We start from the raw sequence: 106,189 nt of genomic DNA, 5'->3' as shown, positions 1-106,189 counted from the left end.
TGTACAGCCAGCAAAAAAAAATGGATCTAAAAATTAAAATTTACAACAAAAATAAACTAATTAACACATTGACAATTATTAATTAGGTGATGAAAAAGTTTATTTTAAAACTTAATTAATTAAATAAGTCCCTACAAGTTAGGTCAACATTACACTAAATTAGTTTTTGTCTCAAATGAAATATCTACCAACCATCCAATAACTTCAAAAATTTTGCTTATTGATAGCGGGGTCTAATTTATTTTAAAATATTCATTTATTATACCTTACCCGAACAGTTCCACCCCATTCACACTAAACTCTATGCGGCCATCACTATCTCAACATATATGTGCTATACTGAGGCTCGCTGCGAACAACTAGCATATAAGTATATCCACATGTATATATATTATATCGATCACGCGTATCTTCACGATGCAACATATGACGTTGCTTTATCCTCCCGTCTGTGTTTTAGCTCTGCGAATAATTATGTATAAAAGTAAAAATAAGATTTTTAAAGTAAAAAAAAGTTCTTTATATTTTAGTAATTTTTTTTTATGTAAACTTAAAATCAATCAATTAAATTAATAAAACTAAGAAATGATTATACAGCAATCCAAGAAAAATAAAAGGTAAGTACCTAGTAGGTGAACAATTTGTTTCCACTGTTGCTATTTCATTTCCTCTCATTGAAGTGAAAAGCAGAGTGTAAACTCGAGCATTAAACCCATTTCTCCTCGACGTATCTATCCACCATCACCGTACCGGCTCGAGTGGCTTGACTATATGAACGTCTCGGTTAAAATGGCTCGTTTTATGCTTTTGTTGTACAATCCACTATTATGCAGGGTTTTTTTTATTTTTTCAGTCAGTATGTATTTCATCCAGTATATACTTAGATGTATTTTGTTTGAAAATATGTATATATAATATAATCCAAAGTATCATTTCTTAATTTAGGTTATTAAGGGTAAACTAGAATACGAGTAACAGTCCTAGAATTCTTAACTATAATCGACCTAAATGGGGGGGGTCAATTTCTGACCTTTTCAGCTATTCGATTTTATCTCCTAAATTTTACATTTTGTGTACAGGTAGTGCCACAAGAGTTGAAGTGAATGACACACAGAGCTACATGAAGAATTTATTGCATAAATAAGTAAATGTCACAATCCCGCTGTCATTACATGAGATTTCTTGTGTTCGTGACCTCAACTCTTGGTGACACTACCTATACCACATTTGCATGGCAAAGTTAATTAGAACATAATGTTGTCTAAAAGTTCGTTGGTAAACCAGATGTTCAAGCCAAATATGTGTATAATATTTTTTTATGTAAGTTTTGTAAGTCTAGATTTTGTTTATTTAAAGCTAAATATGTTCTACTCTAATGTCCAACTTGCATAGCCTAAATAAATACTACTTTACAATCGTACCTAAGTGATAATGATAAATTAAAAATCAAATGCGCTTAAGCCTAATATTACCGTTATTTCAAATGAAATCCTAATGCTTCACACACAATAGGTAATTATGATGTCACCGAAGTGAAGTAGTAGGGTGAAGTTTTCAGTTGTGGGGTAGATTTAAATTTTTTTAATATATTATTGTTCACGACTTTGTCTATAAATGCACAATTTTACTTGAAGTAATTAGAAGGAAGTATGTATGTAACTTTTTAGTATTATCCCCAAAAAATTAAACAAAAATACAATTGGTAAAACTTAAGATACTATTGTCTATTGTGTTATTCTAGCTTAAAATTTGTTTAAGTGCCTTTGATTTAAATCCGTTGAACCGTTTTTGCGTGTTTACCGTTGGCATAGATTTATGAAATTCGGTAAAAATAAGGCCTTCACAGCACAAATCAAAGAAAGGTCCGAAAAAAATAAAATATTGTTTAGCAGAATAAAGAACTTTGTTTATTTATATTATACCTATACACAGACAATCACATACCTAAGATTGGTTTTTTGGAATCTTTTTGTATTTTTTATTTCAATTCCAAATTTTACTTTACGGTCACCCGTAAAACCTAAATTGAAAATACAAACTGAAATATAGATGCACAGAAAAAACAGAAAATAAGACCATCACTGGGAATCGAACCCAGGTCCTCGGGTATCCGTACCGCGTGCTAATACGCTACACCACTGATGGTCTGACCACCACTGACCATCAGTGGTGTAGCGGTATAGCACGCGGTACGGATTACCGAGGACCTGGGTTCGATTCCCAGTGATGGTCTTATTTTTCTGTGCATCTATATTTCAGTTTGTATTTTCAATCACATAGGTACCTAATCTATTTAATCTTGACAAAACTCTTTCTCTACTTAACGCGACCTTTACTCTTATATACTCGTAAAAGTGCAATTAGAACTACAAACATTACTTTGCTCACCCGCGCCCTTATAATAGTCTATGTAACAATTTTATTGTGTGTTCCTTCAATGTGATATTTGATTTTGAAAATAATCAAAATAACATCCTTATTGAACACTTTAACATATTTTTACGAATAAAACAAACATGATAAATAAAGGAGAATACAGCAACAAATAAGTAGTATAAGCTTCCGGCTGACATGATAATGACCAGAGCCAGCCTAAGCCAAGGCGCTCCAAGCGAGTCATGCCTTTGGCACCCATTTGCACGACGAAAGTCACGATAAATGACGAAATTACAGGTCGTGTTTGTTAGACATACAATACTCATGCTCACTGCTATAAATTAAGTATAAAATTTAATACGCTGAGTCTAGTTTTCCTTTAGAGCGATAAAAATAGTTATCTAAATTGAGTGGCTTAGTTTAACTGGTGCTGGTGCCCTGGTCAGCCGCACCGATCGCCCCCTCTAAAGCCGACACTGATGATGGTGATGATCGGACGAGTCGTCAGATTACATCATTGCCAGTCCTGGAATGATGCGGGCGGTCGAGCTCTGGGTTCACTAACCGCTCTATGAGTATGGAACACCAATACTAGGAATAGCGTGCCCAATACTGGAACAAAAAAATAAAGACGTGTATATTATGTTGTAACTACATAATATGTATACCGATTGCCATCCATGAAGACACGTGATTTTGTCAAAATTCGACATTAATGACATTGTAATAAGAACCACGGCACCCGAAGTGTCAATCAATGAGGGCTATCGCGTATGAATTCGCCACTAGAGGCGCTAGTGTAGCGTGAGGTCTCCGAAATGTCAAATCTCATAGTTTTTGGGTGAGCTACGCGGGATTATTTATAATTAGATTTTTTTTGTGAATATTTTGCATTGCCTGAAATTAATTATGGCAAATATGCGTTCCGGAGCAATGAATGTCTGTTTTGAGACAGTTTTGTCTTTCGGAATCCTTTGTCCTCCCTATTTTCCGAACAAAACGGGGACTATGCACTGTGGCATGCTCGATATTTTTATGGTACGGTTTTAAGGTGCATTAAATATGATTTTAATCTAAACTTTGTTTTCACGCCCGTAATAACAGACTTTGAAAGCCATACTTAAAAACCTCACGCAACAGTGCGCCATCTAGTGAGACAAAAAACGATAGCCCTCATTATTGTATTAAATTAGTGGTCATGGTCAAATATCAAAATAAACGGCTGTACGGTACGATGACTACTGGGCCTGTACTATGAAGTGCAAAATTCGAACTTCGTATTTTGAAAGTGAGAGGGACAGAACACGAACTTCATTTATGAATTTCGTAGTAGCCCCTAACGTAGTAACGTTCCGTGTTTTTTATTTTTGGGGTACGGAACCCTTAATAACGTCAAATTCACTGGCACTCCTTCAAAGTTGGTTTTCATTAAAAATATATTTATTTCAACCGTTATCATTTTTTTAAATAAACTACAACCTTATAATAAAAAAAAAGTATATTTTTTTGTAAAAGAACAAATAATATTAACAAAAAGAAGAAGTGGTAGGTGTAGTTTCTTACGCCATTATGAATGACCTACGACAGTACTATTATATATTCTGTACGTTAGTCATCATCATGTCAGCCGAAAGACGTCCACTGCTGGACATAGGCCTCCCCCAAGGCTCAACGCTCAAGGCTCAAGGCTGTACGTTAGTACTATTATATATTCTGTGCCTACGACCACTTTTCTCGTAGACCGATTGTCACATTGTCGAATTTCTTAAAGTTAGTAGAACTATTTCTCACCAAACTCGAACAATGCGTAAATAACAGCAAATAGTATCATGTCTCCACTGCCGTATAAAGAGAGGATGATTGTGTATACAACCCTCAGTACTGCCACCATCAAACCAAAAATAAAATAAGTTTTCACCACGTTTGGGCTACCCTGAAACACAAAGAAAGGAATGAAAATAGTTCCGTTAAGGGGTATGCTCCTGGTTAGCTCATGAGCAATGTCCCGTTAGATGGCGCTGTTATCAATAGCTCAAAACAGTTGAGAAATCCTCGATATTGTCATTTCAAAGTTGAATAGGTATCTCAAAAACGGCTGAACGGATGTATTACACATACATATAATGTTCCCTATACTAGGTATACTATACTATACGTAGTTCCACGAGAGTTGAAGTGAAGTGATTATAATTACACACAGCTACACGAAGAACTGATTGGCATAAAAGGAGAATTAATTAAATGAATGAGTGAACATGTACATGACATGTTTTTGAGAGCGTAATCTCAACTCTGGTGGCACTGACTATAAGAACCAATGCAATAAAACTCGCTTTTGAAACGGCCTATCCGTTTGAGAACTACTATGCCACACAAACAGACAGACAGACTTTGGCGTCAGACATATTTAGAGCCAAATTTAGTTGGGATCTTGTTGTATAGCCGTAATTACGAAACAGGTATTTACAGTGACAGTGAGTTTATAAAATTGACAGTTCGAATATAATGAGACACGTGCTTAGAGGAAAATATAGGTATAGTATTACAACCAACTAAACGTTTACCTGATTTTTAAATAGTTAAGTACCTAAATTCATTTTTCTATATACAAAGTAGGTACAGATTTGTTATAAACATTAACTAATAAAATAAAAATATACGAGGAAAAAAACACGGATGACCAATTTAATGATGATATTATAATACAAAACAACCTATAATTTATTTGTTTAAAATGCTCGTATCTGAAACTCGTTTTTTTCTGGCTGAACTTTATCAATTCATTAAATTAGGCGTTGCTTTGCGGAGGTCCATATCTAAACCTACCTACCTACGTTGCTCACCCGCGACCTAGGAACTAGGTTGTAGGTCATTGAACACAATGAATTACATATTTCAAGGGTCAATTTCGCCCAGACAAAACAAAATAGAAAAATTATTCATATCTCATGTTCGTAAATAAAGTTTTTACAAAATGGTGGATTGCACAAGAGCTGGCGATGCCGGTCCTTTGACTTTCACACGAAAAACCGCTCTTTTGGGGAGCGCCGGGCAGCGCCAGTGGAAATGGCAGTGGCATGAGAAGTATTGTGTTTACATACTACCCAGCTCACTTCTCTACTCACTTCGGCTGAATGTGAACGTGCTATAGAATAATGAGATAGTAAACTTACCACTCGAATGCCGTAACAAAGAAGACCGTGAAGATAATACTTAAGAAGTGTACGAATGTAACAATAAGAGTAAGGACGATTCGGAAGAAATTCATGTGTTAATATAATAGACAGCAACGTTAGGATGCATCCGATAAAACTGAAGATATGGTAGATCTGCAAACATGTAAAGGGTGGCACATTTGGATCGGTCAACATGGGCAAGTCTGCAACTATAATGCTCTGGCGCTTAGATATAATAAAGCTTACGCATAGACTAAACGGTTAAATCCATGCAAAAGTTGAAGGTTGTGACAGCCCTAAGACATACAAAGATCTGTTCATAGGATAGGAACTATACTAAAACTGGACGGATTTGAATGAAATTTAGTACGTACATAGCTGAACGTATGGAATAACACATAGGGTAAGTACCGTAATAGAATAAGTATTTTCTAATGCAATTGGAATCCTAATCGTTTTAACCTCTTCTTTCTGTCACGTGGTATAGGATGTGGGTAGAAAGAGATGGTGTATGAGATCACGAGTGCCGGGATGTTAAGCCGAGTTTAGACTTGCAAGAAAAATGAGCAAGTTGCGTTACATGCGGCGCTCGATTGACCACTACCAACTCGTTGGCTTTACGGCCTCGGAATGTAACTTGCACGATTTTTCTGCAAGTCTAAACTCGGCTTTAGACAATACGGCCACCGAAATTCACACGAGTTCAGTATAAAATGTAGAAATTTCAAGCGTAGTTTTTTTAAGTATGTTTTTGGGGATCTCCATAGAAATTTAATAGAATCGCGGGATTTAAATTCAACTGCTGGTTGTAATGGTTCAGCGTGCGAAGCCGCGGGTAAATTTTAATTATTAATAAATATGAGACTTTATAAACTTACTATAAACAGAACAGCAACCATAAGGCACCCTGTTCTGACCGGGATGCACATCATACACAAGCCTTTGTGACACATCATGGACCTGCATCAAACAAAACATGTTTTATTTTATACTTGTGATTTTCACAAATAATTACTACCGTCACTCATAATTAATGTTGTTCCCTTCTTTCGCAGACGGAAATTTTTCATATAATATTTGGTTCTTGTATTTTTACTTCGAATATTATTGTTTCAACGAATATTTACTTGAATGAAACATATTTACTAGAAAAACTATTCAATAAATCTTATAATCTCACTTTATTATTTGTCAAATTTATCAAATTGTAGAATTATTTTTTAACAAATATTGTTTGTTAGATAAAATATAAAGCGCTACCAGAAAAGTTGGTTAGGTTAGGTTAAGTTAGAACAGTGACCTCGTCAGAAACGACTCGCTACTAGAAAAGTAGGTTAGGTTAAGTTAGAACTGCGCCCACATCAGAAAACGAATTGCATTTTTTTCTTGGTAATAAGTTTTATAATAACTATATAATATGAGAATAACGAATATTTGATTTGTTATTCTTTGATATGAATATCTAAACAAAAATTTGTATTTGTAACAAAAATCAATGATTTAAATTTCTTCAAAGTAAGTGTTCTGCGTATTGATTATTCTATGAAACGATAAAATGATAAATAAATGACTGTTAAACGAAATTCTATTAAAATGTTGTATGTAAAACAACGTACAACCATAATTAATATCGTGTGTTAATGTGATAAGCCCTGATTGTGGTATGAATTATGATTAAGACAACATGTTTTATCGAGACCGCTATATTAAAGATGCTCTATTATATTAGAGATTAGAGATGCTCACTAAACAGCATAACGGTAAATTTCAAATAAATTTCACTTAAATTCACAAAAGATGCCAGTCGGAGCTCGAACTCCGATCCTCTCCTTCAGAAGCCATAGTTCAAACCACTAGACTAAGGCTAAAGGACCCAATACGTCCCTGTAATTTTAATCTTTATATTTTTATTTTTAATTTGAATATATTTAATTTACCTATATAATATATAATTTCTTCAGAAACTGACTTTCTGCTAAGCTTCTTGCGGCACATTATTCTAGGTAATTGTGGTTTTTCCGAACTAGGTATATTAAGTGACACGTAAAGATCTACTTACAGAATAAACATTTTTTTTCTTCAAAGGCACCTACGGATTATAAAATAATTTAAGAGAAATAAAAACTTACCAAGTTTGTTCACAGAAAATGATTTCCCATATAAGCAAGCACCCGTGGCTGCTACTAATTTCCAAATGATTGCACCGCTCGCACGCTCTCAATTTCCCTGACAACTCACAAATCCCATACAAATGCGTTTCGGAAAAAAAATAACATAGGCATAGGTACATATTCATCGCGCATATTCGTAGGTGACGATATCATATTATATTAGGGGCGTCCATAAATAATTACGTGAGACATTTTTTAGGATTTTTTGACTCCCCCGCCCTCCTTGGTAAGATTTCGTAAGATTTTCCTTAACCCTCCCCCCTGCCCAAATCTCACGTGAGATTTTTTGGTTGTAAACCTGTTGGATTTAAAAAAGAAAAATGCAAAAACATAATTTGTTCTAATAATTTTATTTACGACTAGCAAAGACTAGTATTTGAGATTTGAGAATATTGCCGTGGTTTTAAAACCACTATGATTAAATTAAAAAAATAAATATTTCAACTTAAGTTAATAAACTTTACTTTCATGATTTCGTGATATTTGTTAAAACCCCCCGTCCCCCAAGTGAGATTTGGAAAGATTTTACTTGACCCCTTCCCCCTTAAAGACCTCACGTAATAATGGATGCCCCCTTACGGATCACAACACTAGCCTACTGTGAATTGTGTAAATTTTTAAGCAACCTCTTATTGTTTTAAGCTCAGCTACAAGTATTATATATGTAGTTATATTATATAGCTACACGTAGTATATAGGTATACCTATAGTTCAGGAAATATGAATTGGTAATTTGTTATGTACTTGTGAAGCTTACAGATGATCAATTCATATTTCCTGGACTATACAAAACATCCCGTAAAATATGTAAAATAAATAATTAAAGCGAAAATATTTTCAACCGTATAGTAAACCGTCATTTCATACAACAGGAGTTAGCAAAGATTACATAACAGAAGGGTAATATCTAAATCAACCCCCTATTTCACCGTCCAATCAATAAATTTATCCGTCAATCTTCCGTCAATCGTCATCATTGGGTGATGAAACAGCCCCTAAGCGTCTTTGCCATTTCACGAATGTTAGGTTAATAATAACTTAAATGGTACATAAACATTTAGGCGTAGTTTAATATCTTTAAATTGTACTACTAAAAATGCTGGCATAGCAGGTAGCATATCAATATGATGCGATATAACAGTTCTATTTAGTGGCGATGGAGTGAAAAAAGCTGAAATTTTTATCACAACTTTATTAAGATACAAAAAGATAACGTACAAAACTAATCCTATTTTTTAGACTTAGGTACTAATTTGGTCGTTATACGAGTACACGAATTGAAACATTCAAGTATACTTACTAGTGTTACGTTTTTGGTCACATACGTTTGATCTAATATTATTGTACTTTTAAGGAACGAAATATGACGTGTCCCATAGCCAATAAACAATGATTAACTCTATGGGTGTTGTATGTTACCGTAAACTGCATCAACTTTGCCCTCTGGCCCCAACATTGCCTGATTCGATTTAGAGTCGATAACTAAGCACTCTTATAGGTTTTAAGTTTTTATACCTACAAGGGAATTATTATTACGGGGGGATAAACGCTTAAAAACCTAAAGGGTGCTAAGTTATCGACTCTAAATCGAATCAGGCAATGTTGGGGCCAGAGGGCAATGTTGAAGCAGTTTACGGTACTTAGTAATAAATTTGTAAAAATAAAATTAATACTCGTAGGTACTAGTTTCCTGAAAAGTATGCTACGTCCACAGAGTACATATATAACTACGTCTGAGGTGTTGTGCCATGATACGTCAGAAAATTACAGCTTACATACGTGTAATAGGTTTCATATAAGTATTTAATAAGTAGTATTAATTTTCACCTATACTTCGATGTGGTTTCTAAAATCAGATTCTTAGGGACAACAACGCGTAGGGCACGAGACGTCAGAAATCTATTACCGGCTGCACTTACTTAACAATACAATACAATGACTCTTTATTGTACACCAGAAATAGTAAACGACACAGAAAATAGGTACAGAGAAAATTACATAGTCAAAGGTTGACTGGCAGAGATCCCTGCAGGGATAAGTCTGCCTTTGTAGTTAACACTACTTTCTGTGACATTTTTGTTTTTCCTTTTTGTACAATAAAGAGTATAAACAAACAAACAAGGTGTTAAGCAATAGGCGGCATTATCGCTTAACAGCGATCTCTTCCAGGCAACCTTTTTACAGAACCTATTAGTCTTGTATTTATTTGTTCATAAGCTAGGGACAGGACATGTTTTATTAATTAATATCACTCTTCTTAGCGTCCAACTCTCCTAGAGTTGCCAACCATACTACAACATAACATAAACTAGTACCTACCTGGTACTGTGCTATATTTTGACTCTGTACTATTAATATTGTTGTCAAAATATATATGAGTACCTATGAATAAGAAAACATATCTCGGTCAGACACATTCGATTTGGGTTGGCTGTTTTTACGTGTGTACTAGTTCCATTGACAGTACTATTATAGAACTCGATTTAAGTACCTACTGTGAATGGAACTAGTGGGAACACACCGTTTTTTGTTTTACTATGCTTTATTAAATACTAAGATCTCGGATGTACTCTTGTAAAAAAGTTTTTCTTCAAAGTAGTGTATTTTCTTACGTGTACTATATTTTGTTATGTCTTCGGCTGGAAAATACTATGCCTAGTGAGTCACGTACTTTATAAAGAACAAATTAACACTACGGATAAAGGCCGAATGTGCTTTATTAAGCACATGTTGTTCATTGAACAATTAATTTTAAAAATGTTGAAATAATATACAAAATAACTAAGCTACTAAGTGGCGACCCAAGTTCTTAAGTACTACATTTGTCAGAAAATTACGACTCAGGAGGATAATGTGCCGAACAAACATTCTTGGCAACTCTAAGGACCTACTAGCTGTGCATGCACAGAGCGGGCGCACGCCTGCGGGTGCAACAGGTTAAATCCCGCGTTAGGGTTGCTCATACTATTTTTCAATAGGCGATCACTCGCTCCGTGCAAACCGCGTCAGCTAGCGTACGCCCTAAGCCTATTATGAACTACACGCAAGTGGCCCTAGCTCGGGCCCTGGCTGCCAGTATGTTTTTATACGTCACTCCTATCATCACCAGAGAGCTGAGGTAGGACCCTGAAACAAAAAACAATCGTTTAAAAGTTAATTTTCATGTTGAATAGCTTCACTACCTAAATTCAGTTGTTTTTGTGAGAAGGAGTACCAAGCACACAGTCACAAACCTTCGCATTTATAATGTTAGTAGGTATATTGAATAGCTGTGGGACGCTTTGAATTTTTACTACTAAATGTAAGTCATAAGTCCCAGCAACGTCCACCAAGGCCGGCGCAGCAGCAGCAACAGCAGAGCAACTCAAACGGCGCAAATATGCAGTTCTTGGGGAAGGCTACATTTTTGCGCCGTTTGGTGTTGAGACTGGGGTCGTGGGGACCTGGCGCGCGCGATATCGCCAAGGAGATATATCCACGCGCCTAATAGATTTTAATTTTAATTTTTGTATATAGTTCTTTTTTAAATTTAAATCTTTTTATGTTACAGTTAAATACTTGAGACGTAATTTATAGATTAAAATTATAAGCATAAAAATAGTCATACGTGGTTGGGTTAAGCTGGAAATTACGTTTCAAATTTTCCACGAGCTTGACGGTGAAGAAAAACATCGTGAAAAAACCTTCATATACATACGGCGTGTGTAAACTGTAAAGTTTTGAATCCGCTCTGGGCCCGCGTGGTTCCAAGCCCTCTCTTTATGAGCCTTTAGGAGCCTGTGCCCCGCAGGGACGTATTATAGGCCGAATGGAGTGATGATTGTGAACTTACCACAGCCCATGAGGACGTAACGACTAATCTTCGCATCGTAGGCGCGCATGTGGAAAAAAGCAGCCGTCCCGACCAGAATTGTGAGACAGAGCCCGAAGACCAGGTACCCTCTTATCTGGCCTGGCTGGCGCTGGAATACACATTTACAAAATCGGTCCACAACTGGCAGAATTATCGCGTAACAGGGTGACACTTTACCGGCCCGGATAATACCGACATGGAAATACCTACCTCATATATATAAGCTCATGTTAGTTTCTATGGGCGTGTACATGAAAAACAGGGTCGGTAGGTATTTCCATGTCGGTATTATCCGGGCCGGTCCCGGGTAACAAACATACAAAAAATACATAATAGTCGAATTGAGAACCTTCTCCTTTTTAGAAGTTGGTTAAAAATGTTTCTAAAGATTCGCTCCCTAGCCAAAATACTATGACTACCTACTCCAGCGGTGAGTAGTGAAAACAGTACTTTAAAGTTTGTTCTACTCCTCAATAGATGTCAGTAAAATTTTACTACGGCTATTCGTCACTAGATAACGCTGTAAAACAAGTACAACTACTAAACACAAGATGGCGCTAATCGTGCTGCAACTAGTCCTCAAGAGATGGCGCTGTAACACTAGTTCTGCTATTGAGCACTAGATAGTGTTTTACTACTGTGTGGTCGGTTATGCCACTATGAATAAATTCATCTCTCCAAGGAAGGAAAAATGTTTACTTGCTTTCTTTGTTTGATATAGTGCGGCACAAGACACCTTCGTATATTTTGAAAAGATCACATGGTCGAAAAGTGTCACATAATTTAGGCTATTGTGCCGCCGCACAGGACGGTAGCGTTTCGACTTTCGATAGTTTCAGATTTGCGGCGTCTAAATTCTGCGGCGTCTAACTTCGAAATTCGAAAATATTTTATGTACTTACTCTGCTAATACCATTGTAAAGCATGGCAGAGAAGATGAAGCATATCAAGGAGATGATGCCAGCAACCAAGCAGATCAGGCTTAAAGCCAACTCCCCAACGAAGGCGTTCATGTTGCTGTTGTCGCGTAGGTAGTTCGGGTTGTGGATCAAGATGTTGGTTTGCCGAACAACCCCACCTATGGCTAGTTCTCCAAATATCACGCATACAACCAGGGCACCCGCTGAGATCAACTGCGGAGAAAAACAAGAGAAGTGAGGAGTGGAATGCTTTACCAGCTTCTGTGTTCCCTGATCTCTACAAACTGGCCGTCTTCAAATCTAGGGTGAACTGACATTTATTAGGCAAGGTTGCTTCATCTTAGTACAATTGAACACAAAGAAACAACATTGACTGCAACAATCTTATTATTCAAGGATTAGTAGTTAATTTATCAAATGAAGGTACGTGTATTTTTTTTATTGAAATAAATAGCTTTAATTTTTTATTATTTTATGTGCGATGTTTTTTTTTTATTCGACTGGGTGGAAAACGAGCAAGTGGGTCTCCTGATGGTAAGAGATCACCACCGCCCATAAACATCTGCAACACCAGGGGTATTGCAGATGCGTTGCCAACCTAGAGGCCTAAGATATATACCTCAAGTGCCAGTAATTTCACCGGCTGTCTTACTCTCCACGCCGAAACGCAACAGTGCCAATGCAAGCACTGCTGCTTCACGGCAGGATTAGCGAGCAAGATGGTGGTAGCAATCCGGGCGGACCTTGCACAAGGTCCTACCACCTGCAAGCGAGGATGTGTTTTTCATTAACCAACAGAAAAGCTTCATTTACACATCCTTCCACAGCACATCTCTGGTGGAAACAGCTGAGCGGAGCGAGGCGAGGTAAATAAAGCGTTTCTATTGGTTAATGAAAAACATAGTCACTTCCTCCAAACACATCCTCGCACATCTCTGGTGGAAACGCTGCTTTACCATCAGGCGTGATTGTGGTCAAACACAAGCCTATTTCTGTGTAAAAAAAAGAAGGTAGGTAGGTACGATACGGAAGTGTACCAACGTTAGGCGCCTATATGGTAAAACCGTACGAGTAGGTATACAATGTTTATTTTTCTACTCGTGTACTTAGTCCGCGATTTATAATTTCACAAATAAATGTTAAAAATAGCGTAAAAATATTATAAATAAATTTAAAATTTAATGACGATTCTATATTGGATTTGTCAATTATGATTATGAGGCCTCTTCTCAGAATGAGAGATCGGGAACTTCACAGACACCATTAAATTGCCTCGCAGGTTTGTGCAGGTTTCCTCACGATGTTTTCCTTCACCGTAAATCTCTTTAGATACATTTCAAATGCAATTTCGCACTTGAACTTCAAAAAACTTAAAGGTGTGAGCCCGGGTTTGAACCCACGATCCTCCGCTTGCGAGGTTGCGAAGCCATAGTCTAACCACTAGGCCACCACAGCTGCATCAACCAACTGCATGACTGTATGAACTTACCGAGGTTAAAAACGCGAAGCCAAGACTTGTTGAGAGGCACATGATGGTTCTGTAACAACAAGAGGCTAGCTGAACTCGCGTTATATACGAGCGTTAGGTACATATTATTATTACGAGCAATCGTATACGCCATGTTTTTCTTGATTTCCGTTAACTTCAACAGCCGTTTCATTGATAGAAACTACCTGGTAACTGAAGTTTAGCCAAATCGTTGAAAAAAAATTTTTTTTTTCGAATTAAGTTTACAGTTATAGTTAAAGGTAATCTATCTGATTACGACTGAAGTGGTTGATTGCAGATAGTTAAAAAAATAATAGGTAAAGGTCAATCAATCAATCAATTTTTAGAAAAAATATAGCTCCATCGATACTATCGATGATTTCACCAATGTGGAGGTTGAAAAAGACACTATCGGTTGGCCGTTGTACGGTAGCTTCGGTGTTTAGTACTCGGATGAGAACCTAAAATAAACAACACAAACATAAATTTTGTTAAACTACCTACAAATATAGTTTGTTAATTTTTATAAACTTAAATAATACATTTATAAGACGGGTATGTGCTAGAGCAAGAAGGAAATTTATGTTTACGGGGCGAGGGAATCGGGGAGGGAGGAGGTCATATAAGGGAGTGGTGATTTTGGAGCAATGAAAGAACAAGTGCTCGAGGGTGCCCTCGTCCATGGATGCCACATTCACACATGGAATGGTCTCGGACCCGTATTTTGGCAACGAAGACTGGGGAGCAAACATGTCCCAAACGTAAGCGGATAATAGTGGGCGTGATATTTTTGGGGATTGTTCTGGATATGAAGAACCACGGCTTAGTGGGCAGCTCTGGTTGAAGTTTCCCATAGTGTTTAGCTACACGAAGGCGAGCAAAAGTCATTAAGTCAAGTAGTTAAAGGCCAAACTGTAATATTTACAAACACGATAAGTGACATTGACGTAACATATGGTCTATCCCTGAAATGAAGATACTAAAATGACAGTCTGAAATGACAAAAGTAAAAATAATGTGGCCAGCATAAAAGGAACAGTGCTGCTCCATGATTTCGGTTTCGTAAATAACCGATAAAATGTATATTTTACGATAGCAAAAATAACATTATAGCATACAACTCTACTTTCCATTTTGTAAATATAAATGCACTTTTACGATAAAGTGATAAAATCTAAGCAAAGGTAAAAATACAGTGTTCATCACTTAGTGCCAACGTAAAAAATAATACATAGGGGGCTACTACAAAAGTAGAAAAACGAAGTTCGTATGGCACCGTCCCTTTCACTCGCGTGTTAAATGAGATAAGCGTCAGCGGGACGGCAACATACGGGGTTCGAGTTTTGCATTTCGTAGCTAACTACGAAACCTGCTGCCCTAAGGCCAGCTGGGCTACTACAAAATTCGAAAGTCGAAGTTCGTGTCGTTCCGTCCTTCTGACACTACTATTTAGTGCGGGGGTGGGAGGGGCGTTGCGGTACGAGCTTTGATTTTCGAATTCTGGAGTAGGCCCTCAGTAACACACAACGTCATTGTTCATGTTTTTCGTGTTCAAGTGGTATTCAACCGATTTTCGATACTTTACTCGTATTGTCATCGGATGTGATCAGTGCGTTTTCTCGTGTTATTGTTGCTGTTGACGTTATTTGTTAAATTTGTTGAGATAGACTTTTTATTTGTTAATTTTGTTTGGTCGTGTTTTTGTTGAGTTTTGTTGCATTAAACATGGACTCTGAGTAGCCAAGTACTTCGTCGCATAGACGACACAGCGAAGAAATAGTTTCGCCTCGGAAAAAACGGAAACGTCAACCTCTTAGCAAAGCCGACAAGTGTATGGTTGTAAATACGTACAAATATCTATACACAGCGGCCAAAGAATGAAATTGAAACTTAAACATCAACATCTATAAAAAGTCGAAATATCTCGAAAACGGTCGCATTTTATTAGACCTAATTTACCTTTTCTAGAATGTCCTAAGTGCCCTACATTTAGTACATCACGGATCCGTTCATATCTTAATATTTTACGACATACATACATAGGTACCTACAATATCTTTCGGTGATAACCGGTTGCGGTACATCACTATTTATGAGACGCAAAAAACAGGTAACACATGAAACGTCATTTTAGTATCTCGAATTTTGGGACAGACCATAAGATAAACTCACTTTTTTTACTTTCTTGTACTAAAGATGTGTGAATTAATAATATTTTAGTTGCGGACTTCGAAAAAAATGTCATAAATAAACCTTACTGTGTTTTTGCTCGCAATTAATTATCTTAATTCTTGATTATCCTTTAAACAGTAAATGTTAGGGTAAGTACTAGTGTTTTAGAGAAATTAACTTAATTTGAATGAAATCAAAAATAACAGGTTATAAGTTTTTTATTTAACATAATGAGCATGAGTATTTTTGAGAAATATTTAATAATGGAGGAACAAACTAACTGTGAATTATTAAAACGCAAGTATCGATATAACTCACTTTTGCTGAAAAGGTTAAAGCCTAATAGCGAACGATAAAGCACTTTATCTTAAAAAAACAGTTAAGTAAATTCTTACTCTGGTTTATCTACTCCATTTTTTGTTTATAGCCCGTTGGGGCCCCAATCGATGCCCCATAATTAAAAGTCCGGAGCCAGGGTCACTAATACTGGTCACACAGCTAACAGCTAACTCGTTGTCTACAGCCGTTTCGACGAACTCTACAATGTCTCTACGAAGAACAAAGGGAGGCATTCATAAATTCGTACCTACGAACATAAACAATATCCTCATAAACAACCGGACTATACTTATAAACAGGTCAAATTTCAAAACTTACGACTTTATGGCAATTAGTTTCAATTGAAGTTTTCTTTCTGTAAGCTTTTTGTCACAAGCCTTGGTTTCAGATTCTTTTTAGTAGGTTTCTCTGTGTTGCCGCAAAAACTTAGCCACCCTTTGACCACGTGTTTAAAACATGACGTCAGTTCATAGATAACAGATAACTGTTATGTTAAGTAGACATGCCTAAGACGAGCTTTAAGTTTTAGTGGGAAGCTTTAGTGGGAAGGTTGTCTTTATCTATTTCTTTCCGTGTTTTCTACTAATCTTGATTTTTAAATGTGACCAACTTCCAGTGATCGGAATGTTTTGAATTTTGATAATGGTACAGACCAATAATTAATAATTTGATAATGGTACCAGCATTAATATGTAACACAACAAAGCGTGTCTAAATGAAGAATGACGAATCGAACCTTTACTTATCGTGAATGGGTTTGCAATGGGCCGGGCTGTGTTCCCACCCAGTCTTTAATCAGGAATGTTTCTTTTATTTTTGCACTGTTTTAATCGAGAGTTATTGTAATAATGCATCACAATATCATTATTATTGAAATTATTGTAAATATTACACTACAATCCTGGTCTGACTTGTTGAGGTTTAACTGTTTCGAAAATGGTTAAACTGATCGAGTGTTGCCATTTTGCCATATATGCTTCCGGATTGAAAGTTTCTTTGCGAACTTCCTGCTTCCACGGCGTTCGTGTCGTCATAGTGTGTTGTATGTTTTTATATGTTATAGGTTTTAAATAGTTCCCACTGAACAACAGCGTTGCGGCTTGCCGGAACACTATGCTGAGTGGGGTCCACTTTTATACTATTCGATGTTATTTTTATTTTTCCATCTAATGTATTTTTATGTGTAAATCAATGTTTCTCTCTCTCTCTCTCTCTCTCTCTCTTTTAATATCTAACTGACTTTATTTCTAGGGCTGCTTCACAATATCCAAGGAATGTCCCAAACTTAACAAACAAATGTTTTAAATGGTAGAAAACATGTGCCTAACAGATTTTTGTGTTCTCGGATCAACGACGAACATATTGAGTATTGAAACGGCATTAGAGGCCTGCTCTATTTTATCCTAGTTATGAAATGAAATGAAATGAAATATTTTATTTGTTAATAGTGGGTTGAAATCAAGGTCTTAGAGTTATAAGTTAGAACGTTAGAAGTAATAAGGTGTATTTAATAATTGTGTCTCAATACGATATTTGAGTATTTTATTTATTTTGTAAGTAAATCTAAGCTTGCCAATGCGTGTTATCGCACGGAAAGACAATTTTTAAGCTAGGTACTTTTTTTACTCAAAACAGGCAAAAAAAATCAAATTATATTTTTCTAAGGGTTTCGTATTGTGTACGGAATCTTCCAAGTTTAGGTATATTTTATACCTTAGGCTGTTACCTACACACACATTTATACACGCTTATTGTGTCAGATATTGGTGCTGGTGACTGTACCACTTCGTATTCTGTGTAGTAAAAGTAATACAATACAGTGAGTTATCCTTCATTATCTGGCTCTCCTCATCGGTTCAGCTGCTCGCCTGCAGACACCCACTTGGACGATGAACGTGCTCTAACAAGATGACCGAAATAGGTAAACTTCTAGAGCCAGGATAATGTTGATTCAAACCTGGGTACTCTTTTACATTTAAGTAATCCTCAAAGACAAGGATAGAAGAGGACTCGTCCACAATTCATTTTTAACCCCGGACCCAAAAAGAGGGGTGTTAGAAGTTTGACGCCAATGTCTGTCTATCTGTGGCATTGTAGCTCTCAAACAGATGGACCGATTTTGATGCGTTATTTTTATGTGAAAGTAAGATTCCTTGCGGTGTTTCTTACCTATGTTTCAATAAAATCGCTTCAGCCGTTTTTCAGTTATTGAACTTTCAAATTACATCGCATCTATAATATTAGTAAAATTACATTAAATTCAAAAATATGTAAGATAAATTATCTTGTTCATCAGCTGAAAATATTATTTCAGATACGATACGGGTATTCATGCGTCACTTTAGAATGTATCGATCTTATAATTTATTACTTATAAATACGACACTTTCAAGTTGCCGTCAACGAGTTTGATTAAAGTTTCGCTTCTTGTTTAAATGTTTGTGGACAAATATTGAACTAAACGATAATACTTACCAAGTTCTCTTCAGCACTGCGATTCAAACAAACATCCGTCTCCACTAATCTCCAAATATGAATGAACTACTAAAGGCACGGTATTATTATTATAATATTCAGTGTTATGGTTACGATATAGCAAAAGTACGTAAGTTCACTAGTTTATGTTCAGTAAGGGATCTACGTACCAACGCGTTCACCAATCGCGAGAGGACCCGCGCTATCGTAAGGTCAAGGCGAAGAACGATCCCTGGGCTTAGGTATACGTCCCGCTGACGCTAATATTATTTAATACAAGAGTGAAAGGGACAGTACGATATGAACTTCGATTTTCGCATTTCGTAGTAACCCCCTGTCCCTGTGGCACTTAAAATAGAGTTTCTTTTATGTAAGCTTGTTATGACGTCGCTGTCACAACTTTTTTATAAGTCTCGATTATCTAGATTGAAGAAGGAATGATCGCTGCACCCAGGGCATCGCTTAATTAATGCCTCCTGGCGGATTTATAGAAAATTAGCCGATGCATGGCTACTAACCCAAATGTATTAGGGGCATTATAACCGATTGACCTGATACGAGTGTTAATTATGATACGTTTTTGTAGATGACTTACTGGGTATATACTGTGCTAACGCTAACTCTAGGACGGCACACTCAAAGCTCTTAAGTACTTACGTCGTAGCTCGACTTCGCGGAACCCAAATCACGTGACAGAAAAGGTCCAACTGGCCAAAACATGTCAAAACTATGAATTTATTTATTAAGCGGCGATAACACTGAGCCGTTCACCTAACGCGGTCGCCGAACTTGTTTCAAACTACTTAGGCCAGAGAACGTCGACTAAAGTCGTCTTAACTACTGTGTTCTTTACACTTTTGCAGTCGCCAATGCGGTCGATACGGCGAACGACTTAGTGTAATTGCCGCTTTAAGGTCCGTTTATATCTACAGACATTAAACGTGCCCGTGCCAGACACGTGTCGTTGCAGACAAAATAATATTCTTTTATACAGTGTCTATTAACGTACTCGTATCTATATCTATCGTTATACGACCGCGCAGACACCAACAGACACGGGCCGTGCGCGGCCAGTATTCGCGCCATTCGCGGAAATAATGTTTTGTCTGTCGGTTCATGTCTGTCGTGTCCGTGGCTACCTGCCGGGCAGTGTGAAGTTCACTTCACACTGTGAACAGAGCATCGGAACCGTGCAGGCGTCTTTTGTTTCCTTTACCTACCTGTCGGAATCGCGTAGCGGTCTTTTGTTTTTTTTTTGCAATAGACAACGAAAAGCTGATAGAAATTGAGATAGAAACGCTGACGACGGTGTCTGTCAATGTCTGACACGACACGGCACGCTCAGATGTAAATAAACGGTGTCTGTCGGTGCTGCCCCGGAACGTGTCTGACATGCTCAATGTCTGTAGATATAAACGGACCTTTAGTAGCCTTTATCAGCGACTTTGCTCGCTTAAACTAAAATACTAGTCAATAGAATTAAGGGCCACTTAAGTTTCATCGAAAAAACGAAATTAAACATACCTAAGTAGTTAAGTACCTTTGTGTTCAAATACTACATTATTGACTGAAAAGTATTTGTATTATGTTAAGTATGTCGTGTTACTCGTAATACTTTAACTCATTCTTAGACTAGGAATATTATAGGTCTGTAAAGAATTATACTTATTTTCGTTTTACCAATGAAATTCATATGACCATGGAATAATTACGCAAAGGTCTGCGCAGGGGGCGACACTAGTGCAAACCGCCATGACAACGTCAGCAGGGTGCTACTACGAAACTCGAAACTCGAATTTCGTATCGTGCGGTCCCTCTGACACTTATACTATTTAATACGAGTAGCTTTGTCGCCATGACGGATCATGGTCAAAGAGTATTAGGACTATAGGTATTTATAGTCCTTTAAAAATCTTGACATATTTATTTATTAGTAACATGATATACGTCGAGAGTAACGATAGAGCTATACTCATAGTCAAAATACCACAAACGGGACTTATCACGCTATTATTACACAAGTAATATTTACCTCGACGTTTCGGCAACGTTACGGTTGCCGTGGTCACGAGTAGACGAGTAGGTCACGGCAACTGTAACGTTGCCGAAACGTCGAGGTAAATATTACTTGTGTAATAATAGCGTGATAAGTCCCGTTTGTGGTATTTTGACTATGAGTGAGAATCACGAGAGCTATACTTCCAAAAAAATAATTGAAATAATATGATATTAAGGCATCTTACGGACATTTAAGACATCTACTCAAAAAACAGTTTACGGTTTGTGCCAGTGCTGCACTCTGACGGCAGAAAATTGCAGTAATATTCCCTATTCTCGAAAATTCCACTGTGGTTGTCATTTATATTGTATGAAGAGCGTTTATAATTTTTTTTGCCTCTAATCTAAGCTTAGCAATTGAGATGTTGGGATTTCACCCGCGTATTATTTGGAATAATAGAATTGGGCGTAGCTTAGATGTATTGATATTTTCATAGTAATAAGTGTAACAACGAAACGCAACCGTAACTCAACTTCATCAACTTGTGTTATCGGTGTCCATGGGCGGCGGTGTTTGCTTTCCATCAGGTGATCTTCCTGCTCGTTTTCCCCCTACCATAAAAAGAAAAAGACAATTTAAAGGGGGGGAGGGGGTCCACAAATACTCGAAATTAAAGAATTCTGGGTTTGGGACACGCCTGGGCACATGTTAGTGTTTAAAAATTTGTAATTAAACAGGCATTTTTATTTTTATACAATCTTAATCTTAGAAAAAATTAAACAAAAATTGTTTTTTATTCGACTGGATGGAAAACGAGCAAGTGGGTCTCCTGATGGTATGAGATCACCACCGCCCATAAAAATCTGCAACACCAGGGGTATTGCAGATGCGTTGCCAACCTAGAGGTCTAAGGTAGGATACCTCAAGTGCCAGTAATTTCACCGGCTGTTTTACTCTCCACGCCGAAACACAACAGTGCAAGTGCTGCTGCTTCACGGCAGGCACGGTCCTACCACCTGCCTGAAGTAGGTATGTCTATTATTCAATACCCAATAGTACTGACAAAAGAATTGCTCCTAAAGGTCACAACATCGGAAAATACGAATGGGCACAGAAATATTAGAGATAAATAAAACTCTTCGATCACTTGTTATGTTTTTGTTGATTTTTACAGTATTGACAAGCTATTTATTGACACTCTGAATTCAAACGCAAGAATTTATTTTTCTAAAATTACCTGGACGTTTCAGTCGCAACGCAGCGGCCATGCTCACGAGTACCTAGACTACCAACACCTACTGCATTATGGCTGAAAAGTCAGGATAATGTAAGAAACTAATCGTCGCTTTTCAGTCCCGGATGTAATTATAACTACCTATGAGAGAAAATCGTGAAAGTTTAAAAAATAAACTGTTTGAGATATTTTTTCGAATTTTATTAAAAGAACTGCTTAAGCTTTGGTTGTCTCCATATTTATGGCAGTCCCCGCCGTTGTATAGCCATTGCGCTTATCTTCGTGTATGTCTCGTGTACCATCCAGAGAATGAGTCCATATATCCCTGTAAGAAGAAATTATTGTATTACTACAAATTTGGAGTTGAAATAAAAAATACAAAAAGACTCCAAAAAAACCAAGCATAATTTGATTGCTTAGTAGCGACATCTCTTGTCTGGGTGAGCGGTTGGGTCCGAAAGAGTGTGACGTCTGTCGACGCCACTAAGATGTCGGTAGTGCTGCTGCTTAAGTAGCAAAGTAGAAATAAGCAACCTGAGTGAGATATGTATGCATAGGAAAAATTCGTGTCTAGATTCCTGTCCAGCAGTGGTGTAGGGGTTATAGCACGCAGCACGGAATGCTGAGGACCTGGGTTCGATTCCCAGTGCTGGTCCCTTTTTCTGGTTTTTCTGTGCATCCATGTCTCAGTTTGTATTTTCGATATGGTTTCACGGGATACCCGTAAAAGTAACAAATTTGGAGTTGAAATAAAAAATACAAAAAGACTCCAAAAAACGAATCATATCTTTTACTAGCCGTTACCCGCGCCTTCGTCCGCGCAGAATTCGTTTATCGCTATCCCGCGGGAACTGTGCAATTTTCCGGGATAAAAACTATCATATGTCCTTCTCTGGGACTCAAACCATGTGTACTTATACCGAATTTAATCTAAATCGGTTCAGTGCTTTAGACGTGATGAAGTAACAAACAGACTTACAAACTTTCTCATTTATAATATTAACAATGCTTAATGAAAAATGGGAAACAAGTTTTGTTCGTGACTACAGGTATATGCTGTTTCAAAAATACCCGAGCGGAAAGGGGGTTAAACGGTGCCTTATAAAGAGTCCATTTACAATAGGTACATATTTGAAAACCGTAGTATCTCCGTATGACACACCACAAAAAAAAAACTTTTTTTCTTTGAGATGCAAACCCTATTAGGTACCTAAAGTATAATTAAAGAGTAAACTACGCTAATGTTTATGTATTATGTATATTACAAGCTTTTATTTCGTTTCACCTGTCTCGTTCTCTGTCTGTCTGTCTGTTATCAAATCTTGCAAGTTAAATTTGACCAACTTCCAATAAATTTGGAACACTTATGAAAATCGCGTGACAATACAATAATTTAGTAGTGACATCCTGGTAGTCCAGCCAGGGTCGTCTCCGCAGGACAGAACTCTTCAACGTTTAATAGCATCGACTTGAAATTTGGTATTCAAATATAGTTTGGGTGATAATGCAAGTACAGTCAACAAATAGTACAGTCAGCAAAAAAGCTTGTATTAAAAATGAAATTTTAATGGTTAGGTTATTTTTACTTAATATCCGCGGAAGCGGAACTTAATGAGACTTAAAATAGGTATTACCCCCATGTTAAATATCTATGCTAACTCCGGTTGTACTTATTACATAACAGCTTACTACGGTTGACAATATTTTTTGTTTTAATAGTTACTACTCATTGGATTCCGTGAGATGGCCATCGAAACAGAGGCAGACCGAAGAGATGGCGCATGCCAAGTAGAGTGGCAGGAGCATGCTCACGATAGCGAATGGCGGAATAAAGGTCACAGCTCATTAGAGCCACCCGGCACCGAACCAGCACCGCCTCGACTTTTGGCGTCCACTCGTTGTCGACAGGTGGCCCACGGTTGGACGCCGCGTTGACAACGAGTGGATTTCGCGTGGTCCACGAATTTCCTAGTAGCCACTATGGCGGCGAGCAGCGGGCTGTCACCGAGTGGTCCACTCGCCGTCCTGGCGTGGCAACCCCGCGAGTGTGGCGATCCGGTGACGCTACGGAGTTGATGTAGTGAGCGCATACCCATACAAATCCATATGAAGAATACTAACCGCTCGAGGCCAGGCGGTGCTGGTCGGGTGCCGGCCGGGTGGCTCTAATGAGCTGTGACCTTAATGGGTAGGCCTTTGTTCAGCACTGATACACTTTAATAGGCTAAATAAAAAAAAACATGTTATTTTTCATTTCAGTTTTATTACACTTACCACATGCAATAAGCACATAGACACCGGGGTAGGGATTATCGTTGTTTAGTGCCACGTGACTGATGGCGGCGAACACCGCAAGCAACATGACGAAAACTCCATAGATGAAATAAGCCTTCACAATTCCTGGCTTACGCTGGAATACAAAAATATAATTATATATCTGTTGCCCGTGACTTTGTCTACAAATAATGAGAGACAACCCGCTAGAACTATGTAATTTTAAGCAGCAGAGCAGGCCCAAACTATTAAGTGTCGCAAATACGCATTTCTTTCGAACAACTACATATTTGCGGCACTTGCAATAGAAACTTTGGGCCCATGGTCGTCCGACACAAAAAGTTTGTAAAAGAAGTGTCGGACAAGCTCTTCGGCGTCTCAGGCGACCATAGGGCTGGTACCTTCTTTGCCCAGCGCCTAAGTTTGGCGGTGCAGAGGGGCAATGCGGCCTCCGTCCTGGGGACGATGCCCCAAGTGGGCAATCTCCAGGGAATTTTTTATTTGTAATTTTTAGTTTTGTAAAATTTTGGTTTGTTTAGTTATTTTGATTTTATAAAAATACATCCTTTCCTTTTTGATAATCTTTATTATACGTTCGTGTGCCTCTAAAATCCCTTTTCATTTAATCATCGAAGCCTCAGGAGCGCACCTACACGCCTATTTTGCGTGATTGGCTGTAGGCACAACAGGGCTACTACGAAACTCGAAGTTCGTGTCGTGCGGTCCCTCTGACACTCATACTATTTAATACTAGCGAGAGGGACGGTACGATACGAACTTCGAGTTTCGTAGTAGCCCTGCTGTTCATGCCAGCATTGCTGGAGGAAGCCTAGCAGACCCCTCACGTTGCCGACGACTTCTCAGGATGTCGCCATAATGGAAGTCGGAATAACTCCGGTGTTACACTGAATCGTTCACCTAACACGGTCGCCGAACTTGTTCGAACGAACGTCGTCTTTACATTAGTCTGTCCGTCTCGCCGAATACGGCTGACTACCGTGTTCTTCACACTTTTGGGGTTGACGTACTTTTTATGAGCTGTCAAAACACAATTCTCCCATAGAGTTTTAATGGAAATAGCAACTTTAGACGTCACTTGTTTGCACACTCAATCAACTAACTATTTATTTGTTTTAACGCATTAAAAAAAAATTGCAGTTAATCGAAAATAAATCTGGTTTTCAGTGCTAAAATAAAGCGTTTTTTTACTGGAGTCGTGTCTTCGAATTATTTTTTAATGGTGTCAACATCCCTATTGCCGCTTTATACTATTGAAGTTATATTATAGAGGTACTAACCTTACGAATGCCTTTGCATAACAAAACGGAGAAGACGTATGCTATCAAAAACGGTATGCCCAGGATGACGTAGGCGACACTCACAGCCATGTTTATTAATCCCTGGAAAACTCTGGCTGAATCGCTGTTAGTCAATGGATCATAGTAAGCATCACTGCCGACGAGGAATAGCACTTCTGCTATGAGTAATGCTAGTAGCACAAGGAGATTTGCAATCTGTAAATTATAAAATAATTAAACTTGCACCAACTATTTCAAGAACCTTTATAGTGAGTGATACCTCAAAAATATTAAACACCAAAATGGAGCTCTCCGCAATATGAAGTTCGAAAAAAGCTCTGGAACCGATGGAGTCAGCACAGAATGCTTAATTCTTGGTAAGCGCATCCTGTTATCACACATAACAAATCTCTTTAATAGCATATTACAGACAGGACAAATTCCAAAACTTATGTGTCATTCAAACCATACTACTCCATAAAAAGGGCGACAAGAACGACATTATCAACCACCGTCCCATCAGCCTGGTCTCGTACATATACAAAACGTTTTTAAAAGTAATGAGTCCCGTATTGTACCTCAGCTCGACAGTCACCAACCTGCCGAACAAGCTGGTTTCCGCCCTGGCTTTTCCACCACTGATCATCTCCATACGTTAAACCAAATTATAGAAAAATGACAAGAGTTCAATTACCAGTTATATACTTAGAATTTGTGGATTATTCTAAGGCGTTTAATAGTATTACGCACTCGTCTATTATCAACGCACTCCATCTTCAGAATATCGAACCCACCTAATAATAGCACAGCAGACATAAAACTTGTTAATGTTAGTAACATTCAGTGTGGTATACGGTATATGCTTTATAATAATATTTGGAACATTATAGACGGATTGCTCTGGCAACTATACTGATGTATATTTTGACCGTGGAACACCGGTACTTTTCTCTCTCTTCCGTTTACCTCTCCGTTGATCTGTCTGCGCTTTTACATTGTCTCTCTTATATTATATATTAGTATTAGTTTGTAGTAACAGTAAATGTTATTTGAACATTTGTTTATGTGCCACGGCTCTTAACGTGTATTTGCTGAAATATAGTACAGTTGAAGTGTCAAGATTGTTTCCTTTATATCCTGCTGAACACGCCACCAATATCCACTGTGATCCACGGCGGCCTTGCCTGGCCTCTGAACCACTCTGAACAAAACACCAATCATCCGGACAGCCGTTTAAAATTGAGAAGGGATGACTCCAACAACAACAACAACAGGGACAACAACAGGGAGACCCGCTCTCTCCTACACTATTTACGAGCACATTAGAACAAGTATTCCGAAGCCTAACAGCCTCGTGGGAGTCCAACCAAAGGCATTGTACCTAGTCGGTGCCAGAAGATTAACAAATCTTCGATTTGCCGACTTTTCTCCTCTTCTGCACTCGAACTTGAGACAATGTTAAAAGATCTAAGCTCTGCAAGGCTTCAGGTTGGTTTAAAAATGAATCGGTCAAAGACCAAGGTAATGACCAACAGCACGAGACGTAAGGTCGAGGTAGACGGGCGTCTATACAATATGTCGACGAGTATTTGTATTTGGGCCAATTAGTATCTTTCAACCATAGGCAGGACAAAGAAGTCGAAAGACGGATCAAAAATGCGTGGAAGACCAATAGGTCTATGAAGGAGCTGTTGAAAGGTGACATTCCTTTAGCCCTGAAGCGAAGACTTGTCGATGTACTCGTATATATACTGCCTGTCCTAACTTACGGTGCCCAAACATAGTCACTTACAGAGTCACAGAAAACCAAACTGAAGGTTTGTCAAAGACCTATGGAGCTGAGCATGCTTGGAGTGGAAAGGATTGACCGAATCCGGAACACGGTGCTGCGGACTGCTGCGTTCTAAAACACTCATTGTCGATGTCGATGGTGCAAAGGCTGCCAGGTTGAAGTGGAACTGGGCCGGCCACGTCAGCCGAATGCATCCACTGCGGTGGGCTAAAAATGCCACTGAATGGATGCCACAAGACGGATGTCGACGATGGAGTAGGCCCAAACGGCGGGTTCGGGACGACCTGGACATATTTCTCGACTACTGGCCTCAGACTGCTTTGGATGGGGAGAAATGGAGGACATAGGGGGAGGCCTTTGCCCAGCAGTGAGACATCAATCCAGGCTAGATAATAGAGAGAGAGAGAGAGAGAGAGAGAGATTTATTTACACATATTCGATACACAGAAAAAACACGTTAGGATGAAATAATAATTTTAAAAAAAACATCGAATAGTATAAATTGGGACCCACTCAGCATAATGTTGCGGCAAGCCACAACGCTGTTTTTCAGTGGGACCCAATAAAACCAACAATGGCTCTAAATATTAGTATTGTGTATGAAATAAAATCAGTCTTTGATCAACTTCCTATCCTACAAACAAACAAACAAACAAACAAAAAAATATTTTAAATTCAAGTGGTTACATACATTACATTACATAGAATAATTGTAATTGTACTTATTGTACATACTAATGTCTAATTTTGACAAATTGATGCGTCTTTGTGGATGGCACTAGGTGTAGGTACCTGTGCGCAGTCGTGTGACTAATCGTCGTGATCTTGAGCTCTCGGGCTGGTTAGGGCGCCACCACTGTGCGTACAACTTTGTCAGTTAAAAAATATAGTTAGAAATAATCATTTTGCGCGCATAATTGAACGAAATTATTGTTTCGTTTTTTAATCTTTGCTAATACCGAAATTACCGAAAATCCCGGTTTTGATTAATTTTCTCCCAGTATTTTAAAGTTAATTTTTCTGCCCGGTTTTTCTGGTATTTTCGAGAGTCGGGATCCCGGTTTGCGGCAACACAGACTGGTTGAATACTTTCGTCGTAAGGCATTGAGGAATTTTGGACGAAAAGACGATTCTTTTTGATCAATCTACTTACTGCACTCAAAATCGCGAACACTAGACATCCATTTTCAACGGGGATGCAAAACAAGCACTTTCCTTTGTAGCACATGGTGTATCTGTAATAATAAGCAACCATCTAATAATAGTACATTACTGTAGAGGCCGGGAAGTAGGATGTTGCCGTGCCGGCTATAAGCAGATATAGACGGATAGGGATGCGAGGCCGGCAACCCCACGTTCCGGCCGAGGCTTGTATAGTGCTTTTCTCAAACATGACATGAAATAAAATATAAATAAAAACCGGCCAAGAGCTTGTCGGACACGCCCAAAATAAGGTTACGTAGCCATTATGAAAAAATTAAGTAATAGTTTTCAAGGGATTTCGTATTTTATACGGAATCTTGCAAATTTAGGTATATTTTATACCTTAGGCTGCTATTTACTCTTAAACTACTAATAATTCTCAAGCAAACTTAGCCGTTATAGTTTTCCTTGAAAGTTTGATATACTTACTAACATCCTGATTTTTTTTAATTTTCCTCCCACCGGTTTTGTTTTTAAAGCGGGGGGACGCTCGATTTTCATGAAAATTTGCACTTTAAAGTTGAATATTTCGCAAACAAATCACTGAATCGAAAAATTGTCTTAGCAAACCCCTAATAGCTTTAAAAGACACATACCCATAGATACTCCACACAATAGGGTTGAATAAGAAAAAAAAATCACCCCCACTTTACGTCTACGGAAGGTACTCTAAAAAAATTTTTTTTAGAATTTTTTATTATACCATTTTGTCGGCATAGTTTACATATATATTCGTGCAAAATTACAGCTTTTTAGCATTGATAGTCCCTGAGCAAAGCCGCGGACGGACAGACAGACAGACATGGCCAAAACTATAAGGGTTCCGTTTTTGCCATTTTGGCTCCGGAACCCTAAGAACGAAAAATCAAGCTGGCGGGATGCTAGTCTGGTCGCCCTGTTGTGTGTGGTGTAGCGCTGGCTGCTGGCGCGGCGGTTGCGAGTACTGTTCGGCGTAGGCCGTGTCGCAGAGCGCGCGTTGAAACAAAAGACAGTCGCATTGCCGGCCAGCGGCCGAAAAAGTTGTATGAAATCTCTTTGCAGGCCGCTAAGTGACCGCGCGCCGGCAGCCGAGCCGCAGCGCCTGCAGCGAACTAACTACTCGGCCTATATTTGTAACACAACGTCAATTAATATTTCATGTCATGTTTGGGAAAAGGAACTTTTAATCAATATTGTGTCTTTTCCTATACTGTGATTTGAGTGGAGTGGGAAAACAAAATGGGAATGGGAAAACAAAAAACTCTCACTACCTATAGTCCATTCCTGAGGTCCATTCAGTAGTACCTACTTAATTTCCACAAACGTAAACCGCTCGGAATAAAACTGCTGTGTTATTTTTTTACAAGCTTTCCACGTTCGTATGTAACAAGTAAGTTCATTGTGTGGGATTTAAAACGTAAAATAAAAAATCGGCCAAGAGCGTGTCGAACACGCCCAAGATAGGGTTCCGTAACCGTTACGAAAAAATCAAGTAACATTTTTGTAAGAATTTCTCATTTTGTACTCTTTAGTTTAGGTAATAATACATTACTGCAGAGGCCGGGAAAGAAAAGCTTGCAGGCCGAGTATGTATAGGCTGGATAGGTATACGAGGCGGGCATGTTCTTTCACGCCGAGGCTTGTATAGTGCTTCTCTCAAACATGCACTAAAAGAAATAAAAACTCCTAGAAATCAATGTTTTATTCGTAAGACAACTAAAATTGTACCAGACTCAAATTATAACTGCCAGCTATATAAGTGTTTATTTCATTCTAACATGATTTTTTAAAACGTTAAAATAATCGCAATAAAATCAAATTGCTATAAAACATGTATATATAACTGACTGCAACAATAAAAAAATCACGTTTCTAAACGAAACTTTTGAAATAACAATGGAACTTACTAGCAAAATGGCTACAGCCCAAGTCCAGTCAATCAAAAAAAAAGACAATGGCACTTGTCAATTTTTTTATTGTGTTTGCTGTTCGGCTTTTAGGGCCATTAAGTATACACGAACTGCAACCCATTTAATCAGTAACATTAATACTTTATTATGTAAATTAAATTGTAATTTGACGTTTTACGCGTTTTACGCACGTGGGTAATATTTATATATTTACATATAGGATATTCATAGTCCTGTGATTTTTTTCAGTAACATAATAAATGAACCATAGAAATTCAGATTATTAATTTCAAGTCATGTATAATGGGCTAATGGCCTTTATCGTGGATATTTGACGTTTTGCGTTGAAATAAAAGACTGTTGTCTTGCAGCCCCAGGCCTGCAACAGAATATTTTGAAGCCTGTTTTATGGAACACAACATTTAAACATTACATACCTAGCATGTTTGAGAAAAATAATATTTTATATCTAAAGGCTGCTATTTACTCATAAAACTACTAATAATTCTCAAGCTAACTTAGCCATAATAGTTTTCCTTGTAAATTTAATATACGTACCTACTTACAACGACTATCATGTTTTTTTTAATTTTTCGCTCGATTTTAATGTAAATTTGCACTTTTAAGTTGAATACTTTTTGAAATTTTGTATTAGTGTAATTCTCTGAATTGAACTATATTGTATTGCATGGAATTCTTTAAAGCAATAAATGACTGAATACTGAATACTGAATATTTCGCAAAAAAATCACTAAATCGAAAAATCATCTTTGCAACCCCCCAATGATTTTAAAAGAACTATCCAACTATACACCACACTATATAGGGTAAAATGAAAAAAAAAACACCCCCACTTTACGTCTATGGGAGGTAGGTACCCTAAAAAAAATTTATATCATTTTGTCGGCATGGTTGCTATATTATATCCGTGCCAAATTACAGCTTTCTAGCACTGATAGTCTCTGAAACTATAAGAGTTCCGTTTTTGCAATTTTGGCTTCGGAACCCTAAAAAGGGAGACACCTCATCATCATCATCATCCCAGTCTATAAACGTCCCACTGCTGGGCACAGGCCTCCTCTCAGAACAAGAGGGCTTGGGCCATAGTTCCCACGCGGGCCCAGTGCGGATTGGGAACTTGACACGCACCATTGAATTGCTTCGCAGGTTTGTGAAGGTTTCCTGACGATGTTTTCCTTCACCGCAAAGCTCGTGATAAATTTCAAATGTAATTCATCATCATCATCATCATCATCAGCCCGAAGACGTCCACTGCTGGACAAAGGCCTCCCCCTTAGAACGCCACAATGAACGACAACTTGCCACTTGCATCCACCGGTTTCCCGCTACTCTCACGATGTCGTCAGTCCACCTGGTGGGAGGCCTGCCAACGCTTCGGTGGGGATGGTTCAAATGTAATTCCGCACATGAATATCGAAAAACTCAGAGGTGCGAGCCGGGGTTTGAACCCACGACCCTCTGCTTGAGAGGCGATAGGTCAAACCACTAGGCCACCTCATTCTAGAAAAAATATTAGGTAAACGCCCTATTTTAGTCACAAAGTCATATTATTTAGTGCAATGATACCTATATATTCTATACCATTGTTATTAATATTATACCTAAAGGAGACAAATATAATCCTGTACTTACCTATCTACCGAGAGTTTCCTGTAGTTATAAGGAAAAATAAATATACTTAGGTACTATTTAATCCTGTCATTATTCGTGTCCCCGCAGTTTTAGTTTATGTATCACAAAGGGTTGTAGTTTTAGTTTGTGTTTGTTTGTGTAGCACCAGCATTAATATCTGCCGTAGCGGAGCGTGCAAAAATATCTGACACGTCCTTCCGGCCCTAGAAGAGAGAGAGAGAGGGAGTATAGAGTCGTATCAGATATTTATGCACGCTTGTGTGTCAGATACTGGTGCCGGTGACTGTGCGATATATTTGAGAATGCAAGAATGCTGAAAAAAAAAACGGAAAAGCAATAAATAATAAACCTTTTTTTATTTAACCTTAACCTAGCTCACTATCGTTTGAAGTCGGTGCCTCAGCACGAGCCAGGAGGAGTGATTAGAATTCCATCAGGTAGACGACTATAGATTCACTCCTGATGGCTAGTGCCGAGGCACCAACTTCGAACTAGTACCTAGGTTAAGGTTAAATAAGAAAAAGGTTTGTTATTTTTTGCTTTTCCGTTCTTTCACCGGTTTTTTTTTTGTTAAAAAGTTTTTATTTTATATTTTTCCCCCCTTGGGGTATTTTTTATATAACACCAAATTCAAGGTATACCTACCCTATCCAATAAAAAAAGTATTATCAAAATCGGACTACTCTAAGTTATGCCTGGTAATACATTACAATCAGTGACTGAAAGAAAAATCAATCATCCCCTGTTTTCCTACCCTTATTTATTTGCCAAATTTATATGGGACCACCCTCGGGGTATACGCTTCCTAGCAAACATTTTAAGTGTTTTTTTTTTTCCTAGGCTGAAGAATATATCACTAATTTACTTAAGTAAAAATTACATCAAATGCACCAATTATTTTCATTTATTGTACATTTTTACTACCGAGTCAAAAATAGCGATATTAAAACGTAAATTTACTTCATCGATAAACCATAAAGTAGGAAACTTAATGTTTGGGAATACGGCGAAATATTAGATAAAATTACTTCGAAACTCGACCAATAGTTCACATACTCTTTAATATGCATATTAAATGTAAGTATTTGCGACGTAATTATTTCTACTGAGACCTATAAAGTCGTCGATTTACGTCACTTTTGCTACCAATTTTTGGGTACTTAAATATTACTTTCAATAGATACCTAATTTCACCCAGAAAGTTAAAAACACTTACTTATAATACATCAACGATATCATAAGGTTTAATACCTAGTCAAAATTTGTCGTTTGGCCAAGAGGTTAGAGAACCTGACTACGAAGCTTGAAGTTCCGGGTTCGATTCCCGGCCGGGGCAGATATTTGTATGAATAATACGAATGTTTGTCTCGATCTATCTAAGTATGTTTATCCGTTGCCTAGTATCCATAGTACAAGCTTTGCTTAGTTTGGGACTAGGTTAATTGGTGTCAAGTGTCCCATGATATTCGTTATTTGTTATAAAATAACTCAAAAAAAATACTAATAAGTCGAAGGTGGCGACGAGGGATGGGGGCGATGGGGGCAGTGGGGGCGACTTCAGGTCAAGTTTTTTTTTGTCACGAGTAATTTAGTGTCTGATGTACAATGGCCAAAGATAAAAAATACAAACTTTCAAGCAGTAGGAAGTGTTAAACTAAAGTGAACTTCGTTCTCCTACCACGTCGACAGACAAAGGGTTATGTCGAGTCCTCCTCTTCGAGACTGCAATGGGCGGCCACTATTTTGTGAAATTGTATACGTTTCCAAGTACGCATAGTTAAAAATATCACCACAAAACAGTAATCACTTAAATAAATTTTAAAATCTTAAACATGTCGGAGTATAGCCATAAACCACGCTACAAAACGCAAGTAACACTTAAGCACAGTGTAACTTAAGTGTTGCTTTGGCAGTCTCGGTGTAGAGCAGTGAGCACAAGAGCGGGCTGGAGACAAACGCTTCCCGCCCGACTACCTCACATTTAGTAATGTCCATTAAGATAATTTCAAATGGTTTCCAAAATTCTAAGATAAACTGAGGCCTGTCCGAGTTTAGATCTGCAAGAAAAATCATGCAAGTCGCATTACATTGCGGCCCTCGATTGGCCACTGCAAACTCGTTGGCTTTAAGGCCTTGCAATGTAACGCAACTAGCACTATTTTTCTTGCAGATCTAAGCCGGGCTTTAAAGGTTGCAGAACAAAAAAAAGATAACGTCATAACTTCTCTCCTTTTTGTTTTTTGTCACATTGATGAGTATGGCCTAAAAACCAAACGTTCCGATTTTAATACTTTTAACACTATTTACTTGTAGCATTTTTGGCGTATCTACCGCTAGCACTATTGCCGATCCACGATCTACATTTGAGAACTTTTCGGCCCCAACGGCCATCTGTTCCGTGCTATTTAAGGCTTCTTTATGCTAGATATATTTAATTAATAAATTACTTACCAAACTTGGTTGCGGTCAAAATATTACTTGTAATGTAATCGAAGCAGGCGCCCGTTGCCGCTGCTCTTTTCGAAATGATACTTAGTACTTAGTTCATCTATAAATTTTCCTTTACAAATCCCATACAATTACGTTTTGGGACTTAGTCACACATACCTACTAGCTTTTCGATATTTGACGGACGATCATAATATAATTAGATATAATGATATAATAGACATAATAGACTAGGTACGTTCAGTACTTGGCCACAAAGATTGCACATCGGTCTTTGGAAAAAGACTCGGCTAATTTCGGCTTCGTAGAGCGTTGTCACACACTACTTATGTGGCGTGTGTCAGTCATTGCCGTTGTACAGATGCAATAGAGTACGGACTGTACGGACGCATTTAGATGAAAATACAGTGTAGGTAGTCCGTTTAGTACGTCGCATTTAACAACCAACCGTTTTTAGCGACGTAAGTAGATATAGGCATATTATGTTTGGTTTTAGTATAAGCCACTATCTGTTCGTTTAGTACGGCGTCCGGTTATTATAGTACGACGTAATATCACCGGTCCCTTGGCCGTCGTTATAACCGGATTCTAATATAATAAAGAGTCGTTGAAACCCCCAAAACTTCAAATTATTGTACGAAGGCATCTTTAGGAAAAATAGGGAACTATCCTTTTTCTAGTAGTTGTAACAGCTCTCTATAGATATCCGAAGTTTACATATCATTAATTTGACGTCAACTAATTAAGTCCATAAAGGTGTAGTATTCGCAATACAGCATGCAATTGTCCAGACATTGTTATGACTAAAAGTATAAAGTACTTAGGTGTAATAATAGATGATAGGTACACCCTCATTTAGGCACATATCGAGGCCTTAAATAGCAAAATTCATAAACTAATTTATACTATTTTTATATTTAAAAAAATACGCATACCTACCTATGCGTGGATTATGCGATTCTACCACTGTCAAAAAAGTTTACTTTGCTCTGTGTGAATCTATAATTAAATACGTACTGTATTACGTCATGGGGTGGCACACATAAGTCGTCATTGCTAAACATTGAGAGAGCACAGCGAGCAATCTTTAACATTTCTACTATCATCGCACTTTCCGTTATCCAACAGACCTTCTTTACAAATCCTGTCAAGTACTTAACAGTCAGACACCTATTTATAATGAGCACAGTCCTCAAACAGCATGCTGCACTTCCTTATAACATTGGTAAGACGAAAAAACGAAGACAAGATACTGTTTGCCCTTCAAATATAGAATAAAAAATCCTTTCTCATCCAGATATTACCTACGCATTCTTGGCATCACTTCTTTAAAATAGATTAAACGCCCAATTAGACATTTACTCCCTTAATTATAGTAAAGTTAAGATAATTTTCCAAACTGCACTTCATCAAATGTGCTATGAACATACAGAAAAGTTATTGACGGTACCTCCCGCTACCACCAGGTCATCGCTCCATCTTGTTGGAGGCCTACCTTCCAACAGCTCGTCTCCCGGTCCGCGGACGCCATTCGAGAACCTTCAGCAGGGCTAGCTACTACGAAACTCGAAGTTCGTGTCATGCGGTCCCTCTGACACACTATTTAATACGAGAGCGAGAGAGACAGTAGGTACGAAACGAAGTTCGAGTTTAGAGTTTCGTAGTAGCCCTGCTGACCCCAACACAGGAATATCCAAAGGAAACAGGAAACACAGGAATTTCCTAGTTCAGGTATAAGAATTAGTTTCCCTTGATATATATCTAGCCTTTAAGTATGTTATATTTGTTAATTTTGTAAGAGAAATAAAGATTAAAAGGCACTTAGTAAATATTAACGACTAGCTTTTGCCCGCGACTTCGTCTTCGTGGAATAGTAACTTTGGGAAGTATCTAATTTCTTTAGGATACCTATTTTGCCAATAATAGCACATAAAAACTTCTAAAGTTTACTAAAAATAACCTATTTTAAAACATTGCTATAAATATATTTAAACATTTTTTTTTTGTTCTTCCATCCATCTATCCATCCACCCATGTTCTTTGGTAAAGCATAAATATATTGCGGAAGCCACATTTTAGCAATACGACGTGTATTCTACCCTGCCAACATAAAAGGACTATTTAATTCTTCATAGTGAACTCTTGACACCTTACCTTACGTTCTTTATTGTAATTTAGGAGGGTAGGGTTATAATTAAGACGGCATTTTTACTAAGCATAGCTACACATATTTCCGATAAATATACTTATAGTAATTTGTGAACTTTCATCCCCATATTTTCAAGTAAATTGGTCGAAATTTGAAAACCGCCAGAACAAATGCTTTTTAGGGTTCCGTAGCTCAAAAGGGAAAAATGGAACCCGTATAGGATCACTTTGCTGTACGTCCGTCCGTTTGTCTGTCAAGACCCTTTATCTCGTAAACACGCGGATTATCGGTATCGAGTTGAAATTAAAACCCTAAACTCAGGTCAGTAGTCCCGGAAGCTATGAAAAAATCAAACTTCTTAGTCAAGGCAATCAAAAGCTACAGTCATTAAAAAGGTGTTTCCATGATAATCGCCTTTACACAAAAAGTAATAGGGGTACTTCCGGCTGTCCTAGAAACCTGGAATTTTGCATAAAGGTAGCTCTTATAGCACAATAAATAAGAAAAATCTGAAAATTATAATTTTTCATGACTGACTGTCTATGTCAATACGCCATCTTAAATGACCCCACATTGCGTACATTTTGCTTGAGCTTAGAAGACTCTGCTAATACTGCATCATCCCCTCGCAGGTAAAATTTTCAAAAACGCTTGAACAAATATCTATTTATTTCTTATTAGTGCCCAAATGCCAAGTTTCATAAAGAATCATCGATTTATCTTCGACAATGACGATCTTCCATATAAAGTGTCATCCCCTATTTCACCCCCTCACAGGAAAAATTATAAAAAACGCGCGAATAAATATCTATTTATCTCTTATCCCGTGTCCAAATGCCAAGTTTCATAAAGATCCATCGATTTATCTTCGACAACGACGATCTTTCATATAATATAAAGTTTCATCCCCTATTTCACCCCCTCACAGAACAATTTAAAAAACGCGCGAGCAACTATTTATTCATCTCTTATCACGTGCCCAAATGCCAAGTTTCATAAAAAATCGTCGATTTATCTTCGACAATGACGATCTTCCATGTAAACTTTCATCCCCTATTTCACCACCTCACAGGAACAATTTTCAAAAATGCTTGAACAAATATCAATTTATTTCTTATAAGTGCCTAAATGCCAAGTTTCATAGAGAACCATCGATTTATCTTCGACAATGACGATCTTTCATATAAACTTTCATCCCCTATTTCACCCCCTCACAGGAAGAAATTTAAAAAACGCGCGAACAAATATCTATTTTCTTCTTATTACGTGCCGAAATGGCAAATTTAATAAAGATTCATCGATTTATCTTCGATAATGACGACCGTCCATATAAATTTGTATCCCCTATTTCACCCCGTCACAGGTCGAATTTTCAAAAAAGCTCAAACAAATATAGATTTATTTCTTATTAAGTGCCTAAATGCCAAGTTTCATGGTTTTAACTTCGACAGCGACGAACTTCCACCTTACAAGCTTTCATCCCCTATTTCAACCCCTTTAAGCCTCTTTTTCGCGATAAAAGATAGCCTATATTCTTTCGTAAGGTCTATTCTATCTCTGTACCAAATTTCATCAAAATCGGTTCAGCGGTTTAGGCGTGAAAGCGTAACAGACAGACAGACAGACAGAGTTACTTTCGCGTTTATAATATTATAGTACTCGTATGGATGGATGATTGATGGACGGTCGCCAGTGTTAGAAGTTCTTTTAGAAGGGGTTCATGGCCATCATAGTATGCTCTTACGGGGGCCGGCAAGGAAAAAATGTCTGTGGTAATGTCTTGATTAGGTGGTTAACTTAGCAGTAAAGGCAAATACAATTAGATAGGTACAAAACTTTATTAGATTTAGAAAAAGATACAAAATAGAACTATAAACTATCCCATATCTTGTAAAATCGTATCAAAAATGATTTTAATGCTAGCACAATTATTATTAACAGAAACTGGCACTTTTTTATTATAGGTAAGTACTAAAATTATTACGTTATTTCGTAGGTTTTTAAAGGTAAACTTAAAAAAATAAATGATTATTAATAAGGGTAACGGTATAGCGGGTAATCCATAAGTCCATGTTGTATTCGAAAAAAAGAAATTTTACAATGAGATATCAGTCTTGAAATTTTAAGAACAATTTAGAACTAATCTTAATGATTTTTGTTTATTAATGATGTCATGGCGATATTCGAAAGTACATTAATTTTGAACATGAAACTACCGTGAGACTCACTCATATTAAATATAATGACCCGGATAACTCACGTCTTAAATCGAGTTTAGCTCGACATGTTTCGGGCTAATTCGTATCAGTGCGCGTGTTGCAGCAGCCGCTGAGTCGCGTTGCTCCGAAGACGAAGGGCTACGGATTAGCCCGAAACATGTCGAGCTAAACTCGATTTAAGACGTGAGTTATCCGGGTCATTATATTTAATACATTATTTTTTATAAGTAAATTAGTACCTAACCTACCTTAACTTTTTTGAGTAGCGAAGTTTAATAAAAAAATGGACCAATATGTTTATGGCTTTCTCAATAGCACATACAAGTATATTGTGCATATATACGCACTCCAAAATCAACAACTTATCAGATGGCCTAGCGAGATGAAAATGGCGTATTATTTTTGAGTTGAAACGCTGTTGATCTAAGAGTGGGAATATATAGATACTTAATAGCTTGTATTTTTTGACTTATAATCTGTAGATACCAGAGCGACCAAAATGATTCTTTGCCAGTTGTATTACAAAGGGATACACAGTGCATACATAAAGAGATCTACTATCCCTAGACCAGGAGTGACGGATTGCACAAGCAGTAATGGTACGAACAAAACTGTGCCCGATTGTTTTTTTCGTACTGCTCACGCCAAATATCTATCAGTTTATGTAGCTGCTGACAACTTTGTTAGTTTTGATGGCACGTCAGATTATATTTTTCATAAAATGTCATAATATTAAGCTTCTGTCAACCTTACGCGTGGTGGGATAGAACTCTGGTCGCATGATATTGCGATTTCGTTCTTCGTCTTCACTACGTCTAACATATTTTGTAGTTGGTTAATCCATACTTTAAATCAGAAATAATAAACATAAAACTAATCACTAAGTTATATAGCCCCTGCAAGTTCACGGCAAGAATGTTTTCTCGAGAAAGAACTGAGGAGTGCGAGAATTCAGGGCAGCAAGGTTGCGCTGGCTTGACCACGTTAAGTGAATGAATGAGGATAGAGCTGTGAGGTGGTCGTATAATGGACGGCTAGGTGGAAGACGTCCAGTCGGAGAGTGTAGATACCGATGCATCCATGCATCCGGTCCATGGACCGGGTTGAGAAGGATATCGCCCAGCTTCCAGCAGCCGGTATGGCGAGACGTGGCCCAGAGCAGACGTTCTTTGGTGTCGGAGGCCAGGGTGCACTTTAGATCGTTAAGCCATCGTAGTAATATGAGTGCGAGGGCTAGAAAATAGAAACCAGTCGCATTCTCGCTTCTCGGGGGTTCTTGTGTCATCTAACCGTAAATCTGTGGGGGTTCACGTTATGTTGAACTCTCGTCGGTACTTTTAGTTTTCCACTAAACGAATGTGGTCCTTGTAGACGGCACCGGAGCGAAGCTTCGTGTATGTCTCGAATACCATCCAGAGGATGAGTGAGTAGATCACTGTAACAAAAAAACTTTATTAGTTCCAAATTTACTTTACTGACTGAACTTGCTTTGATTTTTTCAGATGAGGAATAAGAAGGGACTGGAGGAAGGTACCATCAGCCAAATATGTGGTCTACCAGCCTTAAGTAGATAATCGTTTGCATGCCATAAAACAATTATGCCAATAGACGTGTCTGTCAACATGAAAGTTCGACTTTAGCGACGTATTCATTTGATAGGAACTGGTTTAAAAATTGATAGACCACTTATTTGGCTGATGGTACGAATGTCAACAATATAGAGCTCCATGACAAAACCGTATTAGCCTAAGCTTTAAAACTTAAATACATGGTAGACATGTGATAATAAACTCCGAAGCTTTGAGTGCTCAAAAATAAAATATCTCAACACATTATCGATTGATGTTGATAGTTACCCGTCAAAACCTATCTCAATATACCAAATGCTTACAGGACTTTTTAGTGGGTGCGTTAGTTAATGGAGAATTGCAAAAAAAAAACACAAAAATTTCAGTTAGTCGGCAGGAAAATGTAACCGTTAATTTCTGCATTACATGACAGTCGAGCCAATCCAGCATGTGACGTTCGTGTTTAAAAAACAGTTTTGAGCATCATTTTATGAAGATACACGATGTATTGTACTTATCTCTTTCTTTTTGTTATGGCCCAAAAGGGTAATTTGCTTTGCTAATTTGAGATCATTTCGTGATATGCGCATTTCTTATTTTCACCATCATCAGAGCAGCCGTATCACAGCCACCCACTGCCACTGTTGGACATAGGCCTCTCCCATAGACCTCTAGTTACTTAGGTTGGAAAAGGCCTGCATCCACCGTGTTTTTTTTTTACAATGTTGCCACGAATAAATGTTTTCTACACAGAAGAGATGTGACGGGACGGACACTGGGCGAGGGCGTATCTACCTCGTCTCTTCGGTCTGCTTTGAATCGCGACGTTTTTATACACTAAATATGAAAATTGATTCAGGGCGCCACGCCTGCGTCGAACCCCCGTCCCACGACTCTATTGTGTGGCTTGCGCCTATTGTAGTTTTATCGGACTCACCACATCCAAACAGCCCCATGAGGCCAGGGTAAGTGTCGTAGTTGCTTAGCATCTGAACGATCGAGGCAATCACCGTGATTACAGTGATAACCACGCCGTAGACGAAGTACGCCTTCACCTGCCCTGACCGACGCTGGAATGGAAAATTATAATTATTACTAGCCTGGCCCTATACAGCGGCTATGCTACGAAGTGCAAAATTCGAACTTCGTATCTACCGTCCCGCTGGCACTTATATATTATTTAATACGAGAGTGAGCGGGACGGTACGATAAGAACTTCGGTTTTCAAATCTAGGTAGGTATTATGAATATACAGTGTCACCAATTAACCCCTCTCCTAAAATGTGCCTGTTGTAGGGTCATTAAATATATGTACCTAGATGGTAATTTATTAACATAGACGGACAGCCAAAAAGTTAAGGCCCTTTCTCCGGATTTTTAAATTAATCATTCGGCAACCCTATGTATATGTATATACCTACGTACGTATGGTACATACCTACCTAGTAAGTATTAAAATGACAACATAATTATGATCACAATTTATTCCAGGAAGTGGCAGAGTTGTGGGCGCGATATCGTTACGAGAGCAGTGGGCATTGGAGTTTGGAGTAGACAAAAACGTTAATGTGACTTGTACCTAGTTATTAAAATGTGTGATCAAATAACAACACTAATATGGAATATGCATAGTGCACAAAGGAGATTGAGACTAAAGTACGGGCAACGTAATGTTTTGTTTTTTATTCAATAGCTTTTTTATAGCTTTTAAAATTTGAATCCTAACTGACACACTGGCGACTTTTTAGATTGCGTACCTAAAGGGATTCTATTACTTTTTAAGACTGACCTGGCCGCATACACTCGTTTTTGTAATCGATTTCCGTGTTTCGGATTCCGTGACTACTTTTTAGGGTTTCGGAGCCACAAAGGTAAAAAACGGAACCCTTGTGGTTTCTATAAGAACTGTACTGTTGAAACTTGGTAAGTAGATGTATTCTGTGAACCGCATTAAGATTTTCACACAAAAATAGAAAAAAAATATTAATTTTGGGGGCTCCCCATACTTAGAAATGAAACTAAAAAAAAAATATCCATCAAACCCATACGTGTGGGGTATCTATGGATAGGTCTTCAAAAATAATATTGAGGTTTCTAATATATTTTTATTCTATTATTTAATATATTATTATTATTTTTTGCTATCTTGTTTCGAAGGGTTAACAAATGAAAAAAGTAAATGTATTGTATTGTAAATTATAAAATAAACATATTCATAAAAAGTATGTTTGAAATTATCATTATTAAATTTGTGTCACGATTTTGTTTTGGTAGGCATCTATCTGTACAGATAGTTCAACTCAGTTGTGCGCGCAGCCCTATGTGTGCGTGCGCTTGTAAATACACAACTTTCACGTGACGCGACTAGCAAGACGTGTTCTTATCGCTTTACCCACACATAGGGCCGCGCGCACAACTGAGTTGAACTACCTGTACTCGTAGGAATGCAAATTTTTTTGACATGAGTGTGCGGCAATGCGTAGAAGTGTGCTACGTGTTTCCTCGCACTCCGGATGATTTGGCAGAAAAAGTTGCGGTAAAGGTACGTCAAAGGCTCATCCCGTCTTAAATTATCAAAGGGTCCATCCCGTTTACCTACGTTTTTTATTACATTCTCAACCTCACTCGCTTCCCGCCAATTCTGGCGTTGCCATCCGAAAAATCATAACATAACAAAATTAAATACTAAATTCGAGTATACGTCGTACGGGGTTCGAATGGAAGTTTTCGAACGTGCGGTGGTATAAATAAAATTTTAGCAACCGCTGCGTTGCGCATGACACAATTAGGTTTTTCCCTACGAATAAAAGTATTAATTATTATTCATAGGTTTTTCCGAATGGTTTCTCCAAACACACGGGCTTATGCTCGAAATGTACGAACGGAATTTGTTTCGCTTAGTAAATAAGTTTTTGTTAAAAATATAATTTTTAATATTTACCTTTTTTTTGCCGACTGTACTTTTTGTCGAATGTAGGTACTTGCATTGTCATCTAAGCTAAATTTCGGTACCAAATTTCAAGTCGATGCCATTAAGAGGAGTTCCGTCCTGCGGAGACTATCCTGGCTAGACCACCAGGAGGTCACTGCCAGATTATTGTATTGTCACCAGATTACATAAGTATGCTAAATTTCAAGTCAATCCGACCACAAAAAGTGAGTCAAATTCAGCTTCCAAGATTTGGCCCAAATATAATAGGTAATATAAACAAACAGGGTGCTAAGTAAAAGCTTGTAATAACCTAACCTAACCAACAAAAAAAGAAAAAGAAAAGATAACAAACAAACAGACTTACAAACTTTCTAATTTATAATATGAGTGGGTTGCAAAAGTTTTGGCAAGGTCAGCACTGCAGCTGGCTCGTATTGGCGCACCTTTCACCGTTTTTTGGAGTTGACTAATTTTTTTATTATATTTTTTTAAGTTAACGAGTATTACAGTGCCTCCAGTGACAAAGGGGACTCAAAATCGCTACTTTTCAGTAGAGGCCAAAAACCTTTCTTTCGTCGTTTTTTAGGTCTTTAGATTTTTTTTAATGTTTTCAGGCTTAAGGTATAGGTTACAGCTTTCGTTAATGGGTATTGTTTTAACATTTAGTTATTCTATATATTTTTTTAAGTTTTTTTTTGGTAAGCTTTTAGTCACATAAGCATAATGGTATAACATGAATTGTGTTAGTTAATACTGTGATACCTTAAACATAAGACGACTTATTCCCTTAAGTACGACTGTGCCCTTAGTGTAAGTTATCGGTTACAAAATACGTCTCGATCGCGTTCGCGTTAAAATCTCAATTTGTATAGAAACACGAACATCGCAAACGTTCCGCTAGCAAGCAAGACAGCAAGTAATGGATCTAAGTAGCATTTAAAACTCAAGTATCGCCATACTTTAAAAATCTCGTAAGTATCTCAAAATCGATATTTTTTCTGATTGAACTTTATGAACATTATTTCCAGAGACGTAAACGTAAGTATTTAATTTTAGATATGTATAATGATATTTTAATACAGGCCGTTTTCCTGACCCTTTCATTTTCCTTCAGGGTTTAGGGATTCAAGTGGAATTACGGAGTTAGCAAAAAATACTAACATTACCTGTGCCATCCACGAAGACGCGTGATTTTATCAAAATAAGACATTAATGATGATTGTAATAAGAACCACGGCACGCGTCATCGTGAATGACTCTACCTATATATAGATACTCGTAGAAATAAAAAAAAAAGTTGACAGTGTAAGGTTTTCAGTAATTTTTCTTATAATTAACACCTTGTATGGTCCAAATAATAAAATAGCACCTACTAACCTTGCAGATACCGTTGCACAGAAGAACTGAGAAGGTGAAGGCAATCAGAGATGGAATGCTAGCGAGGAGGGTGACAACGCTCACTGCCATCCCTCCAACCACTTCGGCTCTTGTGATGGCGCGCCTGTCTTGGTATTTCCAAGGTGAATCAAAATCTGGCCTCTTTTCAATCTCATGAGAGACGAAAATAATGCCGCCGACGGCTAGCAATCCTACTACGACGCATGCTAGCAGCGCGAGTAGTGTTACAATCTGCAAATAAAAGGTATAATACGATGATTTTTTTGTCGAGGCAACACTACCAATCGAACTAATTCCAAAGTAAAAATCAACGCACGTAATAAGAGCTCCTGGCGATATACCTGCGCAGTGAGCGAAATACGGAGCAAATTGGCGGCAGAGCAGTGGGGGACGCGGGAGGGGGCGTAGGAGCGCGCGCGGCCGTCACGCCATTGGCTTGTTAGTTGACAGATGCGCAAACGTATCCCCTCCACTAGCCACCCAGAGTTCTTTTTACGTGCGTTGACTTGTAAGCAAAGATTGTGTTATAGTTATGGGTACTTAGGCAACGGGTACACATACTTAGGTAAATAAATATCTAGATACCTACATACTGAAACTCATATTAGGTTGCGTTACGTTTTTACCAGAGACGTGCGTGTACGCGTTGTGAGTAGGGTTAGGTTAGGTTAGGCCATATGAAAAAATTAGAAATCCTTACATCACCCTAAAAGTTCTGACATTTATTGTAACAGAGATTACGGAGTAGGTATTACGCTAGCTGCTCACTATTTATTATTGAAAGAAAACAATGAAAGAAAAATGATTTATTCACGGTCCCAACAGTACCACCACCAAACAAAAAAAAACACTAATATATTACTATACAAGCATAATTTATAATACATTGTATGGTGATGACCAATGAGGGCTATCGCGTATGAATTCGCTACTAGAGGCGCTAGTGTAGCGTGAGGTCTCCGAAATGTCAAATCTCATAGTTTTTGGGTGAGCTACGCGGGTTTATTTATAATTAGAATAATTTTGTGAATATTTTGCAATATCTGAAATTAATTATGGCAAATATGCGTTCCGGGGCAATGAATGTCTGTGTTTTGAGACAGTTTTGTCTTTCGGAAACCTTTGTCCTCCCTTTTTTCCGAACAAAACGGGGACTATGCAACACTGTGGCATGCTCGATATTTTTATGGTAAGGTTTTAAGGTGTATTAAATATGATTTTAATCTAAAATTTGTTTCACGCCCGTAATAACAGACTTTGAAAGCCATACTTAAAAACCTCACGCAACAGTGCGCCATCTAGTGGGACAAAAAACGATAGCCCTCATTGAGACCTCTTTAGCTGTATCCTATGTTAAATTTCTTTGAAAGAAGTATTATTTATTTTATTGATTAGTTACTACTTAATTTATAACTCATAAAAAACTGTGTTTGAAATGTATCATGAAAACATTTTTTTTTTCAATGAGGTCCTTTCTAAAAATCCGGACACTTGGCAAGTCCGGCCGCCATCCTGACAAAGGATCAAAAATCCGGACGTGTCCGGACAAATCCTGACGTATGGCAACTGCTTCCACCAATAATGTGCGAGGATGTGTTACGAGGAATATGTTTTTCATTGACCAATAGAAACGCTTCATTTACCTCGCCTCACTCCGCTGTTTCCACCAGAGATGTGCTGTGCGAGACAGGTAAATGCTACTCTTTTTCCTGATATTCCCACGGGTTTGGGATAAAATCTTGAAATTTCGTTAACTGGGTACAGTCGTTAAATTTGGCACTGTTGTTTAATGCAATAATAATAATAATAATAATAATGTTTATTGTACTCAAAAACAAATGTTACAAGCAGGCTTGCCAGGTCGTACGGTATTCTACCGAACCGCTGTATTTAATAAGCACTGTGTTCGGTATAACAAAAATAAAGTATGGGCGGTTCGATATTTTTTTTCTGATTAATTTTTCTCCCTAAGAAACGATTCAACTGTCAGATTTTACGCAATCGATAATCGGTGTTGCTGCTTAGTGCACGCCGCGCTCATTGTTTTCGAGACATTTAAATGAAGTCGGTTAAAAAAAAAGAAGTATTTGCGGTTGGTCGAAAGGTTGTAGTGAGAGATTATAAGCGAGGAGATATAATATAAGGAGGAGGAGGATAAGCGAACTATCGTGGGAGAGTCTATTCCTGGAGTTACGTATTTAATAGATGTTGGTGGTTTGAAATGGAAACGACACATACAAATCAGATGCAAAATTGTCGTCAAAATTTAGAGTAAAATTTGTTATTAATATAGTTAGTGTAAATTCATTAAAAGTATAAAGGAGGGAAGAGTGTTAGAGCCTGTTTTATTAAGTGGCAACACTTTCCCCTGCCCTCTTGCCTTCGACACTCAGACACGGCGTGTGTCGTTTTTTATTTAATAAATACGTTAAAACAGTAATGGATCGCGTGTGTTAATTAATCATACCGCCCTCCAAGCTATAACACCTGGCAACCCTGGTTACAAGTAACAGACTTAAGTTTGTACAAAGAGATCTTAAGTAAGTGGTAAGTGGTTGAGCTTTCGACCCCTAAACTAGGGTTAAAATCTCTGCCTTGCTCTTGAGTTCGTCCGAATTTAATGTCTTAAACAAAAAACATGTTCTTGGACAATGTAACAGCAAACTAATTAGTAGTAATAAAGAATAAAAGATAACAATAGGACATCATCCCTTGGAAAAAAGAATTTTAGTTCAGTAGTATCTAACTGTAATAGTTGAGTTAGATGAATGTCATTGTAATTTTAGGTTTAGATGTTGTTGCCCAAATACTCAAGTTAACTAAAAACAAATTTTCTGTATCATAGTAAGAACAAATTTTCTGTATCATATGTCAATAAACTTTGGGAATTCCCACGGGAATTTGGAAACGTGCGAAGCCGTAGTACAGCACTAAATATTCTTTCGATATGAGGCGTTTAAAAGCTGCATTGACTTCAGATTCGCACTGAACTGAATTAGGCTGGATTAGCTAATAAAGTTCAGTCATTTATTGCCAGAACACAGTGATACAAATTATAGTTATTCGCGAGTCAGCAGGGCTATTGCTATTATACTACGAAACTCGAAACTCAAAGTTCGTGTCGTGCGGTCTCTCTGACACTTAGAGAGTTTAGCTAATAAAAGATGTCTTCTTCGTCGTGTTCTTCATTCCTGAAGGTCGTGCCCGTCTTGAAAAGCTCAGGACTCTACACACAAAAGATCTTTTTATGAAAGTTAAAGGCATCACCCGAGAGTTCAAACCGAAAACTTGGGCTGTTGATGACAGCCAGGGCAACTTACTAACTGAAATGAAAGATAAACCCAGCTATTAATTGAGTGGCAACATTATTCAAATGTCATTTGCAAGCAGACCAAAGAGTATAAGAAAACAGACACTTGAGCTTGTACTATTATCTATTTTGTGACTTGTTGAGTTTAGTACCTTTGTGTGTTAAAATAGACTTTTTTGGAAATTTACTGCTGAAACATGGGTGAAACAATCAAAAGTGGTGTGCGACAGATTATTTTTACCATGATAAGCAAATTCATACAAAAACAAGCAAGAAGGAAGCCTTATTCAAACATAAAATAAAAAAAGTTTTGCGCGTTCCGCGGTTTTGCAGGTTCATCTTTCATTAGCCAGACTATACTTACTTACTATTTAATACGAGAGCGAGAGGGACGGTACGATACGAACTTCGAGTTTCGTAGTAGCGCTGCAGGACGTGCTTATGTTCTATCTACATTAGGCATTCAATATTATTATAAGACATTAAAAACCAATTAACTTTTCTGACTAATTAATATTTAATTGCAGGTACATTAATAATTATCATTACTATGACAAAGATTTTCGTACGATGAATTCTTGATGCTATTACCTATTCCTCAAAAGTAATATTTAAACGTTATAAATTACAATTAATACCTACCACTTAAAATCGTCGTCGAGAAACTCCCGAACGGAATAATAACATTTCTCAAGAAGCTACTTAGTAAGATTCTTAAATTTATTTTTAGGGCACCGTCGTATGTGTGTTGGTAAATGATTAAAAATTGTTATTGTCATGTAAAACGAATTTCTTCTAAAAATATTTGATCTTGCTAGAGGCAGGTATAATTTATCTTTATATCTAGTCGATCTAGGAAATTGTTGCCCATGTGTAGCAAACATATGTGAATTGTTTCTCACAAATAACGCTATTTAATTTTATTTGTTTAATGTACATGCACGGTAGTGTTAGTATTTTTAAAGTTTCGAATAAAGGTCTACATGGGGCCTGAAAATGCGTATTACAAACAGCTCTTACACATTTCTTCTGAGCTACAAATGCCTTTTTTAGGTCTACAGAGTTGCCCCATATTAACAACCCATAACTTAGCTTAGAAGCTACGTAACCGTGGTAAGTGCAACATCTTTTGAGCAAGTACTACTTAACCTTGTCAGAGCAAATACAAACTTATGAAATTTATTACAAATATCTGAAATATGCGCTTTCCATGAACAAAATTTGTCAAGGACTAGATCTAAAAATGTAGTAGTTTCCACTTCTTTCACTTGATCATTTCTATAATTTACGCTTAGATTATAATTGCGACCTTTATAAGTTCTAAATTGCATTAAATAAGTTTTGCTTATATTCATTCTTAGGTTATTTTTATCCAACCAGTCAATTACTTTTTCCAGATTATTATTTATTTCTTTATTATAACTATGAACACTATCAGGTGTCATTATTAAAGTAGTATCATAGGCATACATTATATAGCTAGGTTTAAGCCATTCGGTAGATCATTTATGTACAAGATGAATGTAAGGGTCCCAATATGCTGCCCTGTGGTACACCACATCGTATACATTTGAAATTAGACCTAGTGATTCTCAGTTCACCGTTCGTTATATTTTGAATTTCAGTACATTGCTGTCTATCAGATAGATAACTTCGTATCCAATGTTAAGCATTACCTCTAACGCCATATCTTTCTAGTTTATGCAGAAGTATTGTGTTTGACGAAATCAAAACCCTTACTTAAATCTAAGAAGATTGCTGCTACAGGTTTCTTTTGGTTCGTTACATCAGTGACTATTTTGACCAAATGAGGGCTATCGCGTGTGAATTCGCCACTAGAGGCGCTAGCTACACTAGTGTAGCGTGAGGTCTCCGAAATGTCAAATCTCATAGTTTTTGGGTGAACTACGCGGGTTTATTTATAATTAGAATAATTTTGTGAATATTTTGCAATATCTGAAATTAATTATGGCAAATATGCGTTTCAGGGCAATGAATGTCTGTGTTTTCAATGTCGAATTATTCTTATCTTTTTCATTACATGTACTGTTGCCATGATAATGTGGGCTATACAGCCAACTTATATTTTAGTCTCGTAGCTATTTTTGTATTTGATTTGTTTTGTGTGACTTTCCGTAATTTCACTCTCCTGTGGCCCGGCGGAAGACCAGTGCTGGTTTTCATCCAGCGATATACTGAGCCGGGACCTTTTTATAGCGGCAACACTTCTTATTGTTATTTTCTTTCTTTCTTTCTTTTCAGACAGTTTTGTTTTTCGGAAACCTTTGTCCTCCCTTTTTCCGAACAAAACGGGGACTATGCAACACTGTGGCATGCTCGATATTTTTATGGTAAGGTTTTAAGGTGTATTAAATATGATTTTAATCTAAACTTTGTTTTCACACCCGTAAAAACAGACTTTGAAAGCCATACTTAAAAACCTCACGCAACAGTGCGCCATCTAGTGAGACAAAAAACGATAGCCCTCATTGAAACACGCTGAAGTAGAAGAGCAACGGACCGGACATTTACGGACCTCATATACTAATTATTGTGTCTATGTCTACATAATATTACGTAGGTACTTACCGCACTCAAAATCGCGAACACTAGACATCCCTTTTCAACGGGGATGCAAAACAAGCACTTTCCTTTGTAGCACATGGTGATTCTGTAACAATAAGCAATACTCGAATTAAATAAACTTTTGATGTAACTGTTGTATAAGTAGGTAGGTAATAGGTATTGCATAGAGGTCATTTTTTTAAGTCACACAGCCGCAGTAGGTATTTGTTCGATGTATAATAACAATTAAGATATTACCACATGTTACAAGAATAACATTCATTAGTGAAGCAGTGTGTGTGTGTGTGTGTGTGTGTGTGTGTTTGTTAATCCTTCATGCTAAAACGCACAGATTTTAATTAAATTTGTGTAGGTAGACAGCTTGTTATTTGGAATAACACATAGGCTACTTTTTATCCTGATGTCACCGGATAGGGACAAAATCACAAATTAAGAACCAACCACTGGGCTTAGTTAGATCCCGGAATTTCAACTCAACTGATGTACATACTTATAGTATCTAATTATTTACGCGTGCGAAAACCGTAAACACTAGTCAAAAATAAAGGAAGCAACGATTTGAGTGGTATTATATGTATAAGATAATATATCTTATTGTAGTTTCTAAGGACGTATTTGTGCCGGAAAATAGTAAAATAAAAAAATTATATTAATTTATATTACCTATAAAGCTTACTTAAAAAGCCGTGGTGGCCTAGTGGTTTGACCTATCGCCTCTCAAGCAGAAGGTCGTGGGTTCAAACCCCGGCTCGCACCTCTGAGTTTTTCGAAATTCATGTGCGGAATTACATTTGAAATTTACCACGAGCTTTGCGGTGAAGGAAAACATCGTGAGGAAACCTGCACAAATCTGCGAAGCAATTCAATGGTGTGTGTGAAGTTCCCAATCCGCACTGGGCCCGCGTGGGAACTATAGCCCAAGCCCTCAAAGAGCTCCTCTGAGAGGAGGCCTGTGCCCAGCAGTGGGACGTATATAGGCTGGGATGATGATAACGCTTACTTACAACCCACTGCAATGAAAGAAATGTAAGACAAAACTAATCGCCGCCATATTGAGTTACAATATCTGCGCTTCTGCAATAAATTTACGGCCGTGTCAACTTTTTTACTGTACATGAGTGTACCTATCTACAATTGTCCGAAAAACAGCGGTATTTTTGAATCAATATTTATCGCAGTGCCATCTATTGTATCTATGTCAACGTAAAATTTTTTTTGGTACCTTCACTAACGCAAAATAATTAATGTAAATAGTATTTCGACCGGTAAAAAAATATTTAAAATTTTCCTTTTTCCGTCAACTGGGGGTGAGGACTGGTACTTATCTAAATCAACTTTAATGGGACCCATAGGCTTAGGGTTTTTAAGCTGATAATATGGCATCGTTATCATCATCATCCATCAGCCAGAAGACTTCCACTGTTGAACAAAGGGAGGGAGGGTCTCTTAGAACGCCACTATGAACGACAACACCCACTTTCACTGCCTGTAACTCTCGCGATGTCGTGACGTGAGCCCACTTAGTGGGAGGTCTGTCAACGTTTGCCTTCCCGTATAATTACATATTATAATATCAATTTCCTATGCCAAGAATTAAAAATCCGGACGAAAATAGCACAAAAATTTCTTACTTAAGTAATAAACTCGTTTTCAAAATGGCCGGGAGAGCAGCAAAGCTCTTAGAAAATTGTACTCAACAAGTTCATTCAACACCAAAAGTTCCCCATCCCATCCCCAACCAGTACCTATCTGTCTACAAAACTATCTAAACAGGAATCACAAAACTAGAATTAAGTTTAACCACTCGAATGGCTCAAGTTATGTTGGGTATTTTTACTTACCGAGTTTGTTTGGAACACAATAGAAACTTATTTTTTCCAAGAGCACGTGTACGTGTAACTAGCGTGACTGCACTGCGACCGGGGGCGAGCCGAAGCGAACTGCACTGCGTGCGAGGAGTGACGGCTCGGATGCGCGTGCGCCATCTGCGAGGGGTGGGGCAGGGCTTGTTAACGTTACCAAATTCACACTATGAGTAACGTTACATAACGGTAAAATCAAAAAAATACCCAGTACCGGTATTAAAATATACGTTAATTGATAACTGAACATTATAGTATCGTTAACCAATTAACGTTACATTTACCGGTAAATTCTTAGATTATAATTTACTTAGATACACAGTCCCGAAGAAAACTTTCTAACAAACACGGTCAACGTGACATTTGCAGCTATATTCGGGTAGATGCCAATATAACTAATAATAATAATAATAATTTATTTATTTATCAGACAACATAGATCCATTCATTTGTTAGTACATACACACTTAAAAACTAAGTTAGACATGTTTAAAATTAAATTGAAAAATAAAAATTAATATCAAATGTCAAATATATAAAACCTTAAAATTACAATTACAGATCAGACTTGACGTCCAAAAGAAATACATTTCTAAAAGTTTGTCACCAGGCATTTTTGACAACAATTGTGTTTTGGTCCAATGGTGCAATATCGGACAAGATACATCCTCCGATATTGCACATAGAAGGCTGTTACTGCTGCCCCTCATCCTATCCATGGCTGATGATATTCGTTTGCGTATCACGGCTCCAAAACTATCAGTACGCGCCTCCGCAAACATGCCGGATGCACTGCAGAACGGGGGCAGCCGCAACAGCATCCTGAAGGTGTTGTTATATTGGACCTTTAGAGCATTGAATGACTTTTGTGCGAAGCGAACCCACAAGCTGCAGGTGTAGAAAGTCTGGCAGTAGGCCTTAAAAAGAGTTACTTTGACCTCATTTGTACACCGAGCAAACCTGCGGGCCAGCATATTGCACCTGACAGTCAACGCTCTGCGCTCTCGATCCATGTCCATGTCATCAGTAAGTGCATCGGTGACCCAGTGACCCAGATACTTAAACTTTTTGACCTGTTTGAGTGGAGCGCCGTTAAGTACGATAGATGGAACAGTCTCATACGTTTTCACGCCTGCCTTGAAAAGCAACAACTCACTCTTCTTTGTATTGTATCTAAGTCCATGGCCCACCGCATACCGCTCACAGATTCTGATTAGCTTCCTTAGACCACTAATCGAGGGACTCAGCAACACCATATCATCCGCATAGCTGATATTATTGATGACATGGCCACCGACTGAACATCCAACCGCTGCACTGCTGAGCTCCTCAATAAGGCCATTTAATAATATATAATAATTCGAATTCATAAAATTGCTTTATATGTACCCAGTATTCTGAGTGCCAGCCTTCTGGGCACCTTACCACCTGGCAGTGATTTTGGGCAACTTTTTTATTTATAATTTTAGTTTGTATGTAGTTTTAGTTACCTTTATTTTGTTTTATATTATACAGGCCCAGTATTTACGAATGAATTAATAGAACTTACGAAAAATAAGATATCCCCTCCTTTTTTCTTATTTTTGAGCCGGTATTCACACTTTTTTACGCAGCATTTAGCCATTGTTGACAAATGACACGATCTATGATCAAAACAAGACTAATCTTAAAACTCGGAACGCAGTTGAAAACTTCTGAGTTTTGTAGTACCCATTTTTCCGTCTGATTGTGTATCTAAGTAATATATAAATAGGGTAAATTAAATTTACTTTACATTATGATTTAACGATACTTTTGGATTAACGTTAATTTTATGAATAGCTGACGTTACCATTTATACCGGTAAAAAGTTGTATAAGTAACGGTAAATCGTTTAACGTTAATTACGATTTAACGTTAAATCTTTTTGACAGCGATAACGTTACCAACTTTTTAACGGTAAGTATTTGAAGCCCTGGGGGTGGGGCAAGGGTGACAAGGAAAACAAAACCACAAAATATGACAAAACGAACAATTTAAATTATTTTAAATAAAAGCGACTGATTCAGAGTTAACGCGGTTAAGGAAGAACAGCACCAAAACTTCCTTTTTAGGTAACATCATAAGAAAGGTAAGCTACCGTGTGCTCTGCCTTCCCCAGCCCCATTTGGGAATACAGGCGTGTGTATGTGTGTCTTTAACTTTATGTTGTGTGAAATTCAGGTATTCAGGTACCATCAGCCATATTTGGCTTTAACAATTATCAACTTTAGGGTGGTAGACTACATATTTGTAGTCTACCACCCTAAAGTTGATAATTGTTTGCATGTCATAAAAAAATAATAAACGACAATAGACGTGTCTCTGTCAACTTGAAAGTTCGACTTTAGTGATATATTCTTTTGACAGGAACTTGTTCAAAAATTGGTTGTTCTATTGGCATTCATTTTTTACAACTTTAGGGTGGTAGACTACATATTTGGCTGATGGTATATATAACAGATATTTGTTAGCATACTTAATTGTTTCACCGAACCCTATCTTTACAGACGTACCTACACTATTTACACACATTGTGTTAACAAGACAAGCAGGAAGCTAATTATCATTATAACAATTAAAACTGTAGATTGGGACAAAATTCAATGATAATACGTCTACTTATTAAAAACCTACGAGTACTTATATCAGATGTCGATGTCATAAAAATATTACGAATGTCATAGAAAAGGGCATTATTACTAAATTAATTGATTGTGATTTGTGATCTAAGCTAAGCTGCTTACCACTGCTTAGCTGCTTGTGTAAATTCATTGTGTTCACTACTTTTAAAAATATCTGGTAACCTATTAAGTATGTGAATAGCCATTGTAAAGCAGTTTTTGGAAGCTATTTACTTCCAGAGTTTCCAGTAAAAGAAGTTTTGGGAATGATGATGAAATTTTGATGATATTGTTTTATGCCATTTCAATACCAAGCCATGATTATCATGACGTCATGGCTGTCATAGCAAGGAAAAAGTGAACACGGGTGGGACACATTGCGAAAATGGACGAGAGTAACTAGACAAGACGAGTCTTTAAATAGAATGGAGACCTAGAGCGGATAGTCGGGGGCGCGGCAGACCACCACAGGTTGAGACTGGATGGATGTAACGAGCACAAAATCGCCAAGAGTGGAGGAAGAGGGAAGAGCCTCTTCCGAAGAGGCCGACGTCCAAAATCGTTTTCTTTCTTTCTTTCTTTCTATCAAAGTTGGATTACCAGAGGCCAACACGGTTCTGAAATCAAATTCTTCTGCGATCTAGTCGTTTTACTGCCATGTCATATGAGAAATTCTTTGCATCTTTTTCTGCACCTGTCGATGTTTTCAACACTTCTTTCTGTCAGTTGGTATAGGTCATGTAGGTATAGGATAAAAGCAGAAATAGATGGTGTATGCGATCGCAAGCGCTTTGGCGATAAACAATGCGGTCACAGCTTTTGTGTAGATTCAGTCGTTTTCGCACTACCCTCAAATCTTTTCGTCTACTATGGAATATTGCAATGCGGGCATTTTGCTTACCATGTCATACAACTTTTGCCTACCATGGCTGGTTTTCATTACAACTAAGCATGACTTCCTAAACTGAACCTTTGTTTTAAGTTTCAAAAATTTGGCCAATCTTTTGGCTTTGGCTCTGGCAAAATTCATGAAACCTTTACAATATTTGTTAACATAGCAGAAAAGGCGCCGAGACCTCTAATTAAGTTTTACCTTCCGTCCACAACTTGCTTATCAAAGAGAATGCACTTTCGACTAGTGATTACGTACATACCTATCGCTGTTTATTTACAATTTTTTTTAAAACCATGTAGATTATAACATTATAAAACATCGACTTGTTAACGATTCACACAGACTGACATGATAGTTCATTATAAACAAAGGCCACGGGCGTTTAAAGCAACAAAAACGCCTCATCCCTACAAGGATGCCGTAAAAGTACAGGAAGTCTGCACACTGCAAAAGGACGAAGTTTACATCGCGCATAATGTCGCATCGTTTAACCTTTAGCGGTAAAAGGTCGTAAGTGGTAAAGATTGATGAATGATGAATTATTAAATTGAATTAAGTATTCTATGATGCACGTTACTTTGCGGAAAATTCATTTATTGAAACATTTTTCTATCTAATAAAATGAACTACACTACTTTACCTTGTTAAATCAGGAAAAACTCTTATTTTGATTTAATTTTCTTATTTACCTTGGTATGTCTGTGAAACCCTTTATGTGCGTCTGTCAGTGTTCTACAGGTTTAGATTTTTTTTATATCAGAGGGGGAAACGAGCATGTGTGTCACCTGATGGGAAGTAATCACCGCCGCCCATGGACACCAGCAACACGAGGGGATAGAAAATAGTTCACTTCAGCGCTTTATCACCTTTAGGTCACAAAGAACCAAATAGATAATAACATCGTCTAAGCGTTTATATGCTAAGTGTTTATATTGAACAGGCATGTGTATGTATGTATTCATGGATAACGAATATACAAACACGAAATTTAGCTTCAATAAAATCAATATTTAATTTCCCGATCAGCGCGACAGTAAATCATTTTGTATTTATGAACTTCTCATTAAATAAATATTTATTACCGACTTCTTATGCCAATAAATGGTTCTGAACACTATTTTTTCAAAGGAAAATAGCCATAATTTAATTAAACATTAAAGCTGGACAGTTTAATGCATATAAATCATTTAAATGCAGTTTCAAAAGCTTAAAGTCAAGTAAATTAGAGACTGTGTCCGAGCACGCTCGACATTAATGTTAGGCTGACGCTGCGCCCTCTGTGTACGTCACACTGTTTACGTAAACTTACGAAATTAAATGTATTCCTTTAATATTATTTTAGTGCAATAAAGGTACTCTACCAGGACGGTCACATCTTTTACTAAACAAATTTTTTCGTCCCCGAATTGTTTGTCAGGACACTGGGGCAGAATACTTAAGAGCGGAACGATGCCATTTAAAACAGAATGTATGGTCATGGTACCAAAACAAAGTTATTGAAAACGGTGACAAAATCGGAACTAAAATTAGCTTGTACATCTTTAGAAGCAAAGCGTTACGACAGCGCTGTTCTTTCTGGTAATCGTAAAATTGTGCGACTGTTATGTGGCTAACATAGCGCCGTCTTGCTCTTAATCCCGACAGAAATACGAATATATGATCGGGTCCCGTCGCCAGCAATCATGTGCGCTTGGTTAGGTTCGAATTTATCAACACAGGAATTAAAATAAACTTACTGTAGACGATTAAGTCACTAGCTGCAGCGGGTATATGTATATTTAATATGATGTCATGTTAAGTAAACAATAACAGTTTAAAATAATAATTCTCTGTTAAACCTATTAAGGACGTCAGATCTATTTTAACGATAAATACTTTACAGTTCATTACAGAATCGTGGACGAAAACATGTCTAATACATATAAGCAGTATATCTATTAAACATCGTGTTGACTAAGTTACATACACGTATTGGAAAGGAAGAGAGGGTGGGTAGGATGAGGCGGGAGCCAAACCCATTGATCACCATTCATTACCTCTCCATTAAACCCACCGATTTTCAAAATATCCTGACCCAAGACTCCACCTCGAAATCCTTCCACTCCCTACTAGAACACATCATCATCATCATCATCAGCCTATAGCAGTCCACTGCTGGACATAGGCCTCCCCCAAAGAGCGCCATTGCGCCCTGGCCTCGGCTAGACGCATGCCAGCTTCTACCAGCAGCCTTTCGCAATACATCATCAAATTCAATTCAAAATTCAAAATTCAAAAAGTTTATTTGGTTCTTTTACATATTATACAAATATCATACAAAATCCCAAACGCTTCAATAATACCTAAAACTAACTCTCCCTACCAACAAACCCCTCATTCAACCTCCACAGACAGGTACTCTATACAAACTAGTACTAGCCAATGAATGCCGAAAATGTTCACACGAATTTACAGTATTTTTCTGGAATCTCAAAGTGTTAAAATAATATTAATAATAATCATTTGGCTCAATGTCATGCTGGTTATGGTACTCGTATAATATTTGATTTAGAATTGTACACGTCTGCCTGCCATTTGACAAAAACATACACTATCAAGTATCAAACTCAACTTGATTAACTCAACTATTAACCCAATTTGGTACTTGACAGTGGCAGGCGCGCTTTACCCGTTTAAACGCTTAACGCTTATGATTTGTACGCTTTTAAAATAAATGCAAAACACACATAAAAACGTAGCATTTCGCAGAACCGAGCCTGTGTAAAAGTAAACAACGGCTCAAGTGGGTTCCTATGCCACAAGTATAGTCGACCGAGTGTTTTCCATTATTTATGTATGACAGTTCCTACTTCAGAAAGCAACGAAATTGACTTGTAATGTAAAATAAAAGTCAAAAAAACCTTTTTTAAGAATATGTTTCTCGAGCAATGTATTGTAGTTGTAGGTAATACATATGTATGTATGTAAAAACCTTTTACTAGTGTTACGATTTCTTACATCTAGCATGGCTACCAATCATAAACCAATTAGGGTTTTTCCACAGGCGAAATATTGCTAGATGACGTTAGTACTATCGCGAGGTCTGTTTGACGTTTCATTCTTGCTTGCGGTTGGCTCATTTACATATTTATCCAATCACAAGCGTGACAGAAATGCCAAACGGCCCTCACGATACTAACGCCATCTAGCGATATTTCACTTGTCGAAAAACAGTCATTAAGGTGCCATCATTTTTCAATAGGTACATTTATATAGGTAGGTATACCTAAACAATCTAACGGGAAATGAAACTGAAATAGTACATTGCGTCTTAAGGGCGGTAAACAAGGATTACGAACGAGAGTCTATTAGAAGCCCGAAGACGAAGACTGAGGGCTTTAATGAGTCGATGTTCGTAATTCTAGTACCGCCCGTGCGACAAACAATGTTTTTCATCACATTTGCGAGTAAAATTGTATATTTGTAAAAGAAAAACTAATATTTTTTCAAAAATTGACGATACCGCTGACTCTTTAGCGCAGCGCCAGCCTCCCCGCCGCCCTCCTCCTCCGCAGCATATGCCCGACGTGCGCGCGCCGCGCTCCTGCAGGTGCTGCTGCACACCATGCAGTAACAAACTTGTGGCCGCCATACAAATAGATACATTTTATAAATAAGATATATATTATAAAATATTAATATAAATATAAAGTTATTAAACTCAACATATATTATATACACGCTAGAGGCGCTGTTCGTGTTTCCATACAAATTGAGATTTTATCGCGAACGCGATCGAGACTTATTTTGTAACCGAAAACTTACACTAGGGGCACAGGTAGGTAGTGGTCTAGTACCACGAGAATTTAGGTGAATGATTCATTACATACACAGCCACACGAAGAACTGATAGCCTAAAAGGAGAATGAATTAAATGAATGAGTGAATGTCAAAATCCCGCTGTCATTACACATGACTGTTCTTGTGTGCACGACCTCAAATCTGGTGACACTACCTATACCTACACCTAGTTTACCATGCGCTCGACTTAGCGGATATTATTGTAGATACTAGCTTTGCCCGCAGCTTCGCCCGCGTGGAATTCGGTTATCGCGCGCTTTGCTCAGGGACTAACAACGCTAGAAAGCTGTAATTTTTCACGGATATATATGTAAACTATGCCGACAAAATGGTACAATAAAAAAAAAATTTTTAGGGTACCTCCCAGGCTCCCATAGACGTAAAATGGGGTGATTTTTTTTATGTCATCCAACCCTATAGTGTGGGGTATCGTTGGATAGGTCCAGGTTGGTTTAAAACCATTGGGGGTTTGCTAAGACAATTTTTCGAGTCAGTGATCTGTTTGCGAAATATTCAACTTTAAAGTGCAAATTTTCATTAAAATCGAGCGTCCCCCCCTCTAAAATCTAAACCGGTGAGTGGAAAAATTTGAAAAAATTCAGGATGGTAGACAGTATATCAAACTTTCAAGGAAACTATAACGGCTATGTTTGCTTGAGAACTATTAGTAGTTTATGAGTAAATAGCAGCCTAAGGTATAAAATATACCTAAACTTGGAAGATTCCGTATAAAATACGAAATCCTTAGAAAAATATTACTTAATTTTTTCGTAATGGCTACGGAACCCTATTTTGGGCGTGTCCGACACGCTCTTGGCCGGTTTTTGTACTTGTAGTGTCTACTCTTGTGTCTGATATCCTGTCAATCGTTCAAAGGTTAACTGGAAGAAATCCCTTTAAGGGATAAGGTCGCCTTTGTACATCATATTATCCTGTGTTATGTATTTTCATGTACAATAAAGAGATTACAATACAATACAATACTTACTAATGAAACCACAATGAAATTCGAAACACCGTTTATTAAATATTTATTACGATGATAACGATACATTTTACGCTCTAACATTTTAAAATCTACGTGTGTATGGACTTAAATTGAAGTTTCAAAAAATATCCATAAGTTTGGTTTTTGTAACATGGTAAATACTCATTTATAGATATTTGGAATATTACCTGTAAGGAAATCATTTTGTAATTCCTTTTTACCAGGACGGTGAAGATTATTTTATATACTTACTCACAGAGTACATATATTAATTCACATAGCCATATTCATATACCAGCACAAAAATAAAATTTAGGTTTTTCTTATGTTTAAGTAGTAAAAAGCATTTTAATAACATTTAAATACACTTATTATAAATATAAGCCTTTTAGTTTCTAAAGATCTTTTTATAATTATAATTGAACCTAAAACATTAAGTGCCTAATTACTTGCACCCTACTACTGAGTTATTAAAAAAAATCTTCTCAGATTTTTATATCAGTCTAAAGAAAAATTTCTGGGGTCCGCTCGTTCCAACGCCTACAGTGGATTTTAATTTAATAAAAAAAACTAAATATTTAGCTAAAAAGTTATATTTCGGGCTGTTTTAACAGCTCTGGGATTACGTTTTTTGATGACTAAGTGAGTTAAAATAAAGGCACTAAACCTAACTAATATAAGGTAAACGTACGAGTGTTCGTCGCTGCCCCAGTAGTTGGCATATTTAATCTTACGTCATTAGCAATAGAGATGTCAGCAGGGTGTCGTCTATTGGGCATTAGTGTGTCGAGCATTCGGACGCTTACCTTACATTATAAGGTGCTGGTGCAGGTCTTAAAATTGTGACCGTGACTCGACATAATCGGACCAAAAGTACCACAATTACCGAAGTTAAGAAAAATTCAAAATCTCCAAATATATAGGTAGACAATTTTTGCAAAAGCTCCTATTTAACCAAGGAGTCTACTTAACTTAAGATTATTTATCCACAACTGAATAACTACGATTTATCGGATACTCAATACTTATATTACTTCTTCCACCCATCAGGACCTTTGCACTTCGTCTAGTTAAAAGTCAATTTTAATCAGGGATAGTGAAACTTTCTTCAGAGTAGTGAAGTATTTTTTAAATCACTTAAGTACAATGTGTTGACTACTATCGCGGTCATTACTAATTCAAATATCGAGCTTCTCTAAAATCAAAGTACGCGAAACAAAACGCGAATTTAAATCATAAAATCGGTTGAGTGGCTTCAAATATAATATAGATAAGTTGAAGTATCAGTGTAAGCTTCTTTACTAGTGCCATGTGGCCTTGCCTACTCATTTCATATTTAACGTTGGATTTCTTCCCACTTGGGGTCTCAAACTCTCGACCTCGGAGAACCCGACGGACAGTCCTTTAGTGCGATAGTCTTCAATATTTATGCCTTCAAGACGGGCTTGGAGTCTATGAGTTGCTGTTGGTCGCGGGTTTTTTCATCTCGGAACATCTCATACGTGCGTTGCACCATCAGGAGTAACAGCGAGTAGATGCCTGTAATCAGACAAATAAATTATAAATTGGATGTTCAAAGAGTCACAGTTTACAGTGCACTCGCAACGCCTCTAACCGGCAGAAATGGAAGCACATTGCTAGAGTAAGAGGGCTGTCCTCGAAAAAGTCTACGAGCCACCGAACATCTTTCCGTGTACCTCGTCTGCGCAACCACGACCACTCTGACAAGAGTGTCCGACTAAGAAGTGAGTGGGAACAGCTCAGCGGAGCGAGATTTTTGTATAGACAAAACAAAGGAAGGATCTGTGCGAGGAATGTGTTGCGAGGGATGTGTTGCCGAGTACTCAGTCACTAGTAGCGGCCAGTGGTTCTCCTTTCCATTAAAATTATTTTTGAACGTTCTTGATCCACTACCTTCTGAACATTGGCGTATCTAGGATTATTTTTAAGGGGGGGCCTGGCCTGGACTTTTGTGTGAAGATATCAGTTTCAGTCATTTTGAATCGGTAGCCCAACATCTTGGGGTGGGCACTAGACTATATTCGGGTGGGCAACTGGGCACGGCCCTCTATATACGTCTATGCCTCTGAAAACCTTCATAGTCTGTCAGGTCGGTTGAGTAAACAATGCCATTTTCCTAGTTAGATTAAAACTCTAAGGGGCTGTTTCACCATCCATTGATTAGCGTTAACCGACGGTTAAATGTGATGCCGTCTCCGTCTTCGAACAAAACAAATAAGAGACGGCATCACACTTAACCGCCAGTTAACACTAATCAATGGATGGTGAAACGCCAATTAAACGCTGTGGCCAATTAAACGTGTAGTTTAATTGGCAACAGTTGTAGTTTGCGAAGACAGACTTACCGCAGCCCATGAGCATGAGAGAGCCATTGACGATGTCAGCCGTGAGCCAGGAGTAAGCGAAGGCGAGGAGCATCACCAGTACAGTCTTAACAATGCCATAAATAAGGTACGCCTTCACGAAGCCGGAACGCCTCTGAAACATTTCAATGAATGTTAGCATTCTAATGTACTTTTCTTTGTGTCGAATATGTATGTATAACTCAATACCTCCCCTCTCTCTCTCTCTAATAACAACACGCCTATAGTCTATTAGTTAGTGCTAAGCCCTTAGTGTACCTAAGCATTTAACTAATGTCTCTTACGCAATCGCGTTAGTGTGATTGAGGGTTTTCTGCCATATTTTTGCTGTCAGAGACAATTTGGACTTTAACAGCCTTTAAAAATATGGTTTCAAATCGTCTACGTTCTTTTTTGCTAGTAAACAAGAGTAACACATTTGTCAAGCAAATAATGTTTTGTTTCTATTACCTTAAAGGTACGCGCATTTACAAAAGTCTGTGTCGCCTCACACATCTAATTGATGGCTTTCGTATCACAAATATTAATTTCACAAAAATAATTTAAGCTCAAAGTTAAGTTTAGAACAGTTAAAGTAGAACACAATAAGATTCGCGCTGTCATTCATCTACCAATATCTCTCATATTTCGTTTTCTATTCTTGCTATTACCGAACCACGGCAAAACCAAGACACTGGCAGAATTGTTCTCTGATGCACGGAGCCATATAAAAAAAACCGTCCATGAGCGTTTCGGACACGCCCAAAATAGGGTTCCGTAGCCATTCCAAAAAAAAAGTAATATTTTTCTAAGGATTTCGTATTTTTTACGGAATCTTCCAAGTTTAGGTACATTTTATACCTTAGGCTGCTATTTACTCTTAAACTACTAATAATTCTCAAGCAAACTTAGCCGTTACAGTTTTGCTTAAAAGTTTGAACTTACTACCATTCTGAATTCTCCAATTGGGACGCTCGGTTTTTATGAATATTTGCACTTTAAAGTTGAATATTTTGCAAACAAATAAGATTTTTTTATTTTTTTATTTTATTGTACCTACCATTTTGTTGGCATAGTTTACATACATATTCGTGCAAAATTACATCTTCCTAGCATTGATAGTCCCTGAGCAAAGCCGCGGACGGACAGACAGACAGACAGACATGGTGAAACTATAAGGGTTCCGTTTTTGCCATTTTGGCTTCGGAACCCTAAAAAAACTACTAAACAAATCAAGTGCTTCAACTACCTTATGCACTCCATAGCAGAGGAAAACCGAGAAGATGAACATCGTGATAGTCACAATGTATATCGACATGATATAGATGTAGCTCGTGATGAGGTCCTGGGCTTGTACTTTGAGCATCATGTACTCTTCATCAGGATCTATACGATTACTGAACGAGCGCATGTCGCCGGTCACTTGGGTGAGGACGAAACAAACCGCCAGTATGCTGATGCCGGAGACTACCTGGAAGAATACGGAACAAGCATAAGAATCTAAACATATAATATATATGCATGATCACATATCTCATCTAGAACATAGCCGAGTAAATCTTCAATTTATCCTCAGTCATTTGCTGTTTTTATTTTAAGATTATTTAGAGAACTGGTTATCATTTGTGACATAAAATATATCATTCTTTAAAAAACAAGGATCCTTGTTCATCTGCCGTTACTTCTAATAATTTAGTTTTCTAGTTTTTTTACTAATAAAAATATAGATTGCATACTGGCAAAATTGTCCTCTGTTGAGACAGAGACATATTTCTTATTAAAAAGTGATTAAAAAAAAACAGAGGCGCCACTAAATAATTTTGAAATTGAAGTTGTTATTTGTGCCTAATTTAAAGTGTTTGTACTTATCCAGGAACCGGATGGTGAGACGTAAAAACCATTGTATCTAGTAACATTGAGTAGAATTTGGACGATGTTAATATAAAATAATCATTGTATCTCGGATATACAGTTTGGTACCGCGATAATTGTATAAACATAACGTATCGTGCGAACCGGTTTGAAATTAGGAATTAGGATTGCAAAGATTATTGACCTCTAGCACTACATAATACATGATAAGCAGTGTGTAACACAGTTGACACAGTTGCAAGGGAAAGATTTGAGCCCTCTTGTTCTGAGAGGAGGCCTGTGCCCAGCAGTGGGACGTATATAGGCTGCATCACGCCTGTATTCCCAAACGGGGTAGGCAGAGCACACGAAACGTTACCGCTTCGGAGCCACTTTTAGCAATTTTAGGTTTTAAGTTTGACAAATGGTACAATAGTGACAGGTTGCTAGCCTGTCGCCTACGGTATACCTTAACCTATATCCAAAGTCGCCTCTTACGACATCCACGGAAGAAATGGAGAGGTGTAATTCTAACGGTCCAGTTCTACGGTCCATAATAGTAATAGGTATACACTTTATGTAACTTACACAGTTAAAAACTCCAAAAATGAAACACCCCGTCTCCAAGGGCACACAGCAACACTTCGGCTTCGTAGAAAGCATGTTGCTGAAAAGGAATAACAAAAATTTAAAACCACTGGTGTTCAGGAGGCAAATTAATTTAAAAAGTTCGTAAGACTAGTTTTCGAACGTTTCATTTACCTACGTCGACTTGCAGGCTTTTTAATCCAGGTCTTGGTCTTAAGCCTTAAATCGAGATTTAAAAAAGCCAATAAGACGTCCTTAGTATTAGAATATCACGAAAATAATGAACGGTAAATTTTCATGGGTTCTCTAATTTCTCGGCGAAAATATCTTTACCGAATGATTCGTTTCTCACCTGTTTCATATGGTGGAAGTCTCAATTGACGTAAGGGACAAAATGCTACTTTTCAGGAGAGCGAAAAGAAGTTTTTGGTAATTTTCAAACCTTCACAGCATTGTTTATGTTTAACTTAGCAGGACGTTATAATTACGTAAAATCTTGAATTTTCTTGCTTTTCAACGTGAAACTATAGACATTTTCGTAAAAAGCTTAATAAGAAAAATAGCTGTCCCTTACGCCCGTGACATACGGGTGTCATAGCCCCTTACACCCATAAACCGTAAATAAATAAATAATGTAGTAACCGATTTTTGGTCTAAAGGACATTTTATATTTTATTTGCTACATATTTGGACGTAAGTTCCTGTAGAAAAATAAAAAAAATAGTGAATTAACTCAAAGAACCACTTTAATTATTTAAAATAACGCGCAAAAGCCATAATTTTGCACGTCCCCTTAAAAAATATGTAATTTGTAACATTTTCTTTAAATGGACATTATAAGTTTAAAGTTAAATAAAACTCAAATAAATTTTATAAAGTTTTAAACTTTCGTGATTCTCACTCATAGTCAAAATACCACCAACGGGACTTATCACGCTAACACACACGAGTAATATTTACCTCGACGTTTCGGCAACATTGCAGTGGCCGTGGTCACGAGTGGACTGAAGTGTGGGGTGTCAAGTCTGCCTAGCAGCGCGAGTCCTTCGAACTACCCGCACTTGATCACTAATAGTACCAGCACTCGTATCACGAACTACCCGCAATTGGTGATTTTTATTTGTCACCCCATCACACCGACTCACAACACTCATCCCGACGTCGACACTTATTAATAACAGGATTCCACGAAGATGAAAGCTTATATCCATCGTCGTGATTGACATTTTTATGCTTTTTAATTTCAACTGCTTCACGTACCATTCTTGAGTAGAAATGACGTTCCGTGGACAGAATTTTGGGATTGTGAAGCTCAATCCAGTGGTTTGGTCCTGACTCCAACAAATGCTCGGCTATGGCTGACTTGTTTGTTTATAGCTGAGAGGGTCAAGGAAGATATTGCAGCTGTTAAAAATCGCCAAGTAAATAAGTTTTTATCCCGGAAAACAGCATAGTTCCGGGGGTAGCGATAAACGAACTGATGATGTTGTTGATGACGATGATGATGAAATGATTTTCACTACCACCACTGGCGTACTAACTCTGTTTGCTTGCATTATTGCTTACATGCTTGCTTGCTTGCTTGCTTGCATGCTTGCTTGCATGTTTGATTGCATGCTTGCTTGCACTATTTCTTGCATATTTGGAAGTAGGTATTCTTGCTTGATTTGTTGTTTGCATGCATGCTTGCCTTCTGGCTTCACGCTTGCTTGCATGCATGTTTGCACTATTTATGCTTCCTCTAACACACTGATTGCAGCTGTGAGGGAGTGGGACGCCAGCCCGCTTCATGAGCGCTAGAGGAGATACCATAGACCAGTCATCGCGGGATCGGGGTAACCCGCGATGTTCATCTAACCCAGGCCAATAAAATTGCATGTTTGTTGATTTGATTGACAAAATTACATGCTCACTTGCAAGCTTGCTTAGGTGGTTGCTTACATGCTTGCTTGCTTGCTTGCTTGCTTACATGCTTGCTTGCATGCTTTCTTGCACGCTTGCTTGCACTATTTCTTGCACATTTGGGAGTATGCTTGCTTGAGTTGTTGTTTCAATCACTACAAGTTCTAAAAAACCATCTGTTTTGATGCCTCCTATGACCTAACATTAACAAGGTATTTTAATGAACTAAAAGAAGCAAGCAAGGTATTTTACTTTAAGTGCCCCTTACACCCATAAAGTAACCTCAATTTTTAAAATGTCTGTTTGTTACTGTCCCTTACGACTAACAATTTACTCTAGTTTTAGCTTTTGATGTCCCTTACGTCCATAAGAGTATTCCTTATTTTATAAGTTGCTGTTGTTTAATGCCCCTTACGACGTACCAATTACACCTTTTTTTTAAATGTCTGTTTGCTACTGCCCCTTACGACCGACAATTTACTCTAGCTCTTGCTTTTTATACCCCTTACGCCCATAAAAGTATTTCTTATTTTATAAATTGCTGTGTTTTAATGTCCCTTACGACGTTCCGATTATACCATTTTTAACCCTCAACATACATAATTAATTATACAGGCCAATTATTATTATGTATGCATCATCAACTCGGCCTATATACGTCCCACTGCTGGGCACAGGCTTCCTTTATTAGGATCTGTCAGGACAGCTTAAAATAAACAAAGTAGCTAAGAGAAATTTACCTCAACATCCTTGACTGAAATTCCATTACGGAAATGTTAGCTCGACGTCAAGCCATTAGGGGATCCATCAACTTAATCTTCTTTTTTTGTTTTGCTTTTGGCATCTTATAAAAAAATACAGGCGTTGACAAAGAACAAACGTAGGCAATCAAATACGTCCTCCGTGTTTGACGTGTCTGGCACGACTGACCGAATGTGCAATGCGCAAACGCTCGGCGCGTGGAAGGTAGGTAGACGCGTTAGTATTTTGATGTTAGGTACAAGAAATAGGTACAGGCGGTAAGGTTACGCCCAACAACTTCTTGCTTTTTATCTTATTCGTTATAAAATGTTGGGGTGTAAAGGGCAATGAAAAAATAATTGACCCATACGCCCTTTTATTATATTTGTTGTTTTTTTTTTAACGCCATGAGCCGAGTCGTAAAGGACATATGAGACTGCCACAGCCCCTTACGACCCAAATATTAAAAAAATAATACATTTACGCCATTTTTCAGCTCAAATATTTTATATCATGTCCCTTAAGCTATTTTATTTTAAAATAATAAATGTTGATATCAGCAAAATTAAGGGGCGTATCGTAACCTGAATACTACCAATCGACAGAGAAAAAAAAACTCTAATTTTCTATGTTTAAAAGTGATTTTCGGTATTTTGTCCCTTACGCCAATTGAGACTTCCACCATCGATATGGTCGAAAACTTTTTTTTGAAACTAAGTAGGTACTATAGGATTGTTATAAAACTAAGCTAATCTAATCTAAAATAATCTAATAGGGTTCTACAGGATAGTCCTGAAATATATCATGAATAGTTTACAATTTCAGAAAATAACCGTTTGACCGTATGAAAAAGTTGAGAAATGATTTATATTTGGGAAAAATATTCTTGGCGAAAAGCGAGAATTCCGTTTACCGGGGTTATTAAATATTGCTAGAAAGAAATTATTATTAGTAACGTAAAGTAAAATTGGAATTCGGGAATGTTTAAGATGAGAATGTTAAACTTAGTTGTACTTCTTAAACTATGATAGCAGCCATTTTGATACAGGTATCTCGCATAGTTACTTAGTAGGGGGTTCCTAATCTTCTTGCATGTAATTGAATTTTTTAATGTAATTTTTTACATATTTAAATTTCATTCATCATGTTAATCAACCTCTACCCCTACTAAATGGAATTAAATGAAAATATAATAGCTCATTGTCTCAGATATAGTTAGTCGATAGCTCCTACGGGTGTATAAGAGTATCAAATGACTAAATTTTTATGGATACTCGTACAAAATTAACGTTAACTTTTAATGATTTCTTATCAACGAAACTGAGAGAGTTTTTCTATAGTCCTGACCTGAGATAGAAAGTGATATTGATTGTTGTGAATTATTAAATTATTCAAATTGATCGGCGAACATATGCATGGAAAAATCCAATGCATTCATTCAATGAGGGCTATCGCGAATGAATTCGCCACTAGAGGCGCTAGTGTAGCGTGAGGTCTCCGAAATGTCAAAACTCATAGTTTTTGGGTGAGCTACGCGGGTTAATTTATAATTATAATAATTTTGTGAATATTTTGCAATATCTGAAATTAATTATGGCAAATATGCGTTCCGGGGCAATTAATGTCTGTGTTTTGAGACAGTTTTGTCTTTCGGAAACCTTTGTCCTCCCTTTTTTCCAAACAAAACGGGGACTATTCAACACTGTGGCATGCTCGATATTTTTATGGTACGGTTTTAAGGTGTATTAAATATGATTTTAATCTAAACACTGTTTTCACGCTCGTAATAACAGACTTTGAAAGCCATACTTAAAAACCTCACGCAACAGTGCGCCATCTAGTGAGACAAAAAACGATAGCCCTCATTAGGGCTATCGCGTATGATTTCGCCGCTAGAGGTGCTAGTGTAGCGTGAGGTCTCCGAAATGTCAAATCTCATAGTTTTTGGGTGAGCTACGCGGGTTTATTTATAATTAGAATAATTTTGTGAATATTTTGCAATATCTGAAATTAATTATGGCAAATATGCGTTACGGGGCAATGAATGTCTGTGTTTTGAGACAGTTTTGTCTTTCGGAAACCTTTGTCCTCCTTTTTTTCCGAACAAAACGGGGACTATGCAACACTGTGGCATGCTCGATATTTTTATGGTACGGTTTTAATGTGTATTAAATATGATTTTAATCTAAACTTTGTTTTCACGCCCGTAATAACAGACTTTGAAAGCCATACTTAAAAACCTCACGCAACACTGCGCCATCTAGTGAGACAAAAAACGATAGCCCTCATTCATTCCACGAAACAGAAATAAATGGGAATTACCCACACACACAGTGATCCAGCTTTGAGACCTCAATGTTGAGCAGGCCCTGGAACTACGAAGTGGAAAATTCGAACTTCATATCGCGCCGTCCCGCTGCCGTTCGATTTTAGAATTTCGTAGTAGGCCCCCAGAACTAGTAATTCTCAGTTCCGCTAGTCGCCACTAGATGCCAGTTAAATTCAGAAATTGATTGCGATAGAAACCTATCTATTCCAGAAAGTAATTTATTATACATTAATGTTTATTATGAAATAGTCAGTGTTTTCCTAGAACAGCTGTGGCGTAAGTGATAGGGTTAAATATCAATGTAAACAAGGCATGTTTATCACTACTGAACTCAAGTTACTGGGAAATATATAATAACTATCTACGCAGTACTGAATACAACGATAGGTACCTAAGTTACTTATCATGTTCCTATTATTTTTATAAAAATGTTATTAACATATTTTTACGCTTAAATGTAATTTGTAATACAATAACTAGATATTTTTTGTATCTAGGTGCTTGCTTACATATAAGGGCATGTTTCACTACTGATAGTTCAAACTAAAGAGAGCGTTAGAAAAAAGGGAGCTATATAATGTGTCTAATGTTGTTTAATTGTGAGTAAAAACTGCACGTTTGACATGTAGAAAGACAAAAAGATTTTTTGTAAAAGGTGTTGCAATAAATAAATACTAAAAAAAGAATTCCGATGAAGACATTGACCGGGAGCAGCAAAAAAAGCGAAATTTTCAAGGTCACTTTATTTACATTAGATAACCCTATTAATATAAGTAGCTTAACAATAATAATTACTAATTTATCATTATCAATTACTTAATGACCAAGCGCAAGTCCATTGGAGTCACGCACTCATACAGCCGTAAAATATTTCAACACAAGGTGTATTTTTCGGGTTCCGTAGCCAAAATGGCAAAAACAGAATCCTTATAGTTTCGCCATGTCTGTCTGTCTGTCCGTCCGTCCGCGGCTTTGCTCTGAGACTATGAATGCTAGAACGCTGTAATTGTACACGAATATATATGTAAACTATGCCGACAAAATGATACAATAAAAAATTTAAAAAAACTTTTAAATTGTCCCATAGACGTAGTGGTGATGTTTTTCTTATAGTGTGAGGTATTGTTGGATAGGTCTTTTAAAACCATTAGGGGGTTGCAAAGACGATTTTTCGGTTCAGTGATTTGTTTGCATAATATTCAACTTTAAAGTGCAGTGTTTCATTAAAATCGAGCTTCCCCTGCCCCTCTAAAATCTAAACCGGTGGGTGAAAAAATTTGAAAAAACTCAGGATGGTAGTAAGTATATCAAACTTTCAAGGAAAACTATAACGGTTAAGTTTTCTTAAGAATTATTAGTAGTTTAAGAGTAAATAGCAGCCTAAGGTATAAAATGTACCTAAACTTGAAATGTTCTAAACTACAGTGCTGTGTATACTACATAAGTCCTATAGTACGTACCTACTCGTTTTCATTGCCTACTTGAATGCTACAAAAACCTAAAAATATTCTGATCGACCCCACTGGATCATATACCTCTAGTAACGTATGACTCATCAAGCAAAAAATAAAGTGTTATTTCGTAGCTAAATAAGCTAAAACTACAAATTATTCCGTGCAATAGCTCTTGTGGTTATCCAAATAAGTGTTCCTACCTTCTGTCCAGCATTCTCCTCTAATAATATCACAAACTGAGAGCAAAACGCACTTCAATTCAATCTGCCAAATACGTGTTTTACGCAACTACAAATGTTCGCGAGTGAACACCGAATGCAGGTTCACTAAACATGAAACGTAAAGTATATCCAAGAGCCAACAATTATCTCAAGACCTCTTGATAGTGGCGCCACCGTCTACGCTATTCGAAACCGCACTTTATTGCTTAGAGCATCGTTAGTTCAATTTTTCGCCGCGTCTTGACAATAGGTCGTGTTATTCTGGTAGTGGATCAAAACAGATGTTGTTTTGTTTTGCCGAGCCGGGCCGAACCGCGCCGCGTGGACTTTTGCATGACATCACGCCGGCGCCCGAACGTCGCCGAATACATTCGGGTTTTCTCGGGATATCAATAAGCGACCCAAGGTCGGGAACGGATCAAAAAGCGTATTTTCCAACAACTTCATAATAATCGTGGTCATATGTGTATCTAGATAGATAGATACACTTGTACATATTTTTTGGGCTCGTGGATGGAAGGAGGGGAATGCTAATGCTTTATTGCTGCTATAAACGCCGATAATAGGTATGATACGGGCCGTTAATTTGCACAGAAAGGGAAAGTAAGAAATTGTAAGTTATGGTACTTAGGATGCTCCAAGTTAATTTAACTTTGCTAAGTCAATCGCAGTGGAGAACTAACTCCGTTCGGGCCCCGGGGCGGCACGGCTGAATGAGACAAACAATCTTTGTTTCCTTTAAGTAACTTCATCTTCAAGATTTCAAGAACGACATATTTACATTACTTACCTACTATTTTTTATTTATTTATTCAAGTAGGTATAGTCAACCAAAAAAATCCTTCACCACTAAATGTTAAGACGCTGGGACGGCAATATGTCACAATGGCAGTCAGATCTCTCTGTCTTTACAATGAGAAAAATAGAGAGATCCGACAGTTACCTACTATGACAAAATGACAAACACGTGTGCGCCTAGGCAAAAGTTCAATATAACTTACGGCGTCTCACTTAGGTAAGTAGGTAAATGTTGTTGTTTTCTTTATACATATATTTCTTTTGGTCGGCTATGCAGTGCTAATGCTAATACGTAATTTCACACCAATGTTGTAATATTCTCAGGTTTGTTGCTGTAAACATTGATTGAAAACATCTATTACCGAGTAAATTTGGTTCACTAAAAATGCTCACTAGTAATCCACAAAAACTGCCAACCACACAACAGTAAGCAAACAATGAGTGAGTAAAACAACAGTAAGTAGATTTTAGTATGCCGTGCACTGTAACGACGTGGGCAGTTGGCGTTATGCCTAAACATAATTATATACTCGCTCAATGGTAAAACCCAGAAAACAAATACAACTCAGGCAGCTAATAATTAAACCAGGTTAAACTGAGTTGAATTCCAAATTACAAAGAGCTTCTCTGGCTGTGCCGTGCCTGGTTTTAGAATAAAGGACTGACTCAATCTCTTCCTGTGGGTGACGTAAAAGGCACAGCCTCAGCGTTAGACAATACGGCCTTTGATGTGAGTGGGCAGAGCTCTCTATTGACAACTAAGAACTCCGGAGCACAGCGATGTGGAAGGTAAGGGGGAATCATCACACTATTTTAGCAGGAAAGTCGTCACGAAGGTTCACTGCTGATCCTCAACCGACGAGCACGACCACATAGAACAAAAGAGGTTTTTATTTTAAACGGTAATATTAAAAGAGAGTTTCAACCCTTAGCAATACCTTCACGAGAAATATTTACAGTCTTACCCCCTTATTCATAAACGACAATCAAACCTATTTTAGTTAAAATGCCGCTAAAATTCGTTTGTCCTTATCTGTCACTTCGACATTTGTATTTGTTAGAAAGGGACAAAGCATTTGTTAGTTAACATAGGCTTGTTAAGTTTTATGAATAAGGGGGTTAAAGTTTAGCATGAAAAAATGCTACAATTACTACGTTTTTGAAGCACAAGTAGCACAACGCTTGCTCGGAGAACGCCATCTATTTGTGTTGATCTAGATTGTGATTGTGGACGCTTAACACGTTATCTTGAAAGGCGTTCTACAGCCAAGAAACATTATAATAAATGTGAACTCTTTGGCAAATGTATGGGATATCAACTGACAGAAGCAACGAAAGTTTCACCCTGCTAAGTAATTCAGCTTTGAATGTACTTCAGTGTTCTTAGACAGCGCATTAATTTCTACAGTTAAAGATTATCCCACTCAACAGATTATCTACTTACCGGGTTTTTATGTACCTTTTCCAAGTTTCAATCCAAATACTTGTTTATAGGTACATTAATTTCCCTCTAAATCCGTTTAGCCGTTATTGCAGGATTGAGTAACACCGCCCTAAAATTCGGCGCTGCCTTAGAATTTGGCGACCTCTTAGAATTGGCGCCCCCTAGATGCAGCCTTGAAATTTTCGCCACTTTAAATGTAATTTTCAAGTTAAATTATTTCATTAACCCCTGAGCGACAATGTGTTGACCTCACACAAAGAAAACAAAAGGTAGCCATTAACGGAACGGTATTGGCGGGATCTGTGGTCGGTCGAAATGGGAGTGCCTCAAGGATTCATTCTTGCCCCATGTATCTTATTTATGTAAATGACCTAACTTATATGGTAAGCTAAAAGTCGGGTATATAATTATGTTTGCTGACGACACGTCCCTATTGTTCAAGGTTAGTAGAAAGGACACCAACTTCATTGAACGCAATGAAACCCTGTCCGTGATATCCGCATGGTTTTCTGCCAATAACTTGTTATGAACTCCTAAGAAAAGTAAATGTATTAAATTCTCGTTGATAAATTCATCTATTTCGAATTCAGTTTCTAATATAAAGTTAAATGGTCAAACTGTTGAATTTGTAAAATCAACAGTATTTTTAGGAATAACGCTCGATTCTAAACTACAGAGGGGACCCACGTCACAGCAATCGCAAGTAGATTGAGCTCTGCTGCTTTTGCAGTTTGGAAAATACGGCAGCTAACCGGTGTGGCGACGGCACGGTTGGTTTATTTTGCTTCCTTTAATAGCATTATTTCGAACGGCCTTATTTTATGGGGATCTACTGCAGACATTGAGTCAATTTTTATCTTGCAAAGAGAGCAATTAGAGCAATTTATAATTTGAAGACGCTTGAATCTTTAAGATCTTTTTTTAAGGAAACAGGTATCCTAACCCTGCCGTCGCTTTATGTTTTTTAAATAATCATGTATGTTAGGAAGAACGTATGTGATTTTCCTACTAACTTCGATAAGCCAAAGGCTACTAGAAACACAGGGAAGCTTAAAGTTCCTTCTTACAGACTGGCTAAAACAATAAGTCGTTTCTGGGAAACTGCATAGGTTTTTATTATAAAATTCCAAAAAATATTACAAATGAAACAGATACAAAATTCAGATCTATTGTCAAGAAGACATTAACATCTAAAGCGTATTATAAAGTTAATGATTATATCATGGACAGGGATATTTGGAAATAATTCCGATCCGCATTAGCGATCCGTTCAAATAGCGAACCTACTGTGTTAAAAATAAAGTTATGTTAAATACTATTGTGATGTATAGATATCATTTAATAATATTGTAAATCTGCTTAAAAAAAATATACCTCGTTGAGTTTCTTGCCGGATTCTTCTCAACAGAGGTTTTTTCCGAACCGGTGGTAGATATTTTTTGCCACTCATAAGTGCTTGTTATAGCCTAAATTGAATAAAGATATTTTGACTTTGACATTGACTTTGTGTTATTTTATTTTGCTAACATCAAAACCATGAATCATCGGTTAATGGATGAATGGGACAGGTATATATAGGCTGGGATCGGCCCGCGCGGGAACTACGGCCCAAGCTCTCATTTTGGGAGACTTGTCCCCTGGAATGAGACAGATCTCTTCGCACGGCCTACGGCCCAAGCTCTCATTTTGGGAGGAGACCTGTCCCATTCCAGGGCTTGGGCCGTAGTTCCCGCGCGGGCCCAACGTGGATTGGGAACTTAACAAACACCATTGAATTGCTTCGCAGGTATTTGTAGGTTCCTTACGTCTTGAGAAACCATAAGTCAAATCACAATAAGTATGTAAATGTATATTTAAATGAAAGGAAGTAAAATAAAGAAAAATCTTGTGTTTGAACATTTTAATACATTTTTTTGTGCAATGCACATGATGACAATATCATTTTAATTTAATTATTGTAAATCATTAAACTGTGAATATCCAATTAAGTACTTATTGTTGTACAGCCAAGGAAACTGTCTCGCGTACCAGGGTGGAACCTTTTCACAATCAATATCACGACGATCAGCCGCGATTCAACTGATTTTTTAATATTTTTTGTTAAAGTAATCTGTCATTTAATTTCATAATTAGAAACTACATTTATCACTAAGAATTAACATATTGTCTAAATATAAAAATGCCAAGTTATAAAAATAGTTAGGTACTTTGATTTATATAAACAATGAACTTGACCACCAAAAATAATTGAATTTTAGGTACCTACCTATGAATTTGGTTTTGACAAATTATGAAATAGGTATATTTTTGGATCAGCTATGTTCATATACCATTAAAACCAGAGATTTTGAACAAAGCACAATATACAAATATGCCATGACGACATAGTAAATGGCACAAATGAATTAGACAAATCTCTAATCTAAGGTCCAAGATTTTAACAGGTACATTATCCTAAAAAATATTGTAGATAAATTTTTCATTTCAATGTGTAAAGTTATGTGGTGGCGCCATCTTTTACCGTATAACTCAATTACGTTAGTAATAGCTACTCGATAACAGATGGCACTGATGTCCTCCGAGTAGCAAACTAAATTCCAAAGACGCCAAGCTCCAAGCTCCGTTGGATTTTCGGATGGATTGGTATTTATTCTTAAAAGAAATAAATAGTATTGAGATCATTCTCAATTTAAGAGGATGAGGCCAATTTTCCTCTTTATAATAATCAGTCTTTATGTAGAATGACTAAATTTTCACAGTATACTTCCTCATTATCACAAATGCCTGGACATGTTTAATTAATGTCAGTTCATAATATAAACTTTTATACTTTTATATTAACGTTTTTATAGTAAGCCAACTTAAGTCTAATGCAATGAGTATTAAAACGCGCGTAATTTTTTACCTACACCGAATCATCGGAAGCATACCCTTAAATTTGACGCCATAGCGTCGAAATACTAATACTAAGCCGGTGCCCATTTCACGAAGCTACAACTTACAATCTACAAGCGGTAGTCTTTGTTTAACAGTATGCATTGAAAAGGGACTACCGCTTGTAAATTGTAACTTCGTAAAATGGGCCACAGGAGTCGGCAACCTTTTGACACGGAAGAGCCAAAAATTACAATAGACCAAAAGAGCCACAGGTTATACTGACCCCGTTCTGGAACTAGACCAGCTGTACCTACTCACCATGCGGCCTGCGGGCCGCATGTGACCCACCCAGATTCTATAAGCATTAAAATTATACTTTTTTAAGTACATAGTTTTTTAATTTTTTTCGACTTTTAATGCAGTTGACCATGAATTCTGGGGCCCGCTGCATCATAACTACAACACGTGTATGGCCCACACAGGAAAAATATTAAGTACCTACCTATGGCTGAACTAGACTATGAGGTACACGTCCTTCCCCCCACTCCCTCCTATACGCCTAGTCTCTAATAGTTTCCCAGCGCTATCGCACGAGAGGCAGCACTTGTAGTTCTCCGTCTGTACCTAGCATGAAAAGTACTTGAACATCAGTCCGGTGTGCATGCAAACTGCGACCATTTCTAATTACTATGTAAGTGTGTACCACCACTCGAAGAATGAACCCGTACAGAACTGAAACAAATAAGGTTTTATTAGAATACCTTTGGATATGGTCTCGTCGCTTAAGCCGAGTTTAGACTTACAAGTAAAATCGTGCAAGTTGCATTACATTGCGGCGCTCGATTGACCACTACAAACTCGTTGGCTTTACGGCCTCGCAACGCGGCCTTGCACGATTTTTCTTGCAAGTCTAAACTCGGCTTTAGACTATTAACTATTATATCCGGTAGTCGAATTCAAAATCTAGGATCATATCGAAAATACAAGCTGAGACATGGTTGCATAAAAAAACCAGAAAAACCTGTGCATCCATGTCTCAGTTTGTATTTTCGGTATGGTTTCACGGGATACCCGTAAAAGTATCAAATTTGGAGTTGAAATAAAAAATACAAAAAGACTCCAAAAATCCAATCATAATTCTAGGATCTTACTAAATCCCTTGAGTCATCATCATCATATCGCTGTAGGCGTACACTTTAGACAAAGGCCTCTTCCATAGACTTCCAGTTGCTTCGGTTAGCGGTCTGCATCCACCGTGAACCTACAGTTCTAACCAGCTCAACCGTCCATCACTTTGAGTATTCCCAAAATTTACAACGTGGTTTTTTGCGTTATATGAAAAGTACCCGTGCAAAATTTCATGTGGGAAAGATTTTGGGAATATATGTACGTGGATCCCGTAAGTATAGCGGCCCGCGGCATGACAGTGTTATGACCGTTAATATCAGCGCACGTGACAGTCCCGCACGGCAATCAACACTTACGCTTACACAGAACATTTGCATTTGTATTTAAGTATTTTTTTCTCGTCAAAATTCATAGTGTACAGCAAAAGACATTGTAGGTTTGCTACGATTAATTTTTGATCTGTTCGTATATAGGTAGTAGATACCTATTAGACTTAAAATTGCTAATTTTCATAAAAATCATGTGTCCAATGTCCATCCCCCTTGTCGTCGGTTCGATTTTTTTTTAATATAAATAATTTAAATAAATAACTATCACAGTTAAGAAGGCTTTGTATGTTAATGAGAAGTAGTCGTTAAAAACTTACAGCCTTATTCATAAAAAAACCTTAATTGAGGTTTGATCGGTCTATTACTTAGCAGACTGATCAAGCTTGTTAGACGGTTGTCAAAAAGTATGATTCATAAACGCTTGCTAGCAGTCTGCTAGTTGTTGAGCTCCTGATAGACGGATTAGACGCGTTATGTTGGCCATCTTGACAAATCAAAGACAAAAAATTTAAATAAAAAATCCTGAAAATAATTTTTCCTGGATTTTTTTTTATCTTTGCGTAGCCCTCCTTTCACTAAAAATATCTTCGGTATTGTTTTTTGCTCTTGTAAAAGTCAGCTGTTCAAACTTGTGGCGGACATTTTGTGACTTAGCAGGGAGATAAAGGAGGGTCTACGATCCTCTAACTTTAGCAGAGTCTTGATCGACTGATTAGCGCTAACAGACGTTTATGAATCATGTTTTTTAGCATCGGGCCTTCAAGAAGCCTTCAAGGAGGCTCTTACTTTTTATGAATAAGGCTGTTAATATTGAATATTTGCCGCATATTAATTAGTCTTGGTCAGTTTTTAGGGTTTAGTAGCCAAAATGGCAAAAACGGAACCATTATAATTTCGCCATGTCTGTCTGTCTGTCTGTCGGTCCGTCCGCGGCTTTGCTCAGGGACTATCAATGCTAGAAAGCTGTAATTTTGCACGGATTTATATGTAAACTATGCCGACAAAATGGTACAATAAAAAACAAAAAAAAAATTTTTTTAGGGTACCTCCCATAAACGTAAACTAGGGGTGTTTTTTATTTCTCATCCAACCCTATAGTGTGGGCGGTATCGTTAGATAGGTCTTTTAAAACCGTTAGGGGTTTGCTAAGACAATTTTTCGATTCAGTGATTTGTTTGCGAAATATTCAACTTTACAGTGCAAATTCTTATTAAAATCGAACGTCCCCCCTCTTAAATCTAAACCGGTGGGTGGAAAAATTTGAAAAAAATCAGGATGGTAGTAAGTATATATCAAACTTTCAAGGAAAACTATAACGGCTAAGTTTGCTTGAGAATTATTAGTAGTTTTACTCTTAAATAGCAGCCTAAGGTATAAAATATACCTAACCTTGGAAGATTCCGTATAAAATACGAAATCCTTAGAAAAATATTGCTAAATTTTTTCGTAATGGCTACGGAACCCTATTTTGGGCGTGTCCGACACGCTCTTGGCCGGTTTTTTTAGTATGTATATTGTATTTATTAGCAATTAGTTCTACTTACCGCAAATGCACAACAAAACGGCGGCGTATATTGCACAACCTTGACCAGACAATATCTGACGGTAATAAATAGAGACGACGGCAGTGACGGCCAATATCAAGATGATCTCAACGACGACACCGTATAACAGATACATTTTTACTAAGTTAGGGCTTTTCTGTAAAAAAAGGAAAATAACTATTCATTATAAATTATAGTATATATATTACTACTACTAAACTCTAAATTGGTCTTCGCAAATTTAATGAATGAAATATAATTTAAGAATTCAACGCCGTGTGTGAAGTTCGCCGTCCGCTCTAGGCCCACCTAGAAACAACAGTCCAATCCTTTCATTCTGATAGAGGGCCTGTACTCTAAAGTGGGACGTTTATAGGGCGAGATGATAATTACATTTGTTGATAAAATTGAACTTTAGGATATTACATTTTTTTTTGAAATCCCGTAAAATACTGCGTTCAAATCAAACGTCATCAATTTGAAACTCGACTTCCAGCTTCTTTCTTCTTTCATTTGGGCAAAGAACGCAGTTTTTTGTATATCTCGCATTGCATCTCTACCCTTTTTTGATCCTCCTCCATGCTCACTGCCCACTCGCTGCCGCTTTCCCATTTACCCCCAATTTTACATAACTAATATATACCATCAGTGGCGTAGCTACCGGAGGGCTAGACGGGGCAGTGCCCCGGGGCCCCCAAGCTCAGGAGGCCCCATCGGCTTACAAAATATAAATGACAAATCTGGAGTAAGTACGTTGAATTCGGAACACGACGAATACGGAACAAACGATTTTAAATATCGAAATTACAAACTGAGACATGGATGCACAGAAAAACCAGAAAAAGAGACCAGCGCTGGGAATCGAACCCAGGTCCTCAGCAATCCGTGCTGCGTGCTATAACCCCTACACCACCGCTGGACAGGAATTTAGACACGAATTTTTCCTATGCAACATATCTCAGGTTGCTTATTTCTACTACGCTACTTATGCAGCAGCACTAGCGACATCTATGTTTTTCGCTCTCATCGAGAGACGTCACATTCTATCGGAACCAACCGCTCACCCAGACAAGAGATGTCGCTACTAAGCAATCAAATTATGATTGGTTATTTGGAGTCTTTTTGTATTTTTTATTTCAACTCCAATTTTGTTACTTTTACGGGTATCCCGTGAAACCATATCGAAATACAAACTGAGACATGGATGCACAGAAAAACCAGAAAAGAGACCAGCGCTGGGAATCGAACCTAGGTCCTCAGCAATCCGTGCTGCGTGCTATAACCCCTACACCACCGCTGGACAGGAATTTAGACACGAATTTTTCCTATGCATACATATCTCAGGTTGCTTATTTCTACTACGCTACTTATGCAGCAGCACTAGCGACATCTATGTTTTTCGCTCTCATCGAGAGACGTCACATTCTATCGGAACCAACCGCTGAGGACCCGGGTTCGATTCCCAGCGCTGGTCTCTTTTTCTGGTTTTTCTGTGCATCCATGTCTCAGTTTGTATTTTCGATATGGTTTCACGGGATACCCGTAAAAGTAACAAATTTGGAGTTGAAATAAAAAATACAAAAAGACTCCAAATAACCAATCATAATTTGATTGCTTAGTAGCGACATCTCTTGTCTGGGTGAGCGGTTGGTTCCGATAGAATGTGACGTCTCTCGATGAGAGCGAAAAACATAGATGTCGCTAGTGCTGCTGCATAAGTAGCGTAGTAGAAATAAGCAACCTGAGATATGTATGCATAGGAAAAATTCGTGTCTAAATTCCTGTCCAGCGGTGGTGTAGGGGTTATAGCACGCAGCACGGATTGCTGAGGACCTGGGTTCGATTCCCGCGCTGGTCTCTTTTTTCTGGTTTTTCTGTGCATCCATGTCTCAGTTTGTATTTTCGATATGGTTTCACGGGATACCCGTAAAAGTAACAAATTTGGAGTTGAAATAAAAAATACAAAAAGACTCCAAATAACCAATCACGATTTTAAATAGTTTAGTTGGGGCCCTAGTTTACTTTTTGTCCCAGGGTCTTTGGTTACCTAGCTACGCCACTGTTATACCATGGGACAATTGACCTAGTCCCAAACTAAACAACGCTTGTACTATGGTTACCGTAATAAATACATACTAAACTACTAAATTCGTATTATTCATACAGTCTGCCCAACCAGGGATAGAACCCGGGACCTTAAGCTTCATAGTCAGGTCCTGTCTTCAACAATAGACTTACCTTGCGTATTCCAACGAGCAGCAACATGGCAAAAATAACCGAGATCGCAGAGGCTAAATAGCCTCCAGCCGCCACCAGAACAGCTATTAAAAGTTCATTATTCCCGCCCTCTCTGAAAGGTGCAGCCAGGTATACCAGCAAGCCAACCCAGGCCAAGAATCCGAGAGCGAAGAGGCATACAATGATCTGAAAAGACAATCATTTAATTTTTACTCGATTCAAAGTAGATTAGGTACCTACTGTATTTTTACACAGGCACCGGGCTCAAATACATAGTTGCCTTTACTTAAGATTTTTTAAGAGATAAAACTTTAATTAGGTACTATCTTCCGTTTTAGTCACAGTTTTGAACTCGTCGATTTAATTAATTTTTCCTCATTTTTATAATTTCATTTCAGTCGTAATTAAAACTAAACATTTAATCTTTTTTCGTGTGAACGACCACGACTATCTCAACAACTGCATGCCGAGCCGATTTTGACGACACTTTCACTGTTCCTTAAGTCGGGCTATCTTAGTCCAACTAAAAAAAGATTTTTCACAATACGACTTATAGTTTCTAGCAAACATACTTACATTACCTACATTCACTTGTGAAATTTAGCGCGCACGTTTAGAAGTTGGTGTAGAATATATATACAAAATCTGTGCAATTCTGAGGGTGACACTCTTTCCCAGCCCGGATAACACCGACATGGAAATACCGGCCCTGTTTTTTGTGCCCTGGTATTTCCATCCTGGTATTATCCGGGCCGGGAAAAAGTGTCACCCCAATTCTGACATAGCGCATGTAGAAACCAAACCGTTTGACATTTTGTCTAAACAACCTGAACAGATATGGGTGAATACCAAAAAATTGCACAGCGTTAAAGCTGCGTTAGCACGTAGTTTTAATTTCCATTAACTTTTTCCATTGTCACACGAAAATTACACACAAAAAAAAAAATACAAAAAAATACACGTGTCACATTGGAAAAAGTTAATGAAAATTATAACTACCTGCTAACGCAGCTTTAATGGTGTGCAACTTTTTGGTCTTCACCCATATTTACTTACCTATCAGGTCAGACATTTCCGCGGTGAAACCATGTGAAACTAGCTTCCATGTACAGTCGAAAGCAAAAATATCGATACAGAAATAGCGTTAAATACACACATCAATAAATGTATACATCGACCTTATAAGCTTTTTAGTGGCATAAAAGTGGATAGATATTAATGAACTAAAACCAACCAACCAACGTGCAACCAACCAACCTCCGCAAAGTAACGCCTGATTCAATCAATTGGATAGATATTTTTGAGGTCTTGGTAATGTATATTATATATGTATAATTATGACCTCGACTGTATGTCTTGTTGTCTATTAGTATTCTGTACCTATATATTTGGCAAACCGATGGGAACAGGGTTCTGTGAACGCTTCGCTTTGATACTTATTCACAAGTTCGTCATCAAAACAAATTCAAAATCCGCATCAAACTTCATCGAATAATTCCTTTTTTTATCTATTATTGTTTACGATGACTTCGGTTTGTGGGATTCACGAGTAATAACTGATAACATATCTGTGTTTTCTCAGTTACGCAAAACTTAGTCATGTAGTGTTTGTTATTATTTTGATGAAAGATTTTTTTATGCATATTAAAACTAAATTGATAGTAGGCTTGTCTTTGACTAAATTTCCACCTGAGGGTAAGGGATGACAGGTTTATATTCGAAAGAGCACAACAGTTCTTACAATAGTACTATTTATTCGGTTAAAGATAGTTGATTTATTAACATTTAGCGTCGGTTAACTTTAATTTATTAAATTTCACATATTTCCGGGGTGAGGGCCTGGTACTGTTCTGTTATGTATTCACTATATTATGGTTTTTCCTCCACGCTACCTATATAAAGTATTTCCTTTAGTATATCTACGTTATATAACGTGGGGAAGGCCACAACAGAGAGACTCGTAGGTATATAGGTTTCTACTTAGTTCGGACTCCAGTCCTCCGCAAAAGGTAATTAACATTAAGATTAGATAAGAAGTTTTGTTGTACTTTTGTAAAGTGCAAATCAATATTTCTTTCTATCTTTACACTTCAGGACTTGTCACAGTATACCATCTGACAATTTTATACAAAAGTTCAAGCATGAAGTGACAGGGACAAGGTACTAAAGTGGAAAGATATCTTTGACCTTGACTGTACCTAAGTATTTAGTCAGATTACGACAATATACTGCTGTTAAGCGGTTAATTAAGTAACCGTACAAAATTAACGATTTTAAAAGATATTTTGTGACGAAAAGATAGGTAGATAGTTTTTATGATTATGTTTAATTTAATTGCATATTATCTGGTGCAGAATGGAATGCTATAAATAATTTCACAGTGTCTTATTCAATTATTACAAGCTTTTATTTAACTGGCGACGTTCGTGTGTGGGTAGAATTGTGGTTTCAAAATTTGCAAACCATTTTAGACCACTCTGGTATATGATAAACCTGAAATTCATCCTACTTATATGTAAATCCAGGGATAAAACAATAAACTGGCAGTAAAGCTCTGATGGTCCGGTCATGATTGTCTCCATAGGACGAAACTCTTAAACGGTTACCTAATGGCATCGACTTGAAACGTACAATCTGCAGCTTGTATGATAGGTATTTTCATAAAAACTTATAATAATATTTGACATATTTTTAAACTTATTGCACGCCATCTCTTATTGCACGTCACCTGTATATCAGCTGTGTAGCAGGGCTACTACGAAACTCGAAGTTCGTGTCGTACCATCCCTCTCGCTCTCGTATTAAACAGTATAAGTGTCAGAGGGACCGCACGACACGAATTTTGAGTTTCGAGTTTCGTAGTAGCCCTGCTGGTCGTCGCCAAGTAGAGTGCAAGGTAAACTGCCATACCATCCTTTTCTATATATGTATCGGCCTATATATAGGTACTTACAGCATTCACAACGGCAAACACATAACATGTTTTAACTGTGGGCAAGCCGCATATATATTTCCCATGATGTGACTGGCGCCTAAAACAAGGAATTCAAAAAGTAAGAAAGTGTTTAGTACGGCATAATTCGTAAGTCCCACTAACTAATCCAACTAGGTAATATTATAATTGCGAAAGTTTGTAAGTCCGTTTGTTTGTTCCTTCATCACGTCTAATTATAGCGTTAGTGTCCCGAGAAAGGACATAGGATAGTTTTTATTTTCTATCCCGAAAAATTGCATAGTTCCCGCGGGATAGCGATAAATGAACTCTAGCAGACGGAGTACAATTCGAGAAAGAGGCCAACAGAAGAATACAGTTGGGATGGGCAGCGTATGGAAAACAGCGTCGAGTCTTCACATCGCCAATTCCACAAAGTCTAAAGACGAAAGCCTTCAATCTTCGTCCTGCCCGTCATGACATACGGTGCCGAAACATGGACGCTCACGGTAGGGCTGGTCCATAAATTTAAAGTTGCTCAACGTGCTATGGAAAGGGCTATGCTCGGAGTTTCTCTGAAATATCGAATTCGTAACGAAGTGATCCGACAGAGAACCAAAGTTATCGACATAGCCCACTGCATTAGCACGCTGAAGTGGCAATGGGCCGGCCATATAACCCGAGGGACCGATAACCGTTGGGGTAGACGAGCTCTTGAGTGGAGACCACGGATCGGCAAACGTAGCATAGGACATCCTCAGATTAGGTGGAGCGATGATCTTCGCAGGGCGGCTGGCAAGAGCTGGATGAGAGTGGCCGAGGATCGTGCTCAGTGGCGTGCCATGGGAGAGGCCTATGTATACGAACATAGACTGATGATGATGATGATGAGATGGAGTGTATTACGGAAAGGATCTTGGCAGAAAGATAGACAGTGAGTTGATGATATTATCGGTTCCTTTTTTCCTGGGTTACATAATCCTAAAGACGCGGTCGAGGATAGATTATTTTTTCCCATAGCAAATTACAAGTAGCTGTATTCCACGTACACGTGCCTATTTGCTTATTGTTAAGCGAACCGCACGTCTGTTTGTCGCCGTACTGGTGTTTAACTTAACAAATAACTGGAAATTATTGGTAAGTAGGTACGTATTAGTCGCTTTATGTATATATAAAGATTTATCGTAACCAAAGCAGTTTATTGTGTTAGATTTAGCATTGCATATTTCATTCAATCGTGGATAATATTCGCTATTCCTGCATCTGTATTTCTACAAGTCGAATCTTTTTCAATTATTTCAATGATCTTCTTTTTTTTAAAGTTTCTAGTGATCCATTATTTTGGGTAAATGGTCTTTCCTAAAGTGTTAGTACTCGTAATATTAAAAAATAGAACTGTAAAAGAGCCCTTGACCTACTACACATGCCGACTTATTATTATCCTTTTAATGAAACGAGTTTTTTTTAATTAATAAATGAATTCGACCAATGAGATGGACGGATGACTTAAAGACGCGAGTTTACGGTGGATGCAAGCCGCTTCCGATCGAAGAAACTGGAGGTCGATGGGTAAATATAGATCTATTAATGATGTATATAATGATGAAAGGAATTGTTAATGAACTATAAACTACTTTGCTCACCCGCGATGTTATGAATTATTACTATTACTATTTAACAAGTAGGTAACCATGATTAAAATAATAAAGAAAATATTTTTGTGTCCAAACACTCAAACAATGTCCCTTCAGTCCCACACCCATTAATTGTCAACAATTTGTTGCTAACCCAGCAAAACCGCAATCGACCTTCGATTGAAAATCCAGAATGTAAGTATAAAGAATATCATTTTAAATAAAAAACACACAAGTAAACTTACTTGCAATTCATCCTGGCACAAATTCCTCGCACTTTTAAAATTGATATCCTATCATGTTTTTAGGTTGACTATATCTTTGGTAAACATGAGTGCGCGATAAACGTATAGCGCTTGTTTCAGTGACCTGCGTTCGGTTCGCGTCCTGCCGACTAAATGTGTGCATGCTAGCGTTCTAACATAGCGCGAATCATATATGTTATCGTACGTCACATAAGTCATAAAATAAATGCATTTACGCAGCAGAACGTGGATTGTAATGTCATCAGTGTGTACCTAGGTACGTTGGTTTGTTCACGTCAAGAGCGGAATTTTGCACGTGATAGAGCAAGACAGCGATATCCATGTGGTGTATGGAATTAGTTTGTCTGTAGTATTCTTCACGCCGTCTGTCTGTATTTTTGTATGTACGTTTAGATCTTTTAAAGTGTGTACAAGATTTTAATGCAGTTTTCATCAATAGTTAGATAGAGTGATAAATGTGGAATTACCGCCTTTGGCTGTACCTTTTTTTCGTCTCTCTTTTTAGGGTTCCGGAGCCAAAATGGCAAAAACGGAACCCTTATAGTTTCGCATGTCTGTCTGTCTATCCGTCCGCGGCTTTGCTCAGGGACTATTAATACTAGAAAGATGTAATTTTGCACGGATATATATGTAAACTATACCGACAAAATGGTACAATAAAAAAATCAAAAACAATTTTGTTTAGAGTACCTCCCACAGACGTAAAGTGGGGGTGATTTTTTTTTCTCATTCTATCTTGTAGTGTGGGGTATCGTTGGATAGGTATTTTAAAACCATTTGGGGTTTGCTAAGATCGATTCGGTGATTTGTTTGCGAAATATTCAACTTTAAAGTGCAAATTTCATTAAAATCGAGCGTCCCCCCCCCCTCTAAAATCTAAACGGGTGGGTGGAAAAATTTGAAAAAATTCAGGATGGTAGTAAGTATATCAAACTTTCAAGGAAAACTAGAACGGCTAAGTTTCCTTGAGAATTATTAGTAGTTTTACTCTTTAATAGCAGCCTAAGGTATAAAATATACCTAAACATGGAAGATTCCGTATACCTAAAATACGAAATCCTTAGAAAAATATTATTTTTTTTTTTCGTAATGGCTACGGAACCCTATTTTGGGCGTGTCCGACACGCTCTTGGCCGGTTTTTTCAAAGGTGCATCCGTGTGAAACCGGGGCGGGTAGTTAAATTACATATTGTTGGCTTGTCAACAGTAAAGCCCCATTTAGACCATGCAAGAACTTGCATACAAGTTGCATTACATCGCAGACTATTGAGGGACAATGAATGAAGTTGATCAAACAAATACCGCAATGTAGTGGAACTTGCATGCAGTTCTCGCATAGTCTACATCCAGAATACACAAGCTAGTAAGTGGCATGCCTGGTACCGGTAAAACAGCATGCCAGAATATTAATTCTTTAATACGGATAGTATGTTTTTGAGGGCTTGACTTGGCTTGTCGCCAGCTGTGGTGTGGTCGGGGCTTAACTAGTGTATTAAACTAATACTTACCTAGATTTATTTTAATCTTCTGATTTATTGAGTACCCTATACGAGTATTAGACTGGAAATACACATACCTGTAGCACGCATATTTTCGTACAAGTAGCTGGTGTACCTACGTCAATCTTCATACAAATATGACACAAGCGTGCAAGCTACTCACATGAAAATGTACGAGCTACAGCATGTGTATTCAAATTCAAATTTGTTTATTCCATGTATGTCACATTACAGGCGTTCCCGGCCTTATCCTGGCTGTCGTAGTTTTTTTTTGGAGTTGTTAATGTACCCACTGATAATCCAATAAGCATGCATTGCATCATTGCATATTGGGGCTTTCAATATGAGTAATTAATTATTAATCACAATTTGTATTCGTACAACGTGACTGTGGTCATCGAATTAAATAGAACATTATATAGGTACTTAAGTAAAGTTGACGCTTAGGTAGGTTTTTTATTATTTTTATTTTTTTATTCGACTGGATGGCAAACGAGCAAGTGGGTCTCCTGATGGTAAGAGATCACCACCGCCCACAAACACCTGCAACACCGGGGGTATTGCAGACGCGTTGCCAACCTAGAGGCCTAAGATGGGATACCTCACGTGCCAGTAATTTCACCGGCTGTCTTACTCTCCACGTCGAAACACAACAGTGCAAGCACTGCTGCTTCACGGCAGGATTAGCGAGGAAGATGGTGGTAGCAATCCGGGCGGACCTTGCACAAGGTCCTACCACCTGCAACCCCGCATAGGTATAATCCGCATGCCTTTTTTTCGAAACCATATACATACATTTATAAAATATACTCAGTGGCACAAAATTTGGCCCACCCTTCATACAAAATTACCGATTCTGCATACATTTGAGGGCCAGATTTTTTGCCGCTCAGTGTATTATTCGCAAACTGAATTGGTTTATCTATCGCTACAAAACTGCAGTTCAGATATAAAATACCACTTTTGAAAATTTCAGTTAAATTTCGCCAACATCCATTCATTTGCTATAAAATCAGTGGACATAATTTGTTAAAATCTATAATGGTTTATTTAATTTACCAAACTACTTAATGCACTTTTTAGCGATTTCTTGAGTGAAGACCGCGGTTCGCAAGCGTGGCGTGGGACGCCCTCAGACTAGGTGGAGCGATGATCTTCGCAAGGTGGCAAGAACTGGATGAGAGTGGCCGAGGATCGTGCTCAGTGGCGTGCAGTTGGAGAGGCCTATGTCCAGCAGTGAACTAAGATAGGCTGATGATGATGATGATGACTTTTCAGCGGGGTCATATGAGGGGAGGCTACAGAAATAGAGATCCAGACAGCTGTTATGGCTGAGAACCGAAATCCGAAGCATAGGAATAATAATACGTCCAAGTTGGGATGTTGCAGTTCCTATATTTGCTCACTAGATGGCGCTAGGAGTCGCTACACTATTATCTAGACTTTTTGTCCGTGGACAGTCAGCATCAAAAGTAGCTGTGCAATTTCGTACTTAGTCGTTTAACAGCCACGTACTTACCTACTAAACACCACGCAAGATTGTCAATGCGACAGAGTAAAAAAGTGATCCGCTACTTTTGATGTTGAATGTGCCTCATCTACGATTGGTTTAGGTTAGGTTTCTTTATAACAACTCCGTGAAGTTGAAAATGTCTGAGGAAATTTCATTAAACCAAATGAAGAGCCATACATATTTCTTCAAAAAGGATAACAAAAATGAAAAATACTGAAAAATGTTTTATTTTATAAGCAGAGTAAATATGTATTATTCTAAGCAAATAAACAATTATTATTATTATTATTAAAGTGTCTTTCCTCAATCATTATTTGTTAGTTTGAACAATAAAATGGTTCACAAATATTTTATTAACACAGGTACGTTTTCATAAATGGTATTATTTGTATTAAATATTTTGAAGCGTAAAGGATTAAAAAACGCACACACACACACACACACACACACACACACACTATTTATTCAGTCCATACATATACACAGACCTAATTTAACAATATAAAAGATCTTGAAACAGTTCCTATCTACATTACAACAATTATAAATCATATTTATTGTTTATTAATTTTCTGTGGCCCCGCATTTTAGCCTCAGTAAGCACAATATACGTCTGTTTCACCAGCAAAAGCAGGACCGCGTAAGCAGCTGAAAAAAAAACAAGATTTAACTAAAAAAATCTGCAAAAATATCTAAGGTTAACACGCCATGTCAAGATAGCGAAACCGAAACCAAAATCGCGAAACCTTGGGTTGGGTGATCAAAGTTATCGAAACATGAGCTGTAATACTATTATTATAGAGTGCATTTACCAAACCATCAGCCAAATATAGCCAATATGTGAAACCCTAGAGTTGATAATCGTTTGCATTTCATAAAACAATAATGCCAAAAGACGTGTCAACTTGAAAGTTCGCGTTTAGCGACATATTAATTTGATAAGAACTTGTTTAAAAATTGGTAGACCACTTATTTGGCTGATGGTACAACAAGTCACACCAAGTTTTTCACCTATACATCAGTTTGACCATTAGGAAAAAGGTTACTGAAGGTGCATTACTTATCTATGTTTAGATTGTTTCAAAACACCACATTACAGATTAATGATCTGACATGTATATTAGCAGCATGTTCAATACAGTTGTGCCTGTGCGGCAATAAAATAATTAGGAACAATGACTATTTTTTATTGATGAGTATTTTTGTCCAGATATTTTGATTAGTATGGTTGTGAACCTACCACAGACTCCGAGCGTAATGGCTCCATATGAGACTAAGTCCCACTCGCCCCACTCCATCCAAATAAAAATTAGTATTCCAATCAGGCTCGCGATTTCAGCGAGTATTCCAAATACTAGGTACGCCATCACATAGCGAGGCTTTTTCTGAAATAAATACATATTTATTTATATAGGCAGACATGATTATGTACCTACCTGTTCCTTACATTTCAGACTACCTTACAGCTGTTTTCACTTTTGATGTAAATTATAACAAGAAATAGGTTTCTAACGTAGAGCAATAAATGTCTATCAAATTGAAATTGAGGTCACAAAACTGAGAAAATTGTAACAAATCTGAAAATATTTGAGTACAGTTTAATTTGATTTGACAGCACTTTGAGGTCTATTACTGAATAAACGCTTTGCTTAAAAAAATATACAATGTAAAGGTTAACCTTACCTACCTTAGAAATCCCGACACATAGCAGCACCGCAAACACTTCGGCGATGGCAGCTCCCACGAATGCAACGCTGATCACAATGGTAAAGAATAAGAAGGCGGAGTTTGTTTCCTGTTCCCGCATCTTTTCAGGGTCCAGTCTGATGCTGAGCATCATTCCGAAGAAGTACATACTGCAGACTGTGCCACCGGTGATGATAATCTGAAAAGGCAGTGTTAAAACCAGTTTATTTAAATAAACATTTTTTTTGTAAAATCACATGTTCTTAGTAAAAAATAAAACTGAGACAAATCATGCAAGTCAAATTTTAGCAACTCACAGTAGTTGAATTGAATTGATCTTGTTACATGTACGAGTAAGTAAATTTAATGTTCTTATAATAACAAAAGTTTTGCATAAATTTTATTTTACTCTTAGCAAATAGTAGCGACAAACACACACCATTTTGCATAGTGTTAAAAATGTTATCGAAAAAATACAAACTGAAATATAGATGCATAGAAAACCAGAAAAATAAGACCAGTGCTGGGAATCGAACCCAGGTCCTCGGCATTTCGTGCCACGTGCTATACCACTACACCACCACCGGACAGTGATACAGACACGAATTTCTCCTATGCACCACATATCTCAGCTTGTTTTGTTTTTTTCTTATTTAGTCACTTAAGCAGCAACACTAGCGACATCTATGCTGTAGCCCTCATCGAGAAACTTTCAGCACCCCATTGGAACTAACCGCTCACCCGGACAAGAGATGTCGTTATTAAGCAATCAAATTAAGATTGTTTTTTTGGAATCTTTTTGTATTTTTTATTGCAATTAAATTGGAATTGAAGTAAAAAATACTAAAAGATTCCAAAAAAACAATCTTAATTAAAAATGTTATTTTGGAAGCAACCGATCAAATAGCTGAAGCCTGATTGGTTTACTTTTTAGTTAATCGATGTTATTTATTTTATTAATAAGACAAACTCTTGCGTAAACCAATTTGGCCAGATTACAGAAAATTCATTAAGTACTCCAATGACTCCAACGCAATTCAACGCATGTTTGCGTAAGCGCCATTCTTCTGAAAATATAATTTCCCTCAAGAACTTATACTTTACATTAGGTATTTTTAATCTTATAGGTAATCTTGAATCAAGGAAGGTTAATTTAAACAGAATCGCTTCTAGAAAAAGAATATGCGTTCGAAGCTAGGAGTTTTCTGTGATTGGCATATTTACAGCGTTAATGATGGCGAATATGAATCCTCCAGTTTCGACCCGAATGCCGCAGCAAGTCTCCCGGGAACAACACGAACGTCTGAAAATTAAATATATAAGGTAAATGTACGAGTGCTCGTCGCTGTCCCAATAGTTGGCATCTTTAATCTTATGTCGTTAGCATTAAAGATGACAGCAGGGTCTCGTCTATTGGGCATTTAGCGTGTCGAGTACTCGGACGTTAACCTTACTGGTTTGAAACCCACATAAAGACAAATTACTTCTATAAGGTTACGCACAATCTTAATACGCACATCGCACAGTCTAAAATCTAAACTGTTGGGTGGGAAAAGTTGGAAAAATTCAGGATGGTAGTAAGTATATCAAATCTACAAGAAAAATTATAACGGCTAGGATTGCTTGAGAATTATTAGTAGTTTAAGAGTAAATAGCAGCCTATGGTATAAAATATACCTAAACTTGGAAGATTCCGTGCATAATACGAAATCCTTCGAACAATATGTGGCGTTATCTGGTAAAAGGTACCTTGTTGTCGGTTCTAGTTTCCGAGATAATCGCGCTTGAAGTAAAATGTCGAAAAAAAATCATTTTTTCTTTTTTAATCTATATTAATAAGCAGGGTCTAAATTTAATTTGACAGAGACACAAGTTTCTAAATCGATTTTTTATGAGTTAAAACATCCCTTAAAGTTTAGTAAGAAAGGTACCTTATTGTCGGTGCCGCTCTTGAATGCTTTCTGTGCGCTCGGTATCGGTTTGGAAGACGTGTCGGACAACGGTACTTTGTCGCGCGTTATCATCATCATCATCATCCCTAGCCTATTCGTCCCACACTGGCACAGGGCAGGCCTCCTCTCAGAATGAGAGAGCTTGGGCATTAGTTCCCACGCGGGCCCATTGCGGTGCTTGTCGGCGCGTAAAAAACGTCAAGAATCATCATAAATTGCGTTTAATTAGAGTAAGGTAAATCATCAATAACTGGCCACCCTTAGGCGGTAGCCAGTTAGGCCCTTATTACACTAGCGATTTGCGGTCGAGTTGAAAGCGAGGTGAGCGCGCAGCGAGTTCGCTTCGAGCGCTTAACGATTTCACCGCGAGCATGAAACGATATCGCCGCGAGCGCGCAATGATGTCGCTGCGTTAGCGCCGAAGACGCCCTATTTATTATACGAAAGTCTACAATATGGCGTTTTTGGCGCTAAAGCAGCGAACTCGCCATGCGCTCGCAGCAGCGACATCGTTGCGCGCTTGCAGCGAAATCGTTATACGCTCTCAGCGAATTCACTGCACGCTTGCCTCGCTTTCAACTCTCCCGCGAATCGCTAGTGTGATAAGGCCCTTATTGACGATTTACGCCAATTTGTCTTTTTTTTATTCGACTGGATGGCAAACGAGCAAGTGGGTCACCTGATGGTAAGAGATTACCACCGCCCTTAGACACCTGCAACACCAGGGGGATTGCAGATGCGTTACCAACCTAGAGGCCTAAGATGGGATACCTCAAATGCCAGTAATTTCACCGGCTGTCTTACTCTCCACGCCGAAATACAACAATGCAAGCACTGCTATTCACGGCAGGATTAGCGAGCAAGATGGTGGTAGCAATCCGGACGGACCTTGCACAAGGTCCTACCACCTGCTGGTCTTTAGAGGTTGATTTATAGTAATAATAATAACGATTAATAGTTACAACTACAAATCAAAAGCATTTTTTTAGATCTTATTCTTAACTATGTCACTAAACATTTTACGTCCGACAATAAGGTACCTTTCAAATACGTTAATCATTTAGTGTGTTGAGACAAAATTATAGGTTTTTGGTAAGAGTTTTAATTGTACAGTGTTCTTAAATTAAGACTATTAAAATTAATCGTAAGTTATTAGTCGTTTTCAAATGATATCACTTCATAATCACTAAATATTTTACCACCGACGATAAGGTACCTTTTAGAAAATATATAGTGATTGTACCAACTTTTTACTAAACGATACCTTGAATTTTGAGACTGAAAAAACTAGTTTTTTAAGATTTGTTGAGTTAATTTGGCTATGTTTTAGCGTACTAAATATAAAAGTTTGTTGATTTTGACTGTTTAATTACATTTGTAAACAACAAAGTTATTTTTGTTAAAGTATTTTTTTTTATAGAATAAACAACGTTAATTCAAAACGGAGTAGTTCTTATTTAGTGTCCAATTACGCATAATATTTTTCCTTCGATAAAATCCAATGGAAATATACTATAAATAGAAAAAAATGTAAAAAATCCATCAACCTTTTTTTTTTTACTTTATACACTTTGGCAAGGTAAACTATAGGAAAACCGTTGTCCAATTACAAAATTGTTATTGAAACCTGAAAGCCCGTACAATCTACTCCTCAAATAGCATGTCATCTATGTAACTTCCAACAATAACATACTTTTATTGGGTGTATAAGTTTGAATTCAATTTTCTCATAACCACCTTTTCTGGCTTTTGAGATTCAACATTTTTTTTTTAAATATCTATTAAACCTACATGCATGTTTCTTACATGGTTCGATAGCTAAATGTATGTAGATTATGGGGATATCAATAACTCAATACCGACAACAAGGTACCTTTTCCCAGATAACGCCACATATTACCTGATTTCTTCTGAGTATTGGGAGTGTCCGACACGCTCTTGGCCGGTGTTTTTCGATTTCGCGTCCACCCGCTCCGTGCAAATTAAAAAAGTCTAAGAACACCAGGCCTATATGATAAATGATAATCAATTCGACCGGATTAGACGACCGGATGGCCAAGTGGTAAGAGAACCTGACTACGAAGCTTGAGGTCCCGGGTTCAATTCCCGGCCGGGGCAGATATTTGTATGAATAATACCAATGTTTGTTCTCGGGTCTTGGATGTTTAATGTGTTTAAGTATTTTTTTTTTAAGCTAAATGGGATCTGCCATGGAAGCAGCTCTTTTCAAAGAAAGTAAAAGTAAGTTTTTGGTAAAAATTTCATTTTTGACACAAGTTTTTTTGCTGACTGTACTTTTTGCCTACTTTACTTACATTGTCACCTAAACTACATTTGCATACCAAATTTCAAGTCGATGCCATTAACCGTTGAAGAGTGCCGTCCTGCGGAGACCATCCTGACCGGACTACCAGGATGTCTCTACCAGATTATTGTATTGTTACGCAATTTACATAAGTATATTAAATTTCAAGTCAATCCGACCACTGGAAGTGGCTCAAATTCAACTTGCAAGATTGGATTACAGACAGAGAGACAGACAGACAAACGGGACAGGTGAAACTAAAAAAAAAAGCTAGTAAAAAATTCAAACGAGTTGTCACTTCGTCAATTACAAAGTTCATCAACAAAACACAAATACGACTTAAGTGGGTGACAGACGTACGAGCAAGTACGCGTACTTATGGCTCGACGACCTTTTTCGTCTGTGTGTCACCGTAAGTACGCGTACTTTAAAACCGTCGGCGATCCAACCGGTTTGAAATCTTGCTCGTGGCTCGCAAACTTAAAAACCGCGTACTTTAAGTTCGTACGTCTATCACCCACTTTAATCACAACAAACGAGATAGAGTTCAAAAATAAATAGACATTATGCATATTTAAATTTAACAGTGATGTAGAGTCCTAAAGTCTATATCAAAAACGTGTACATTTTAGACACTTACTTTGTTTGTTCCATGCTTAGTGTTTAATAAAAACAGAAAACTACAGGAAGGTATGTAAATAACAACTAAAGTAATCCAAGGCTTACGTCGTATAAGACTGAATAGCTCGACAATACTGACAACATAACCTTGTGAATGTATTTTAAATTTGGCGGTGAACCACTTTATCGACGTAAAGACTCAAGTACTTAATCTTTTTCATTTAATTAATAGACTTAATGAACTAGCTTTAAGGCTGATATTAACTCATTCTCACTTCCGCTTAAGCTCTTCATGTACACATTCACCATAGTAGCTTTGATATGAGCCTATAGGTAGAGTCATTCACGATGACGCGTGCCGTGGTTCTTATTAGAATGTCACTAATGTCTAATTTTGACAAAATCACGCGTCTTCGTGGATGGCACTTGGTATATAGATATACCTAGTCTGAAAGAACAGCGCTATGGCTTTACTGAACCTTTCTCTGTCGCTCTGCTTGAATATACTCGTATAGTCTTCAGCTGTTGACATCACCGAAATGAAAAGCAAAGCATCATTTGTACGCTTTGCATTGCGTGCGTCGAATGAGTAAAACTTGGCGGTTAACTAGTAAAAATATGCATTGTACTCCGCAGTAAACAGAAAGTAGGCAATAAAATAGTTTAAGAGGAGGCCTGCAGGAAAATCGAAGTTCGTAACGTACCGTCCCGCCAACGCTTATATTATTTAATACGAGAGTGAGAGGGACGGTACGATGCGAACTTCGATTTTAGAATTTCGTAGTAGCCCTGCTGTGGCCAGCACTGGAACGTAAATAAGCCGAGTTGACAAAAACTGTTCCGATTTCCGTATTATATTTTTTATTATTAGCTATATATTTGCGGCTTTTGCTGTTGAAATTCTTGGGCCGTGAGCACCCGGAGCTGAACTGCTGAAACACCTAGGTACCTATAATAAAAAAAGAAGCTTCTCCGTTCCACAGGTGACCATAGGGCTGGCTCTTTCCTCGTTCTTTCTTATATTTTTAACCGAGCTAGTTCTGTATATTTATTTATATCGTTACCCGATATCTCTGAAACAGCTCCAACGATTTCAACGAAATTAATATGGTGCTGCACCCGAATAGAACAGTATTAATGTTGATACTGTCCGTCGGTCCGTCACCGAGTGGTATCTCAAGAACCGTAGATAGACTGCTGAAATTTAAGTATAATAGTGTGTAAGTATTCTATTGACGTACAACAAAAAATGTATAAACTAAACTAGACTTAATTCTTGAAATTTCAGAGAGATGTTAAACTGCATGCGTACTCGTTTCTGTGGGAATAACATTAAAATAGCCTACATATTCCTATAAATCAAGCAAACTCATCCAACCGCATTTTTGTGATACATATACTACAGTTAACACACTCAAAAACTTTCGCATTTATCATTATTAGTGGGATATACGGTTGCGTGACGACGAACGTGCGTGACAGCTGCCGGCCGCGCGCACGCAAGCACGCAACGTGCTTGCGTGTATAGAGCGGGACGGCAACGTCGCTTTATAATTTTCTTACTGCACTAGTCAGTGTTGAGAGCTCGTGTATTGTACTGTACATTAGGAGCTAGTTTTTTAACTTTAAAAGGTTTCTTGTGTTAAGAACATTCATTTTTTGAAGTCAGCTCAAATGTATTTGATTCAGATTTGCTTATGTCCATAATATAGCGCCAAAATCAAAAGGGCCGATGGAGCAAGTCGTAATCAGATTAAACGAATTTGACCTTAATAAAACTTCACAGTTATGAGATATTGTGACTTTTCACAGTTCCTTTGTTTGGAAGTACCAATATCTCGAAAATTAAGATCCCAATTCACATTAGGGTCAAATTGGATTAATGTAATAATTTGTGAGGTGAGGCCATATTGTCTAACGTGCGGGCGCTCGCGATAGCATTCACCATCTCTTTCTATCCTCGTCCTTTGCTTTGTGACAACATGAATTGGTGAAATCGATTGTGATTCCAAGTGCGGACAATAAAGTCTGAAGCTGTATTGCCTAACGTTTCTGGCGCTCGCTATCGCAATCAAATGACAGTTTTTGTATGCGAAATCTGTCATTAGATTGCGATGGCGAGCGCTAGAAACGTTATAGGCAATACGGCCTCCGATCTATCACACATTTGAGCTTGGCCGTTGGTTTTAGGAGAACTTTGTGAAACTTTGGTATAGAAGTAAAAGTGATAGATAATGGAGATTGAACTGAAACAGAGACTTATAAATTTAGTGCGTGAAAATGAGTGTATTTACAATAACAAACATAAAGAGTATAAGAATAACTATTTAAAAACTCAACTTTGGGAGAACATTGGAGCGGCATTGAACATAGAAGGTAGGATTATTTATTAGTAGGTATATAACATATTGTTTACAAAACATATAAGCTTATTGTAAGTCTCAAATAACCTAAATACTAATAATATAAAAAATGTGAAAGTAACTCTGTGTACTTATCTATCTGTCTGTGGTACTCATCTTTAAGCTTAAGGGTCTTATCACACCAGCGATTTACGGGCGAGTTGAAAGCGAGGCGAGCGCGTAATATGATTAGGCCGCAAGCGCGCCACAATTGCAGCATTGATGTCGCTACGAGCGCGCAGCGAGTTACCTGCGTATAGCGCCAAAACGCCATATTGTAGACTCTCGTACAATAACAATAGGGCGTCTTCGGCGCTATACAGGCATACGCAGCTAACTCGCTGCGCACTGCTCGCAGAGCGGCATTGTTGCGCGCTCGCGGCGAAATCACCACGCGCTCGCTTCGCTTTCAACTTGACCGCAAATCGCTAGTGCGATAAGGCCGTAAGCCGGTGAACCGATTCAGGTGAAACTTAGTAGGTATGATCCTTGGGAAGGACGTAGGATAGCTTTTATCGTTATTGTCGTAAGAAATGTGTAGACTGTAAAAAATGTTCATTAGTAAGTATGTATGTAAACTCTATAATGCACATAAGAATAAAAATAAAAATACAGATACACAGAGAGAAGTACAAAGGCGAGCTTATCCCTAACAAGGGATCTTTTGCACCTAAACTAGTTATGTAGGTAAACAATTTATTAATAAGAAGATAAATTACGTGCAGTAAAAACAGAAATACTCAAAATACAAGCAAAATAAATACAAAAAATTATGTACAATAAAATAACAGATACCTACTTATGAAAATAAAACATGAAACAAAAGCGTTCTCGCCTCAGGTGTCATTTAGCACGCGATAGTTTGTTTTGTAATTAATTCGGTATACATTCAAACAAAATCCACTTAATATAATATTATAAATGCGAAAGTTTTGGAAGGCAAACGAGCAAGTGGGTCTCGTGGTGGTACGAGATCACCACCGCCCATGAACATCTGCAACACCAGGGGTATTTCAGATGCGTTGCCAACCTAGAGGCCTAAGATGGAATACCTTAAGTGTCGGTAATTTCACCGGCTGTCTTACTCTCCACGGCGAAACACAACAGTGCAATCACTGCTGCTTCACGGCAGGATTAGCGAGCAAGATGGTGGTAGCAATCCGGGCAGACCTTGCACAAGGTCCTACCACCTGCTAAACCGCTGAACCGATTTAGATGAAATTCGGCATACCTACTAGACGACTGCGCAGACGGAGTCGCGGGTAACGGCTGGTAATTTATAATAAACTTTCTTTTACTTATAAATCCATTAAATATAACTATATCAATAAAGCAATTTAAAGATTTGTAAACGTAGCATCTTTCGTAACATCTTCAAATAGGTATATAAAATTCTCGCGTCACGGTGTTTGTAACGGGTTAGTCTCACTTCGTCTAAAAAGCAACTGGTCTATGTAGCATGTGGTCTAAAAAGCAGCTGGTCTAAGTAGCAAGTAGTCTATAAGGCAACTGGTCTTAGTAGCAAGTGGTCTAAAAACAACTGGTCTAAGTAGTAAGTGGTCTATAAGAAAGCTGTCCAATTAGCAAGTGGTCTATAAAGCAGCTGGTCTAAGTAGCAAGTGGTCTATAAGGCAACTGGTCTAATTATCAAGTGGTCTATAAAGCAGCTGGTCTAAGTAGCAAGTAGTCTAAAACTTAAATGGCCTAAGACACCATAGCCATAGGTCTAAAACGCAGATGGCCTAAGGTTTTAAACGCCACTTGGTCTAAATATGAAGAAGTATTTTATTCCTTAGACCTATATTATGCCTATCTACTAGCTATATAACATACGATAAAGAAATACGTTCATGTCTAAAATTATTTTTTAAAACAAGCTTTTATTGCCGACTGTGCATACTTTCCTTTGCTTAATCAAGGCAATTGTGATGAGCCCAACCAAACACGGCGGGACTATCTTATTGTTTCGTTACTCCATCATCAGTTCAGCTCTATGGTAACATATTATTACATTGTCAGCAAATATACGCATGTATAGCAAATTTGAGCCCAATCGTAAAGTTTAATAACAGCTTGTCTAATAGCTATTTGTTATGCAAGGGTGGAAAGTTACTGTTTGGCACGAGTGCTTATAATTGAAACTCGAGCAAGCGAAGGATTCTGGGATTGAACCACGAGCAAAGCTAGCATTGCTTTTTGATGTTGTAAATTAATTTTATTTTATGCTATTTAGTTTACGCGTGATTGTAACAAAAACACCAACTTTTGCATTTATAATATAAGTGTGAAGTCGTAATGAAGCCTACTCAAAAAGATTTCGTACGTATGGTAGTGAGACTAATTTGTGTTTAGACCACTTGCATTTTTGACGAGATGAGATTTAGACTAAAAACGTTTTAGACCAGTTGCATTTTAGACGAGAAGCGTTTTAGATGAATAGCGTTATAGACGAGATGTATTTTTAGACCAGTTGCGTTTTAGGCGAAAAGCGTTTTAGACCACTTACTACTTAGACCAGTTGCCTTATAGACCACTTGCTACTTAGACCAGTTGCCTTATAGACAATTTGCTACTTAGACCAGCTGCTTTTTAGACCACATGCTACATAGACCAGTTGCTTTTTAGACGAAGTGAGACTAACCCTTTGTAACCACTCCTCCGCAACGGCTTGTGCGAGTTTTATGATTTTTTTGTGTATATTTGGTAGGTCGGAGAATAGGACGTAATATCCAATAGTACATTACTGCAGAGGCCGGGAAAGAAAGGCTTGCAGGCCATGTATGTATAGGCCAAGTACAGATAGGTATACGAGGCTGGCATGTTCTTTCACGCTGAGGCTTATATAGTGCTTTTCTCAAACATGCACTAAAATAAATATAAACTCCTAGAAATCATTGTTTTATTCGTAAGACAACTAAAATTGTACCAGACTCAAATTATAACTACCCTCTATCTATATAAGTGTTTATTTCATTCTAACATGAATTTTTAAAACGTTAAAATAATCCTAAAAAAATCAAATTGCTACAAAACATGTAGATATAACGGACTGCAAAAATAAAAAATCACGTATCACGCTTCTAAACGAAACTTTTGGAATGGCACTGGCACTTAGGTACTTGTAAAATGGCTAAAGCCTAAGTCCAGTCAATCAAAAAAAAAGAAAATTACACTTGTTCTGCTGTTCGGCTTTTAGGGCCATATACACGAACTGTAGCCCATTTAATCAGCTACATTAGTACTTTATTTTGTAAATTAAATTGTAATTTTACGTAAAACGCGTCGGCAATATTTATATATTTACATATAGAATATTCATAGCCCTGTGAATTTATTCAGTAACTGATAAATGAACCATAGATATTCAGATTATTAATTTCAAGTCGTGTATAATGTAAGGCCACATTATACACGACTTGAAATTAATAAATCGTGGATATTTGACGTTTTGCATTGAAACAAAGAATGTTGTCTTGCAGGCCTAGGCCTGCAACAATATATTTTGAAGCCTGTTTTAAGGAACACAACATAAACATTACATAGCATTGAGAAAAATATTTTTCATATTTCTACGTGGTAGGAGTCGCAAGCAACAGCTAGTTACTTAATAATTAATAAAGTATAATATAGATGTTAAAATTATGTCCTAAAGCTTAGGCAGTAGTTCTTTCTTCTAACATCCTCATTCGCTTTTTCCAGGGAACGAAGCAAAACAAATGTGGCGAACACTTAGAGATGGCTACACTCGACATCATAAACAAGTAAAATGGCAGAAGGGGTCCAGTAGGAAATACACCCATTACATGTGGAGCGCTGATATGACATTCTTAGACGCTATCTTAGATTCACGAGCAATTGATCCTGACTCCTTTAAGCTTTCTCCAGCCTCAGCAACCTCGCCGTTTTTACAACAAACCGGGTTAGCGAATAGACCGATTCTCTCTAACTCCGTTTTAAAGAGAGATTCTGATAATAATGAAGACTCCACAAAGCTTTCGCCAACCACAGCTACCTCAATATTTCAACTCCAACCTGGGTCACCGAACCTTCACTCGAAGAAACCGATTGTAACGCTCCCTAATTCTGCTTTTAAGAGGAGAAATTCTGATAGTAGTGACGAAATTTTAACCAAAAAGAAAAAAGAAGACGCTGTAGATCATCTATTCATGAGTTATGCTGAGACGTTTAAAAGATTCTCAACAAGAAAACAAGCGGAACTTAAGGTAGTGTTAGCAAAAATGTTTGCTGAAGCAGAATTAAGTGAATTGGAAGACGATACCAGTGTAAACAAGGATAGTGCGCCTATGGCTTATTATCCAACTGAAGAATCATCAGAAAATGGTATCAAAAAAGAGTTTTTTTGGCATTCAAGCGAATAAAGTTATACCTTTAAATTAGCTATACAAAATTGTTTTATTTATAGCAAGACGAGATGAGGAAACCTGCACATACCTGCGAAGCCATTCAATGGTGTGTGTGAAGTTCCCAATCAGCACTGGGCCCGCGTGGGAACTACTGCCCAAGCCCTCTCTTTCTGAGGGGAGGCCTGTGCCCTGCAGCGGGACGTATATAGGCTGGGATGATGATGATGATGATGAGATGAGACAACGTCAATGGTATTGCAATGCCGCGTAAGCAACAATGGCTCTAATGTTGCGTAGCTGTTAAATGAAATAAATGTCTGTGCTTATAATAATATTATACAGAGTGGAAAAAATCAATGGGCCCTGGAGGGCAATCACCTTAAATCCTTTAGTTAGCTAATTGTACTGAAAGGAAACATTCGAAAAACTTTTAATGACAATCGCATAAAATGAATTCAACATTGAAATACTTAATCATTACAAAAAATACGATCACGGGTACATAAAACACACTCTCACACACACACACACACAAGCACGCACGCACGCACGCACGCACCCACCCAAACACACACACACACACACACACACACACACACACACACACACACACACACACACACCTATACGAGTATTATCTACATATCTCAGTTTTAGTGTTTAAGTCCTTACCTTGACTTTGACTTTACTTCATAAGTAATTATTGTGTTTCAACAATTTTGTAAGCTGTAGTTGCAGACATCTGAGGGTCGGCGACCTGGTGACCCGACACACAGGTTCATCCTAGTTAGGGCACCAGTCTTTGCCACACGGGTCTTACTTCCTTGTGTAGTAACTACCCAAGTAGCATTACAAGCTGTATAGAAGCTGTATTTATGTTCATGTTTATAATTACTTAACGCTGTTTAATTAGGCTGTATAAAGGCTGTATAAGCGCTTATACAGCCGATATAAGTGCAAAAAGGGCCCAAGTTATACAGTTTTAAGCGTTATTAGAGCTGTATAGAAACTGAATAAGAAAAAATAGGCTGCATAATAGCTATAAGAGCTGTTATTCGGTGTAATTGGAAACTATAACACTACAGATAATGTCTTAACAGCCACTTGTAAGAATATAAGTTCTAAATAGGTTTTTAAAGATAATTTCAGAAGAATAAAAAATATATCGTTGTGGGGATTATATAGATAACGATTGCTGATGATGGCGAAATCTTTTAAATCATATTAGAAAAAAATAATATGAAAAATATTATCAAGGCGGTTTTTTTTGTTGGTGAACGTGCATTTACATGCACATTGATATTTATTGCGATGCTGTGTGTGTTTTTCAACAAAAAATACACGCGCCACTAAGAATATTGAAAATAAAAATAAAGAAAGACGAATAAATAAATAAATAAATATTACGGGACACTTCACACCAATAATTGACCTAGTCCCAAAGTAAGCTTAGCAAAACTTGTGTTATGGGTACTAAGCAACGGATAAATATAATTATATAAATATAGATAGATACATACTTAAATACATATTAAGCACCCAAGACCCGAGAACAAACATTCGTATTTTTCATACAATGCAATGAGGACAGTCATCATTATTTTAGCTGATAATCACGATACGACCTTAGTTATTGCCAAATATTGTCAAGTATTCCTTTAATTATCTTTTCAATTGTTCTTTGTTTAATAGAAAATGGCGTAATTTTTTTTAACACCCTTAAAAATATTTGGAGAGGATTATAGTCTCAGTAGCTGTACTACATAATTAATGGCATCTATTATACAGCTTTTGGTTTTAATCAGTTTTGTATTAGGATATTTTTATTATTTAAGTATGCTGTATTTCGGTTCCTAACACATCAACTGTAATTCTCTTTAGAGATACCTATTGAGAAATGAAAAACGCTGCAGAGGTCAAAGCGGATTAATTTTCAATGGCGTGGTTTAATATTATTTTTACTTCTTGCATCTGTAAATATTTATTATGTATGCAGGCAATATAAATGATAATATTTTAAACTTACTTTGAACGTCATCTCGGAAACAAGCAATAAAC

General features: G+C 37.6%; 7 protein-coding genes and 1 long non-coding RNA gene across 10 annotated transcripts; 1 reads left to right on the top strand and 7 right to left on the bottom strand.

Moving 5' to 3' along the window:
- Nucleotides 1–5,645: 5,645 nt before the first annotated feature.
- LOC141429390 (uncharacterized) lies at nucleotides 5,646–7,759 on the bottom strand. Its single transcript, XR_012451529.1, has 3 exons — nucleotides 7,682–7,759; nucleotides 6,431–6,512; nucleotides 5,646–5,705 (listed from the first exon to the last, which is right to left on the bottom strand). It is a non-coding gene; the product is annotated as an uncharacterized lncRNA (long non-coding RNA).
- A 1,140-nt stretch (nucleotides 7,760–8,899) lies between these two features.
- On the bottom strand, nucleotides 8,900–19,185 carry LOC141429388 (uncharacterized). 2 transcript variants are annotated; one of them, XM_074089682.1, is made up of 5 exons: nucleotides 18,972–19,185; nucleotides 13,986–14,034; nucleotides 12,479–12,709; nucleotides 11,556–11,685; nucleotides 8,900–10,849 (listed from the first exon to the last, which is right to left on the bottom strand). In XM_074089682.1, exons 2-5 carry the CDS (start codon nucleotides 14,025–14,027, stop codon nucleotides 10,761–10,763), a joined length of 492 nt encoding a protein of 163 aa, XP_073945783.1. In that variant the 5' UTR covers nucleotides 14,028–14,034; nucleotides 18,972–19,185; the 3' UTR covers nucleotides 8,900–10,760. The 2 variants fall into 2 exon arrangements, with proteins under 2 accessions (XP_073945783.1, XP_073945784.1); XM_074089683.1 differs by lacking the exon at nucleotides 18,972–19,185 and adding an exon at nucleotides 16,553–16,671.
- Nucleotides 19,186–22,206: 3,021 nt separating this feature from the next.
- Nucleotides 22,207–34,928, bottom strand: LOC141429387 (uncharacterized). Of its 2 annotated transcripts, none has more exons than XM_074089680.1 (5): nucleotides 34,765–34,928; nucleotides 28,722–28,803; nucleotides 25,777–25,992; nucleotides 24,479–24,614; nucleotides 22,207–22,529 (listed from the first exon to the last, which is right to left on the bottom strand). In XM_074089680.1, the coding sequence occupies exons 2-5, from the start codon at nucleotides 28,794–28,796 to the stop codon at nucleotides 22,444–22,446; spliced, it is 513 nt and encodes a 170-aa protein (XP_073945781.1). In that variant the 5' UTR covers nucleotides 28,797–28,803; nucleotides 34,765–34,928; the 3' UTR covers nucleotides 22,207–22,443. The 2 variants fall into 2 exon arrangements, with proteins under 2 accessions (XP_073945781.1, XP_073945782.1); XM_074089681.1 differs by lacking the exon at nucleotides 34,765–34,928 and adding an exon at nucleotides 32,314–32,651.
- A 3,946-nt stretch (nucleotides 34,929–38,874) lies between these two features.
- Nucleotides 38,875–53,606, bottom strand: LOC141429903 (uncharacterized). The gene is made up of 6 exons (XM_074090461.1): nucleotides 53,451–53,606; nucleotides 52,765–52,952; nucleotides 50,927–51,008; nucleotides 45,007–45,258; nucleotides 41,635–41,767; nucleotides 38,875–40,564 (listed from the first exon to the last, which is right to left on the bottom strand). The coding sequence occupies exons 1-6, from the start codon at nucleotides 53,604–53,606 to the stop codon at nucleotides 40,467–40,469; spliced, it is 909 nt and encodes a 302-aa protein (XP_073946562.1). The 3' UTR covers nucleotides 38,875–40,466.
- Nucleotides 53,607–61,164: 7,558 nt separating this feature from the next.
- On the bottom strand, nucleotides 61,165–72,705 carry LOC141429561 (uncharacterized). Its single transcript, XM_074089918.1, has 5 exons — nucleotides 72,579–72,705; nucleotides 65,953–66,031; nucleotides 64,763–64,984; nucleotides 63,517–63,649; nucleotides 61,165–62,689 (listed from the first exon to the last, which is right to left on the bottom strand). The coding sequence occupies exons 1-5, from the start codon at nucleotides 72,590–72,592 to the stop codon at nucleotides 62,577–62,579; spliced, it is 561 nt and encodes a 186-aa protein (XP_073946019.1). The 5' UTR covers nucleotides 72,593–72,705; the 3' UTR covers nucleotides 61,165–62,576.
- Nucleotides 72,706–76,726: 4,021 nt separating this feature from the next.
- Nucleotides 76,727–87,937, bottom strand: LOC141429560 (uncharacterized). The gene is made up of 5 exons (XM_074089917.1): nucleotides 87,769–87,937; nucleotides 85,911–85,989; nucleotides 82,958–83,143; nucleotides 80,720–80,876; nucleotides 76,727–78,450 (listed from the first exon to the last, which is right to left on the bottom strand). Exons 1-5 carry the CDS (start codon nucleotides 87,777–87,779, stop codon nucleotides 78,302–78,304), a joined length of 582 nt encoding a protein of 193 aa, XP_073946018.1. The 5' UTR covers nucleotides 87,780–87,937; the 3' UTR covers nucleotides 76,727–78,301.
- A 3,070-nt stretch (nucleotides 87,938–91,007) lies between these two features.
- Nucleotides 91,008–97,512, bottom strand: LOC141429562 (uncharacterized). The gene is made up of 5 exons (XM_074089920.1): nucleotides 97,385–97,512; nucleotides 93,712–93,790; nucleotides 92,489–92,686; nucleotides 92,042–92,186; nucleotides 91,008–91,449 (listed from the first exon to the last, which is right to left on the bottom strand). The coding sequence occupies exons 1-5, from the start codon at nucleotides 97,396–97,398 to the stop codon at nucleotides 91,343–91,345; spliced, it is 543 nt and encodes a 180-aa protein (XP_073946021.1). The 5' UTR covers nucleotides 97,399–97,512; the 3' UTR covers nucleotides 91,008–91,342.
- A 1,442-nt stretch (nucleotides 97,513–98,954) lies between these two features.
- Nucleotides 98,955–104,146, top strand: LOC141429902 (uncharacterized). The gene is made up of 3 exons (XM_074090460.1): nucleotides 98,955–99,029; nucleotides 99,556–99,741; nucleotides 103,467–104,146. The coding sequence occupies exons 2-3, from the start codon at nucleotides 99,600–99,602 to the stop codon at nucleotides 104,144–104,146; spliced, it is 822 nt and encodes a 273-aa protein (XP_073946561.1). The 5' UTR covers nucleotides 98,955–99,029; nucleotides 99,556–99,599.
- The last annotated feature ends 2,043 nt before the right edge of the window (nucleotides 104,147–106,189 follow it).

Source organism: Choristoneura fumiferana, chromosome 7 (assembly GCF_025370935.1).
Source record: "Choristoneura fumiferana chromosome 7, NRCan_CFum_1, whole genome shotgun sequence".
Lineage (NCBI taxonomy): Eukaryota > Metazoa > Arthropoda > Insecta > Lepidoptera > Tortricidae > Choristoneura > Choristoneura fumiferana.
The sequence above is the reverse complement of the archived record's forward strand: the minus strand, read 5'-3'. Positions and strand labels throughout refer to the sequence as shown.

What these genes read in the sequence shown, in the direction of transcription:
- LOC141429388 (XM_074089682.1), bottom strand. Translation starts at nt 14,027, where the DNA reads ATGTGCCTCTCAACAAGTCTTGGCTTCGCGTTTTTAACCTCG. An exon ending in TTTACAATGGTATTAGCAGA is followed by an intron (nt 11,686 to 12,478) that starts GTAAGTACATAA and finishes TGTGTATTCCAG; the next exon opens with CGCCAGCCAGGCCAGATAAG. An exon ending in TTACGTCCTCATGGGCTGTG is followed by an intron (nt 10,850 to 11,555) that starts GTAAGTTCACAA and finishes TTTTTGTTTCAG; the next exon opens with GGTCCTACCTCAGCTCTCTG.
- LOC141429387 (XM_074089680.1), bottom strand. Translation starts at nt 28,796, where the DNA reads ATGTGCTACAAAGGAAAGTGCTTGTTTTGCATCCCCGTTGAAAATGGA. An exon ending in TATGCAAAGGCATTCGTAAG is followed by an intron (nt 24,615 to 25,776) that starts GTTAGTACCTCT and finishes TTTGTATTCCAG; the next exon opens with CGTAAGCCAGGAATTGTGAA. An exon ending in CTATGTGCTTATTGCATGTG is followed by an intron (nt 22,530 to 24,478) that starts GTAAGTGTAATA and finishes TTCTTCTTACAG; the next exon opens with GGATATATGGACTCATTCTC.
- LOC141429902 (XM_074090460.1), top strand. Translation starts at nt 99,600, where the DNA reads ATGGAGATTGAACTGAAACAGAGACTTATAAATTTAGTGCGTGAAAAT. An exon ending in AGCGGCATTGAACATAGAAG is followed by an intron (nt 99,742 to 103,466) that starts GTAGGATTATTT and finishes CGCTTTTTCCAG; the next exon opens with GGAACGAAGCAAAACAAATG.
- LOC141429903 (XM_074090461.1), bottom strand. Translation starts at nt 53,606, where the DNA reads ATGCTGTTGCGGCTGCCCCCGTTCTGCAGTGCATCCGGCATGTTTGCG. An exon ending in TATGTGCAATATCGGAGGAT is followed by an intron (nt 52,953 to 53,450) that starts GTATCTTGTCCG and finishes CGTTACTCATAG; the next exon opens with TGTGAATTTGGTAACGTTAA. An exon ending in CATGGGGCTGTTTGGATGTG is followed by an intron (nt 40,565 to 41,634) that starts GTGAGTCCGATA and finishes TTTTTGTTACAG; the next exon opens with TGATCTACTCACTCATCCTC.
- LOC141429562 (XM_074089920.1), bottom strand. An exon ending in TATTCGCCATCATTAACGCT is followed by an intron (nt 92,687 to 93,711) that starts GTAAATATGCCA and finishes CTGCCTTTTCAG; the next exon opens with ATTATCATCACCGGTGGCAC. An exon ending in TATGTGTCGGGATTTCTAAG is followed by an intron (nt 92,187 to 92,488) that starts GTAGGTAAGGTT and finishes TATTTATTTCAG; the next exon opens with AAAAAGCCTCGCTATGTGAT.
- LOC141429560 (XM_074089917.1), bottom strand. An exon ending in TGTTTGCCGTTGTGAATGCT is followed by an intron (nt 83,144 to 85,910) that starts GTAAGTACCTAT and finishes TTGTCTTTTCAG; the next exon opens with ATCATTGTATGCCTCTTCGC. An exon ending in CGTTTTGTTGTGCATTTGCG is followed by an intron (nt 78,451 to 80,719) that starts GTAAGTAGAACT and finishes TATTTGTTTCAG; the next exon opens with TTCTGTACGGGTTCATTCTT.
- LOC141429561 (XM_074089918.1), bottom strand. An exon ending in TTTTTGGAGTTTTTAACTGT is followed by an intron (nt 64,985 to 65,952) that starts GTAAGTTACATA and finishes GTATTCTTCCAG; the next exon opens with GTAGTCTCCGGCATCAGCAT. An exon ending in TCTCATGCTCATGGGCTGCG is followed by an intron (nt 62,690 to 63,516) that starts GTAAGTCTGTCT and finishes GTCTGATTACAG; the next exon opens with GCATCTACTCGCTGTTACTC.